At 53.8% G+C, this 139,950-nt stretch overlaps 2 protein-coding genes across 10 annotated transcripts in view; both read left to right on the forward strand.

Annotated features, from left to right (window-relative positions):
- The first annotated feature begins 1,566 nt into the window (after positions 1–1,566).
- On the forward strand, positions 1,567–79,390 carry CYTH1 (cytohesin 1). Of its 8 annotated transcripts, none has more exons than XM_049113864.1 (14): positions 1,567–1,698; positions 60,063–60,145; positions 61,234–61,299; positions 61,496–61,560; positions 63,171–63,237; positions 63,577–63,695; positions 63,971–64,051; positions 65,172–65,284; positions 66,442–66,590; positions 66,981–67,093; positions 72,143–72,221; positions 75,059–75,130; positions 75,737–75,891; positions 77,502–79,390. In XM_049113864.1, the coding sequence occupies exons 1-14, from the start codon at positions 1,677–1,679 to the stop codon at positions 77,578–77,580; spliced, it is 1,263 nt and encodes a 420-aa protein (XP_048969821.1). In that variant the 5' UTR covers positions 1,567–1,676; the 3' UTR covers positions 77,581–79,390. The 8 variants fall into 8 exon arrangements, with proteins under 8 accessions (XP_048969821.1, XP_025323970.1, XP_048969820.1 ...); XM_049113863.1 differs by lacking the exon at positions 77,502–79,390 and adding an exon at positions 31,295–31,569 and having other exon boundaries at positions 1,597–1,698; positions 66,981–67,092; positions 72,145–72,221; positions 75,737–75,895; XM_025468185.3 differs by lacking the exon at positions 61,234–61,299.
- Positions 79,391–115,524: 36,134 nt separating this feature from the next.
- Positions 115,525–139,950, forward strand: part of DNAH17 (dynein axonemal heavy chain 17) — a 95,838-nt gene continuing 71,412 nt past the window's right edge. Inside the window, exons 1-16 of one of the 2 annotated variants that reach the window (XM_025468164.3) lie at positions 115,525–115,642; positions 117,290–117,715; positions 118,591–118,784; positions 119,593–119,785; positions 120,048–120,147; positions 120,321–120,406; positions 120,534–120,659; positions 121,491–121,643; positions 121,750–121,836; positions 123,428–123,595; positions 123,856–123,972; positions 128,506–128,771; positions 129,466–129,661; positions 131,554–131,700; positions 136,083–136,191; positions 137,556–137,659. In XM_025468164.3, the coding sequence (XP_025323949.3) occupies positions 117,371–117,715; positions 118,591–118,784; positions 119,593–119,785; positions 120,048–120,147; positions 120,321–120,406; positions 120,534–120,659; positions 121,491–121,643; positions 121,750–121,836; positions 123,428–123,595; positions 123,856–123,972; positions 128,506–128,771; positions 129,466–129,661; positions 131,554–131,700; positions 136,083–136,191; positions 137,556–137,659 (2,391 nt within the window). In that variant the 5' untranslated portion in view covers positions 115,525–115,642; positions 117,290–117,370. The remainder of the gene's footprint in view (positions 115,643–117,289; positions 117,716–118,590; positions 118,785–119,592; positions 119,786–120,047; positions 120,148–120,320; positions 120,407–120,533; positions 120,660–121,490; positions 121,644–121,749; positions 121,837–123,427; positions 123,596–123,855; positions 123,973–128,505; positions 128,772–129,465; positions 129,662–131,553; positions 131,701–136,082; positions 136,192–137,555; positions 137,660–139,950) is intronic. The other variant, XM_025468165.3, reaches the window with a different exon arrangement.

Raw genomic sequence — 139,950 nt, forward strand, 5'->3', positions numbered from 1 at the left:
TGGCACTGTCAGGAAGGAACGGTTCCAGCAGGGAAGTCAGCCAAGACAGGGTTGGACTGGGGACAGGAGGGCCCACAGGAAGAGGGCTTTATCTTCGCCTCCCTTTTGTGAGTGCTCTAAGCCTGCAGAGGTCTGTGTGGATCTCCACCGAGTTCCTGAGGCCCTGCCCTGTGTCTGGGTGGGGAGTCACCAGTCATCGGGAGGGGAGCTGGTGGGTTCCGGGGCTTTCATTCTGCAGCATTGGGATTTTCCCTTTGGTCACGGAGAAAACAGCCTCCAACTTTCGTAGTGTCTTACTCAATCCCTTGTGTTTTTTTTTTGTTTGTTTGTTTGTTTTCTATCTTTTGAGTAATTCCTTTAAAAGGTGAGGTAGGAACGCGGTAGGGTAGGTGGGGTGTAGCATGGTGATGTTGGGAGACGTCGGGGAGGGAGCCCACTGCCTGGTCCTCTGCTCTGTGTGCCCTGGCCTCTGGCTCTTTGAGAGCTCTCAGGACGGATTTCCAGTTCACTCTTTGGTCCCCTCACTGGCTAAATGCAAGCCGATACCTGCTGAGGAGGACAGCAGAGGTCCCCAACCTGCAGGTGCGGAGCTCCTGCCCTGGCCAGGAAAGGGCATCTCGCTCACCAGGGGCGGGGGCACCGGTAAGCCCGGTGCTGGCGAATGTCATGCAGGGCACAGTCCAGAAACGTGTGGCTTCGGGATGCTGCTGGGAGACGAGATGCCTCGCTTTGGAACTTGGTCCAGGACTGTTGAGGAGCTCCGGAAAGGGACGCATGTACAAATAAGCAGCGAAGTCAGGACACTCCTGGGCTAGCGCTTGGATCACAAAAGCAAACGAGTCCAAGGACAGGGCCCTCCCGGGCGAGCGGGGGCCGGCGCGACCTTCCAGGGTGACGTCAGCGAGGACCACCCTGCCCTTGAGTGGCCGGACGCGCGACCTTGGGCCCGTGGGCGGCCTCCCGCCGCGCCGCCCTTGCGAAACCCGAGATGGGCGGGGCCCGCGGGGGCGGGAGGGGCGGGGCCTCAGGGCCGGGGGCGGGGCCCGGGCGGGCGCGCGGGCGCAGGCTCGGGTCTAGGAGTCAGCGGCAGGCCCGGAGGGGCGCGCGCGTGGGCGGAGGGCGGGGCCTCGGGCCTAGGGGCGGGGCCCGGGCGGGCGCGCGTGCGCAGACGCGGGTCTAGAGTAGGCGGCAGGCTGGGAGGGGCGCGCGCGTGGGCGGTAGGGCGGGGCCTCGGGCCGGGGGGCGGGGCCGGGCGGGCGCGCGTGCGCAGGCGCGGGCCTGGGGTTGGCGGCAGGCCGGTCGGGGCGCGCGCGCGGGCGGTGGGCGGGGCCTCGGGCCGGGGGGCGGGGCCGGGCGGGCGCGCGTGCGCAGGCGCGGGCCTGGGGTTGGCGGCAGGCCGGGCGGGGCGCGCGCGTGGGCGGTGGGCGGGGCCTCGGGCCGGGGGGCGGGGCCGGGCGGGCGCGCGTGCGCAGGCGCGTGCGGGCGGCGGCCGCGTGCCGGGGCGCGCGCGGGCGGCGGGCGGGGCGCCCCGCGGGAGGCGAGGGGCCGGCGGCGGCGGCGGCGGCGGCGGCGCGGGCCGGGGGCGGGGCTCTGAGCGGGCGGAGGAGCGCTGGGCCAGGCGCGGCGGGACGCGGAGGGCGAGCGGCGGGGCCCGGCGCGAGGCGGGCGCCGGCACCATGGAGGAGGACGACAGCTACGGTCAGTACGGGCAGCCCGGGCGCGGCGGCTGCCCCCTCGTGCGCTTCCTGCGGGTCCCCCCGGGGGGCGGCGGGGGCCGGGGGGGAGGCCGCGCGGGGCCCCCGACACCGCCCCCTGGGCGCGGGCCTCGGTGGGTCCGCAAGTTGCGCGCCGGGTCCGCGTCTTTGTTCCGAGCGGGGCGCACCCACGCGGGCCACCCCGGGGCGCCCCCCCGCCCCGCGCCCCCCGCCTGACCCCCGGGCGGCCGGGCCCCGCGGCGGGGACGCCCAAGTTGCGTCTGGGCGGGCGCGGATCGCCCCTGACAGCCCCGCAGCCCCGCCTGCCGACCGTACCCCGCGCTGCGGCCCCCTCCCCGCGCTGCTGGCCGGGGCTCGCCGGGGGCGTCCGGGCACCTCGGGGCTCGCCCGCTAGCCCGGTGCCCGCGGGGACGTAAGGACGGCGGCTCGGCCCGGGGGCGAACTTGTGTGGCCGGGTCGCAGCCCGGGATGCAGCGGAGTTGAACGTGCCGGCGCCGCCGCGCGGATCCGCCGGGGCAGGTCCTATTTCTTGTTTATGCACAAGTCAGTCCTTGGGGGACCGGGGGCGCGGGGAAGAGGTGGCTGTGTGACCTGCACTTGACCGCGAGCCGCGCACGAGGGAGTGTGCGCTGCCGCGAGCCCCGCTGGCAGCCGGGCGTGCAGAGCGCCTCACCTGCCCCCTACTTACCTCCCAAGTTAAAGCCTTGGGTGCTTTCCTTCTGTGATGGAAAAAATGTATATATAGATCACCCCCGACCCCCACCCCCAAGGACTTTCATCCCCTCCAAACCTCTCTCTGCACAGGAGGAGCCTCCTCCAGCTCTGCCCGCTGCTGTTTCGTCTGCCTTCTCTTGCCATTTAATCTCTGTGGGACCCCGCAGACCTGCCAGGCTCTCTTCGTGCCCTGTGCGAGCTGGAGATCTTACCCACCAGGCAGGAAGCTGTTGGTCTGGTTGCTTTTAATACGGTGACTGCTTTGCCAACAGGCATGACATGAATTTGCACTTGGAAGGGGTAACGGCAGTGGGTGCCTTCGTGTCCTAGGGCAGCTGTAGCAGATTAGCACAGACTCAGTGGCTCCAAACAGCATCAACTTAGGATCGTGTGGTTTTGAAGGTCAGAAGTCCAAATGTGGTCCCTCACTGGGCTCAAGTCAAGGTGTTTGCAGGGCTGTGCTCCCCTTTTTATTGGGGGGTGGGGGGTGGAGAGGGGGCTCTAGGGCTGTATCCGTTTCTTTGCCTCTTTCAGCTTCTGCAGGCCACCTTAATTCCTTGGCTGGGCCACCTTCTCTTTTCAAAGCCAGCAGGTAGCCCCGTCTCGTTTCTCTCTGACCTCTGCGTCTTTTTATTAGGACCCGTGTGATGACATTGGACCCACCAGGATGATCCAGCATAATGAACGACCTTTTTGTTTTTTTTTAATTTTTATTTATTTATGATAGTCACAGAGAGAGAGAGAGAGAGAGAGGCAGAGACATAGGCAGAGGGAGAAGCAGGCTCCATGCACCGGGAGCCTGATGTGGGATTCAATCCCAGGTCTCCAGGATCGCTCCCTGGGCCAAAGGCAGGCACCAAACCGCTGCGCCACCCAGGGATCCCCATAATGAACGACCTTAGCTGTACAAGGGTAATCCCACTTTTTGCCACATAGCGTAACATAGTCATGGGTTCTGAGGTCAGGTCGTGGACATCTCTGGGGGCTGATATTCTGCTGACCACACTTAAAGATGAGAAAGAAGTTTGTTCTTCCCCTTTATATGGTTAAAAATGTCATCTTCTTTGTATTTTGGAGGAACCAAAAAGATTGAATTAACAAAGACTTCCCACTCATAAGGTTCACGACACAGAAAGTACCTAATAGCTTAAGATGATCGTACAAAGAATAAGATTCTCAGCTCCTTAGCGTTTCCCTTTGTCTCCAGAGCTGTCCATTTCCCTCGTAGGTTTTACAGTGGATTTACCTTGAGGGATAAGACAGCTATTCATATAACATTTCGGAAGCAGCTGTGTGCCCCAGACTCATGAAGCACATGGAATGTCTGCCCAGACGCTCCCTTAGCAGCTAGCACCTCTGTTGTGTGGGGAGTTGGCTTAGGACGCTACCACTGTTTTTAACGCTGTGTCTTTGGAGAGATGATAATGATTTCCTAGCTGCCGTTTGGGCCTAAAAAACTTTTGGAACAGAACTCCTTTATAATATGCTGAAGGAAGAGAATGAGTTTTAGAGTTGCACACTCTTTGGTGTTCTGTAGGTCCGGTGAGTGCACCACTGAATTGGGAAGCCCTCCCTCCTGTAAATACTCCCTGTAATACCAGATTGTTAATTCAGAGGTGAGGAACCCAGCTCACTGCACATGTAGCGTGGCACACCAGATTGTGCAGACCTGTGTGTGGGGTGGAGGGACAGTTAAACAGAAGTCCTTTTCAAGCTTAGTTTTCTTTGAAAAATGTTTGAAGAAAGATGTTCCTATTGTGGCTGGTGGATCTTTGACTTACCGGTTTCTTTCTAAACACTGTGAAATAATTGGGACTTTTTCTCGAAGGCTCAGATTATCTTCTTCCTAGGTCACTATTCTTCCTGGACTGCACAGTTTTCTTTGCAGAAGGAAGAGGTATTTTTGCCTTCATAGGATACCCTGCCCAAGAAAGGACCCTGTGACCATTCCCCTTGGTGTCTTCTGAACTTGAGCTTTTTTCACCTTCAGACTGCTTCGCCATGGGCCTCTGGGGCTCTCAAGTTGCATGTGAAGGTTTTTGTAAATATGCATATTTGGAGGCTCCTTAGCTCACTTCCCAAAAGGCTCTGACCCCAAGAATCGCTGCTTCAGTGGTCACACACGCGTCATCTACTTCTCTCTTAGGACAGGTTGTGAGGCAGACAAAGACGGGGTCGTCCGTAGTGACACTGGGAGTGTTAGTGGTGATGATTCTGCATCACAACTCTGACAAGGTCATCACATTTCTGAGCGCAGGTTCTTAAGATCTCTGAATCTACGATGCCATTTATGGCCTTTATTTCTCTCGTCCGTTTTTTTTTTTTTAAGATTTTATTTATTTATTTGAGAGCAAATGAGAGCTAGAGAGATCAAAGAGGGAAAGGGAGAAGCAGACTTCCCACCGAGCAGGGAGCGCGGTGTGGGGCTCGATCTGAGGACCCTGGGATCATGACCTGAGCCGAAGGCAGACGCTTAACCTACTGAGCCACCCAGGCGCTCTCCTCTTGCTTTTTATATGCTTTAGACTTATCCCTAGTCTGGACATGAGAGAGAATTGGCCTTTAAGAAGTAAGCGTCTCTGTGAAGGCGTGGAGATGTTGATCTTAGCCAGGGCACAACTTTTGCCATCAGAAGATGAAATGAGGTGTAGGTGTGGCGTGCAGTGGTGCTGCTGCGGGATGGTGAGTGCAAACCTGCTGCGTGCAAGGGAGATTGGCTGTTTCATCTTTGTGCTTCCAGAACAGGCGTGGGGCCTGGAACCCAATAGAAGCAGCGCGGCAACTGTTGAGGGAATAATAGACTGAACCAGGTTCCATGTGGCAAAAGTTAATATTCAGTGATTGGGTTTTTGTCTTCAGCTCTCCATCCGAAACAGAAACAAGAACACTCTTCTGTACATGTTTGACTTTCTGCCAAACCAATTTTCCTTGTTCTTCAATGATATTGATGTCTTTCATTGTTCTCAAATTTAGTTATACACTTAGTGAATTGCTTTTATGGAAAAGAATACAATTATATGAAGTCAGGTTTTCTTAGAAAATCTGGAACATAAGGTTACCATAATTACACGTTTTGTGGTCTTTAAGGTAGATTTCCAGGGGTGATATTAACATGTCAGAGGGGATAAACATTTTTAGAATTCTTGATGCATGGTACCAATTTGCTTTCCAAAAGGGCTGTACCAGTTTACCCTGTTCCTAGCCATGTATGGGGGTACACACTTGAGTATCACTGCAGATATGCCACTGGTGAGGATCTGCATTTGAAAGCCTTTTTTTTTTTTTTTTTTAAAACCAATCTAATGGTTACAGAATGGCACCTCATTAAATCTACTGATCACCAGCTAGGTTGAGAAAAGTTTCTTTTGAATATTTTTGTGTTATGACCTGCCTGTTCACGTGGGATGATGGTTTCTTTATTTACTTGAGATTAACTTTTTTTTTTTTTTTTTTTTAATGACTTCGAACAAATCAAGTGACTTTTTCTTACTCTGATACTTTCAGCATGGGGAAAACATATATTCAGTCTGACTGGGGTTGAAGTGAAATTTTGACCAATCGTAGTCACCAGTTTACCTTTCTTTAATTTTTCTCTCGAAGATTGATAATCTCTCAACCCATATGTTGTCTTCTGGTCAAATACAAACATTTCCTTTCGAGGAGACGTTGTGAGTTAGGTATCTCTTACTGGTCTGTGTTATAATGATAATTGGGTCAGTCTGTGGGATCTCAAGGCTCATACTTGGTCCTTTCTAAATGTCCCACATATTAATCAAAAACAGTCTTGCCAAATAGATTATTTCTTATGCGTTTCATGCATTCAAGACCAGGTAGTTGTATAGAACTGGAAGGAGAGTGCCTTCTGGTTTCAAGGTTAAGAGCATATATATAGGTCACTCCACCAGGGAGGAGGCAAACGTACCTGTGTGTGTTGCGCTGGACAGTGAGGCACAGGTTGGAGCTTCAGCTTGGAGTCCATCCCCCAAAGGCCTGTCTGCCCCTTTCCTGCTCACCCTCCCACATGAAAGGTTTGGACACTGGGTTCCTAAAGAAGAGTACTTTGTCTGAACCTGTCCGTTTGCTTTGTTGCCACACTGCTTCTTGATTGTCTAATTATTGTTGCTTAGTTTCAGTTGCAATAATAGAGGCATGGAGGAGGTGGAAAATTATTTAGAAATGTTCAAGAAGTGAATCCCACATCCTCTGAAACTGCTGGTAATGTTGTTTTGCCTCTTTCTTTGCATTGGCTAAAAAAATGTAAGCTGGGTTGAAGGCTGTGTAGGGGATTTTTGTTACTCTTCGTTATCTAGGATGGTGTGACAATGTGTCTCTGTTTTTGTGAGGGTGAGGTGGCTATGAGCTGCTTTCTGGCTGCCTGGCTCCTGTAACAAGGGTCAGGACATGACCTCCCTTATCTGAGTCTTTTCCTGTTTTTCACTTTTTTTTTTCCCCCGAGTCCTCAAGGTTTCTCTTTCAGCAGCGTGCCTTTCCCTGGCATTGTTGCAATCCGTATTGTAATTACTAACATCGGGTATAAATGATGGAATTGGTGTGATGGCTATTAAAAAACCATTCCTCGTCAGCGGCACCGTCATAGGCTTGGTATGGGCACGTAGTGTGTCAGTGCAGTCAGGGATGCTTTGAGCCTAGAAGACAGATGTGGAGACAGGCTGTGAGGGCGAGGGTTGGAGTGGATGTGGCAGGTGTGTACCTGAAAACCCTAGGTAAGCAAGGAGAGCAGTCCTGTCTGGAGTTGGGGTGGAACTGGATGGGACACAGTTGGAAGCTGAGTTTTGCTAACTAGGTGAAGATGGTGGAGAAATACATTTCAAGCAAAGGGAGTGGGCCAGGGCCGGCAGGCTGGGGGAGCAGGCCTCCTGGGGGGCTGCGTGGCTCTCTGTGCCTGGAGAATAGGAGGCCAGAGACAGGCTCTAGAGAGGAGGACAGAGTCATGGAGGGCTTCTTGAATTACCAGGGATTGGTGCCTGAGCCACGAGGAGCCTGGGGTGTTGAACCGGGGTATTTCGTGATGATTATTTTACATTTTAGGAAGATCCCACTGCCCAGTGTGGTTCCCATGGGCAGTGGGGAGACTCTTAGGGAGCTGTTGCAACCATCCTGGGGTGGAGACAGTAGTAGTGGGCAATGCGGGCGGTAACTGCAAGACACTTTGAGGCCCTCAAAGCATGGGATTTGCTTACTGGGGTTGAGGAGAGACATAGCATTGTGGGAGAGACATAGCATTGTGGTTCCAGAGGATGCCAGCTTGTTGTCTCAGATGACCGCTTGGGGAGGGTCTCCGGTTGAACGCAAGTGCTCGGTTTTGCTCTGAGTGGAGCTCGGGGGGGGGTTGAGAGACCAGCCACTGAGAGAGGTCCATTTAGACAGTTGGATTTGTCGCTGGAACCCAAGAACTTAGCAACACACGAGTGGGAGCGGAGCCCAGGGACGTGAGGGAGATCTCATGCTGACTGAGAAGAGGGCCGAGGGTGTTGTCCTGGGCACAGCGTCCTGCCCACCACTCAAGGGCTGGGCAGAGCCAGGTGTGAAAAGGACGCCTTACAGGCAAGTGTGCATCTTGCTCTTTCAGATGAGTGGACTGTCGGTGGGCAGGGGGGCAGCGGTGAGCAGGCGATGTGGGATGCAGAGCCTTGCTCTAAGTTGGGGATACTGTACCTCCTTCAGGCTCTTATTATTTTTGTAAGTAAGCGCTACGCCCAGCGTGGGGCTTGGACTTACACCCAAGATAACGAGTCGCATGCTCCCCCGACCCAGCCCCCCGGGCGCCCCTGTAGACTCTCTTCGATAGACGTTTTGAAAGCTCCTCTGGGCCAGTCTTAGTGCCAGTGCTCGGGCCTGGCCCGCGGAACGCCCGAGCAGGACCGGGCTCGTGCTCCCTCCGTCTGTGGGGCTCTCGTAGCGCAGCTGCCGGGCCACGTGGGCGCGGGCACTATTGGCTTCGGTTACTGGATGTTCTGCGCTCCCGAAGTGGCTTCCGCTAGCCCCGGTGACGACACAGAGACGAGTTTTGGGTTCTAGCCGTAGTTTTGCGTGTTCAACTGCCTGGCCGTTCCCCTTGACGTTCCCCTTGACCTTCCATCGCCGTCTCAGATTCTGCCTCCCCGAACGCGTGCTCCTGCCTCTCGTGCCGGGCCTCCCCCCACACTTGCCTTTGGGTTGTTTTTTTTTTTTTTCAACGTTTATTCCCATTACCTGTCCTCCAGTTGCTCGGACCTGAGGAAACAGCGATTCCGTCCTCTCCCTCGATGTCTGGATTGGTTTCCGGTCGCCCACCCGTCCACCCGCCTCTGTATCTCCTCGCCCGGGTGTGGACGAGGCCGCTCGCAGGAAGCTCGGAGCAGGGGAGGTGACGGGCGGAGCAGTTTCCAGGCCGCGTGTGGGGGGAGCTGCTGGGGGGCGCCTGGCTGTGGGGTCAGGCGAGGCGGGGCCTCCGGGGCGCAGGGCAGCTCAGGGCCTCACCTCGCCGCACACACGGAGCTTGGAGCCTGGAGCCTGCCTCCCGCGGCCTGCTGCGGAGGGCGGAGGGCGGAGGTCGGCGCCGGGGCGCTGCTCTTCGCTTCTGCTGTGCCTTCTGCCCATCCTCGCTTCCCGTCGTTCCAGATCCCTTTTCCACTTCTCTGTACCTTACGTGCCTTGCATAAGCTCTCTAAACCTTGTCTACCCCTCCTGGGGGTACAGAGGTCTGGTCTTGGGACAGTTGGATCAGTGTCGTGGTGAAAACCTAGCTCGGGGGTTCCTCCGCAGACTCAGGTTGACAGAGCCCACTGTTCGCTTTAGGGTGGAAGTCGAGGAGTTTGTGGGACTGCACGGGAGAGCCCGTTTTGCCTCCTACAGCTGTTGGATACGGTGGGTTCAGAGGCCGGGGCTCCCTCCCAGGGCCTGCTGTGGTGGCCGGGAGTGTCACCGCCTGACCTCCAAGGATCCCGGAGCCCGAACATGCACTGTGCTTGGGCAGCTGAAACCCGGGAAGTCCAGGTAAGCAGGTAAGGGTTGACGTCAGTAATCCTGCCCCTTGCAGACCTGCACTGGAGCTTGCCCCAGCCTCTGACGGGGACCTTGTCGTGCCACTTCCTCACCTTTCACCCTCTGTGGTGATACCCGACAGCCTATTGGAAAACGAAATTCAGCGAAATGGGAGAGCGCTGCAGAAGAATAGTATTTCTTCAGGGGAATGACAGAGAATCTTCCAGCGTCTTCTTACCCAGGACTCTGGCTTTGCAGCCTTGTCTCCTGTCAGAGGAGAGGCTCAGTTTTGCACTGGGCCTCATCAGGACGACAGTATCCCGGTGGGTCACCGAGGACTGGGATTCAGGACTTGAGCTGTGCAGGTGCAGAAACAGACTTTGAGGCCTAGATTGCTAAGCTTTGTGAAGTGGGAATGCCGGTATATTGCTGTGTGTGAAGGACTTTCAAACACCAGGTTTGACTCATTTGGCTCTTGTAGGCCCACCGTGGAAGCTCCTGCAGGGGGGCTGTGGCTCAGGACACCAGGGGGCCTGGGGCAGGCCCCCCGTTTCCACCCAGGGCCCCTCACTGTCGTGTCCAGGCACACCGCCTGGGCACCCTGGGCTGACTCCTTGGAGTCGAGCCTCTAGGTCTCTTGGTGGCCTTGTCAAGCACGCTTCCTCCCCAGGCGGTTCTCCTCCCTTCTCCCCATAACTTGTCCTGATGTGAAAGGGGGGCTCCTTCACTCTGTTCAGTAACTTTGACAAAGACCTTAGTGATTTCCCTCTTGTGTCCAGACAAAGCATGGAGGAAATGCAATTCTGAAAAGATTCTTAGGATTATAATTGGAAGATTATTTCCTGGATTTATAATAACCCAACAAAAGACCAAGTTCTGTGGTCTAACTCCAGAAAACACACCCTCCGGCTGCATCCGTCGTGCGCAGGGGAGGGTCCTCCGAGTCTGCTGACCTCAGAGAGTGCCCCCAAGACCTGACCCCTCACAGATCTCCACGCTTCCTGCTCAGCCCACTTGCTGGGAGGCACCCGACATTGGCCCCCACTAAGACCTTTGTCAGTTCCCTGGCTCAGGGTGCCTTCTGCCCAATGTCCTCAGGGTTAATGCCCTGCCCACCAGCCTTGGCTCCAGTTCCCAGCCTCCCTGGAGACTTGCCCAGTTCATTAGACCACCTGCACACCTCCCCAGGCTCGCCCCCATGGCACTCATCGCCTGCTACCAGTTAGGTTTACTGTGCGTGCCCGGTTCCCTCCAGCTTTGTTACCGACGCGATCCAGATGCCTAGTACCGGGCCCGGTACTTTGTCGGCCCTTTGTAGGAGTTTGTTGAAGGAATCTCTCAGGCTGTACTCCCTTTCCCCATCTGTACTTAACAGGGAGGTGAAGGCCATTGAGGTTGCCCATGTCTGCTCAGGAGTTGCAGTTGTAATTAGAATGTAGCCCTTTGACCTCATGTGCAGAATGTCCCATTTCAGACTTTTGTGGTTCTGGGCTTTACCTGGGGGCTCGATTCATGCTGCTGCTGGTCGGGGCAATAACCAGGTGGGACGCTCCTCGCTACTGAGTTGCTGGGAGGGTTATGGAGACGCTTTCCATGCATTCAGAGATTTCAGTACAGATCTTAAAAAAAGAACATTTAGACAAAAAGTAGAATTATTCTAGAAAAATGAGTGTGGCAGAGAAATTGTTTAAGCAGGGCTGTTATATTCCACAGTGAGGTGATTTGTGGCCTGAGCTCACTTCTAGGAAGTGTTCAGGTGTTTGACAAATGTTTGATAAGGATTGGACATAGGTTGTTGATTTTCTTTTTATGATTAAAACATCAGGGAAGCAACTGGATGTCACGGTAGAAAGCTCTGACTCGAGATACACCCTCCATACCATAGAGAGGCAGAAGGAGTGGCGTTACTGTATTCCCTTCCTGTGGCTGCTGTTCAAATGATCTCAGATTTCGTGGCTTTAAACAACAAAATTTGTTATTGTTCCAGGGGTCACGAATCTGGAATGGGTCCCACTGGGCTAAAACCAAGGAGTCAGCAGGGCTAGATCTCTCCAGAGGTTCCTGGAGAGATTCTTTCCTTGCCCTTCTCACCTTCTGGGAGCTGCCTGCATCCCTTAGCTCCTGTTCCCTTCCTCCATCTTCAAAGCCCGGCAATTGCTGCTAAACCCTGTCTCCTGTCTCATCACTCTGACACTAGTCTCCTGCCTCCTCCTCCTTATGAGACCTGCCAGATGATCAGGAAAATCTCCCCACCTCCAGGGCAGCTGAATAGCCATTTTCATTTCATCTGCATCAGTTCCTCTTTGCCATGTAATTCAGCAGATCTACCCATTCCAGGGATGAGGATGTGGATGTCTTTGGGGCCGTTGTTCCGCCAGCCACATCCACCCTAGTGTCTTTGTCCCTGGGATGTTTCTTGTGAGGATAGGCAGTTTAGTCCTTTCTGGTGAAATGTTCCATGAGGACAGTAAGGATTAGGTACTGGTATAGACTTTGTCTGGTCTTGCTAAGCATTTCTGGTCCTGGAAAAGCATTCCTAATTCAAGGGTAGACGAGAGTGTGTGCAAAACAGCAGCAAACTTTGACCCGTCCATCCTGTTTCTGCTCCTCAGCAGCCCTGTTTGTCATCAGATTACCAGAACAAGGAACGTGTTCAGTTGGAAGGCTGTGTCATTGCTGCCAATTCTTAGGAATGTTTTTGTATTTTTTGAGAGTAAGGAGAATTTTTCCTGGTTTCAGGTAATGGAAACATCCCTGAACAATGGTACTCAATTGGAAGAAGGAGTTTATTAGTCTGGCTGGAGATGTTGGCTTGACATCATCTGGTGATTATTTTCGCAGACATCTGCCTTTTCCTTGAGTTGCACGATGGATGTCTCACCGTGTGGGGGAAGCAGGCTAGGTGCTATTCCTCTTCCACAGATTCATGGCAAGGGCTCATTTGGTTTAATTTCCACCCCCGGTAGATTTCAGGGTTACAAAACTGAATTTTTGGCTAAATATTAGTGTTCTTTCTTAAGCTCCCATTTCTTAAACACATAAATGTATTCATAGCATTCTCCTAAGAGGAATTTAAACTTCTACTTTGAAAGGTTATAAAAATATCACATCTTTACATTAAAAACTCAATTGCTAGAGAAAAGTACATAATTAGAAGTCAATTTTTATTTTTAAAAGGATTTTTATAGGCTCTAGGACATTTGCACAACTTTAGTTCTCTGTATTATCCCCAAGGTCAGTTGATCTCCACACAAAAATAGGTTATACCTCACCTGATTGCAGCCTGGAGCAGCGGGACCAGAGGAAACAGTCCCCATGAGACTTAGTGGCACATGGAGTAAGTGTCTCAGGACGATTTGACAGGTGAATATGGATGTGTGCCACAGCATTGTTCTAAGACTCGGAACCTGGCACTCGCTACCTGCCCCATCAGAAAGGAGATGGTTCAGTATACAGTGTTGTATGTTTGTGCTACAGGGTATTGGGTCCCTCTTTAAAAAGTGTTAGATCTGTATGTACAGGTGTGGAGGATGGCCATCTGATGCTGAGTGAAAAACCAGGTGGCTCATTAAGTATCCTGTTTATTAAATGTGTATTTTATCGGTTCACATCAGTATGTGTAGAGAAAACCTTAGGAACCTTTATAATAAGGATTCGAGTCAAACCACACCACCAGAACAAAACTGGACTGCAGCCAGGGTGGCAGAGAGAGAGAGAATGGGCAGGGGCAGCTTCTTGAGTTTGATAGGTGAGCATGGAAGGTGCAGAGAAAAGGAGGATAGCGTCTGATCTCCTTGACAGTCTGGGAAAGTGATGGTGGCTGAATAGTGCTTGTATTGGGATGAATTTTGCTTTGGAGAAGTGATGCCGTCAGACTTAGTCTATCTGGATAACTTTTAAAAGGTAGGCGTGTGTACTTTGTGTGTAGAATTACTTTTTAGTTCTGTTTAAAAGTCTTATAGTCTGTGGGATAGTGGGATTTTTGTTTGCCTTTGGAGAAAGCATTTAAACTAGTAAAATGTCACTGCATTCTTTGTTAAAGTGTAAAAACTAAATATTTGGATGAAAGGCCAGGGTTAAAAAATCAGTGGTCAAAAAAACAAAATGGAATTAAATATTTTCTGAATTTTTGGCTTTTAGACATCCAAACTTGTAAAATAACCATGTTGCAGATGAACACTTTTTTTTTTTTCAAGTTTATTTATTTTTAAGTAATCTCCATATCCAACTTGGGGCTTGAACTTACCCTGAGACCAAGAGTTGCACGCTCCTCTGACTGAGCAGCCAGGTGCCCCCAGATGGAGACCTTTTATAGTTGGAGTAGTCAAGTGTCCTAAGAAAATAAATATACAGGAAGTGGTTTGTTTAACCTATCTGAAGTTTGTAATCTAATAAATTGGGATTAGCATGGTGGTTCCCATACCTGGATAATCTGCACAAAAAAAAGTTTTTTAAAGAAAGTAGTTTTTTCTGGGGCCCCAGCCTAGCCATGCCTACTGAATCAGGATCCTATAGAATCCAGGAATGAATGAATGAATGAACACACACACACATTTTCAAAGTTATTAAATTTGAGGAGCTCATGTGTATAAGAGCCTTGGCCTCAGGAACTGCACACTGCTCTCCCCCAGGGCCGTGGACATGGGCTGGTGTGCCAGAGATGGAGCTCGTGATCTCCCACACAGGTTGTGTGAAATGACGATGTGAGGAGTTGTGTGTCGATGTGAGGAGTTGTGTGTCGTGTGTCCAGGATTGTAAGAAATGCTGGCTGGGTGTTAACTGCATCTCCAGCTGTAACCGTCTAATTGATGTGGTTTTGCTTTAGGTCATTTAGAATTCCCCTTACAGGATTTTGAGCTTTTGAGCAGAGGTTTTTAAGAAGAGGCTCAGCGGATCAAAGAAGAAGAAAAATCCAAATAAACACACAACCAAGCTTGGGTTTGTTTACTCCTTTATTATAGTTACCAAGTTTAGCTACCTCCCCACCTGTCCCCCAAGTGTCTGTGTGGTTTTAGTTCTGTTCCTCTTAGAGACACCTTCCCTTTGTGTCGCTCTGTTGCTAGGCAGCCCCTGGACTGATGCCATCTCAGAGCTCCGATCTGTCCAGCAGGGGAAGTGACCTAAAAAGATCCTTCCCTTTCCCCCTGGGGACCTGGATTGCCAGGCCCAGGAGCCCTGCGGGAGAACTGAGGCCCAGTCACCTTGCCAGAAGTGTCTTCTGGCAGCTTTCTCTCTCCTCGGGGCTCTTGGGGTGGGGGGGGTAGTCTGAAACTCAGTCACTGTAGGTGGCCTGCTAGGGTTGGCTATAATTGTGTATGTCCTTATTCACCACTTGGGCAGACTTTGAAAAATTATTGCTAATGTAGAATTTCAACAATGTGTAAAAGTAGAGGGAAGAGTGTAATAAAGTCCCATGGACCCCGTTACTGTGTGCATTTTGGTATGATTTCCTTGCAGTCTTTTTTTATTCTGTGTATATTCCTGCATGTTGACCCACCTAAGTCCTTTTGGTAAAATGTAGGATTAAAAAATAAACCTAGGACAGCCCCGATGGCCCAGCAGTTTGGCACCGCCTTCAGCTCAGGGTATGATCCTGGAGACCTGGGATCGAGTCCCACTTCAGGCTCCCTGCATGGAGCCTGCTTCTCTCTCTGCTTGTGTCTCTGCCTCTCTCTGTCTGTCATGAATAAATAAATAAAATCTTAAAAAAAAAAATTAGTTCAGTTCTTTTTTTTTTTTTTATTTTTTTTTATTTTTTTAATTAGTTCAGTTCTATGGAATGTTTTGTAGCTTCCTAAACAAACAAACAAACCAACCAACCATGTGTTTTTCTCTGCCATTAAAATTTGTATGTGGACCATTTTTTAGCGGCATCTGTCAGGGCAGGGTCCCAATCTCATAGTGGACAGCAAGACTCCAAAGAAGAGATAGACAGACTGGCTGGCTCGCCACAGCCTAACAGGGGCTGGAAGCAGGTAGCGAGACGGTTGATTACATGTAGCACAGTAGACAGCAGGATCTCAGCCTGGGAGCACTGCCTCCCTGACCCGTGTCCCACAGGGTGACGTGGTGGGCCCAGATGATGGCCACTCTTGCATTGGGTCAGTCTGCAGCAGGAGCCAAGGACCAGGCATCTTTTATAGCAAGCAACAGACAAGCCAGGTCCCGTCCCCTGGGAGCCAGCAAGTTGTGCTGTGGTCTTGACCAACCAAGTGTGATAGAAAGACGTGCAGGGTTGCTCGGGCCCCATGGTGACCTGCCCCTGCCAAACACAGCATGTGTGGATGTACCACCCTTTAATTAATTATCCTTTCTTGTTGGTTATTTAGAAGTTTCCGCTTTGTCCTTACAATATGTGTCTGTAACGTCATTGCTGGTAAAACTTCACCCACGTTTCTGATTATTTTCTTAGGCTAGATTCCAGTGAGTCAGATCACTGTGTCCTGATAGATACTGTCAGATGGCTTTCCAGAAAACTGTCACATTTACATTGACATCTCACTAGTGTATGATTATATTTGTTTACTCTTCCCAACATTGAATTTTTTTTTAAGATTTAATTTATTCATTCATGAGAGAGAGAGAAAGGCAGAGACACAGGCAGAGGGAGAAGCAGGCTCCATGCAGGGAGCCCGACGTGGGACTGGATCCTGGTTCTCCTGGATCACACCCTGGGCTGAAGGCAGTGCTAAACCGCTGAACCACCCGGCCTGCCCTTTTTTTTTTCATTTTTTGTATGTTTTTTAAGTAGGCTCTACCTCCAAGGTGGGGCTCGAATTTGCCTCCCCAAGATCAAGAGTCACATGCTTCACCAACAGTGCCAGCCGGGTGCCCCCACTGAATTTTTTTTTTTTTTAAGATTTTATTTATTTTTTCATGAGAGACACAGGAAGAAGGAGAAGCAGGCTCTTCGTAGGGAACCCGATGCGGGACTCGATTCCCAGACCCTGGATCAGGCCCTGAGCCAAAGGCTCAACTGCTGAGCCACCCAGGCATCCCCATTGAATTTTTTACTCACTGGCTTTTTGATAGAACGTTTAAATATTTTTCTCTCTCTTCTCAGTGTCGGTGGAGTGAGGTTCAGTTGTTCTAAGATCTTGTCTAGTGCCTGTATCAGAATGGGAGGATTGTAGCAGCCTCTTCCCCAGGTCGTTTTTAATTAATTTATTCAAGAGGTATTTATTGAACACCTACTAGGTGCTGGTTGTTCTTTTTGTTTTGTTTATTCATGAGAGACACAGAGAGAGAGGCAGAGACAGAAGCAGAGGGAGAAGCAGGCTCCTCTCAGGGAGCCCGATGCGGGACTCGATCCCAGGACCCCAGGATCACGCCCTGAGTCAATGGCAGGCGCTCAGTTGCTGAGCCACCCAGGCGTCCCAGGCTCTGGGTGTTCCATAGGCTTTGGGATTCAAGCATGAGCAGGGTCCTCAGGGACCTCACATGGGGAGAAGCAGCTGGTTTCTGTGGAGAGTGTATGTTTCATCCAGTTCCATTTCTCCATTGAGGTCAGATGCAGGCTGCTTAGGAATAAAGTTAAGGGGGGAACCCGTCAGCTTTCCACCGTGTGGATCGTCACAGTCTTCATCTTCTCCATGTTATTGGACATGGGCCTGTAGATAAACTTAGTGTCCCCTTGCAGCTCATCGCTACCTTTATAGACATATGTGTTCCCAAAATGTGTTAAAGGCTTTTGAAAGTGAGTTCACACAAACCATGATTCAGTTGTGAACAGATAGGTTTTAAAATTCTCTTATGTTAGGAGGGAGAAGACGGTCTCCATTCAGGGACTCCTTGTTTGAAAGGAACTTGAACTTTGCTTGATTACTTTGTCTTTTAATACTCTTTCCAGAATGCATTCTTACAGATCCTTCAGCAGTCAGCCTTAATTTTTAAAACTCTGGCTATCTTGGGCCTTGAGCAAATTATCTGTCTTCTCCAAGGACCACTGAGTTGGGGTAGGGACACAATCATACCTGCCTCTCTGGTAGGCTCTGACGAAGGATCTGGTGAGGTGCTTCATGTACATCGGTTGGGGGGTGGCATGCAGCAGGTGCCTGGGGAGTGGCAGCACCAATAGCTGTCACCAGCAGACACTCTCCGGGGCTTCGCGGGGCCTCCACAGCAATCTAACATGCCAAAGATGACATTTAAACATCTTTAGTTGTAATGAATGCATTAATTTCCACTTACCTGTTTCAGTAAACTTTTCAGGTTCCTCCTCTTGTAGTTTTTTTTTTTTTTAAATTATTCTTTTAAAGGTATGTACGAGCAGGGAAGAGGCACAGAGGGAGAGGGAGAGAATCCCAGAGTCCGTGCTGAGCTTGGAGCCCAATGTTGGGCTCCATCCCAGTACCCTGAGGTCATGACCTGAGCCGAAACCAACAAGAGTCAGGTGCTCAATGGACTGAGCCACCCAGGTGCCCCTAAAAAAATTAACTTTATTAAGGTATGCTTGTATATGGTAAACTGTATCCATTTAAAGTGCACAGTTTGATGAGATGTATATGACAGATTTTTTTTTTTTTTTTTTTTTTTTACCCCAGTGAAGCCACCATTAGAGCCAAAACCCAGAACACTTCGTTGCCCTAGGAAGACTCTTCAGGTCTGTTTGCAGCCCAGCCTGCCCTCCCTCCCTCCCACTGATCTGCCTTTTGTCACTACAGATGAGCCTGCATTTCCCAGAATTTTATATTAATGGAATCATACAGTGTATTCTCTTGTGCCCGGCTCTCACTCAGCATGAAGTGTTTGAGATCATTGTTTGGAGTGTCAGTCTTTCCTTTTTATTGCTGAGTTGTTTTATTTCCAGTATCTGCATAGACCAGATTTTATTTATCCATTTACCTGTCATGAACATGTGGATTATTTCCAGTTTGGGGCCACTAATGAATTAAGCTGCTGTGAGCATTCATGTACAAGTCTTTGTGTAGACATGTTTTTATTTCTCTTGGGTTAACACCTGTGAATGGAATGGCTGGGTTATTATATGGCAGTGCTTTTCTTTTCCCTTAAAGATGTTTTATTTTATGTAAAATGTAACAGATGATAAGGAATGATATGTACAAACAGTATGTGACTAGTTTTGAAATAAGCATTAGAAAAGCTTTTTTTTTTAATGCTTACATTGTTAAAGCATTGCTTTTAATATGTTAAAGAATGTTTTAACATGTTACTTTGCATCAAATAAATCTGGATTTACAAAACAAAAGTGACACAAAACTTTAAACAGTGATAGTAAATGAAAACATTCTTTTTCCGTTCTTGCAGTAAAAAAAATCACAATTTTGTAATTAAAATTGGGGAGAAAGTCTCACCAAAATTTATGAATATAGATTGTTGTGGGTGGGCAGATCCTCCTGAGAGCATTATGCAAGTCAGGGGAGGCAGTGGAGAGGCCCTCTGGAAGGTTCCGCCAGCATCATCTGCTTCTCTTGTGCTTTTCCTCTTCAGAGTTTCCCTGTGTGTCTGGGTGAGCTTCTCCTCTGTAGTTCGTTTCATGGCTTTTGTCCATGACGTTTATGAGACAAACAACATGGAAGAGCCTCTGACAACCACTGACTGTAGCTAGGGGAGAGGCCCCCCTGGTGTCGTCAGCCAAGCCAGGGTTTTTCCACCCATGGCATGACACCAGCACCACTCAGAGTGATAAATCTTTAAAAATGGGGAGGCAGGGGAACGACGGTATGTTAGTATCTCCTTTAAAAGGGATTTTTACATAGAATCTTTGTAGAATAGTTCTGTTGTTTAGGGGTTTGGGGTGTTTGAACGACCAGGTAGATGATCTACTTTGGAGTTAAGGTGTTAATTGAAGGTTAGTCTAAAGAATCAGTGATTTATGTCCCTACAAAGGTTAGATGGCAGGAGTTAAAAGTAATTTAAAGTTGGGGAGATAGATCTTTTCATAATTGCAGTATGGTAAATCACCTATTTAGTCTACTTAGTACCTTATTACGTGCTGTTTTCCATCCTAATTGTTAGTACTGCTTAATTAAATGTTTGTGATCTCCTCTAAGACTCCCTAAGGACAGTGCATAAGACCCGTGTGGTTAACAAGGGGGTGCCAGCAATCGTTGGATCCTTTATTTACTGTCTGTCAGCCCTAGGGTGGGGTGAGAAACTGGGCCTCGGTGTCCTCCCGCTCCTGGGTGTCCACTCCATAGTCACCTAGGTCACTTGAGCACGTGCCTGAAGACTTTAGGAAAGGAAGGGTAAATCTTTGGGGGACACTTGGGTACCTCGGGGAGCATCTTTCTTTCCTTGTTATGTTCTTGGATGCCTTGTTTCACAACCAGTACTGTGGGTGACTTTTTGGCAGGACCGTGTTGGACTAAACACACAAGTTTCATGTTCTGTACTACCTATAGCTTTGTATTTAAGTAGGCATTTTACATTTTCAGGAGTAAATTTAATCTGTGTAGTCACTTTGTGATGTGAGGTTTGTGGCATCATTTGCATTGACTTGGCCAAAATTACAAACTAATCAATGTGCGTATGAAGTTGCCAGCTGTCTTCTTAATAACCACCTATCTGGATGACTCTGAAACCAGGTAATTGATGATAGAGATTGTACTTGAGTTTGATACTTTAAAAAAGGCAATTTCTATGAAAATCACCATGAAATGCATATGATAAAGCTCTTTCCTTTACAGTGAGAGATAGCAGTAGGTAAGATTCCTTGCTTTTCCTTCCAAGTTCTGAGCTACTGGGAATAGGGAAAGTGCAGACCACTTATCACTGGTGAGAGGGTTCGGGGGAGTCACCTAACTGGAAACACCTGGGAAGGGGTGGCAAATTTGTAAAGTAGGTCACCTTTCTCCCTGTTTCTTCCCCGGTGGTTGGCTCTCTTGAACCTCTGGAGTTACCGTTTGACATGACCAAAGCGTCAGGTCCTCCCTTCCTTCTGATGCCTCCTCCATTCATACGGCCCAGCCTCATTCTTTGTGGGTTCCATATTTGGGAATCTGTCCACTCACTATAATTTATTTGCAACCTCAAATCAGTATGAAAACGGAGCTCTAGCAGTTGTTCATGAACATGTGCAGGGAAGTGGGTGATGCCAGGCACCCACTGCAGGCTCCTCGGTGCGGGCAACAAGGGGACGCTCTGCCTTCCAGCCCGGCTCTCACGCTGTGAACCAAGGTGCTTACGCAGCCTGTTGAGTGGCACGTCTACGCCCTTTTTGTTGGTGATTTCACTGCTGAAAGTGGCCCCAAGCGCAGTGCTGATGTGCTGTCCAGTGTCTGCAAGTGGAAGAAGGCTGTAACGTGCCCACCACGAAGATGCGTTAGGTGAGCTTCCTTCAAGCCTGAGTACAGTGTCCGCGAATCAACAACAGATTAGATAAGGTGTCCTTGAAGAGAAACAGGCTTACGGGTAGCTTATGTATTGGTGAGACCGTGTGATCAGGGGCTCGCAGGAACCTAGCCCTGTACTTGCCCTGGGAACTCTGGTTTAAGCATCTGGCTGCTCAGGTTTAGCAACAGCTTTCTAGGATACAGCTACCCAGATCACCACAACCGGCTCTATCTCAGCTCTCCCCCTCCCTCTGAGCTTCCGGGCGCTGGTGGCTCCCTGCCTCAGTTGTCATCCCCCCTGGGATGTCCAAAGGGGTCTCACCCAGGGTGACATAGCTCTCCCCACCCCAGGAAATAGCATGTCTGTCCACGTAGGTGTGTGCGTCAGATGTCGGAAATCAGCCGTGACCCCCTCCTTTCTCTCATTTTCCAGTTCATTCTGCCTCTACGATATGTTCTAAAGCAATCTGCTTGTCTTCATCTCTACTGTTGCCAAGTAGGAGGAAGCCACCGGCACTGCTGTCCGGGGTGGGACCTTGGCTTCCTGTGATAGACATCGCTGTGTGCTCAGGTTGTGATCTCGCCTTTCTGCGCACGTGAGCCATGCACTTGGTTGGCGTCCCTGCTCAGACCCAGAGGAAACAGGCTGAGAGATACTTTGTGCAACGATACTTGGGGTTTCTTTGGGTGATGGTAGTTTATGCAAACTGAAAACTGCCTCTAAACCTAGTAAGAATATTTTTGAGACGAAGGGATTTTTTAAGAGAAAAAGAAACATCTAAACAATAGTTTGTGTAAGAGCTTGAAGAAATCTTGAAAATACAGATTGTTAGCATTTTCTTGTTTTGTGCCTTCCTGAAGCCATCTACCTTCTGAAGGAGACTATATTTTATTTTATTTATTTTTTTAGATTTTATTTATTTATTCTTGAGAGACAGAGGGGGGAGGGGGGCAGAGACACAGGCAGAGGAAGGAGCAGGCTCCATGCAGGGAGACTGATGTGGGACTCGACCCCGGGGGAGACTAGATTTTAGACAAAACAGTGGTTTCTGCTCAGTTTGTTTTAAAATCAGTAACGGATATTAAGAAGTTGTTTGGACTGGCTGACTTTTATGGTCCTACCCTGTGCCTACATTGCTCTGCCCCACGACATAATCATGGCCTGTCTGCCTAGCCAGCTCCTCTGTCATGGGATGGCTTCGTTTCCATCAGTTCAGTTTGTTCTCTGTCAGCTGAGTGAGAGGATGGGTGGAGTGCAGGGATTTTGTAACATTGGTCTTGTGGTTTTACAGAGAAAGGGGTGATGTATAATTAGCAAGGCTGAATGGGAGCAGAGGAAACAGGAAGGGGATGCATAGTGCTCACGCGGTGGGGTGGGGGTCCAAAGCAGAAAAGAGCGAGCAGGGCAACACCCGCAGTCCCCACCTTCATCTCTACCACTCGGACTTCTCAGAGAACAGCTGGAAGTTCACACCATGAAATTAATTGTTTGCGTACTTTGGGAAGGCTGGGCATTTTTTTTTTCTAAGTTCACTAATTGAATTTGGTTTAGAGGTGCACGGAAAACCCGATGAATTAATTTGATCATCTCTGCTCCCTGACATTAATTTTGTATTCCCTCAAGTAGTAAGAGTGCCAGAAAGATCACTTTTGGAAATATCAAATGAATTCATCAAAAATGGTTGGTGCTTGTAATGCAATCCTTTAATCAAGTTAGAGAATGAACTTGCTAGGTCGCCTGGTCAACATTGCCCTCCTACAAAACTGTTAGGTTTGTTTGATCTTATTTTGACGCAGGACAGTGTGAACCATCCATTCCTTCTATGGCGGGATGATGAGTGTTTATACCGAGCTAATGGAATACCTAACACGATTACCTTGGGATTACTTAAAAGCATGTAAAGCTGGTTCAGCAGACACTTTTCATCTTTGAGAATAGGAATCTTAGTTCATAGAATCGTTAAATATTCAGAGGTGTGGGACGCCTGGGTGGCTCAGTGGTTGGCCGTCTGCCTTCGGCTCAGGGCGTGATCCGTGGTTCCGGGATCGAGTTCCGCACCGGGGTCCCTGGATAGAGCCTGCTTTTCCCTCTGCCTGTGTCTCTCATGAATAAATAAATAAAATTAAAAAATATATTCAGAGGTGAAACTTATAAATCCAGGTCAGCACCTTCCTGTATGGGGCATGGTGGGTGACAGGAGAGAGCCTTGGGAGGAGGCTGTGTGACTGTTCTTGGAAGAACAGGTAGGATTTGGATGGAAAACTAGATAATATTACAAAATTTATTTTTATCACAGTGATACACATACATGGTTTAAAAGATCACAGACCACACAAACGTTTACATGAATGCTTGTAAGAGCATTGTTAGTAACAGCCTGCTTCTGTTCCGCAGCTGTAGAAGAGAGCAGCCAAGTAAGGTGGAATAGAATTCAGCCCCAAAAAGGGATGAATGCTGATCCATGCCACGGCATGACTGAATCTGGAAAACACTCAGGGGCAGACACCTGACACAGAAAGGTTACTGGTTACCAGGGACGGGGGGGTGCGGGCAGCAGGGAGTGAGGGACTGCTAATGGGAATGGAATTTTTGTGGGGGGGGTTGCTAATAATGCTCTAGAATTAGATAGTGGTAGTAGTCACAGGGCTTTGTGAATGCCCTAAAACCACTGACTGGTACACTTTGAAAAAGTGAATTTTATGATTTGTGAATTATGTCTTAATTTCTAAAAATTCTACCTTCAGGAAATTCACTGTGTAGATACCATTTTCAGGTTAAAGTAATTCTTTTCAAGTATTGTTAAGTCTTCACATAAATAGTGGAACCCACAAGGTAACCCACGAGGTAACCAACACAGGGTCTGTTTGACCTTTCAGATGGGGAAGCTCTGCATTGATTTCAGCTCCCTTGTTAGCGAACACAGACATTTGCCATCTTGGAGAAAAGAAGGTCATAGGACTAACTGGTGACAACCAGCGGTTGCCCTCCCGCCTTGAGCTTCCCTGGGCAGCCATTCTGCATTTTGTTTAGCGGTTTGTCACACCATTTATTTCCGACTCCAACAGTACCCTCGGACCGCCCAGACCTCCGTGGACTCTGCCGAGCCCGTGCTCTCCGGCAGCCTCGCGGCCTTTCCTGTGCAAGGCTCTTTTTCCCGGAGCTGTTCTTTGCTTCAGTTTGCCCTTTGCCTAGTTTTCTCTGAAATTATCGGTTGCTTTCTAAAATACTGCGCCTCTGCCCTGAGCTGCTCCCCGATGCCTTCTGTCTGCTTTGCACGGCAGTCAGGGTCGCCGCCTGGCCCGAGCCCAGCCTTCCGCTCTCGTCCAGAGTAGGAGCTCTCGATGGACTATGTGGCCTCTGTTTCGACTTCACTACGAGTCATCCTGGGGTTCCCTCTCTTCTGGAACACCTTTTCTTAGGTCCCCTGTCTTAAGTTTGTGATTTATCCTAAGTCTGCAGAAGCATATTTTCTAGAAGTTTCCTAAGAAGGGCTACATGGGAGTAGCATCCTGAGTTTGCATATTAGAAAATGTCTTAATGTGTCCTTCACACTTTTTGGTTTGGGATTTGCTGTAAAATTCTTTCAGTAAAGTTTTCTTGTCATTTTGATAGCTTGTTTTGCTTACCGTTATGTTCATGAGATTTACCACTTTGTTTCATGGAGCTCGTTTCTTCATTTTTACCAATGTTTAATATTTCATTATTTGAATATAACACAAATGTTAAAAATCCGTTCCACTTCTGACGGATACTTAGGTAGTTTCCAGTTCTGCGTTATTGCAAACGCCACTCTGACCTTTCCTACTCACGTTTCCTGGTATTTGGGGGACGGGTATATCCCCAGCAGTGTTTATAGAAAAATCAGTGTGGGGGGTTTTCCCCCCTGAGCTCTGTGGCCAGCTCTGTGGGATGTTTGAGACCTGCTGGGGTTGCAGTTTGTAGTGGCATCGAATCTGTAGATCATCTGGAAAAAAACCTGACATCTTTAGCATATGAGCTCTGAGTACAGTTTCCCTAAACTCCATTTATTTAGGTCTTCATTTAAGTCTTTCAATAACATATTAGGATTTCTTTCCACAAAACTCTTTTTTGCACATTGTTGATAGATCTGTTACTAAGTATCAACTTCTGCCCGTCGCTAATACACTGAAGTGCTTTTGTGCTTTATGTATCAATTTTGTGGTGACCAGCAGCCTTGTTAAACCCTGGTAATGATTTTAGCTGTTTACCCTTAGGTTCTTTGACCTTTTTCTTTTCTTTTCTTTTTTAAAGAGTTTATTTATATATGTGAGAGAATGAACGAAAGCAGGGGGAGAGAAAAAAGCAGATTCCCTCCTGAGCAGGTAGCCCAATGACATAGGGCTCGATCCCAGGACCCTGGGATCATGACCTGAGCCGCCCAGGTGCCCCTCTTTTACCTTTTCTATGTGGACACTTAAACCTACTGTGAAATTAATGGTTTCATTTTTCTTTTCTTCCCTCTTTCCAGTCCTTATGTCTTTTTTTCTTCCCTATTTAACTGTTCAGGGGATCAGGGCCTGATTTCTCCTGTGCTCTTTGGTTGTGAAAGATCAGGCTAGAAGATCCTCTAGCCCAGTACCAAGGGGGTTGCAGAGAGTGGACATCCTTCATTTCTTTTGTCTTCATGGAGAAACTTTCAACTTTTCCCTACAAAGTATAACATGTACTATAAATTGTTTGCAGATACTTTCATCAGGTTAAAAAAAAAAAGATTCCTTTTTCAAGTCTGCCAAGAGAGTCTTTTTCAGTCAAGTGGATGTTTAGTCCTTATAGTACTTTTGCACACATGTGTGTGATATTGTTATAAGAATATATGATCACATCAGAGGACCAGCGCAGCCCTGTCCTGACCCCTTTGCTAACCAGCCGTAGTTGAAAACGTGAAGTGTGCTCCAGTGTAAAACATGCACCACATTCTGAAACCTTAGTTCGAAAAAAATAATGCAAAATGTCTTATTATTTATTATATTGATTATATGCTGAAATGATGTTATTAGATATATTGGGTTAAATTTTATGATTTAAAGTTAATTTTACCTGTTCTTTAGTTTTTAAATTTTTTTTTAAAGATTTTACTTATTCATGAGAGACACAGAAGCAGAGAGAGAGGCAGACACAGGAGAAGCACGCTCCATGGAAGGAGCCTGATGCGGGACTCAGCCCCAGGATTCCAAGATCATGCCCTGAGCCGAAGGCAAGATGCTCAACCACTGACCCACCCAGGCGTCCCAGTGTTCTTTTAGTTTTTTGATGTGGATACTAGAAAATTTTAAATTACATATTTGGCTCAAATTATATATCTCTTTGTATAACACTGGCTAGATAGACCAGTGCTTGTGTGCAGACTTGGTTTGTGACAATAACAGCTGTCAGGTATTGAGTGTTTCCTGGATGTCTGCACTGTTCTAAGCACTTTTTCAGTAACCCTGTGAAGTGGGAAGATTTTCTCCATTTCCTCGATATGCAAACTCACATGGAAAGAGGAAGTAGCTGACATGGCTCGCAGGTGAAACAGTGAGGAGGGCCCCCCCAGGCAGTTGGCTCTTGGGCTTTTAGTCACCACCTGTCCTGCCCATGGTAACATCTCACATCAGTGGGGAAAGGATGTGCTCTTCGGTAAATGGTGATGACACTTGACCATCCGTTCAGGAAAAACTTATATTCCCTTTGTCATTCTATACTTAAAAGAACAAACCAAAAACGCCAGATGGGTTATAGATCAAAGTATGTATACATTAATATAAGGTTTATTTACATGTTTCTATGTGTACATATGTATTATATATATTTCGAACATTTTTATTTTTATTTGAGAGGGAGGGAGAGAGAGAACAGGGGAGGAGCAGAGGAAGAGGAACAAGCAGACTCCTCTCTGAGTGCAGAGCCCAACACAGGGCTTGATCCCAGGACCCTGAGATCACGACCTGAGCTAAATTCAAGAGTTGGACACTGAGCTGATGAAGCCACTCAGTTGCCTCAGGATTGTATATGCTGTAATTGATTTGAAGGTTTTTTTTCAAAGTATAGAATGACAAATATGTAAATATACACAAAATATACATTATATAAACACCTGGATATAAATTTTGAAGTGAATATTTTTTTTTACAATTTCATTGGGAAGGAACACCACTTCCTAAACAGGTCACAGAAGCCCAGATCATAAAAGAAAAAATAATTGACAGCTTTGGCTTCATATAAATGAACTTAGCGGGCAGCCCCGGTGGCGCAGCGGTTTAGCACCGCCTTTGGCCCAGGGCGTGATTCCGGGGTCCTGGGATCGAGTCCCACATCGGGCTCCCTGTATGGAGCCTGCTTCTCCCTCTGCCTGTGTCTCTGCCTCTCTGTGTGTGTCTCATTAATAAACAAAGTCTTAAAAAAGTTAAGACAGCCACTATAGTTGAAGAAGATATCTGCAACACCTACAAGTGAAGGATTACTATCCATACCTTAGGGAGAGTACCTACAAATTAGTAAGAAGACAGTAGAAAATAAGACAAAAGATACGAACAGTTCATAGAAGTGTAGGTCGCCGATAAACCTAAGTGTTCAGTGCTCCTGCTAAGTAGGGAGGTGCAGATTACACCAGCCATCAGGTTGGCCAAGTGGAAGAGAGTCCTGGCAAAGCTGTGGGGACGCAGGCATTCTTGTGTGTGGCGTGGAGCTTCAGGAGGCAGTTGGGTAGTCTGGCCAATGGTTGTACCACCGGTACCGAGATCGTGGTTTTCCAGTACCACCCTCCATTACAAGGAGCCAGGGATCGTTGGGGGAGTGCTCGATTCCAGGGCTGGGGCAGGGAAAATACTAGGTGAGCCTGTCTGGAGAATCTGATGATGACCGAATTCATCCTCCCGCACGGCACTCACCAGTTACCAAGGGACATCACTTAGAGAAACTTGCTGCTCACCTTCACCACGTGGTTAGCATCACCAGGAAACAGACTCAGCAATGTCATGGGCATCTGACACGATGTTCTGAGAAGAGCACAACCTTACTCTTTATGCCATTCTTGCCAGAAGTGACAACCTCCATGAAATCAGCAGAAACCCCCAACGAATCCAAACCAATGAACATTCTACAAAATAAGTGACCAGTTCTCTGCCAGGGGTCAAGCCCATGATGCACAAGGACCAGGAAACTGTCACAGATTGGGGATCGAGGACACACGACAAGCAGTAGGACTCTTGGATTGGATCCTGGGCTGGAAGAAAGGACAGCAGCGAGAGGCCCTGGTGGTGTCCCTGGGATTGCTGGCCCTGCTGTCAGCACCATGTCACTGTCGACTTCCGCGTCGCAGTAATTCCGCTGTGGTTACATAAGACGGAGGTGGTGACTCTAGGGGAAGTGGGTGAAGGGGACACAGGGACTCCATGTTGTTGCCATTTCTCTGCACATCTAAAATGATTCAAAATACAAAGTTAAGTGCCAGCTAAGTACCAGCCGACTCTAATTCAGCTTTCTTGAGCATCTTCCTCAGACACACTTGGCCAAGTGCAGGAAGCCCGATGTGGAAGATTGGTGATTGTAGCTCAGCTCGTGATGGCAAAGTATTGGAAGCAATTTCAACATCACCAGGCAGGAATCAAAGTGTGGTACAAACTTAACTGTGGGATGTACCAGTTTTTAAAAATTGAGGCAGGTCTATATGCTCTGGCATGAGAAAATTTCTAAGACCTATTAATGGTAAAAACTAACTTCTAGAAAAACATGTATTTAACTTGTGTTATGTAGGCCATAAACAAGGGCTTGCATATTTTGTATTTTATATCCTGTCCCCTAGGCCTCTACCAGGAGCACAGTAATCATGTATTTCGTCCCTAAAGAAGAAGGGTGTCCGGCTGGCTCAGTCGGTGGAGCATGTGACTCCTGATCTCAGGGTTGTGAGTTCAAGCCCCACACTGGGTATAGAGCTTCTTTAGAAATAAAATCTTAAAAAGATGATAATAAAAATAAAGATAAGAAAAATGTAAGTTATTCTGCCTTCAGTGAGGGAATCCTTTTTGTTAAAAATACTCAGGGTGGTCGTTTCATGTCTTGCTTTATTCCACAAGTAGTTTGCTTTGATAAAAACAAGGAGACTGGAATTTAGCATTTGGGAAGATGTGCCGATTGGTTTACCTTTGTGGTTCTTGCAGTTGTGTCAGGATAGGTGCTGTCATTTGGGCAACGTGAGAGCTGAGGGGAATCACGCTTGGCTTCCAGACTGCACATTCTGTCTGGTTGGTGTGGACAGCAAGCGTCCCACGGGGTGGGCGAGCACACGGAGGACACATTGGTCATAGGAAGACCCCCGTGGGGCTTGGTGGTGGCCAGAGTCTGCGTGGCTCCTGACCCTTCCTGTGGCCTCAGCTTACCTCATGATGACCCGGGGATGATGGGGATGATGGTGGTAGGAGTGGTCGCCCGCTCTGCTCCAGGGTTACTTTCGTGCTTAAAAGACAGAGTATTTCTGTGAAAGTGTCCGTGTTTCTCTGTAAACTGATACATGCTTTTGAAAATGCCCTGATTGATGATTGTGCATTGGCCTGTATCCCTTTAGCTAACGTTGACAGATCTCCCCAGGCCCTGCTGGCTCCGTGAGCCTCTTTGCTCTTTGGACCTTCCCATCTTTTTACTTTGAACCTGAACCTGTGTCTGCTGGGTCTCTTTCTCCTGTAAACTTCTTTCCCAGGTAGGCTTCCTGGCTGGGAAGGGAATGGGTGCAGCCCAGCCACCCCAGCTCTTTGTTCTGTGACTTTGGGTATAAAATCAGTTTCAAAAAAGAGTTGAGGGATCCCTGGGTGGCGCAGTGGTTTGGCGCCTGCCTTTGGCCCAGGGCGCGATCCTGGAGACCCGGGATCGAATCCCACGTCGGGCTCCCGGTGCATGGAGCCTGCTTCTCCCTCTGCCTGTGTCTCTGCCTCTCTCTCTCTCTCTGTGACTATCATAAATAAATAAAAAAAAAAAAAGAGTTGAAATACCCAGACTGAGGATCTGTTCAGTGGAGGAGGGTTTGTCTGGGGGCCAGCATTGTGCCAGTGCAGAGACGCAGGCAGGCAGGCCTCTGGACGTGGTCGTCTCGCGGTCGGGGGAGAGCCCGGCAGCACCAGGCATCCAAGGGCCTCCATCTGAAAGTGCCCTTCCTGTCCCAGAGAGCGCCTCCTCACCCGATGGTCAGTGTCTGCGTCCTTCAAGATGAGACCCAGGGTGGTGGTGGGCCCTCCCCAGGCCTAAGCGCCAGAGAACGCCACTAGGATTTTCTGGAAGGCCACACCACTTCTTTGGACTGCCCACGCTCCCTCCGTGCTCCAGTCCTCCGCTTGCCACATGGTGACGTACGTGTGACTCCTAGCGCCCCTTGGGACCCCGGGGCCGTGGTGTGACCAGGGAGGCAGGTGTCCTCACCTCCGGGCCCCAGCCCGCAGCACGTTCAGCAGGCGTTAGCTTGAGTTGAACACCCAGGGAGGACTCCAGCCTTTTGGATGAAGGCAGCGTACTCAGCACTACCTTTATTAAGACATCTGAGTGGGGTGTGTGTGACCGGTCGCTAGAAAACGGGGGGCGGGTGGGCTGTCTCAGGTTTCGGGGTGAGGAGGCCCGGGGAGGGGCCACCCGGGGCCCCGAGTTCAGTCTCTTCCCGGAGCAGCGGCCGTGGGCACTGAATCCTCTCACCGGCGTTCACGGCGAGGACTGCAGAGGGGACAGCCAGTGCCCTCCGTGTCCCAGAGCTGCGGAAGGACCGGCCTGCCTCCAGTCTTCATGCCGGGTGGCTTGTCACTGGGGCTCATTCTGTCTCCTTGGTGGTGCCGGCGGGGACCCCTGCTCTGATGCTTTGCATGGTGCTGCCCTAACCCCGCCACGCCGCCTTCCAGCCGCTGCGTCCTTAACCGTCCTCGTCCTCCCCGTGCCAGTTCCCACGATGCGCCGGTGTAGGGACAAAGGTCAAACCAGTTCTAGTATTAAGAAAACCATCTCAGAAAATAAGAAAGAAGTATTGGCAGGTATCAGCAGAGCATGGCCCACTCTGTGTAGATCATGAATTTCCCTCTTTTCTCCCCATATATGTTCAAAACGTAATTGAATTTACTGGCAAAAATGGCCAATTGTAAACCTTTAAACAGCCTCCTCGTGTAGCCAGCAGAGGGCAGCACAGACGGCATTGACTGCATCATGTATTTTTTACTTTATTTTAAAAGGCGTCTAAAACTACTATGCCAACTACTTTCCGTACAGTTTGTCTTCTTCTTCTTCCTTTTTTTTTTTTTTGTAAGATTTTATTTATTAATTTGATAGGAGAGAAAACAAGCAGGGGGAGAAGCAGAGGGAGAGGGAGAAGCAGGCTCTCCGCCAAGCAGGGAGCCTGATGCAGGACTCGATCCCAGGAGCCCGGGATCATGACCTGAGCCCAAGGCAGATGCTCAACTGCTGAGCCACCCGGGTGACCCCCTCATTTGAATTTTTTGTAACACATATGTATTTTCTTTGTCCTCAGCCTTTTAAAAATTTTTCAGTTATATTATTTTTTATTTTTTGGCAAGATCCATTCCTGTTTGTGAGGAAAAACAGTACAAATCTGTATTTTTCAGGTAACCCAAGCAGAAGTAACTTCCCAAAGAGTTTGCAGTACTGCCAGGTGCCTGTGGATTTTCTTCTGCAGAGGATTGACGTCTTTGTCACCCTCCAGCCCAGCGCACAGCTGCTCTTCTGGGAGTCTTAGGACACTCGCATGGTTCTATGCCCCATGCCACTCTCGCCCTGGCAGCTCATCAGGAAAGATCTCAGCTGCAGAGGAGGGGTCCATCAGGAAGCAAAACCACTTACCCTCACATCCCAGAAAGGCTGCAGGGCTCCGTGGGCCTCTGTGAGTGGAGACAAGGGGTGAGGGTAGGGATTGGATGAGGGTGGAAGGTGTTCATGGCAGGCATGAAGGCTCTCAGGTCCCCTCCCCACATCCTGCAGCAAGGCAATGTCTCCTCCACTTTTGGTGGAACACAAAGGTTTGATTTCTGGAGAGCGCTATGGCGGCACAGGGAGAGTGAGCAAAGGTGTGTGTCCTTCGGTGTGGCCGTCCCACCCTTTCTCCCTCCACCTGGCGGCCCGGCTGCTCTGCCCAGGTTTGTAGCCCACACAGCCCAGGAAGGAGGTTGGAGGATGGCTCTTCAGGCTGATGGGAGAGAGAACCCACGGAGCCCCTCGCGGTCCGCGTGTTACCGCTTTCCTGCTTTAAGGGAGACCCAACGCTCCACAGGCCGCACCCACCACACGCCTTCTCACCAGGCTGCTGGTGCTGGCCCTTAGATGTGGAGGGACAGCCCACATCTTCACATCTGCTAGTGTGTGCCTGTCCTCGCCAATGTGCCGGCGTTTGAAAAGATGTTTGAGGAAACAGATTGTAGCAGGGCATTTTAAAAGCCACATACCTAGGAGTCTTAGATGTGATGTATTAATAAAACAAGAATAGGATGCTATCCAAAAGGAACATTCGGAGATTAAGAGTGGGCTCATGCGAGTTAAAAACAGCCAAAAGAAAACAATCCAGAGACTGGAAGATGAAGTAGAGAGCTGCCCCAGGGCAGGCCGTGACAGCACCACACACTGGGTGGTGTCTGCAGCGCTCTCTCGGGTGTGAGTGCTGCGGGTGTGAGACGGGGAGTCTGAGCAGGGCCGGCATCGGTGCTTCTTGCTCCCAGCTCCCTTCCTGGCCCCCAGGAGCCTGTCGTCCTGCTGTGTGCTCTCAAGGTATGAGGTACAAGGAGAGCCAGTTGGCCTCACTGGCCTCTTCCTGGACGGCCGCCAATCCCACACATGTGTGCTCCTTCCTCACGGCTTGATTGCCTCCCAAATGCCATCACGTTAGGGTTTCAGCACGCAGATCGGGGGTAAACGCTAACATTGAGTGCCTTGCAAGAATACTTCCTAGAAAGTGGTTCCACAAGGAGATGAAAAGTAGGATTCACAGTGGAGGTCCAGCGTCTAACAGAAACTCTAAACGGTGAGAGCTGAGAAAAAAGGGTAGGACATCATCAAAGATTATGAGACTTGAGAGTTGGGGTCTGCCTAGGGGCTAGCACAGTGTGTGCAAACGGACCCACACCTGGACACTGTGTTACAAAACCACACAGCGCCAAGGGTGAAGACCCTGAAAGCCTTCAGAGCAGGAAGATGGTCCCATAGAAAATTCTGGGGTTGGAATGGCACGGTCACTAACAGCACTGTGGGAGCAGAAGGCAGTGAGGGAATGCCTTCGCCATCGTGAGGAAGCGATTTTAACTTACAGCCCTGAATCCAGCCAGAGTGCCAGTCGAGTGTGGGAGGAGGACAGGGGTATTTCTGGACATGCAAAATCCACAGCAGTGATGGAAACCCATCCCTCGTGTCCTTCTTAGAGGATATGCTCTAGCAAAAGAAGGGATCCAGGAAGGAAGCACGGAATGAGAGAAACGGGAGGCGGCGTTTGGAAGAGGCAGAGGGAATTGCCAGGGTGCTGCTGTGAAAGCAGCAAGGCCGGGCCGGGAGGAGTGTGGAGGTTTTTGGAGGGCTGACCCAGAACTGGGTTGCTCCTGTTGACAGCGTCATACCTGGTGGAGAGAGCTTGGCTTTCCATCTGTAAGGCAGAGAGCTAAGCACACAGACACAAAGGAGACACTTCACGCCACTGCGTGGTAATTTCAATCCTAGTACGTTGTGTAGCTAAGCTGTGAGCAGTGTTTATGGAAGTAATAAACACTGATTTAACCCAAACCTCACGTGTAATTGTACGGAGCGTGTGTCAGGGCGGGGAGGGTGGGGGTCAGAGCTGAGTCTTCCTCTTCCATGGCAGGCAGTTGCTGCCCAGAATTGAGGACTCGGGAGCAGGTAGTGTGCTTGTGATGTGTGGAAGCAGGGAGGTAATCAGCAGAACAGAGAGCTGAAGGAGCCTACCTCCACGGAGCAGGATGCGAGCGTGGGGGCTGCAGTTGGGCAGGAAACTGTGGGTTGCTGTTTTAAGCCATAGGTACTGTTTGTTTTTTTATGTGATGTGTGCACGTTATTTTGGTTAAAGAGGAAACACTAGACACGAGGGGTAAGAAAAGCCTGGGGGGGCAGTGGGGTCGCATCCAGGAGGGTCTTGGAGCTATGATGAGGAGCTGAGACCTCGAGGCAGCGGATGGGGCCGTCGCAGACGTCCTTACCCTGCCGAGTGGCTCCTGGAGCTCGTGCCTTGGCGTGCAGCCCCCCGCCTGTGCCGTCGGCCCTCTCCGTCCTGCTGTTGTGGAGGCTGCCCTGCCTGCTGGCCTCCACTGGATCTGTCCAGGAGGCTGGAGAGTCCGAGGAGAATGAGGTCAGGGGGTCTTCTCCCTGCATGGTGGCTGAGGGTTATCCGGGCCCTGTCCCAGGGCCTGTCCGGTAGCCCCTGCAGCCGGCCGCCGCCTCCCGCAGACCGCAGGTGGGTAGGGCGCTCAGTCCTGATCACCCTGGGGTGCTTCACTGAGGCTTGAGAGCCTCCCCGGACTCCGCCCTTACCTTTGTGGACAGTCTCTCAGTAACTGTCCACACTCCCCCTTTGAGTGTGCCCTGTCTCCTTGGGACTATGGTGATGTGTAGGTATCTTGCTAAGGAAAAAAAACCTCCCCGAATGTTACATGAATATTCATGTACATTTTCCCCTGGGTCATTTTAAACCATTACACATTTGCACATTTTTACCTGTCACCAAAGATGAGGCTGGGGTGAAGGATTAAGGCAATCTAAGGTATTTTATTAATTGAAAATATAAAATGTCTTGAGTCAAAACACTTGCAATCTAACCGCCCTTATGTAGGATTTTAATATGAGTAGCTGGTGGTTCACTTTGTTGATTTAATGCTTATTGGGGGGCCTGGGCCAGTTCCTCTGTCTTCCATATCATCACTCAGATGGCTCTGAGGCCTGGGTCAGTGTCCTGCTTTTGTAGTGTGCCATTGTTCTAGGGTATCACAGTGTCCTTTGAACTTGGGCACAGCTTCCGTTTAAAGAGCTGTGTTACAATCTTATTCTCTTTGGGATTGATGCTGGAGCTGTGCCTGGTTGAGTAGGGCGGTAATTTGTTTCTGTTCGCCCAGGAAGGCCCGGTTTTATGCCGATTGGCTGACGTGATAAGTAGCACCCACTTGCAATGTGAGAAATGTCCCAAGACCTGGATGATGTGTTATGAAGTCACTTTCCTTATGAGTGAGTCAGTCATATAATTTGGTGCTTTAGTAGTTAAACTTCTATTTTAAGGAACAGGAGACATGCCTCTTCATTCACTACTTCCTTTTTTTTAAGTGTTATTTGTTGCACTAGCTTTGGAGGAGAGATGATCACACAGAAGGTGGTGTGGTGCCCTGCTGGGTGTGCCCGGGCATGCTCCCCATGGACAGCCTTCCAGAACTGGGACAAGAACCTGACTTGGATGGCTCGCTCTCTCCACACAGGGATGGTGGATACTGTGTGAGCCATTTAGAATCCCTCTTTTGAGACATGAACTGGGCAGCCTAGCAAGGAGTGAGGCAGAGCGGAAGATCATGAGGTCCAGAGCAGCAGGGCAGGACGGGTGGGGAGGCTGAGGCATGCCCTGTGCCATGGGGCAGGGGCCCTGTTGGCAGCCTGCCACCTGGGAGGTGGCATCTGCATTCTTCTACCTGCCCAGGTCAGAGGGCTCGGGCCATCCTTGACTTCTTTCATACCCACGTGGAATCCATTGGTGAGTCCTTGGCTCTGCCTTAGAAGTGAATAGAACAGGAATCCTATCACTTTCTGTGTAAGCCGTGATCATCTCTTGCAGGGTGGGCTATCGGAGTGCTATCATCACGAAGGAAATCAGGTCCTCCACTTTGTTCCAGCCCCTGGCATTGGCTCCCTGTCTTATCCACAGTGGAAACCAGTCCTTAAAATAGCCCACGAGGCCCTCGACAGCCCTCCCCAACCTCCCTACCCCTCCTGCCTTGCCTTCCCCTCCTGGCGCCGTTGGCTCTGCCCCAGCTGCCCCGGCCAGGAGCAGCCATCTGTGACCCCGTGCCTGCCCCAGCCCCACGTAGCATGTGTCTTCCAATGTACGTGTATTTTGCTCCTTGATGCCCTGCCCTTCCCAGCTCCCAGTGGAGTGTAAGCGTCGTGAGGGAAGGTGCTGCGGTCGTCTGGTGCACCTCCGGTACCTGGCACTCTGCAGTGCCCAACACTCTGGTGCTTGGTGAATGCTGAGAGAAGCCGATGGAGGAAGAGATCACAGACCTGCTTGTAACACGTAGAAGCTTCTGGAAGGCAAAGATGCCGCAACTGCTGGCAAAACAAGTGATGGGTTGTGAAAAAAGGTTGCAACATTTACTACAAAGAATTTGTAATCTACAAACCAGTAAGGAAGGATAACCAATAGGAAAATGGGTAAAAAAGATGAAGAAGCAGTTCAAAGAAGAAGAAATACCGCAAATTTGAAAAGATCATCCCCACCACTAGTCATCAGGTCGGTGTCGGCTCCAGTCACTGAGAAGCTGTTTCTTGCTGCTCAGACTTGCAGAAATGGAGTTCGTCCTGTCAGGGAAGAGGCAGATGTGGGCAGGGCCTGTGAAGGCAGTACGTGCCTATGCCCAGCGCCATCTGTTCCTGAGAGGCGCTCCACTGCTCGGCAGTGGGTGGAAAGTAGAAGTGACCTGTCCCCTTAAAAGTTGGGATTGGCATCAGAGATCGGCCCTGGCACCAGCGGGTAGACATGCAGATTTGGGAATAAACTGAAGGGTTTTTTTTTTTTTTAAGATTTTATTTATTCGGGATCCCTGGGTGGCGCAGCGGTTTAGCGCCTGCCTTTGGCCCAGGGCGCGATCCTGGAGACCCGGGATCGAATCCCACGTCGGGCTCCCGGTGCATGGAGCCTGCTTCTCCCTCTGCCTATGTCTCTGCCTCTCTCTCTCTCTCTGTGACTATCATAAATAAATAAAAATTAAAAAAAAAAAAGATTTTATTTATTCATTAATGAGAGGCAGAGAGAGAGAGAGAGAGAGGCAGAGGCAGACACAGGCAGAGGGAGAAGCAGGCTCCATGCAGGGAACCCGACACAGGACTCGATCCCAGGACCCCAGTATCACTCCCTGGGCCAAAGGCAGGCGCCAAACCTCTGAGCCACCCAGGGATTCCTAAACTGAGGTTTTGAAATGGGCCTGGACAGGACTTGACCTGGCACCTGTTGCCGACGGGGACACAAAGGAGAAAGCATGAACTCTGATTTTAACATACTGAACTAAAGATAAGAAGTTGGGTTTCTGTCAGTTGCCTCTGCAAAACAAGGTGGTTTTTAAAAATATACGTGTCTATATTTATTTTTTATTAGGCAAGAAGGGAAACTGTGGGCCGAGGCCGCTGCCCTTAAGGCACCTGTGGCCACATCCAGAGTGTGACCGGAAGCCGCACTCTGGTGTCTTGCTGTAGACGTGTGCGAGCCCAGCCTCAGGACAGCCGGTCCAGGCCTCCTGTGCACCTGCTGGCGCCCTCACCACCAGGACTAGCGGGAGGAGGGGCTCGGGGGTCTGGTGCTGGAGCCAGCCAGAGCCTGGGCCTTGCTGCCAGACACCTTGGTGCGGTGTCAGGTTTCAGACTTTGGGCAAGCCGGGTGACGCCTCTGGGCTTTGGTGTCCCCTTCCACGAATTGGGGCTGAAGAGAACCCCTCAAGGGTGCTCTCGGGATTAGATGAGTCAGCCATGGGCACAAGGCGAGCACCCAGGAAATGGTAGTGATGATGTAGTGATGATGCCCTAGGCACCCATTGTTGTATTGGTCACATGTAAGTAGAAATAACAGGCAGGGACCTTGTAGTCCCTCCTGTGAACACACGGAGCCTGTATCTAGATCCGGCAGCTCTGCTCTGAGAATGTTTGCTCAAGGGATGATCAAAGATGTGCCAGAGTGTGTGCATATGGCTGTTGAGATTGGCGGGAGAATTTGAAACCACTTAAAAGTCTTATAGGAGGCAATTGGTTAAATACTCTGTATCATGGATAATAAAAAAATGTAATAAATCTCCATTTATGGTCATGGAGAAATGTTATCAGTGAAAAATGGCTGGTTATAAAACAGCATGTAAACTATTTAATTTTTGTTTCTCTGTATATTATTTCTTTATAGATATTCGTTATTTCTCTATATATACTTATCTCTTGAGATAATATAAATGCCTCTTGAGAGAGATAAGTACTTTTATATTTTACACGACATGAGTGTTAGAAGTATTTGAATATATGTGAGATACATGGAGAGACAAAGGCATACTTGTATATGGTGTATACACAGGGATGGAGTGAGGGCAGAGACCGAAGGAGCATAGTGCCCAGAGCAAAAATCCGGAAGAATATAAAAATATACCAAAATTTCCTCAGTGTTTATCCCTGGGTGATGGGATTAAGGCTCTCCCCCTAGTTACTGTCAATCTGATGTCAACAACACACGTGATTTGGGACTGTAATAAGAGTATGTGGGGATCCCTGGGAGGCTCAGCGGTTTTAGCGCCACCTTCAGCCCAGGGCGTGATCCTGGGGTCGCGGGATCGGGTCCCACGTCGGGCTCCCTGTGTGGAGCCTGCTTCTCCCTCCTCTGCCTGTGTCTCTGCCTCTCTCTCTCTCTCTCTGTGTCTCTCATGAATAAATAAATAAAATCTTTTTTTAAAAGAATCGTGTAATAAGAGTATGCGGAAACGAACAGCGTGGTACGGCGCAGTAGAAAATAGAACGGAGATAAAATTGAACTTCTATTGGAAGTGTTGCCCTTGGAATTCTTTTTCCCCTCGGAAATCTGCCTTCCCCTTTTAGCCTGTGACCTCACAGCACACGGTGACGATCGTGATCTCTTAGTCATTCTCTTCGGAAATGTGCTGTTCGCTGCTGGGAGAGCTCCGGGCTCCGCGCGGCTCTATTCTCAGCAAGTGCCCCTGAGCGGAGAGGAGCGACGGCTGGCTCTGCTGCTCCTCCGTGGAAGCCCTGGAAGCCCTGGAAGCCCTGGAAGCCGAAGGCCTGGCCGAGCGCTTCCAGGGAGGGGCCGGTTAACTCTGGGAGCTGCTCGGGCTTGACTTCAGGAACTGGGTGAACTGGGTGGCGGCCCTGACGCTCTGGGGCCGGAGGCTCATTGGTTGGGGAGCCGAGGGGAGGGGTGCTGAGCCGCCCACAGGGGTTCCCGGCCCCACCCAGCCCTCCTGCCAGGGAAACTTTGCTCCGGCGGTTCTTGGCTCTTCGTAGAACAACCTCCGACAACCTCCAGCCACGTCAGGGGCCCGCTGTGTCGGCGAAGATGGTCCTTAAAACCGCAGAGGAGCCTGGTGAGTCCAGTCCCGCCTGGGTGCCCGGAGGGGGCCGTTACGGCTCTTGCTCGCTCCGTGACGTCCTGTGATGGCAGTTTTACTGCCTTTCGGGGAGGAGCAGCAGCAGCGCCCACTCTGGCTTCTCCCGGCGTTTTCAGGAGAACTGGAGAGGGCCAGTGTTAGTGGTCAGGGAGCTGAGGCTTGCGCGCGCGTGTGCAACTCTGTGTATATTTTTTAATCTTTTTTAAAAAGATTTTATTTATTCATGAGACACACAGGCAGAGGGAGAAGCAGGTTCCCTGCGGGGAGCCAGACGCGGGACTCGATCCCGGGACTCCAGGATCAGGACCCGAGCCGAAGGCAGACACTCAACCACTGAGCCCCCAGGTGTCCCAACTCAGTGCGTTTTTCAACCAAAGACTCGCGCTCTTCCCCCCGCCACAGTCTGTCCTTCTCAGTAAAGATCCACCCTCGGTTCTTCTCCGCAGTGACTGTCTGTGTTTCCTGACTCTGAGTAATAGTCCGCCAGGAGCTCAGGGTGGGGGGGTGGGGGCTGCACGTACCCAGAATGAGTGTGACCATGAGAATGTATGGGCATTAGAGCCCAGGTTGGCAGCACCAGTGAGGCATCCGGCTTCATTAAACAAAAAGAATCAAAGGGAATATACAGAGTTAATTTGATCTTCCTCTTTCGGTGTTGGTAAAGACCGGTGGAGGCCCTGCAGGGTCTGTAAACTTCCTTCATCCTCTCCACACCCACACTGTAAACAGGGAAGCTCGAAGGAAGGGATAAGAAACTTGGTGGCTTTTAAATCCCTAAGGATCCTGTAAAAGCTGTATGAGAGCCCCGTGAGCCAGGGCTTTCAGACGCTCCAAAGTCACGGTAGTTTTGTGCGTGGATATGCGTATTTTTTGTGGTGCCCACGCCAGATGGCCATGTTTTTATGCCGTAAGACGAAGCAGGAAAATGTATGCTCTTTGTAGTTAGTAATGAATTATAGGAATAATTTTGAAATAAATATGACGCTATATTTCAAAGCAGATTTTGGGAAAGTTAAAACAAGTTTTGGGGGGCTTTTTCTGCTTTTCCTTTTCGATTCACTATAAAATACATTTTCGAGTTCCACCTCTAAGTGCAGGTGGTCTTGGACCATATACACGGGGTGACTTGGAAAGCTGTGCACGGTGAAGGACTTTGGGAGAGAGGGGCATAGAGCTGTTTGTAATAACACTTCGCATTTGAGGGGGGACGATAAAGAGAGGCAAGTTCTAGCTTAGCGTTGAACCCCCCCCCCCAAAGGGGAACTGTTGTATCTGGAAGGTGAGTCCACAGTAGCCTAGGTTTCTTGTTTTGAAAGAGGAAGAGGACACTTTAGTGAGGATTTGGGACAGTGGCTGTGAGCCTGGCCTGGCCAGACAGTGACCGCCAGTCACCGTGCTGCGTTTTCATCCTCGCGTGCTGCTGGTCCTCCCTGGGGAGCCTGGCCTCAGACCTCTGAGGAAGCCCCGTTAAATAGTCGTCGAGAGGCTGACTCAGAGGGTCCCCTGCCATTGGCCTCCAGCTGTCCTGGAGGCCCTAACATCCAACGTGGACCGCTCACTGTGTGCGGGGAGAGTGGGGCATCATTTAGGGCTGGGAGTCTCTGTGCTGAGAGCCCTTTGCTTGGAATGAGTCACCATCAGGAACTGCTGCGCTTGTTTCCCTCACCCCTCCCTGGAGCGCTTTGTCCTGTTGTCTGTTTGGGACCAGGGAGGCCAGCATTGCCCTTTAACTGCTGCTAAAACAGGTCCTGTAGGGATCAGGATGAGATGTAGAAGTGGCATTCAGGCAGACATAAAAGTGAAGGGAGCACGGGGACTTGACTCTGGTAGGTCCCCAAGATCCCGGAGGGAGGGGAGAGGTGAGTGGCAGCCTGTGCTCCTCATAGAGCCGCCTTTACTAGGCTCCTAGGACCCAAAGAGCACACCTATTCAAGGGTCCGTGGGGGCTTTGAAAATGCCTCCAAGAAGTAAGATCTTTGCCTGCTGCACTCCCCTCAAATCCAAACCTGGAAATTAAAAACGCGTTTTGCCCCTGTCCATACGTGGGGCCGGCGCTCCTCGGTTTCCGTTCAGCGGTCTGGAGGCGAGTGTAAGTGAGAAGCCAGCAGTGTCTTCACTGCCTGAGGTTGGCTTCCAGCGACTTCGTCTGACCTTTTCAATGCTTAGTCCCCCTTGATTTGCCCTCGAACCTTTCCTTCGGGCTGGTGGCCTGTGGAACTGAGGCCCTTGCAAGCCAATGCCGGGCCCTCTCCCGGTGCCTGCCCAGGCCTGTCGGGTGCCCCGACCCCAGGTGTGCGCCCTGTCCCCTGGCACCCAGCCAGTTCCCGGCCTTCTTGCCCTGCTTGGTATATGCGTCCACCTGGGTTTCGGCTTCTCCACTTGGGGACTCCCATTTGCCTTCCCAAGTCCTGGTTCAGACACTTGGCCTCTCAGAGCCTCTTGGCGTCCCTGGGTGTCGTCCGAGTGTGCATGGCCACTGTGGCTGCAGGTGCTGAGTGCAGGCCCCCGCGCCTCCCCCTCTGGCCTTCATGTTCTGTGCCGGGCAGGGCCAGAGCTATTTTAGTCTGAGCTCCGAGCACAGGATGGGCACATGCAGATGCTCAATACATGCTGAGCTGAAGTGAATTTGGTTATTCCAGTAAGAGAAAATAAAGAGCTAAGGACTCCGCGAGTTTGAATGGGGTCTGTTGGTAGAGGGTTTATACTGAGTCCTACGTCGGCTGTAAAACTGGAGGTAACAGTGCCCGGTTCATGGTCAGGAAATACACAGGGTTCATAGCTGGATTTTGTTGTCTAGTCCAAGAAAAAAGGGAAATGAAAAAGAAACATTTTAAACTGTGAGATTCTATGTGAGTGTAAAATTCTGTTATTTCTAGGAAGATGCGTGGGATAGAATTAAGTAGCATGCCCCTCCGCTAGGATGTTGGGTTCTCAGGTGGCGTCTAGAACGCTACCCCTGATCCCCTGCTCTTTCCTGTGACCGTGCCAGCCTCGCATTGGCCAAGACTGCTCAGCGTGAGGCGTGCAGGCAGAGGCGACGCTAACGTGCCATAACTAGAAATTAATATTCCCACAGATGTTTCTCACTCCCTTCCTCCTGAATTGAGTTTGTGTTTTGCAAAATCAAAATGGTTACGTTGTTATTTTAGGCAGGAGGGCTTCCCCTCGGACCTGCATCACCACCATCTGCTGGGACAGGTGTTGAAGGGGACTCGCTCTGGTCTGAATTTCGTAGGCCCTCCTGTGAGCACACCAGCGACAAATGCTCACACTGTCGTCATAAGAGGATCAGAACTGCTCTTTTTTTTTTTTTTTTTTTTTAAGAGGGTGAGCAGAAACAAGGTTTGGATTCTGCTCCTCTGAAAAAGAGGACCTTTATCTGTTGCCTGAGACTTTCCGCAGCTTCCTGAGTTCCCTCGTTACAGAATACGGAAGCGGTCAGGGCCCCGGGTCCAGCAGGCGGGTGGGATCGTCTCAGGAGCCAGCATTGGTAGAAAGAAAAGGCACAGATTATGGGTCTTGGCGTGCCCAGGTCTGGGCCTTACGAGCCCTCATCAGTATACAGACTGGTCAGGGGAGGCGAGGGCAAGGCCTAGGAAACGGGAGACATTCCAGTTGTCCACAGCCCTCTCGCCCTCTCTGTGGTTCTGGAAGCTTCACCGGAGTATGTTTGTGGAGGGGGCTGTAGAACCTGCATGCAGTTTGCTGCTGGTTGAGGGATGGAGGGCTAGACCTTCCGGAAATGTTTTAAGGTGTCCGGTTCTCACTTTCCCCTCACGGGGCAGCGTGACTGACTTCGCATCCTTCTCACCCCTGCTGCTCTTCTGAGATTTCCTTGTTGGAAACAGACTCTTGGAGCTGCCGGCCTCTCCTGTTTGCCCTCTGAGGAGCCGCAGCTGGGATGGTCGCTAAACGCAGTGTGGTCTCGGACTCGGACAGCCCCCGCAGGGACCGGGCTAGCCCGGTCGGCTCTGCCACCGGGCGTCGTCGTCAAGGGACATCAGGCTCAGCTGGGAGCTCACGTTCGAGAGGAATGCTGGGGCCTGGCGATCTGTGACCACCCACATGTGCCCCCCAAGGACATGCTGTGCCCGGCTCCGTGGCTGCGGGTGACACGCTGGGGGATGCGGAGACCGGCAGGGCAGCTCTGCTGGGGGTCGGCACCCACCCCAATGCCCCCTCTTCTTTAAGAAAGGAACCTCTGGGGACACCTGGGTGGCTCAGCGGTTTAGCGCTGCCTTTGGCCCAGGGCGTGATCCTGGAGACCCGGGATCAAGTCCCCCGTCGGGCTCCCTGCATGGAGCCTGCTTCTCTCTCTGCCTCTCTCTCTGCCTCCTGTGTCTCTGCCTCTCTGTCTCTGTGTCTCTCATTAGTAAATAAATATCTTTTTTTTAAATATTTTTTATAGATTTTATTTATTCATGAGAGACAGAGAGAGAGAGAGATAGAGAGAGAGAGAGGCAGAGACACAGGCAGAGGGAGAAGCAGGCTCCGTGCAGGGAGCCTGACGTGGGACTCGATCCCGGGTCTCCAGGATCATGCCCTGGGCTGAAGGTGGGGCCAAACCACCGAGCCACCAGGGCTGCTCAATAAATAAAATCTTAAAAAAAAAAAAGAAAAAAAAAAGAAAAGAAAAGAAAAGAAAAAAAAGAAAAGAACAGAACAGAAAAGAAAAGAAAGGAAAGGAGCCTTGGCCTTCCTGCACAGGGCAGTCCCGCCAGGTCACCTGCTGACCTGAGGACGAGTCGGTGAATTTGTTTTCCGAGTCTGTGGCTCTTCTGCGTCTCCTTTCTCTCCGGTGTCCTAAGTCTCTCTCCCCTCGTACCTTCCGTTGAGCGTTCGGGACTCTGGTGCATAGACTCGAGCCGTGGCCCACGTGGGAAAGGGCGGCAGGGTGCTGTGGGCACGGCGGGCGCTGGGAAGGCAGGAGAGCAGAGTCCAAGTGTGCATTTTCCACAAAAGAAATATTTAGGCATCAACCTGAGCAGATATTTTGGGGTAAACGACTGCTGGTGTTTCTGTATTTTGTGTGGATAGAAACGTTGACGTGAAACGTTGCTGTAGTTGTGGATCCAGATACACAGAGAGGTTGGACATGAGCCGTCCAGGCCCCCAGCCTCTGAGGACGCTCCGCGGCCAGCCTCCCGCGTGTCCTTCTCGCCCGCACCTGCTGTTCCGTGGTTGCCACTACACAGAGCAGGTCTTCGAGAATTTTCTAGATGAGCACTCACAAATCAGCTCCTCCTTTCTTGTGACCACATTGTGTTTAAGTAGTTTTTAAATTTTGCAATTTCTTAAAAAAAAAAAAAAAACAACAACAACTGCAATTTCTGGAGGATGTGGGTTGGGTAAGTTCTTAAATGGAAGTGCTGAATGGAAAGGAACGTGGCTTTTAGGCTTTGGTACGGCAGAGAGGCTGTGCAGGGTTCCACGCCCCCGGCCACCTGTGTGTCCCCACGCTGTCGTCGGGGTCTCCTCTGTCATCAGACGTGTAATTTCTGCTGGACCATTGGAGGGCTGTATGGTGTTCGTGTTTTAATTGGCATGTTTTAGATTTTTTTGTTTTTGGAGAGTTCAAGCATCTTTCCATGTCTGGCCATGTGTGTTTTTCTCTTGCATCTGCCTTCGTGTCCTTTGCCAGTCGTGTTTGTCCTGCTGGGCTTCATGCTGCTCTCCTTGTGAATTAAAGAAGTTAACCCTTGGCCCATGCTTTGCATATTTGTTATCCGGCTGCTTACCTTTAGCTGCTAGGGCTTCATTTTCCCCTCAGCAGCTTTTCATTTTAATCTGGGAAACACACTTTCCAAAGATCATGACCATGTTAATCCATGCTTTATTCTAGAGTGTTTATGATTTCTTTCTCTACATTAAAATCTGTGACGCAGCTAGAATTTATCTTGATATAAATAAGGTGGGCAACTCCACTTAGTCTTCTCCCCGACAGCTGGCTGGCTTTATTGCACCACCACCATGGGCTGGAAATCCCACCTTTCTTTATATTTATGTGTCTTCTCTTCCTGAGACCCTGTGACCTGAAGTACCAGCAGGTGTGTTGGCATCTCTAGAGTGTCCCCATCAGCGAGCTTCACACACGTCCATCTCCAGGGGTGACTCCCTCACATCACCTTTTTCCTCCTTCATACTTTTCTGAACTAACCATATATACATTTTTTTTTCCTAAGAGCTTTTTAAAAAAAATTATTTATTTATTCATGAGAGACACAGAGAGAGACACAGGCAGAGGGAGAAGCAGGCTTCATGCAGGGAGCCTAGTGTGGGACTCGATCTTGGGACTGCAGGATCACACCCTGAGTCGAAGGTAGATGCTCAGCTGCTAGCCACCTGGGCGTCCCTCCTAAGAGCTTTAATATTACTTTACTTATATCATTTCTGTAAAAATCTTGTTGGTGATGTACATAGTATTTTTAGAAACTGGGACATACACACCGAGGAGAGACCTTACCCTGTTTGGGTCTTCCAACCTCTGCCCACGTCTCCTTTTCTTTTCCTGGTGACTCTCCTGCCCTTACGAAGAGGCCGGCCCTGTCACAGTGGCCATGCTGGCTTTGGGGGCTTGGGGTGGAAGGGAATTTGTCCAGGGAAACCAATCGCATCATACTCTCCAGGATAACAGCCGAGAGGTGAGGATCAGTTTGTACTAGAGGGAGGCCACCGGAAACCTTCCTGGTGTCAGGAATTTATAGCCAAGCCCCCACCCTCTTGTGGGTCACTCACCTCCTGAGCTCATGTTGCAGAGGGAGAAGTGCCACCCCAGGGCTTGAAGGGCAGAGAACGTGGAACTAAGCTTTGTCTGCTTCCTGCCACCGCCTCCTGGCTGTCCTCCCTGCTGCACCGCCCCCCAGCTCAGCCTTGCCCTCTGCAAAGAGCCGGAGGTAGAGGACTCCGAGAGCAACCTCTCCAAGCAGAATGCATACGGCCCTGGCCTGCCAGGCGCTGTGAGGAGGCCCCATCTTGGTGTTGCCCTGCCTGGGAGTGGCCACTGAGACCTGCTGTGATGCAGAAGGCGGGTGCCCAGGCTGGCGCCTCCAGCCCTTTGTCAGACTTCAGAAACCCTTCCTGGGACCCCATGCGGCTCTGGTAAGGGCCAGTGTCCGGTTCTGGGAGCCGGGGTTTTCTGCTTTGGGGTTAGAGTAGAAACGACAGCTCTCTCTCGAGATCTCCAGGCCCTTCTCCGTGGGAACAGGTGTCTGCCTCTTGTGAGAAGTATTTACACATCTAGCTTTTACTAAAGAAAAATTAAGTACTTTTAAGTATCAGGAATGGATTACAGCTATTAAAGCTCCGTGTCTCGGTTGTCGCATGACGCAGAGCAGAGATTGAGTGAGGCTCTCTGCCTGGGTCAGCCGGGGTCTGGCAGGGCCTCACGCTTGGGCCCTTGATGAATGGCAAGATTGGAATTCAGCTCCACCTCCGAGGTTGTGCAGATGCCCCTGCGTGCGTGGTGGAGGGTCTCCGGGGCTGGTTCCATGGGCCGAGGCCTCATGGTGGGAGGCAGGATGTGAGCTGTGGTTGGGCTGGGAGCGCTGGCAGGGGCAGAAGACACTCGTGTCTGCGCCCCGACTTCTGAACCCCAGTTCTGCTGCATTAGACAGGTGCCGAGTGTCCCCGTCACTGTTCCTTGGTGACCCCCGAAAAGCCTCCAGTCCTTGTTCTTTCTCAGGCCCCTCGCAGCCACTCCCCGCTCTTCCTGGGGTGCTCCTGTGCTTCTCCTGCCACTCAACCCCAGCGTAGACTCCAGAGGCTTCGTGTCAGGGGGACCCAGTGTGACCCCAGCTTCCCCCACGTTTCCAGCACGTTCTCCCCTTTCCACCCTAAGACCATCACTCTCCCCAGTCTGGAGGGGCCCCTCCTTCCTGGCTCCGACTTTCAGACTAGACTCCAGCCTCAGGTCCTGCGTGGAGCCTTCTGGCAGCGTGGCCGCCATGGTCACGGTGTCCCACCCCCCAGCATCTGTTGCCACAGTTCCTTTGCACGTACCTGCCTGACTCTCTTCTTTCGAAGGGAATAGTAACGATCTCTGTACCTTCTACACTAGCTAACAGGGTGCCTTATTCATGGGTGGTACGCTTCCTTTCTTTTTTTTCCTTTTCTTTTTTTTTTTAAGATTGTTGAATTAACAGTCTCAAAATCATTTTGAAAAACTTTTATTTTCTCTCTGTGGATTTCCAGAGTTGACTAGCTCACCTGTGAATGGTCTTTATCTTTGATCACTGTGAGTTCATGAACTTGATGATGGGGCTGTTTGTTTTCGCATCCGTCTTCTTTATACATGAGGAGGGACGCTGCAGACTTTCTGTTGATAGTTTTTCCTTGAGCTTCTTGTCTGCTTACATCTTGGGTCGTACTGTCCGTGCTGAGAATTGACTATTGTGGGCTTTGCTCCCAGCTGCCTGTGGCCCAGATTCCAGCTGACCCTTTGCCCAGCGTCACATGCTGCAGGTCGGGCCCAGCTGCAGATCCTCTGGTCACTCCGTTGTAGCAGGTGCGGTATGTGAGCCTGGTGTGTTATGACCTGGGCTGGCACAGGAGGTGAGAGGTCAGCAGTCACCTGCTGGGATTTGTAAATCTCTGCTGTATTTGTGTAAAAACTAGGAATGTGGGCAGCCCCGGTGGCTCAGCGGTTTATTTATTTATTTTTAAAAGATTTTATTTATTTATTTATTCATGAGAGACACAGAGAGAGGCAGAGACACAGGCAGAGGGAGAAGCAGGCTCCATGCAGGAAGCCCAATATGGGACTCTGTCCTGGGAATCCAGGATCAGGACCCGGGCTGAAGGTGGCGCTAAACCGCTGAGCCATCCTGGGCTGCCCTGGCTCAGCGGTTTAGCGCTGCCTCTGGCCCAGGGTGTGATCCTGGAGACCCGGGATCGAGTCCCATGTCGGGCTCCCTGCATGGAGCCTACTTCTCCCTCTGCCTCTGTCTCTCTCTAATAAATTAAAAATCTTAAAAAAACAAAAAACAAAAAACAAACTAGGAATGTTGCCTCAAAAAGGGGCTAAGTGTATAGCCCTGGTTATACACTTAGAGTATGAGATCTTACTGGGCAGATGAAACCCCTGGTAGTAGGACTGCATTGGCAGGCGGTAAACTGCACGATACAGACACAGAGAGAGGTGGCGTGGGGGGAGATGTTAGGTGATGACCAGCAGGTGTAAACTGAGAGGGGAGCCTGGCCACCGTGACCCCAGAGTTTTCCCTGTGAGCAGCAACTCTTGAGGAATGGTGAGGAAGAGCCCCTAAAAACAAGAAGGAGGTGAAGAGATGCTGGGAGTGAGAGCTCTGGTGGAGCCAGGAGGAGGAGGACCTTCCACCGCGGGCAAGAGGTGGGTGCCCTGGCAGATGGCAGGAGTGGGGTGCGGTTCTCAGTCTACACCTTTGTTGAAAGCTGGTTTCCATTTGCAGCCTGAGACAAAGAATTCGTAAATAATTTTAGGGCTTATTTCTCATAGACTTGATAGGATTCTTACAGATGAGAACTGCCATTTTGGTACAAAAATAAAGTTGTTCATATTATGGCTGTTTCTTAAAAAATGTAGGCTGGGCTGCAGAGTTGGGGTATTTGGGTTGGGTCTGGAGACCCTGTCCTGGTGACAAGGAATCCCCAGAACATGGAGCCCACATTAGTATGGCGAGGGGCGCGGAGGGGACAGGCCTGCGGGGGGTGCCTCCTCTCGGCACTTTCCTAAGGACAGCAGACTGGAAGGCAGGGGAGGGCCTGGGATGTTTTGGTTTTATTCTCTCCTTTGTTGTTTATATGGAGCAGTGGTTTCCAGGCTGGGCAGTTTTGCCTTCCAGGGGACATTTGGCAGTGTCTGGAGACGCTGTGGTTGTACATCTGGAGGTGAGGTGGTGGAGGCGCCCTGGCATCAGCAGCTCAACCTCCTGCATTGTCCAGGACACCCCCGTGAGGGAGACTGAGCCACCAGAAGGTCAGCAGCACCGAGGTCACAGAGCCCTGATCTGGTGTCATGGCTTCTCTTTTGCCTCCCTGCTTGTTTGGCATTTGTTTTTAAAACCTTACGTCTCTTCCCTCACTAGTCAAAGGCAGTGTTCCCCCGAGTGGCCTGCAGAGAGCGGCCTCGAGTCATCTTCTGGTCTACCTTCACGTGGGAGCCACATCTTGGGGTCCGAGGCTCCAAGCCTGGGTGTTTGATGATGCCCCCTGAAGTTTCAGAGCCGCTGCTCTCTGGTTGCAGGGATGTTCCTTGTCACCAGCCCACTTAGAGTATTCTCCCCGAGGCCAGCAAGGTCAGCCTTCGAACTCCTCCTAACCAGCGTGCCCTGGAATGGGACGTTGCCACCTCTGGTGACCGAGTGGAAGGCAAGCCCTCTGCTAGAAAGGCCGGAGCACACCTGTGTGGGGCACGGGGGCAGCCTGGCCGGCGTCACTGCCTGCCCCCTGTCCCGCAGGAGCAGGAGGAGGGGCTGCAGGGGCCCTCCGCGGGCCTCCCTGTCGTTTCTGGGCTCGGTAATGAGAGGGCGTCTAAAGGAAGGGTTAACATCCCCCCAGCGAGGCAGCCATCAGCCTTCTGCTTCTCGGGGGTGAAGAAAAGCGAGCGCAGCCTGCCAGGAGCGGTGCAGCCCTCCCCCGGGAGGCCGCGTGCGTGGGGGCAGAGGAGGAGGGGCCGCTGTAATTGCATTCATGGAAATCCGCCTGCCTGCGCGGCGCCCGGCGAGCACAGCAGCGAGCACAGCAGCGAGCACAGCAGCTCGCACGCCAAGTGTCAGCCGGCGGCCGCTCAGCTCCTGCTCCGCCGGCTCTGCCCCGGCAGCCTTCCCCTCCAGGACCGGCGCTCTCTCCACTCTCGGTTTCCACTTGGCCTTTGTTTCCTCGCTGCCTCCTGTACCCTGGCTGTGCCGGCACACATGCCGTGCTTGCTGCGCCCCTCCGTCCCCCTGGGGCAGTGGGAGCACCCAGGAGCCGGGGACGGCGGGGTGGCGGTGGCGGCCCACCATGGCCTCTGAAGCGGAGAGCTGCCAGCTGCCCAGGCTTTGACGGGGGCTGCCGGGACGCTGGGGCTGCAGGAGAGGGGACTCGCCTTGGGTAAGAGGCCGGTGGATGGCGCGCGAGCTGGTCGCGTAGAGTACCACGCAGAGTATGCGGATCCCGCTCTATTATGCTTTGCTGCCAGCCTCTCCCACCCCGCAGCAGAGCCGATGCGTGCGGCAGCGTCTCTCTGCATGACTGCCTTGTGGTTTTGCATTCTGCTCTCTCCTCCTAGGGTTTTTCCACTGGCTCATCGGGGGTAGATGTTCAAATGTTCAGGGGGCTTTCTTCTAGGCCTGAGATTTAGGAACAAGCCGATGGCCAATTTTGGTGGCCCTGCTTCGGTGAGGTGACGAATAGGACAGCGGGAAGCAGGGGGACAGGTTCAGGGTGATTCTCTCTCCTCTGGACCCACCCCATGAGTTTCTGTTGGACTCTTTGACTACTTTGGAACCATTCCTGGGGGAGGGGGTGTTAGCCCTCCTTCCAACAATATGTCCAGAAAAGGAGTTGGAATCGCATGTTTCATTTGATCCTAGGGGTCCATTCCAGCGATTAGGCCGACCGAGAGCGTTTCAGTGTGCCAAAAAATTAAGGGCTTTACGAAGAGCTGGCATAGATTGGTTTCAGGAACAGGTTAAATGAGAACTGACTTGTTAAAGCCCCCACTGAGCCCCAGTTCTGGACTGAAAGGGGTGTGGCGGCACAGCTGTGCAGTGGGAGACGGCAGCTGGCACGGGGCGTTTCTGGAGCCCCTTCCCTCGGGAGAGAGGGGCAAGCACAGATGACTTGGTCTGTCTGCTGGGGTAGGGAATTCCCAGGCTTTCCCCGAGAGCTGAGCACTCTCCTCTGTCTCAAGGAGGCCAGCGCGAGAAAATGGTTCTCCCTGTTGGGCTGGTCCAGCCCTGCTTTCCATTCCTGTGATCCTTTCAAAAACAGCTTTGCAGACACAGATTGGAAGTCTGAACGCCAGAAGGAATCCTGCTGCAAAACTCCAGCTGGATCGGATCTTACCACTGCCAGGCTTTAGAAAAGGTGGAGAGGTTTTAAAATGATTATTTCCTAGTTTTTACCTTTTATTGAAAGCAGATGTTAACTTTGTTTTTCTAAACCAAACTTTTAGGATACAATTTTATGACTTCATCCCTTTTACTACCTTGAAATTTGACCTCATTTCCCTTTGGTTGGCTGGTTAGTGCTGGAGTTCTAGGATTTGTTAGATAAAATGTGTCCGTTCCCTTCTGTGTGTAAGGTAAGAAGATAAAATACCTTGTTTTTTTCTAAGACAGTTTATGGGACTGTTTGGGGGTTTTTTAAATAAAGCTTTTATTTTTAAGTAATCTCTGTACCAAATATGGGGCTTGAACTCACAACCCTGAGATCATGAGTTGCACGCTCCACCGACTGAGCCAGCCAGGCATCTTTGTGGCTGTTTCATACATGTTCTTTCATTTGAGAAGGGCTGTGATGATGACAGACCCATTCCGGTTGGGGCTGGATGAGGCGGTGGTTAGCCCAAGGTCACAGAACTACCTCGGCAGGGAAAGCCCCCAGCAGGTGTCCCCTCCCACCCCAACCCCAGTTAGCCTCTCCTCTGGACTAAGGAGGCTTGAGTCATCCGGGCAGGCGTTAGATGAGCCAGCTGCAAGACAGCGGTGGGGACAGAGTTTGTCTTAGAGATGCAAAAAAAATGGTAATAAAATAGTTAATGTATCTGTCCTTCGTCCTAGGTAGGAGACTGGGTGGCTTTTGTGGGGGAAAGAATTTAAACGGGAAGAGTAAATGTTCGCCTTGGCAGTTTGCTAGAAGGAGCCTCTGGCCTCTGTGTTGAGTATCAGTTATGCTGGCCTCATGCTAATTTAACTCTTTCTGGTCCACGCTGTGTACACAAATTCCTTTAAAATCTAGGCGGGGCTGCCTGGGTGGCTCAGTAGGTTGAGCGTCTGACTCTTGGTTTTGGCTCAGGTCATGACCTCAGTGTCATGAGATTGAGCCTCGCATTGGACTCCGTGCTCAGCACAGAGTGCTTGCAATTCTCACTCCCTCTGCTGCTCCCCTTGCTCCCTCACTCTCTAAACATCAATCAATCAATTAATCTTTAAAAAAAGAACCAAAATCTCCTAGGCCATAAACTGGTGGTGAAACACTTCATAAGTCAGTCATGGAAGAGGAGTACAGTAAGCAGAAATCAGGAAATCAAGATACTGCTGTTGGCTTTTTGTATGTTTGGTTTACTTTTAATTATAGTAAAGTACACACAAAATAAAATTTATCATTTTAAGTGTACGGGTCCAGTAGCGTTATGCATATTCACATTGTTGTACAACCATGCTTCAGAAGTTTCCATCTTGTGAAACAGGAACTCCCTCCCCAGTCAGCACCACCTCCCCATCCCCCAGCCCCAGCCCCAGTGCCTGGCAGCCTCCATCCTACTCTGTCTCTGGGTTTGGCTGCTCCGGGGACCTCACAGAAGTGGAATACTATAGCCTGTGGCTGATTTCACCGAGCACAGTGTCCTCAAGGTTCATCCATGTTGTAGCAGGCATCAGGATTTCCTTCCTTTTTGAGGTAGAATGAATGATACTGGATTGCCATGGTTTGACTTAGTTGGAAGGAAAAGTAATTGGTTTTGTAAAGTTGGCAGACTTTCTGTAAAGGTATGACATGAACATATGCGCTGTTGGCTCATGGATGCCACCAAGTTTCGGGCTTGGGTCATATCCACATGCTCCGACCGTCTACCCTCTCTTGCCCTCTGGTCATGCCAGCTGTCCTGAGGCCTGGCCTGTCTGTAAATTTGAGGCTTTCAATGAAATTCCTGAGTCATTACAGCTGTTTATTTTCCTTCTCTCTGTATTGCCCTTTACCTGAGAGATGCCGTGGATGTTGGTTGCGTCCTTATACCTGTTGTAAAGATCTGACCCCAGATCTTATCAGCTTGGAATTGAGTTTTGTGAACATTTGCTAAATGTTGGTTTCCAACACCTGAGTTCTTTCTGTTCTGAATCTTTCACATTGTAAGTCACTGGGATTTCCTGGGAGACCAGATGACTCACCCCCATAGGGTGGGGCAGCATGAGACATCTAACCGGTAGGATCTGCACAGGTATGAGATTGGTAAATGCAGGCCCTTTGACCTTTTAAGTCCGTGGAAGGGAAGGAAACTGCCTTCACTCCCTTGGACAGTTTCCCAGATTTGCACTCTGGAACCCAAAAGCTGTAAATAGCTGTATTATCTCTCCAGAGCTGGTAGCAGTTTCTAGAGAGGCATGAGAAAGCTTGGTCCTCCACTTTGCCGCTGCTGCTCCTGTTTTAGCTGGGGCTTGCAGTTAGGTTTTGCAGGCTGTGTGTTTTCAGTTTCATAAAACTTACAGGTCTGTAAAGGGTTTGGCCTTGCTTATTATTATTAGCAGGGGTACTTCTGGCACCAGTGCTCTGCAGGCCCAAGAGCACATCCGGACACTCGGATGCAATGCCCTGGCCTGGGTGGGAACGTGGCCCAGGATGTTCTCTCCTGTCTGTTTACCTTCTGCACATGTGGGGAAAAGGAAGGGCCTTTCTAGATTCTTGGCCTCACTTCTTAAGAACATTTCCCTGCTGTGCTGGTTTAAATTCAGTGGGCTCTTACCCACTGAAAGGCAGAGGCTATATATAAGAAGGGCGATGGTTGATGATTATGGTTGGAAAAACAAGGCAAGGGGTGTGTTTTAAAGCGAGGCAGCAGGACCTGGTATAGGGGGGTGACCCCGGAGAGCGACGTCTTGGTCCTAAAGCACATCTTTAACGCTCCCGGGGATGTAGGACAGAGTGTGCGTTGTGGCAGGCGGCTGCCTGTGCTCCCGCTGAGCACAAACTGCTCTCAGAACTGCTTTTTCGATTGAACTTCATGGCGGATCGCTGGGCACCTGCTCCGGGCTGCAGGGGAGCGGCGGAGCGGCCTTGCCGCCATGTGCTTGTTTATGGGAGCTGCCCCTTTAAGACAGTCCTCCTTTGTATGTGCTGGATGGAGCACATTTCAGCTCTGGGGCTCTGCACTGGTAAAATCTGCAGAGCAACATTTAAATAAAGAAATAAATGGAAGCTTCCCTTGTGTGGCTTTTCTATTCACAGCTGAACACAATGGTCCCTTGTTGTTGCACGCACTTTAATCCCCTTCGCTGAATTGGAACCCCGCGAGGGAGTGGGGGGGCCCATCCTGGACTGGCCGCCTCGCTGGAAGGGGGACACCTTGTAAATTAACCTTTGCAGGAGTGAATTCCCGAGGCCTCTAGGCCTCCGGCGCTCTGCTCCCCATCCTTTGTGCTCGGGCTGCTGCCGCCCCGGTTGCCATTCTTTTCAGGAGAAGGGGGCTTAGCCGCCCTCCTGGCACAGACGTGGGGCTGCAGCACGTGGCAGTCGGGGGAGGGAGGAGTTGTTTGTTTCTCTGCCATCTGGCCCGTCAGCCGATCTCTTGCAGTTTAACCCTCATGGCTTCGAGGAGAGGAGGGAAAGCCACGGTCCCAGGGCGGGCCCTTCCTGGGGGCCCTGCTGTTTATCCAGCCACGCGGGGTGCCGGGTGCGGAGTGTGTACGATTGTGTCTTCCTTTCCTGCCCCGGCTGCGGCCCGCCCCATCCTGGGGGTCGCTCACCCCGCTCCCTCTCCAGCCACGGTTTTGATTTCTCTTTGCCCTTAAGTGAAATGAAGCATTTTCTCCACGGCATTTATTTTCCTGCTGGGCAGTGTGCGAGCGAGGGCTTGAAGTGGGGAGGTGACCTTACCTTGATGCGTCTAAGTGCAAGAGGTACGTGTGTTAGGGTGCTAGATCTTTCCTGGACTCAGGGAAGAATCCCACTAGACAGATGAGATGTAAACCTGCCCTTCTTTAAAAGGAGAAGTTCTCAGATGATTTGCTGAACCATAAGTCAAACAGCGCTGTGATTTAAGGTGGAACACAGAGAGGGTTTAGAGATCCTGTGGGTGATGTCAGGAGGCAGCATCAAAGCACATGTGAATAAATGTCTTGTTTATTCCTGCTGCAAGTTACCCAGACGTCGCTTCCTTCTGACCACCAGGGTGTAGAAGGCCCGTCTTTTCTAGGATTAACGTTTTTATTTTTCATTTTTTAAAAGATTTTATTTATTTGTTTGACAGAGAGAGAATGTGCACACAAGCAGGGGGAACAGCAGAGAGAGGGAGAAGCAGGCTCCCCGCTGAGCAGGGAACCTGACATGGGGTCTCGATCCCAGGACCCTGGGATCATGACTCAAGCTGAAGGCAGATGCTCAACCAACTGAGTCACCCAGGCGCCCCTTTATTTTTCATTTTAAAAGTGCAGTAGTGGGACACCTGGGTGGTTTAGTGGTTGTGAACGTCTGCCTTCGGCTCGGGGCGGGATCCCGGGGTCCTGGGATCAAGTCCCCGCAAGGAGCCTGCTTCTCCCTCTGCTTGTGTCTCTGCCTCTCTCTGTGTCTCTCATGAATAAATAAAATCTTAAGAAAAGTGCAGTAGTATGGGGGCATCTGGGTGGCTCAGGTCATGATCCTGGGTTCCCTGCCTAGTGGGAAGTCTGCTTTTCCTTCTGCCCCCTGCTCCCCGCCATTCATGCTCTCATGTGCCTCCACTGTCTTTCAAATAAATAAAATCTTTAAAAAGAATGCAATAGTACCTTCATGTATTTTTTTTAAAGCAAGTATTCAGGAGTTCATAGGCCCCATCTCTCTGTTCCCGACCCACTCCCCAGAAGCAGCCGCTAATAATTAACTTTTTCTGGCTTTTATCTTCTGGTAGGTGCTGCCAAGTGCATATTAATGTTCTCATCCCACTGATGATTTTATCAAAGAGATGGTCTCTTGACCACTTCCACTTCACATTTTCCTCCTTTTCACTCTCTCCCTGTCCATTTTTGATGGCTTACCAGTTTTTGCTTCGTTTTCACTTTAGGAACTTCCATACACATATTTACAACATCATTTTCGTGTTCATTGATCTGTTATCTCTGTCCCTGCTTTTTTGTAAGCGGGTGCTGTAGGGTCCCCCATGTCCTGTCTGTTTGCTCCCTCCCTCTGGCCTTCGCCATCGATGACGCATGATTTAAAGTAGCCTTCATGCTTTGTTCACAGATTGACTGGAAAAGTTGACCACTACACAGCACCATTACAAGGATGTGCTTGCTGCTCAGCTGGGAGCCTCTCTCGGGAGCTGCTCCCAGCACTAAGGTCCAGGGGACTCTGCTTTCTTGCCTTCCGCTGAGGCTGCCCGCCCGGCTGGCTCCTGATTCCTTTTAGTGTTTGTTTCTCTATCTCCAGTGATGCTTTCTGTTCTGTTGAGAGGAGGCCCTGTGGTGCCTTCACACACTGGAAATACTTCTCAGCTGCCTTGCCAGTCCTCCTCTGGGATGAACTGTTTGCAGCCTGTCGGTGGGCTTCCTGCTCTGATCTGGGCTTTCTGTCCACGCACGAGAGCAGAGCGCGTGTCCTCCGTGGGCTCCCGGGGCTGCACCACCCTCGCCCCCGTGTGCACGGCTTCCTCCTCCTGAAGGAGCACGGGAGATAAACTGAGTCCTGTGGCTGAAATGATTCTGTCTTGTCCTCCACGTTGACTGAGAATGAATTCTAGGGTCAAAATCATGTTTATTTAGACCTCGAAAGCCCCTCCCCCGTCTCACAGTGTCTGCTGTTACACCGGCCACCTCCTTTCTCTTCCTGCTCTCATGGAGGTTGTAGGATCACCTGGCATCCTCCAACTTCTGAATTTTTACAGTGAATGTGCCTCTGAGTGAGTCCACTTCTGCTTCTATCTTAAGTCTTGTTGCTCTTTATTCCGCAGGAGTGCCTCACCTTTATCTTTTCATCTGTTTTTGACTTGGCGGGGGCAGGGGGCAGGGAGGCTGGAGGACAAAAATATGTTTAATTTCCAGGAGTGTATTGTTTAATTGTCCCTTTTTCAGAGTTTTCTGTTATTTTGAAGTTTTCTTTTGTTCTGCTCCACGGGTTTTCTTTCCCTGCCTTGCTGCTTCTCATTTGGTCTTTAGGCTTGGCCATCTCTGTGGGTGTAAGAAAGGCGTGGTGGACAGGTTAAATGGGAGCTCCGTGGGGTGGGGTGGGGGCATGTGTGCAGCGAGGCTGTGCTTTAGTCTGGCTGGACTGAACCTGCTTCGCTGTAGGGCAATCCCAGGTCTCCCAGCCTAGCTGCTCTGCTCAGTTCTTTTGTTTGGCCTCAGGTAAATACACATTGAGAGCCTTTGGTGTGTCAGGCACTGTGCTGGGCACTGCAGACGTGGCAGTGATAGGTGCACGAGGCCCCCACTGCCGTGGAGTTTGCCTTCCAGGAGGAGGAGTTGGCACTCTGCTTCTCTGTCCCAGAAGTTTGTTGAAATCATGTTTGCCAGTGGCCCCGCTTCCTGTACTTGACATAGTAGGTTGATAGCTTTTTAAAAACTCCTCTACTGTTTCTACAATAGTATCTTGGAAGGTAGAGGATCGGCAGCACATTCTGAGTTTATAACACAGAAACCATAGATTGTGACCCTCTAGACAAATGGCCGTGTGTGATTGTGATCCCAGACTGGTTGGGTGCTGAGGTTCTCACAAGAAAGCAACCACAGAGATTTTCCAATCTGGAATGAGAAACATTGGCTTCCCGGGGCACACAACAATCTAGAGATGTAAATTTTCTACATGCTGGGTCTGTTTTTCATCAGCCTCATTCTGAGGGCCTTAATCTTACCTCTGCTCAGTTAGGGACCCATTGATCTGATTAAGCCGACTCTGTGGCTTCAAAACCAAAGCCTGATTATTCTCCCCTATGGAACAGCTATTAAAAATGAACTGTTGCCTCAATTTTCAACACCGTGTTATATTAGAATGAACATTTGTCTTCTAGAACCTCAGGAAATTATTTCTTAAAGAGATCTTCTAGTCTTCATGGACTAGAAATTCTTCTCTGTGAAATCCAGAAAAACCAGAATTAATTCCTTCAGGTGTGCTTTTCTTGAGACTGGAGTCTGCATTGGAAGAGTCTGTGTTGTTTCTCAGGGTGGTGTTCACTCTAACTGAGCTGATTTGTCCCCAGTCCAGCACTGGTGACTGTTCCCTCGGAGTTCCCCGGGATGCGGTGAGGTCACTCCTGGAAGGTGACCTGGACTGGAATCCCCCAGCCTCTGACATGGGTGCTTCCTTACTGTAGGACTCAGTGAATTAGTTAGGCTGTGACATCACAGCCATTGTGAAGAACATGAAGGGTAGGATGATTGAAAATGTCAGTGGATGTCACACAAAGAAGGTACGTTTCTGGTACTGTTGTGTATGGAGAAGATCGGGTCGAGGTAGCAAATGCGTTCTGTAGTGCGTCTTGGAGAAGTTTAAAAGACACTTTTCGAGAGAAGATTGGCGGGGAACATTGGGGCACTTGGGTGGCTCATTCGGTTGAGTGTCCAACTCTTGGTCTCAGCTCAGATCTTGATCTCAGGGTTGTGGGTTCAAGCCCCACGTCCGGCTCCATGCTGGGTGTGCAGCCTACTTAAAAAAAAAAAAAAAAGCCAGCTCACCTAAGGGAGGTAATTCACCTGTGCTGTAGACATCACTGTTGTCAGTTGTTTCTACCCTCTTTTATTGTCTTCCATGATTTTTATGAAATACTTGGGGAAAGTCTCCAAGTGCAATAAAGTCTCAGTGTCCCAGAAAGGGAGTCATGGGTCCAAGCTTGTAGGCAGAGCTGTTGTTGTTCCAGCTCCGTGCTGTCCAGTAGAAATATAGTAAGAGGGGCCCCTGGGTGGCTCAGCGGTTGAGCCTCTGCCTTCTGCCCAGGGTGTGATCCCGGGGTCCTGGCATCGAGTCCTGCCCTCTGCCTGTGTCTCTGCCTCTCTCTGTGTCTCTCATGAATAAATATATATATTTTTTTAAAAGAAAGAAATATAGTAAGAGTCACAAAATGCGTTACTTCCCATGGCCCAAGTGACATCAGTTGAGATAGTATATTTTATTTATCAAGTAATGAGTTTAATGTGTGATCAGTATAAAATATTCAGGAGCTATTTTACCTTTTCATGTAGAGTCTGGCGGGTATTTTACACACATAGTCCATCTCAAACTGGTCTAGTCACATCTCAGGTGCTTAGTAGCCACGTGTGGCCTGTGCCGCGAGGTGCGGTTCTAACTTGTTCAGGCACCACCCGGGTGGAGAAGCATCCCTGTGTTGCCCCCTCCATCAGGCCATGTGGGTGCCTTTTGCTCTTGCCCCGAAGGAAACAGGAGCCAAGGCTCTGCGGCTCCCGCGTTCCCTGCTGGACTCTGTCCTTACGGCGGCCTGCTGAGCGCGTGGAGCCTTGGGCCGAGGGGCTGCCTGGGGCAGGGCGCCCCTGCTTGCTCCTGGGGGGTTGGAGCCAGGATTCGAACCCCGGTTTTCCCGACCGCCTCCTGCCTTTCCCCAGCACATTCGGAAGGGCCCTGCGAGGGGGCTTCTGTCCAAGCCCCTGTGCGTGTCGGGGGAGGAAGTGTTGCGTGGGGAGAACTGGGAACTCAGGGACTCTGAGGAGGAGAGTGCAGGAAAACACAGCGGGAAGCGTGCAAAGCCCGGGCGAAGTCACCCCGTCCTCAGAGTTAAGCACTCAGGTGGGGTGTCTCCTTCTGGACTTTCCCCCCTGCGCGTGTGTAGTCTGTCCCCTCCCCACTTACGGGTATCGTGGACGTGGTTGTGGATCGGGGTGGGCCCAGTGCGGGGGCCTCCAGTGTCCCCGCCGCAAGGGCTGAAGATGGCCAGGGCTCGGCTGACAGTCCCCTTTTATCCCTGGCCAACCTCATTTGACCTCAGGCTGCCTTTTCTCTCTTGTTTCCATGGCAAGTGCGCCTTCAGCAGAGCTTTTCTCTGAGAGCAGGGCGCTTGCTTCCTTTGGTGAAGCTGATGGAGAACAGGAGCCAGAGCTGTCCCCATTTCCAAAACGGGCTTCTAGTTTCTTCCGTGGTGTCCTTGTCCTTTTGTGGTCTCCGGAGTCTGTTTATTTCTGGTGAGAGAAAGCTTTCTTAGTAACATTTCCCTCCTTTCTTGCAGTTCCCAGTGACCTGACGGCAGAGGAGCGTCAGGAACTGGAGAATATCCGGCGGAGAAAGCAGGAGCTGCTGGCCGACATTCAGGTAGGAGGTCACAGCAGGGATGCCTGCCCTGTGCCGGCTGTCCTTTACAGAGAGGTGCCTTCTGAGCTGACCCCCCCCAGCTCTGAGGAAAGTGTAGTCATGCGGGTCTCACCGGTGAGAAGATGGAATCTTAGGTCGGGTGGTCCGTGAACCCTCCCCTAGCTGGTCAGTTGTCGCAACTAGGTGACCCGGGCCCTCTGACTCCCAGGCGGGGTTCTCACTACCGAGTGGGGTGTGGATGAGGGCTCAGGGGCTTGGAACATGGACTTCGGGTGAAGCTGGACCCACGTCCGGTCCTGGCTCTCTGCCCCTTGCTGGAGGAGCGATCTCAGATAATAGGAATCGGGTTCTTTGAACATCAGTTCCTTCAGCTGTAAGATAACGAGTGAAAGCACCTGTTGATGGGTTGCCATCAGGGGTAAATGAGGCCCTGTTCCTACAGGACTTATCGTCTCTGCTCGTCCCTGTGAGATATTTAAGCAGCAAGCGCTGTTTCATCAGTGTTTCTGAGATCCTTTGTGGAGCTGTGAAGCTTTGTAGGACAGAAGTCATAGAAGCCATTGGTTGGATTATTTTAGCCCTTAGGGCAGCAGATGTTATTCTTGTAGAATTCTTTGTAAAACATTTGGGAGCTCGGGGGTGGGGAGAGGAGGGCAGGGACCTACTCTGGGACCCCAAAGCTGCAGAGAGTGGAAAGGAAAGACTTGCTGTGCTGTTGACTTCAGTATAATTTGATCACTTGCCCTAATCCTTTGATTCCTCTTTGGTGAATGCTAGGAAATCTTAGCAGTTCTTCACCCCAGGCCCCCTCCGCGTGACCGTGACCGTGACCGTCCATTCTGAGGGTCGGCCTTACCCACGAAAGGGGCTGAGGAGAGGCAGGAGCTCGGGTTGGCCATTCCCCTTGCCAGCCGCTTGGCGGCAGTGTTGGCCCAGCCCAGGCACCGCGGGCCGGGCAGGCTGGGCGTGTGTCCTTCCTCCTGAGCCTTCTCACACTGGCTTAGTGAGCTACAGGGATGCAGCGCAGCCATCTCAGTGAAAAAATACGTATTTTACATGGTGTGTATGATTATAAGTTTCTTCCCTAGACTGTGATCCTTGAGGTCAGGAGCTATCTTTCTCACCTGTGTATTCCTCGGAATGTTTACTATCCGGTAGGACCTCAACAAATATTTGTTAAACAGATGAATTTTCTGGAATGTTAAAGACTTTTTTTCTGGTTTGCCTTATTTTATTTCATTTTGCTTTGCTTTATCTTGTTTTTGCTTGGAGGGAGTTCTGTGAGCTGTTAGAGGGGCTCCTCTCGCTTGCGTTGGCCCCCCTGGTAATTCTGGATTATCTGTTTTGTAGAGGCTCAAGGATGAGATAGCAGAGGTAGCTAATGAAATTGAAAACCTCGGGTCCACAGAAGAAAGGTGAGTTCGCCCAGCTGCCGGCTGGGTATTGTGGTTGGGGCTTCCCGAGCTCCCGGCCTGTGCTTGCAGCATGTGGCCAGGGAAGTGTGCTTTCTGCCCTCAGTCCCTAGCAAGCACACATGGCACTGTGTTTCCTGTCCTCCCCTCTTCAGTGCAGGGGAAGGCCTTTCATATCATTGCAGACATCAAAGCAGAAAACTCTGAAGGCCCCCAGAGCCTGAAACATCCCTTAAATGACTGTGTGACCTGGTGTTTCTTCCCTTTGCTGTCCACTGTGTTTGCATTTTAGAGTTTGTGCTTTTCCTTAGTGTCAAAAGCTTAATGCTGCTCGCACCATTTCTGAAGGCTGGAGCACCCAGTGTTTCTGGGTGCGGATGCCACGGGGGGCTCGCCTGTGCCTCCCCTACGCTTGGGAGCAGAGCTTGGACATGGCATTCTAGTGCAACACTGCGAGAAGCGCTTGCAGGTTAATGGCATGAGCGTCAGTGACCTCCAGAGTTTAGTTTTGAATGGGGTTCCCAGACCGTTTTCTAAGTACTTAATGCACTAACTGGGCTGTTTCTAACTCACTACATGTCTGTATTTTTGTAAGCCTAAGTCCCCTGTCTGGCTTCCTAAGACCATTTGAGTTTGTTATTTTAAGCGGGTATGGGCGGTGCCATTAGGGCTTAGTGAAGCCAGGCGGTCTGCGGAGAATGGCCAGCTCATCACTGCCAGGCTCTGTATTGTCAGTTTGGGATTACAGCCTTTTTACCTTACATTTTTAAAAATTGTAGCTTTAAAACAGTGAATACATTGGAGTTTAATCAAACTTTAAAGCCTCTCTTAAACATACTATGAGAAGAAACAGGTAAGCCACAGACAAGGAGAAACATTTGCAATAGTGTGTCTGAAAAAGGACTTGCATCCAGAACACATGTGACTCAGTGATAAGAAGGCCCAGACTGAGAGTGGGCCCAGGGCCCTGGTGTCGGTGAGTGCCGGTGCTCGGGAGCGGCACTTTCTTGTCATGTGACACACGCGCCCATGCCATGGCCAGCAGTTCTGTGCCCAGGTGTTCACTTGGGAGAGATGAAAGCACGCCCAGGGAAAGAATGTGCAGTGGTGCTTATGGCATTCTCACTTCTCCCCGCCCCAGCTGTAGGCGGCTGGAATGCCAGCCGGTGGGCACGGGGCGGGCTGGTTGAGGTCATAGGCCGGTTACTTACATGTCACTCACACAGCACACCCTTGCTGGGTGGTAAAAACGTTCTGCATCTGGTTGTGGTGATAGCTGCATAACTTCATAAGCTTACTAAAAATCGTTCAAGCGTACAATTAAGATGGGCATATTGTTATGATATGTACGTGATACCTTAATAAAGTTTTTTTTTTTTTTTTTTTTTAATCATGTTAAAAGAGAAGCATGGAGTAAAAGGAACAAACAAACCTGGGGCGGGGATCAGGCTTTCAGCTGACCTTCCGCACTTAGACCTAAGTACGCCTGTGCTTTCCTGATAGCACTTTCAAAAATCTCTACAAGTCCGTGGGTGCAAGTGGGAATGATACTAGGCTTTCACAGCTTCCTGACTGCCTGGAATACTAACATGGCTGTGGTGGTTGTTTTACAGGAAAAACATGCAGAGGAACAAACAGGTAGCCATGGGCAGGAAAAAATTTAACATGGACCCTAAAAAGGTGAGTGGAGAGGGTGCTACTGGAGTCCTCGGACTTTAAAAAGGTGAAAGATTTATATGATCTGAAGAGAAACCAGAGTATTCGGGCTTTAAGATGGGCATCTGCCACGCTCAGATGGAGCCCGGTAGTGCCCGTCACAGCTTCCTGCCCTTCTGTGGAGCACACGTCCCAGTGTCACGTCCTCTGCCCTGGCTCCTCAGCTGGGACTCCCCTAACCCTTCGTGTCCATTGCCGAGTATTTATTAGATACTTGCTGTGTGTCCTTCCTCTGCCCTTTCCCCTCCTTTCTAGAGGTTTCTAGGGTGTGAGTGTCATCGGCATCCTTGATGTCTCTTCTAGGGGATCCAATTCTTAATAGAGAATGACCTGCTGAAGAATACCTGTGAAGACATTGCCCAGTTCTTGTACAAAGGGGAAGGCCTCAATAAAACCGCCATTGGTGACTACCTGGGGGAGAGGTAAGGCCTCGGGAGAAAGGAGTGGGTTGTCAGGAGTTCCGGTGTGCTCCAAGTCCCCAAAGAGAGCGCTGTCCTCGGGCAGCTGGGTTCTGTCCTCAGTTGGTGCTGAGGGGGGCTGTACTGGCGAACAGTGCCTGGTGGGGACCTCGCCATGTATGGAGTCTGTGGGGCTGGGGGACTCGGCTTGGAAAGTGCCTGGCTGGGGCTAGAAGCCTGGAATCTCAGGCTCGGTTTCTGACTTCCACCCCCACCCCCATCTTTGTTTTTCTTGCTAGAGACGAGTTTAATATCCAGGTTCTTCATGCATTTGTGGAGTTACATGAGTTCACTGACCTTAACCTTGTCCAGGCACTACGGTGAGTGTGTTTGGGGATGGTGCCCTGGGAGGTGGGAGAGGCACATCTCTGTGCCAGGTCTGTCCTATGTGGCGTTTTGGTGAAGGGAAGTCTCTGGGGGCCCGTGTTGAGCATCCTGAAGTATGTTGTATGTTGAAGGAAAGCGGCCTAAGAGCCTGTGGCCGAGAGGACTGGATGGTTAACGAGAACTGAATAACAATCCCCGTCCTGAAGGCAAATTTCACAAAATTCTTCCTCATGTGTTTTAATAGGAAATTTCATTGGGAAATTGGTTTATGTTTAAATTTGGAAATTTTTTCTAGTTTTCAGTGTAGAAAACCCTTTAGTCCTCTGCCCTAGAATAGGAATTCAGTAGCTGTTCACTTCATTTTAGGAAAGTAAATTTACATTTTTTACTAAATCTTTTTTCTTTTTTTTTTAAGATTTATTTGTTTGAGAGTGCAGGTACACACACATGCAAAGGCAGGTGAGGGGCAGAGGCAGAGGAAATGAGAGTCCCAAGCAGACTCCGCACTTAGCATGGAGCCATAGGCAGGGCTCGATCTCATGACACATGAGCCAAAACCAAGAGTCAGATCCAACCAATTGAGCCATCCATTTCTCCCCATTTTTACAAAATCTTTGGAGACATTGTCCTCTAGTGTCCTGGCTGCTGGGGGGTGTCAACAGCACCATCTTTTGTGTTGCTATTTGGGCAGGTGAAAATAATGCACAATGAGACCTATTGGCCATGGTCCCTCTTTGACTTAAAGGGATCAATTATGAATGCTTTGATAGAAAATCTTTTTCCACCACCTCATCTTATTTTCCAGAGATGAGAGCTCATTAACGTGAGCATTATTTCTATTTCAGTCTTGTATATTAATCTGAAGAGGTGAATCATTCTGTTATACAGGAAAACCTTAATTTTTCACCTTCTCTTAAACACTTTACCTTTGACTAAGAGAACAGTGATATAGAACTGTAGTTTGCACCTGCTAAGAGCTGGAAGCCCAATGCCAGTGGGTCCCCCTTTTGCACTTTCGTATTAAAATCCATGGGAAATGTAACAACCATTCCTGGAGAAGTGAGCGGTGTCCCTGAGCCCCAGCCCAGTAACATACCTGTCCTCACCACTCAGGCAGTTCCTGTGGAGCTTCCGGCTACCGGGAGAGGCCCAGAAGATTGACCGGATGATGGAGGCATTTGCACAGCGCTACTGCCAGTGTAATAATGGGGTGTTCCAGTCCACAGGTAGGGCGGCCGTGTGCCCCACTGATGGCCAGCATTTCCCACGAAAGTCTCTCTCGGCACTAGATAGTTTCCAGAACAACAGGGCCTGGGTTCATGCCAAGAACAGTGATTTAAGTGGTAGTTATAATAGTAAAATGTTGGGAAAGATCCAGAAGTCCAGGGAGTAGGAATAAGGGGGTGGGAATGTAAGTTGTAGTAGCTGTTAGGCAATGTGCAACTATTAAAAATCCTGTCCTTCATCTCTGTGGCTTACTCGTTTTACAACTAGAATTCTGAAAAGTACAGCATAGGAGGTATAGTCGGTGATATTGTAGTAACGCCGAGTGGTGATGGGTGGTGGGCTCATTTATGGTGGTGAGCACGGAGTAATGTACGAGGTGGTTGAGGCAACATGTATACACCTGAAACTAACGTCATATTGTGTGTCTGCCATACTTCAATTTAAAAAAAAATTTCGGGCAGCCCGGGTGGCTCAGCGATTTGGCGCCGCCTTCAGCCCAGGGCCTGATCCTGGGGACCTGGGATCGAGTCCCATGACGGGCTCCCTGCATGGAGCCTGCTTCTCTCTCTGCCTGTGTCTCTGTCTCTGTTTCTGTCTCTCTGTGTGTGTGTGTGTGTCTCTCATGAATAAATAAATAAAATCTTAAAAAATAATAAAGAATTAAAAAAACAAAAAATTTGTATTTAAGACGAGGCTTTATTGACATGAGGAAAATGCTGATAAGGTTAGCAAAAAAGCAGGATCAAAACTATCTTTCTGCTTTGATTCCAGTTGTTAGAGTGTGCATCTGTGAGATGCATTTGTGATGTGCTGCACTAGGCACATTTGTGTAACGAAACAAAATAAGTCATTAGCAGGTAGAGGGTTCATAGGTATTTGGGATGTTCTTTTTTACACATTGTGTCGTTCTCCAGGTTGCCTGCTGCATTCTCCTTTTGCAATCTGAAAAATAATCACCTTTAAGTCTTGAATACTTGATGCACTTATTTGTGGAACTCTTTAGTCAGCAGCAGTCAGTAGTGTGCATTTAGAAGGCATCCCGATGCGTGGATTTGTCTCATCCTTTTGAGAGCATGGCTTTTAGTTTGATTTCATGGGACATTTCTTGGTCCTTCTGGCCAGATGTTTCTGATCCTCTTTTTGCTTTTCTCTTTAGACACTTGTTACGTCCTCTCATTTGCCATCATCATGTTGAACACCAGCCTGCACAACCCCAATGTCAAGGATAAGCCCACTGTGGAAAGGTTCATCGCCATGAATCGTGGCATCAATGATGGGGGGGACCTGCCCGAGGAGCTGCTCCGGGTGAGCGCACTCTAGCCCAGGTGGTGGTGAACATGGGACAAGAGTGAGACATATGCTCTGCTCGTAAAATTTCTTTAATTATATAAAGTCCATTAAGAAAGTAGTCATGAGGCCCAGCAAGGGAATCAGGAGGGGAAAGTGGTTTATAAGTCTGAAACAAAGTGTGAGAGGAAGTCAGGCTGCTTTCTTTTCTTTCTTAATTATCCATTAGGCATCTTATTTATTTTGTCTCTGCGAGCTGCCCGAAGGCAGAACTGGTCCTGTTCTTCTGTTCGCAGTGCCTGACAAATCATGGCACATAACCTGTGCTTACTGAATGAATGAAGAGAAAGGGGAGGGAGAAGAGATGTTTCTAGAACCAGAGACATGCAATGTCGTCTTTTATCCCAGAATCTGTATGAGAGCATAAAAAACGAACCCTTTAAAATCCCAGAAGATGATGGGAATGACCTCACTCACACTTTCTTCAATCCAGACCGGGAAGGCTGGCTATTGAAACTCGGTAAGTAACGCACTCTGGTCAGGGCTCCTGATGCAGAAACAGAAAGGATGCGTGCGTGCACTCGCACATCCACGCGCTGTGGGAAAGTGGGGTTGGTGACAGGAGGCACTATGGAGAGACTCTGGGATGAAGTGCTAGTGTTCTGGTGAGATCCACCTCCATAGTTAGTGCCCCACGGCATATACAGATACTGCTGGGTGCAGACTCACTCTGCATAAACACTGCTCCCATGGGTTCACACTCCACATTTTTACTGTGCAGTTGATTAGCCAGGTTTTATTTCAAGGCAGTTCCCTGAGAACCTGGTCCTGGTCCTTTCTCTGCCCTCTTCGTCCCTGGGAGGGTGGCCAGCCGTGTCCATCTCTCTACTTCCCATCACACAGATTTATATCTGGCGCTCCCACCCCCCCACCCCAGTGCATCATCACTTCCTTCTGCATCTGGCTCCCCACAGGCAGTATGCATGGCAAACCTGAGCCCTTGGCTGCAATGCGACCCACAGCGCTCTTACTCATTCTCGGGCAGTGGTTCCCCACCCCACCCCCAACCTCCTTTCCAATCCAAATCAGCCACTTTGATGATTTTGTTCATTCAGAAAAAAAAAAAAAAATATATATATATATATACATATTCCTCTTCCCTCGGCCAAAAGTGAGCTTATGTTGCTGAAATTTGTAATCATGCCTTGTATGGAGGTGATAGAGTAACCAAAAGGAACATTCGTGCCCATGTGTGATTATTTCATTACTTATTCCAAAACACAGAGAGCCCCTGGACATAATTGGCACTTTTTTGGCCCTGGGGGGAGAATACGTTCCTCTTTTCTTCTGCCTTGGCCTTTTGATGCATGGGTTCCCTAATTACCAGGAGGTGCTCCCCCTCTACCATTTCATCGACTAGTCCTGGTGAAATTAGAAGTCGTTACTCTCTCGGCTGTGACTGACACCCCTGAGAAGTGCTGAAATGGAATCTTAAATTTCTGACCAGTTCAGGTAGCAGTAGGATTTATAATTCCTTTAAAGAGCGTAGCCCAAGACCTTGGGTTTCTATATAATTATTTCATAAATTCTCCTGAAAGCACCACTTCTCCAATTGGGGCTTTGGCCATCTCTTGAGTTGGCCGACATTTCTCACGTCTCTAAGCCAGTAGAATCTTTGAAGCGAAGGTTCTAAAATGGCCAACCCCAGAGACAGCCGTCCTGCTCCACGCCTTTCCTGCCAAGTGGACCGAGCTAAAAGGAAACCCACTGGAAATCTAAAAAGTACATCCAAGTTTGGATTTACTTCCCCTCCAGTGAAATTTGTTTAAATGCTAATGCTGAGTGTTAGCTTTGACAGCCCAGATGCTAAAATTAGAACAGTGTAGAGATTATCTTGGCTCTTGTACCAGGATGACATGTAAATTCATGAGGCATCCCATAGTTTTAAAAGGAAAAAAAAATTAACGAAACGTGGGATTTGTTTTGAGGTCATTGCATTACCTTTTCTAAAGCTCCTCCAAAGCCCTAAGTCTTCATATTGTGTTTTCATTGTAGCCACTTAGGATCACCCCCGTGTACTTATGTGCTGCAGAAGGCGGGGCTCCCAGCCATCTGCAGTTGTGTGTGTATGTCCATGTATGCATATGGCCGTAAGAATGTGTATTCTTGTGTGCACACATGTGTACGTATGTATTCATGGGGATATGTGTGTGCATTCTTACACACACCTTAAAAAGTGATAGCCATCTGCAGAGAGACACTAAATTTTCCCCTCTTAGCTCCGGATTCTGGATGTACTAATAAACATTCACTTTGTGAGAATGGATCTGCGGCATATTTGGGGCCAGGTTTTCGGTAGTGCTGCAGATCCCGCCTTCGCCAGGTGGTGCGTGGCGGATGAAACAAGCTCCCCCATTCACACGCCAGACAGTGGCATTCGCCCCGCTAGTGATTTCATGTTTGGCTCCCCCAGGACAGATGTGAATGACTAATACAGTGCACTTTGAGATTAAGGAGTTTGGTTTAATTTCTTTGTTTTAATTTTCTTTTCTCCCTCATTTGTATGTTTCCATGATTTTGGCTCTCCTTTTCCTTGCCCCAAACTCCAGGAGGTATGTAATCCCCCCAACCTGCTCGCTCGCTCTGCCAAGGCCACTGTACTTGCTGCAGCGTTTTTCTTATTTTGTTATTTTTGGTTATTTTGTTTTTTAATTGCTGGTGGTAGTGTTAATGCTGCTTCTAACTTACTGTACAGTCCCTAGGGAACTGGTCAGGATCAGGGGTTCATGGTTTCCCTTTCAGGGCTAGTGCATCAGACAGCTAGGTACCAGGCCGTGGGATAAACATTACTGACTGCCATGATGTGAGAAAACATACTAAGAGTGGGTTTAGAAAAGCAGAGAAAGTACTCACTGAATTTTCTCTTGGAATGATTGGCCAGGCATAGTCTATCTGTGTTACATTCAAATTGACACCTGTGATTTCCAGTAATTTCTCCAGAGGAGGAGGAGGAGAAGGGAGGTTTGACTTCTCAGCGATACGTGCTCCTGATACACTCTGATCAGAGAGCACGCCAGGACGAGAAGTAAATGAGACAGCTTGGGACATTTGCCTATGCATGAAACAGGGAAATGGCATCTCCTAAACTCAAAGGATGCCAAGTTTGGGGGGGAAAAAAAAAAAAGACACCCAGAGCCCCCTCCCCCCCTGGAAGTCCTGGGTATTAGAGGAGGGCGTATGACCTCGACTCCGTATTTCATGTTCTGTTTTGTTTTTCTCCCTCCTCTTTTTCAATGAATACTGTTAAAAACCCCAAATTGGCCTCTTAGTTATGCCGTTGGGACCTCCCTCCACTTGCTGATTTGGGGGTTAGGTTTTTCCTAGAGGAGCAGCTCCTCAGGTGTGTGCTCCAGCACGCAGAGAGAACAGCCCCAACGCTCAACACAGTCGTTAGCACGTTCTGGGCACCCGTCAGCGCTAGGGAAGACGGCGCCTGGCCTTTGCACCGGGGGTGGGAGGTGTCCTGTGAGTTCCACAGGGACTGTCCTAGGTGCGCGCATTGGTCTGTCTGCTTGTTTCATGTCTGTTTCTTTCAACATGGAAATCCTGCCCTGGGACTGCCGTGATGCCCCTCACGGCAGAGGTCTCTGTGACGCAGCAGGTCGTCAGGGGAAATCATCAAGGTTTTGTAATCAGGGAGGGGATCTTTCCAGCTTCGCTTTTCCTTCTAGATTTCCTTCCACCTTCTTCCTTTTCACATCTGACCCCTCCTCCATGACCTCCTAAGCCCCGAGGGCCCCTGGGTGGTCCTGTGGGGGGAGCGCATGGGAGTCAGCATGGGTTGAGGTGTCCTGTGTACCGAGCCCTGTGTGGAGATGAAGGCCCAAGAGGTAGAAGAGCCGGTTTCCCAGGCTCTGAAGTGGGGGCGGGGGTGCCTTTTTATAACATATTGGCTCCAGTTCTAAATATATTCCTTGTCTTCTTTCTTTTCCTCGTTTGTTTTGATCCTGCCCAGCCTTTCCCGTTTTCCACATGCATGTCATATTTCCATCTGTGGTTTTTTTTTCTTGATTCATGCCCTAGGGCCTTAGGGACCAGAGGCACATGCTCCCATAAACTGGCAAATTACTGCTGGAGGGCCAGTCCTGGCTTGATGCTAGCATAGGGCCCCCGGCAGGTGGACACTGTGCGTGTGCTGATAGCAAAGCCCTCCACAACTTGGGTCTGTTTAGAACTGTGGCAATTCATGATCAATCACTTAACCTCCCCGAGACTTTACACCCCACCATCTCCATAACGTCCTATCAGGAAACCCGGTGTGAGCATGTGGGCACGGCCCGGCCCGGCCCCTGGCAGCACACCCTTGAAAAGCACCCTGCCCTTGGCTCAGCTGCCTGTGGTGAGGGACAAGTGAGGAAGCATGACTCGGGTCATACCAGCTTTGCACCCCATGGGCCTTGTCTTTTGGGAAGGTGAGAGAAGTGATATCCTCTGGAGGTTACATTTTAGGCGGAAGAGCATATACTGTCAGGGCAGAAAGAAGTGCGGACAGAATGGCATGTGTATCATAACATGGGGAGGCCTTTGCATGGTTCAGGAAGCTGCCCCTTGCCCCGGCGTAAGCAGAGCAGGACCAGGTCCAGCTCAGGGCTGTGGAGGGTGCGGGATGCAGCCTCACTAAGACAGCCGGCAGCTGAGCCGCCCTCCCCAGTGCTGTCCTGAGCAGAGCTTCACGGCCCCAGCGTGGTCCTCCCACTGAGACGCTGAGGAGGACGGAGGGGCCCCTTCGGCACTCACGGCTGCCACCGTCCCTCTGGTCTGCGGCCCCTTCCTCTCGCTCATTGTGTTCAGAGCTCCACGTGAGGAGTCCAGGCTTGGAAAGGCTCCCGAGCGCTGCCTCTGTGCACCGTGGGCTCCTCCTGGTGCAGGGACTCCCCCTTGTCTCACCCAGGACTCGGGAAATTTCATTTGCAGGACACTGGCCCGGGGCCTGAAAGCCAGTATAGAATTTCACTATAATCAGGAAGGTTGGGGTAGGAATTTGGGTTCCACTCCCCAGGAAAGCCGTAGATGTGATTGTGAAGGGTTGACACATTGTAGTTCCCCTTTCCTCACTCCTGCCCCCTCTGATGAAGCCCTCCTCCTGTACCCGGGCAGGGTGCCCCAGCAGTGTAGCCCCTCTTCCCCCTCTTTCTTCTGTTGGCCCATTTCCACCACACCGACGGGCTTCCATGGGCGCATCTCCAGCCCAATCAGATTTACATCGCGTGTCCTCATCGCCCGGGTTCCCTCCCCAGCCATGCTCTCATCCCACTCTCCTGAGTTCATCTCCAGGTGCCACCTGACTTGCTTGCTCTGCTTGTACCCACAGACTTTCACTCTGTGAAAGGTGCTTCTGTTTTGGCTCTGTGTCTTGTTACTGATGTAAACTTTGCCATGGTCTCAATGTTCTGGTACCCCTGCCCCTCGCTTCCCCCGCCCTCGAGCTTTTTGAGGGGGGGGGGGTCATGTTACGGAGCCTGCTCCCGTCTGCTTGGCTCCTGTCGGACCCGCATCTCTTTTTGCTCCGTAGGTGGCAGGGTCAAGACTTGGAAAAGACGCTGGTTTATTCTCACTGACAACTGCCTTTACTACTTTGAATATACGACGGTGAGCCTCTGGGTCTGCTGCGGGACTAGGGGGGGCCAGGCCTCTGTTTCTGTCGGACTCCAGTCAGGGGTGGGGAGGTCCCAGAATCGGGGGGCCCTGCAGGTGATGTGGGCAGAGGTGGAAGCCCTGCATGGCACAGGGTGTTAGAGGCGGCGTTTGGAGCCGGGCTGGGAACAGCCAGCCTGGGTCGGTTGCCAAGAAAGGGTTTATAGCCCTTGAAAGGTGCATGAAAATCACAATGTGGAGAATTCCGATTTTCTGGATGCAGGAGAAGCAGCCCCGGGGGTTGAAAGAATAGAAGAGAAGTAAAATGAAATGAGGGAAGTTGGGAGTTACTGGAGTTTGAAGTTTTCTCAAACCGTGGAGGTTCTGTTGGTTTTCAGTGGGAACAGAATCACAGCACAGCTTTGTGTTACACGCAAGTCTCTTTCATAAGAACCTGTGAGAATAAAAATGAGAAAATAAAACCTTTTTCGAAGCTCCCTCTGCTGTGGCGCCCAGAAAGCCTGGCTGGCCGGGCTCAGACTGGCTGCCCACCTGTCTCTTGATCCCTTGTCACGCCTCCATTCTTGGTAGTGTGGGACTTGTGTCTTGAGATAAATCAGGGCAGTTGGTGCTGGTTCTGCAACCAGGTCTTCACTGAGTAAAGGTCACGGATCCTGCCAGGACAGTGAAGAAGGTAGGACCTCAGTGATGAAGGAAAGTCAGGGATGTAGCCTCAGTAGGAGCCAGGACCCTGGCACCTGCCTGGTGAGGTGGCTGTACTCTGTGACGCTCTGTGGGGAGTGGGCATCAGCCTGTGATGCGGCGTCACCCCCAAGGGCCACACGTTAGGACATCCAGTTAGTTTCCTGTTGTTCCCGCCCCCAGAGCACCGCTGAGAACAGCTCAGAACATTCCTTTCTGCCCTCCCCTCCCCAACACCCCCCCGGCCCTGCCCAGAGCTGGCCTTTTTTCTCAAAGATACCTAGACTAGTGGTATCTTTAAAGTCTTGTTTGGGTTTTTCCCCACTATTCTTTGGGTTAAAATGAAACATACACAGACACCTAAGCAGTATGCCCTGAGTTCGGGAGCAGGCTCCGCGAGATTGCAGGATGCTGTGGCTCCTCGTGATGCCAACTGTGGTGGCATTGCCTGATCCCACACTCCATCCAGCAGCGTGCCGGCCGGCGTTCCATGAGGCCACAGGACATCAGGGAGTGTGTTTCTGCAGACACGGGGGTGGGGGGCCTCAGAGTTAAGGTGGTAGGGAGAACGTCCACACAGAATCACCCAACATGGTACAGGGAATCTAGGGGAAGGACTGACAGCTGCTTCAGTACAGCTCAGGGACCAAGAGCAGGGGCAGAGGCAGTGGCCTGGGGGCTGGGCGGAGGGACCTTTCCCCACACAGCCCCGCTGCCTCCCCCTTGCCCTGAGTCCAGGAGAAGCAAACAGTAGGGCTTCTTCCCTCTTCCGATCGGCGAGCAATAAAGTCTGCAGCTGGGTAGGAATTGGTGAAATAGGAAAGTGAGAAGATGGGCCTCACTTCCTGCAACGTTGGTGTGTGCCCTGGGCTGGGAGCTCAGTGGGAGCTCTGTCACAGGGAGTGTGCCCGTGAGCGGCGTCGCCACCCCCAAGCAGGACAGCGGCGGTGCCAGAGAAGAGCTGGAGCGCGGCAGGTGTCAGATGGGCCTGCCCTCTGCTCACGGTTCTGTCGTGAGACTGTGGAAGGGGCCAGAACACAAGCTGGCCACCCCCCACCCCCCGCAAGGTGCAGGCTGAAGAACAGGTGATCTGTGTAATCACAGATCTAGAAGTTAGGTAAAAACTATAAGGAGTGGAACAGACTAGCCGAGAATAAAATCACCATTACAGAAGAAAGATTGGAGACAGTCACAGATTGTGTCTGGAAAAGATGAGTGTGAAGACAGGGAAGAGGTAAGCAGTTAGGAGGACAGGAAAGGTGACCCCAATGCTGGAGCGTCGGCACCCGCGCATACACAGATCCCATCTGTTCCAAGATTATCCCCCCAAAAGGGAAAGGAACCTGAATCTGCAAATGGGGAGTGCACAGTGTCTCAGGAGCATTTGTCGTAGGGAGCTTGGTGCCAAGGCTTAGTCCAGCTACCGTGGTGAACTTGGAGTGAAGTCGTGGGCTGCGGGGTGGCCGGATGCCCAGGAGAGGGAGTGGGAAGGTTGGCGTTAGCTGTCCGGCGGGTGCGGAGTGCATGTGCGTGGTGGCCTTTGTTGAGAGGGCCCCCGGGGGCAGGGGCCTGGCAGGGGTGTCCTGGCTCTGCTCTGGACAGGCCTGGAGGTGCCTTTGCAGACCTACCTGGAGTCGTCAGGGAGGCAGTTTCTCTTTGAAGATCCTACGGTCTGGCGAGGGGAAAGCTAGGGCAGGGGGTTGTGAGTGTACATAAACGCACTAAACTGTCTCCGGCGTTCGAGGCAGCGAGCCGGGCACCTAGAGCAAGACCAGGGCTTTCTGGGGTTGCCGACACTGGAACAGAAGGTGAAGGCGTGTGTGCAGGAGCCGGGCGGAGGAGCCACGTGGTTTCTGTGAGAGGCTGGCGTGCTCCCTGCTGGAGGGCCTCCCGTGGGCTCTTCCCAGACACGTGCTGAGCCTCCCCTGGGCACTCACCCCGCAGAGGCCGCCGGGCGCAGGGACTCCTATACCCACACGCTTCCTGGCCCGTTCCTGATTTTAGAATGTAGGGTGTGGGCCCCAGAGCTGATTTGTGAGCCCGAGGTTATGGGAGAAGAGCAGAGCCCCGGCAACTTGTGAGTGAGGGACGTGGGGGCACGCGAGCTCATGACCCAGCGTGAGGTCTCTGTGTCTGCCACTGTTCTACAGGATAAGGAGCCCCGTGGAATTATACCTTTAGAGAATCTGAGTATCCGGGAGGTGGAGGACTCCAAAAAACCAGTGAGTATCTCCTGGGGGACGGGGTAGGGGTGGGGGTGGGGGGCCAAAAGAGAAGGTAGCAGTTCTTAAAACAAGGCTGAAAGTGCAAAGATTTACCTAAAACTGAAAAGGAGCGTCGTGCCCCTGATTCAGCCCAACTCAAAGTCACCTTCACGTTCGGGCCAGAGACGAGGCTATGGCTGACCTCTGCCCCCCTGCCTCTGCGTCCCTGTGGCCTGTCCACGAGCGGTGGGATTGTCCTTCCTTAAAAGGCAGCAGGAAGCGCCCACAACCGGGCGCCCTCCCGACGCCCCCGGTACCTGGAATGTGCCGGCGCTACGGGCCGGGCTCTCGAAGGCACCTGCGTACCTACCGCTGTTCGCCGCGTTGCTGGTCTGTTGGGAGCGCAGCGGACGTGTGTGCCTGGTGTCTTCGCTAGCCGGGCTGACGGGCAGGCAGCCGACATTCTCCGGCGTTCACTGCTGGGCTCCTCTTCGCCGTAGGAAAGCACACGTTGCCTGTGTTTCACGGGAGTCAGAACGAAGGGTCTTTTGAGAAATAAACATTTTTTGGTCTTGATCAGTAGCTTTCTCAGGTCTTTGTCTTCCTCTCTTTTCTGATTCTCAGAACTGCTTTGAGCTTTACATCCCTGACAACAAAGACCAAGTCATCAAGGCCTGCAAGACGGAGGCTGACGGGCGGGTGGTGGAAGGAAACCACACCGTGTACCGGATCTCGGCCCCGACGCCCGAAGAGAAGGAGGAGTGGATTAAGTGCATCAAGTAGGTGATCTGAGGCGTCGCGGTGCTTTCACCGGACGAGGGCTCTCTCCTCGCACACGTCTGCTGCCCAGCGTGCCGCCCGTCCCTCGCCTGGGCTCCTGGGTTAGATCTTCAGGGGAGAGTCTGACTGGAGTCCCAGACTGTCTGTCAGTGGGTCCTTGGGTGCTTGGCCAAGACAGCAGCTCGAGTCTAGGCTTCCCAGAGGGCTCCTCGGCCTCGTGGTCAGGATGGCAGCGCAGTGGAGATAGTAATTGTTTTATCATTTCATTTTCATTGAAGCACGCTCTGCAGTTGCCTCAAGCTCTTGTGTGTGCATGGGTTACCCTCTGTGTCCCGTGTGCCCCGTTGTGTGATCACTGGAGCGGCCCACTGGCAGTGCACAGCCGCTCCTACTCTGTTCCGTGGCCTGTACTCCTACGCCCAGAAACGCTGAGCCCTCTTTATAGACACGTTTGGAATCGTTCCGTCCTTTAGTGAGGGTGGGAGGGCACACACAGGCCCTCCCTGGGAAGCTCAGTTCCTGGCTGGGCCCCAGCACCACCTGGCCGGTGGTGCAGGATTCGCACACCGTGCACATGCCCTCCGGGTACCGTCTCCTCACTCTTCGCCGCAGCTGGGGAAGCACGGTCGTCCCCATTTTACAGGTGAGGACACTGAGGCACAACACAGTGAATAAAATTGTCCAGAGCCACAGAGATGGTGCTGGTCTTCAGACCTGAGCCTGTGACTCAAGAAGCCGCACTCCTGACCGCCAGGCAGCCGTCGGCTTCGGCGCCCCTGGCTCTTGACACTCAACTGAGGCCTTTGTGACAAGGTCCCCTTGGGACACATGCCAGGGACTGTGGATTCTTGCTGCCCCAAGGAGCTGTGCAGATGCACTTGGGGACGCGTCATCTCTGGTGAACAGACCCCTGTCGTCTACCTGGTCGGGTGCAGAGCCAGTGGGCAGCTGGGCTCGTGGGCAAGCGTGGAGACTCGTGGGCACTTAGAGTGTAGCAGCTCTGGAAAAGCCCTTGAGCACCCGCGGCACAACGTGCTGGACAGTTGGGATTGACGAGTGCACCAGGGTGGCCTTGCTGTCACCGTCCTGCGCTGGGGTCTCTGGGGCAGTGCCCGGGCACACGCAGGCTCCCTCCCCGCCGAGCCTGGCCGGCCGCCCCCTAAGGGCCCCGTGACACTGCGGACTGCCCACCTGTGGTCTTGGTTATCGAGTCGGTCGGTGTGTGCGGGACTCAGAAGCTGTGTAGTCCAGAGTGGGGCGGCCATTGAGCAGCACGTGCCAGACCACCACGGGCCACGGATCGTGTGGCGCTCGCAGTCACGTAGAACTGAGGTCCCACGTTTGTCTTTCTGGGCCGGAATATTAGAGTCTGTAACACTCTGTTCGTAAACCCACCCCATGGTTAGGTAGAAACAGGCAGTAAATAGTGCAGAACTGTCTTGGCACACGGACCATGTGTCTCTTCCAGAGCTTGTCCCTTAAGTCATTGTGAGGACACGGTGACCGTTGGCGCCACTGACTTGGCCTTTGCAGTGACAGTCGAGGGGGGTGGGGGTGCAAGCCCTCCGGGCCTGTTCCTCAGCCTGTTTGTTCTCTCCTCTGTGTCCAGAGCAGCCATCAGCAGGGACCCTTTCTACGAGATGCTAGCGGCGCGGAAGAAGAAGGTCTCCTCCACGAAAAGACACTGAGTCTGCACAGCGAGCGGTGCCAGCGTGCAAGGCGTGAGAGGCCCTGGGTTCCTTCTCCGTCCCCCCCATGGACGGGGGGCGGGCTGCCGAGCAGGGCTGTCACCTGCTGGGCGTCACCCTGAATTCCTAGAGACTGGCTTCAGCTTTGCTATTCATTTTTAAGTGGGAGAAGGGTAGGCAGTTAGCACCGGGGAGAGGGATCTGACGCCCGTCAGGCGAGCCTCTCTCTCTAAAAAGATCAGAGCCCCTGTCAGCACATCAGCCTCCTTCCTGCAAGTCTCTCGCTCAGCAGGTCTGATAGCAGAGCCCGAAGCCGACTGTTTACCTCTTGGTTATTTCCCTGTGAAGAAGCCTTCAACCCTGCACCATAAATACATGTATCGATATATTATTACTCTATGTTAAGAAAGAAGTGGAATGGAAGAGAAGCCACGTACTATAAAGATATATTTTTGTTTTTTAAAGAGAGAAAAAGATAAAGTAGAGCCGTTCAGAGGCATCCTGCCTGGTCCGGGGTGGGGGCTCTCTGGGCAGCCGCTGGGGTCCCCCCACCCGCCCCCGGGCCGCTGGCGGGAGCCGCCTTCCCAGCAGCTGGAGGGCCGGCCGGGCCGCGGGAGAGGCGCGGGCACGGCGGGCACAGGCGGGCACAGGCGGGCAGGCCGCTCCGGCTCTCCGCTCCACGCGCTGGGGGCGCCGAGGCCAGAGGAGAACCGCTGGACACTCGCACTGTCCTTTCTCTTTCCGAGTTCCTTCTTGTCGGGCTTTAAGACGCAAAGTCAGCATTTTCCCTTGAGCTTAAATACCCAGTAACCAAAACTGTGAGGCAGGCAGTCCCAGCCGAGGCTCGGGACGGTTTCCTGCTCGGTTCCTCCTCCTCCCCCAGAGCTACAGTCCTCGTTTTAGAGGAAGGAGCAGGTCTTATCACCTTAGGTCTTCAGCTTTTTCTGCCTCAAAACTGGCCCTGACCTGGACCGCTGTGGGTGCGCTGGGGCGGGGGCCAGACAGGAAGGGGCCGCCGCTGCCCGGGGGGTGGGGGCACGGCCGCCTCGTGTCCTTCCCTCCCGCCAAGGCCCGTGTGCAGGCTGGCCTCACGCCTCCTGCCTTGCGGTGTGAAGGGAGCCACGACACGCGGCGTCCTCCTGCCGTTCTCTCAGGGACTCTCGGGGCCGCTCCTGCCACCGTCCAGGCCACGCGCTGGTGCGGGCAGAGGGGGGCCGGCCCGGGCCATCCCGGCGCCCCCGTGCCGCCCGGGGCCAGGCGGGGCCTGCGAAGGCGAAGGGCGGCCGGTCCTCTCGGACACCGTGACCCCAGCCCCTCCGCCACCCTCAGGGCCGCCTGGCGCTCTGCAGAGGACTTTCGTGAAAGGGCGTGACTGGGGGTGCCGGCCGGGGTGCTCTCCGGGGCCCCCTTCACACAAGGTCCTACCTGGAGCGGCCACGGGCGTGTTCCTGCCGGAGCCGCAGCTCACAAGGGGGTCGGGAGGAGGGCCGGGCCCCGGGCCCCCCGCCAGCCGCATCCCCCACCCTGGCCCTCGCCGATACTACACGGAGGCACCTGGATCAGTATTAGTCTATTTATCAGAGCTGTAAATAATCCATGTATAGTTTTTCTCCTTTTAGATTATTTTGTATTTGTTTAAAAAAAGTTTTGTCAAAATATAAAATATAAAGAAATGACTGAAAGTTGTCGACAGGGTTTTAAAAAAATTATAATTATTCCAATTGTTTTTTTGTTCGTTTGTTGGGTTTTTTTGCATTGTAAACTAGCGCCAAGGAACTGCAGCAAATAAACTCCAGATCTGCCCAAAGCACCCCTGCTGTCTGTCTGTGGCCTCCTTTACCGCCCCCCCACCCCCGCCCGCCAGGTGACCTCGGAGCAGGGAGGCCCAGTGGCTCCCCGTCTCTGCAGGCGGCAAGAGTATGGACGGGGAGCCGGGAGGAGCTTCCGTCCTCTTCCTCAGCAGAGCGAGGCAGGAAGAAGCTCGCCCGTTGCCCCCTTTGCAGGAAGAAGAGTCCAACTGACAAACCCCCAGCTTTGAGTGAAGATCGAGGACCGGGCCTCCCGGGGACCTCGGTTTCCAGAGGAGGCTGCGCCGTGTCGTGAGGGTCACGGTGAGGCAGCCCTGCAGGGGCGGGACGAGCCCTGGCCTATTCCCGTCCTGGCTGCTTGGGCCCGGGTCGCTCGCCCGTGTGTCCGCCTGCAGGCCTTCTGGATTTGCGCAAGTGTCGGGAGCGTGTCGCCCCTCCGGAGCCGCCGTGCTGCGGTCCTCTGCGAGCAGCATCTCGGACAAGCCCGCGTTCCTTTGCGCACTTGGGGCCAGCGCTGCCCTTTGCCGTCCAGTCCGGTCTGATTGCTCACAGCCTGGCCCCCCCTCGCCTTCCTCGGTTCCTCCAGGGCCTTCCGTGGGCTGTCTCCAGCCCGGCCGCCCCTCAGTCACCTTCCCTTCCGCGTGGGAGCCCTCCCGCCCAGTCCCTGGCTGTCCTCATCCCCGAGATCCCGGCGCAGGCATCCCACCCCCTGGGGGGCTTCTTGACCCTCCCCCCACGTTCCCTGCCAACACCCCGGACTCCCCGTCACCATCCCCACCACACTGAGTTTCCTCTTCTTTTTAGAAAGTAACACTCTTTGCTGTACAGCCTGCCAAGTCCCACAAAATCACACGGAAATTTGAATTTTACAGTGGCTTGTCAGCCCAGGCAAAGCCCACGGGAGCGGTTCTCGTGCTCATGAACTGATGGGGGGGGTTGGGCCTCCAGGGAGCCAGGTGTGCTCAGAGCCCCGACCGGGCCCCTGTGGACGGGGCTTCTCCAACACTGGCCTTACCTGGGGCCGTCCATCCCCTAGGCCTGCAGGACAGGGCACCGAGGGCCAGGGAGCACAAGTCATGACCCAGCACCCTCCCAGGGGAGCGAAAACATCTCGAGGCCACCAAAGCCAGAGTGTTGTGCTGGCCTCTGAAAAGCCGCCAGGACTGCTCGCCACGCTTGCCCCTGTCCTGTGGGATTCAGGGGAGGGCCTGAGGGAACCCACGGCCTCTGGGACCCGTTGCCTGTTGTGCTCTTCATCTTGGCTGCCAGGAAGCTCAGAGTCAGACACACTTCCTCACGTGACTCAATCCTGCTTTTTTACTTGTCCTGCTTTTTACTTTTATTTTTATTAATAGACTTTTATCTTTTAGAGCACTTTTAAGATTGCAGTAATATGGAGGGGGAAGGTACAGAGATTGTCCATTTGCCTCCTGCCCTCGCATCTATGCAGCCTCCCTGCCAGAGGGTCCACGTGTTACAACTCATGCACCCGCACTGACACATCGGCGTCACCCAGAGTCCCAACAGCGTGCACTCGGGTTCGCTTGGCATTGCACGATCTGTGGGTTTAGACAAATGGGACGACTTGTATCCCTCATCCCAACGCCCTGCAGAAGAGTTTCACTGCCCCGAACACCCTTCATGCTGCACCTGTTCATCCCTACCTCCCGCCCCCCCCCACTGACCCCGGCAGCTGCGATCTATTGTCTCCACACCTCTTCCTACCCTAGAACGTCACCCAGTTGGAATCATACAGTCTGTAGCCTGTGCTTTCCCTTTTTTTTTTTTTTTTTTTTTTAATTTTTTTTTTTATTTATTTATGATAGTAACAGAGGGAGAGAGAGAGAGAGGCAGAGACACAGGCAGAGGGAGAAGCAGGCTCCATGCACCGAGAGCCCGACATGGGATTCGATCCGGGGTCTCCAGGATCGCGCCCTGGGCCAAAGGCAGGCGCCAAACCGCGGCGCCACCCAGGGATCCCTGCTTTCCCTTTTAATTGCATTTTGACTTTTTTTTTTTTTTGAGAGAACACAAGTGCCTGGGAGTCGGGGGGGAAGGCAGAGGGAGACGGAGACAGAGAATCTTAAGCAGGCTCCACATCCAGCATGAAGCCCTATGTGGGGCTCGATCTCACCACCTCGAGATCATGACCTGACCTGCAATCAAGCATTGGACGCTCAACGAACTGAGCCACCCAGGTGCCCCCCTTTATCCTATTTTGTTATTACCATAATACAAATCCGAATTTGTAAACTTGTTTGCCTTTTCAAAAATTTATATTTTTTAGTTTTTTAAAGATTTTATTTATTCATGAGAGACACCCAGAGAGAGAGAGAGAGAGAGGCAGAGACACAGGCAGAGGGAAAAGCAGGCTCAACGCAGGGAGCCCGATGCGGGACTTGATCCTGGGACCCCAGGGTCACGCCCTGAGCCAAAGGCAGATGTTCAACTACCGAGGCACCCAGGTGCCCCTCTTCCTCACCCTTTTTTTTTTTTTAAAGAGGAAATTCATGAATAAAATTAGGACAAAACTCAAAGACACTGCCCAGATCACTGGTCCAGTACTGAGCCTACCAGACGACGCTAGCTTTTGTGTTTTGAGGAGTTCTGTAATCTTTTTCTTCGTGATTCTTCTGAAAGGGGAGAGGAACGGTGTAGTGAGAGTCCCTGGCGTTGGAGGGGTGCGGGGCGGCGTCCTGGGGTGAGGTGTGGGGTGTGGCGGCCGGAGGAGCTCTTCAGCCTCTCGCAAGGACCAGAGTGGGAGCCTGGGAACCTAGACCTGACCATCCAGCTCTCCCCTAGTGGGTTTAGCTTCCTGAGACGACCCCACGGGGCCGAATAATCCTTGTCCACGCTACCCTGGGAGCGGTCATGGCAACGCCAGTTTCTGTCCCCTCCGCCTTCTCAGATTGTGCAGGCCACCCCGTGGTTGGGGCAGGCATCCTCTGAGGCCCTGGGCACCTGCCAGAGAATGGTCTAGAATGGTTACGGACGATGTGGAGCGAGGACGACAGTTTTCCTCGCTGTCCTTACAGTGAGGACGCGATTCTGAGAACCCAAGGCCGAGGGCGCCGAGAGCCATCCACAGACGGGGCAGTGGCGCCGGGCTGGCGGCCCTGCTCTCCCGGGCGCGTCCCGCGGGGCCAGGGCTGCTCCTGGGGCCACGGACGCGGGGTGGCCTCCAGCTGGCGAGGGCCTGGCTGCCCGCGTGCCCTGCAGGCCAAGTGGGGTGTGCACCCCGCCTCCCGCTGTGGGGCCTCGGGAGTGGGGCCCTGCCTTCCCCGGCCGCGTGGACCTGGCAGCGTCTCGGGACTCGTCGGGGCGGTGGCGCCACCAGCGACAGCGTCCCTAGCCCTGTCAGAGCCGAGACGTTGCATCCTCTTTCTCTTCCCTGCTCGCGCCAGGCTGTCCGTCCTAATCGCCGCATCTCCCACGCACCAAGCGGAAACCCTTTATTCTCTGAGTGGGGCAGAGACCCCACTCCCCGCCGAGAGCCCTGATCTTGGAAAATCGGCCCTCCTCGCGGGGGCACAGGGAGGTCGGCGTCGCCCAAGGACCTCCAGGGAAGCGGTTCTAATAGTCTGTGGGCCGCAGGCCCCACGCGGTAACGGCGGCGACCGATGGCCTCCTCAGGAGACACCGCAGGGGCCCCGCCGTGCCGCTCCTCTTCAGGCTGCCGTTGGCGAGCCCGGGCCTGAGCCTATCCCCAGGTAACTCCTGCGGCCCTGACGGGAGGGGAGACCGGGAGGCGCCGCGTTCCTGCCCGCGTGAAGACCGTGAAGACCGCCAGCTGGCTCTGGGGCTGCTCCCTGTGGGCCTTAGTCGGCTAGGACCTAGTGTCACAAAACCACCACACAGCGGGCGGCCTAAACCACAGGCGCGCATTCCTCACGCTTCTGAGGGCCGGGAAGCCTGAGAGCAAGGTCCCTGGGGAGGCCGTCCCGCCTTCTCGCTGTGTCCTCCAGGACGGGGCGGACAGAGGGAGTGGGAGGAAGCACGCTCTCCCGGCCTGCCCTGTGTTTCCCCGGAACGCCCTGACCAGAAAGACGGCAGAAAGACATCACAAGCGAGTGACGCTGAGAGAGGGGGCATCGCCAGAATGAGTCTTGACAAATGTGTAGGAGAAGAGCTGGGCCCCTGGCTCCTTTCATCCGCTGGGTTAACCTGGAGCGCTCTCCGGAGCCCCGCAGACGGCATTCCCTCTCCCCGGCAGCTGCTTGATGCTACTGCCCCGTGCCGACTCCACCGACACCTGTTTCTGCGCTCTGCACGCCACCTTCTCCGTGGTGTTGCTGCAGGAAGATGGGCCATCGGTCAGCTCTCCGTGCATGCGGAGCATCCTCTGTGATGGCACAGCACGCCCAACTGGGTGCTGTGCAGGCCCCACGGGGTGTCAGTGGAGACTCAAGAAGCCACCTCGCCGGACTCCAGGTGCGCCGTGGACACAGACTCCAGAGAGCCTATTGACCTGGAAGTTAGGGTTGTGTGCCGAGGAGACCAAGTGACATTTTGTTGACCCCGGGTCAAAAGAGAAGCAAGTGAGGAGTTAGTGCAAGTCACTCCGTATTTCTCAGAGGCAAGCAGTCAGTTCCCAGGGAGCAGAGCCCAAACCGCAAACAAACAGCCTTTGCATGTTCATAGGGAAGCGCAGATTCTGAGCAAACAAGGATCTGCCTACGTGCAAACATTGGTATTTGTTGGTGCATGTGTTGTGGTAAACTTCCCAGTGCTTATGACTTCACCTTTAGCTTGTGATTCAAAGGTCGGGACTGGAAATGTCCACAGACAGAAGGATAGTGTGTAGATGGTGTGATAGAGTCAGTTTTCTACCTCCTGTGTATCTCACCTTTACCTTCACACAGAGCACTTCACTTCTGACACTTCCGGTTTCTCACACACACACACCAGGCGATTCTCAGTGACACCAGCTGGGTGCCCCACACTTTAACTCAGTTCTTTTTTTTTTTTTTAGAGTTTATTTATTCATGAGAGACAGAGACAGAGAGAAGGGGTGGAGCAGAGACACAGGCAGAGGGAGAAGCAGGCTCCATGCAGGGAGCCCGACATGGGACTCGATCCCGGGTCTCCAGGATCATGCCCTGGGCTGAAGGCGGCGCTAAACTGCTGAGCACCCCGGGCTGCCCTTTAACTCAGTTCTACACCATCTACCTGGAGACAGACCCCCCCCCCCCCCCCGCCAGATCAAGGCCTCAGCTCCATGAGACCACCCTGCACTTCAGATGCAAGTACGGTGTCCCCAGGTAACCCCCCCACTGCTTCTGTCTGATTTGGCAACATGTTGGGGTTTCCCATGATCCCCCTCCTTGGGTTTGATTAATTTGCTAGAGGGGCTCACAGAACCCAAGGAAACACTTATTTTTACCAGTTTATTAGAGGATATGATAAAAGCCACAGATGAACAGCCAAATGAAGAGATACATAGGGCGAGGTCCAGGGTGGGGGGTCTCAGGTGCAGGAACTTCTGTCCCCATGGAGCTGGGGTGGGTTACCCTCCCAGTACTCGTGGATATGTTCACTAACTCAGAAGCTTCCTGAACCCCATGTTTTTGGGATTTTATGGAGGGGCTTCCTCACATAGGCATGATCGATCATTGATCCATTTCCAGCCCCTCTCCTCTCCCAGGAGGATGGGAGTGGACTGAAAGTCCCAAGAGTCTGGTCATGGCTTGGTGTCTCTGGTGACCAGCCCCCATCCCAGAGAAGGTTCAACTCTTACATTTAGGTCTGATCCATTTCAAGTTAATTTATATATGTGGGATGAGGTAAGGGCTAAAGTGAGCACCTTTGTCCTGTTCCTGATCTTGGGGATCTTGGGAGAAGAGCACTGTGTTTTTCATCCTTAGGTGGATTGATAGCTGTGGATTTTTCAGGGACGTTCTTCATCGAATTGAAGGTATTTACACATTTTCCTAGTTTGCTGAGAGTTTTAACCATGAATGAGTGTTAAATTTTGTCAGATGGCTTTTTTGCACATACAGTTGCTCATGTGATTTTTCTCTTTTAGTGCATTAATCTGGTGATTACGCTGAATAATATTTCTAGTGGTGAGTCAACTTAGCATCCCTCGGGTAAAACCCACTTGGTCATGGGCTTTTAAAAACATATTACTGGATTAAATTTGTTAATATTTTAAGATTTTATTTATTTTTTTTATTTGAGAAAGTGAGAGAGACCACGAGGAAGGAAAGCAGAGGGAGAAGCAGACTCGGTGCTGAGAAGGGAGCCCCGTGCAGGCCTCAATCCTGGGATCTGGAGATCATGACCTGAGCTGAAGGCAGATGCTTCACTGACTGAGCCACCCAAGTGCCCCCTCAATTTGCTAAAATTTTGTTAAGGATTTTTTGCATCTGCATTCACGAGGGATATGGTGTTGTGATCATCTGAGCCATCACACCAGATTGACAGCTCTGTGACAGCAGCGAGTCTATCTCTTCAGGTCATCTCCAGGTTCCCAGCTCCTAGACGGTGCCTGGCACAGGAAGGGCCCTTGGGACATGTCTGTTGAATAAATAAATGTATGACAACAAACCGCAGGTCGCCTTATGCCAGACAGGAACATGTGAATAGTTTATCAGAACTTGTTTCCTGTCAGCCAGGAGAATGTGATTCAGATGTGTTAATGTGTCAGGAAAGTTGTTCTGACTCTTAAGGTAGTCTGAACTTGCGAGGATGGAGGTGCTCCAAAGTTGTAGGAGGGAGAAGAACCATAGGGAGGAGCAAAAGGAGCCTGTTGCTGGGGGTACCACCCCTCCCTTCTTATCCTTAACCCATTTCCTTCCACCTGACAGCAGGCTACCTGCCCACTGAACTCTCTGTCCTACGCTTGCTCTAGACAGCTGCAAATTCTCCCTTAAACACTTGGTGGATCCAGGTACGATTACGTCATCTTTGCACACTGTCTAAACACGCTGAAGGCTGGGCAGCTTCTTCTCTGATTACAGAGGGACTGTAAAAGTCAACGTCCATGCCCATATCATCACCATGATCATAATCACGGGTCATTTATTGGGTAAATACCACGTGGATGTCGCTCTGCTATGTATAGGGCCTTTCGTTTGTCATTTCTTATAAGAGATCAGGATTTTTATCTACTAACTTCCTACTATGACAATAAGTAGATTGTTTCTTGAGGTCAAGTAAACCTCTGATGCTCCTTGGTGGCAGATATTAGCATAGGACACCGGGGTGAGCTAAGTGCCAAGGGCCTCCAGTCAGCACACAGTGTAGACAGGCTCTGCATCCCTTTCTCTGGTCAATGCCAGTCTTCCCTGGATCAACCAAACCCTGAGGCTGTAGACTATGATTCTAGCATTGGCCTTCTCCCCAGAGTTAACACCACATTCAAGGTCCAGTTCCCATTGTCACCTTGCACCGGGCGCTCCAATGACTTGTGTTCTGTGGTCCCACACGACTACCCTCTCTCTGCAGCTCCATTACAGGTCAGCAGGGCGGTTTCCCACTCAGCCCACTGAGACAGCCATGAAAATATCCTCAGCGCTCTTGAAACTTTTTTTTTCCAGATATTTTCAAACTTGCAGGAAAGTTGCTAGAATGGTACAGAGAATTCCCATACACCTTTCCCCATCTCCCAATTTTTAAATATTTTGATACATTTCATTAGTTTTTTTCTGTTCTTAGGTTTTAGATTTCTCATTATACCTGTTTCTTTTTCATGTATTTCCAAGTCTTTGATACTGTTTAGTCTGGAGGGCTAAATTAAAGCTTTCTTCTGCCTCATGGTTCATTCGGGGGAGAGAATTTCCATCAACAGAAAAGCTTTGTTTCAGATTTTCTATTTTCTTCTTAGAGTAGCTTTGTACAGAGTTTCTCTTAAGTTTTTCTGTTCCCAGATCTTTCAGTGGATGGGGTTCCTAATTCAAGAGTGCCCTGATCTTTTAATGTTCCTGAATCCAGTTCTAATAAGGAGGTGTTCCCACACATACAACACTAAGCAATTCTTGCACACCAGCAATTCAATTTAGTTCAACCCAATTCTGACACTATCTATCCAAAGATAGCATCAGATTCCACAAGGTTATGAGTCTGATCCTACAAGAATGTCCTCCACCCCCACTTCAGATGCCAGTCATAAACACAGCTGCACATTGGCTACAGATTGGAGGTTCCAATGACCCCCTCCTTAGGTTTGATTAATTTGCAAGAGCGGCTCACAGAACTCAGGGAAACACTTATATGTTTACTGGTTTATTAAAGGATAAGATAAGGACTGCAAGTCAACAACCAGATGCAGTGAAACTTAAGGCGAGGTGTGCGGAAAGGGTGCAGAGCTTCCATGCTCTCTCTGGGTTCACCACTCTCCCAGTACCTGCACATGCCACCAGCCTGTCCTTTTGGGGTTTTATGGAGGCTTCATTACAGGGGCAGGCTTGATTAAACCTCTAGACCTCACCTGTCCTGGAGGTCAGGGGGTGGGGCTGAAGTTTCAACCCTCTGTTCATGGTTCCTCTGGCAACCAGCCCCATCCTTAGGTGTTCTCCCTAAGTCACCTCATTAACATAAGCCCAGTTGTAGATAGAAAGGGGCTGGTTATGAATAACAAGACATCTGTTTCACCATCATGGATCTGAATGAAGCACTTCGGTAACTGAGGAAAAGAGGTCAAATAAGACAAAAGATGCTGCCGTTGCTCTTATCACTCGGGAAATCCCAAGGGCTTTGGGAGCTGTGAGCCAGGAACTTCAGACAAAGACCTAATATGTGTATTTCTTATAATTCACAGTATCGTGGCAGCGCTCAGAATGATCAGGTGTGGGACCAGCCTCACGTGTCTCCGGACTTCACAGTGGACTTTCCTTTTTCTGGGGATGATTCCATCTGTGCTCCATCTTCACCCTGAATCAGCAACACGCCCCAGCCACACTCTTGACGATCCCAGGGGCGTGACAGCCAGAGCGCCATTAGAGGGTAATGTTTTGTATGTGTAAGTACTTTGAGGCTTGGTTTTCCCTGCATCTCCCAATAATCCAGAAGGCACATTCCCGTTCTCACTGCTGGTCCGTATTATGCTTTTAGGAGGCAGGATGTATAGAGAGGTTCAGATTGTCCCCAGACATTCTGAACTCGTGTCTCCCCTTGATCTTTCCCATTCTTTCCCAGCAGCAGTCCGGGAAGCAGTTGTGCGGGCAGGATGTTAATAGGTGTTACATGACAGGTAGGTCCTGCTGTCACATGCAGCCGGGCAAGGCTGGGTTGAGCAAAGGCGTGGGCTGGCCTTGGGTCTCCAGGCCAGGCCTGCGCTTTGTGGCATTTCCCAAAGGTATTCGGACGACGAACACTTTTTTAAAGCCACGCTTACGGAGAGCTCACCACAGATGGGCGGCCCGTGGGATACCATCTGGGAGCACAGCCCGACTCAGGTGTACCCGCCCAAAGCCGCCTGTGGGTTTTGATCTGAATGGTTTTCAGAGCCACTTCCAGTGTCCAGCACACCTTGTCTCAACTCAGCAACACCTGTTTGTTGTTGAAATAGCTCCCGAAGGAATGCATTTTCCATCATATCCCTGGGACCAGGCCAGGCCCTATACCTGTGATGCCAGCTTCCTGTGCTGTAAATCCTGGAAACACACTGAGTCACGCACTTGTGCTTTCTGTACAAATGCTCTGTTTCTATACGAGAAACTTTTTGAGTTTTTTGGGCCTGACGAGGGCTGCGCTTGCTCTCTGGCCATGATTCCCATTGGCTTTTGCTTCTGGGCAGATGCTCTTCTGGGGTGTCAGCAGGCCTGGTGTGCATTTGTTCACACGCATGGGGCCTGTTTTAGAATAACATGGCCCGTCAGAGGGCTGTGGTTACACACCGTTCATTTCATACAGCACCTAGCACAGGGCCGCTAGGTTAGTGTCTGCAGAAACCAGTTCTTCTGGGGGATGGGGTAGTGAAGAGTCAGAGACAAAAAGGTTTTGGGTTCTGGGGTTGAATCTCCAGGACTTTCCATTTCCCACAGAGCAGAAACGTTCCATTAGCAAACTGAATCCTTATATTCAGGACAATGTGCTAAGTGGAGGACACAGATCCGCCTGCACATGGCCGCCTCTCCTCCAGCACCCCCTCTGTAACACCTGCTGTGCCCCAGGAAATTCCTCTCAGGAAACTGCAGAACTGGAGGTGTGAAGCCTGGTGGTCCTGAGCACTCCCGCCAAAACCTCTTCCCTCACTCCTTCGTTCCACAGAGCTGGGAGCCAGGTGCTGTCCCCAGGCAGGTCTGGACACTGGACTCCCCTCCAGGTCACCCCTGCTAGAACCAGGGTGGCAGCCCATGAACTGTGGGGCAGGGGTGCTCAGAGGCTGGGATAACCACTGGCCGGAACTGGCAACTGCCCACGAAGCCCAGAAAGCTTATCTTTTCCAAAATTTTCTAAGAAGAATAACCCGTGCCTGCCAGAGCGTTTACCTGAGTGAATCTTCACCTCTGCCTCCTTGTCTGTGCCAGCCATAGGGCCGTGCTCTCCTGCTGGGGGCTTCTCCCGGCCTCCTGCCTTCCGGCAGGGCTGACCATGACCCTCACGTCCCTGGACGACATTGCCAGCTTCGACCCTTACTGCTGCCACACAGAATTTGGCCATCCCACCCTGGGGGACCGTGCCTTCACCTTTTACTACCTGACTATGGCCCCCCCAAAGCAAGTGGACAGTAAGAGTCTCTCCCAAGCTGTCCCAGCTTGGACATACACCCAGTGTCCCTCGAGAGTGACTCCCTGGGAACGAGAGCAAGTGGCAAGTGGGAAAGAGAAGCCAGTGCCCTGGCTGGGCCCCGAACTCAGCCTTGCATCTCCATATTTCATTTTTGGTCTCATCTGGTAGGAGACTGCCTTGGCGAAGGATGTGGTGAGTGGCGCTCTTCCCACGCGGCCTGTGCATCGGTGCGTGTTCCAGATCCCTGGCGCTGGGGCCAGAGCTCTCGGCCTCTCTCGCCTGAGCTCACCTGCTCGGGCATCAGAAATGAGGATGGTCCCTCCGCTTTAGGCCAGAGTGGTCACCATATCATTGTAGTGGCTCAGAATTTCTGACACAGAGAACATCTGGATCAGAAGGAGGGAAGGTGCGTTTAGAAAGCAAGGACTCCAGCTGGCACATAGTGGCGTTGGATAAATTGTGGGTAACTCGTTCTGTCTCCTTTTTATTCTTTAAACTCTCCTCCCCCATAACACATGCACGTGCATCCACCTCCCACCCCAAAGCTCAGTTCCTGTTTTTCACGGATTCTTTTCTCATTAAGAATCTAATTTTAAGAATCTAGGAAAGAATGGTCTTTTCTGAAATATGTATTACAAAATCATCATCCAATGGCCAGTGTTGATCAGAAAGGTCTATTGTACTAGAACGTGTGAGCTGCCACAGGGGACGTCAGGTGAGTGAGCTGAGGGGCCAGTCGGAGGCACACTTACACTCGGGAAATAAGGCCTGGGAGCCTCCAGACTCTGCATTCTTGTGACCAGAAGGAGCAGGTGGGTGGGAAGGCGGGTGGTGAGGAAGGGGTGTGCAGGGGGCTCCGGGGGACAGGCTGGGGCCACACCTCATGGTCAGCGTGCCCGCTACCTCTCTGCCAGAACACCTGATCCCACAGGGGCACTGTGGAAGGGCAGGGAATGGGGTGTCAGGCGGGTGACCGAGTGAGGAACTGCAGAGAAGGATGGTAACTCACGGGAGCAAGGGGGCGCGGCGCCCCTGCCACCCGCCCGTGTGGAAGCTCTGGGGGTGGGTCACGCCTGTTGTGGACCGCCATGGGCTTCCTGCCCGCCGTGGGCTTTCCTTTGCCACAGGACCATAGTGTGGTCAGGAGGCCATGTTCTGAGAAACGTTACTCTAGAATTTCAAATCATTGGCATCCAATGATACCTGCAAATCTAGGCTTTTAATCTCCTTATTTGTGGTTATAACTACGTTCCCATTCCCCGTGTGGATTAATCGTGCCCGACCGTGGCTTGGCTTGTCCATCTTCTCAATCAGGTCTGGAGTGAGTCTTCCCTGGGGGCGGGAAGAGCTGCTGCGATCATGCTTGCACCTCTATTAACCCCTTCCTCCTTCATCCTGGTAGTTCGGGTTCACTGCTCTGCTCGTGTGTTGTGCATCTTTTTGGTCTCGGTGTGAACTGACTGCTATCAACCCACCGTGTGCAAACATGCGGTTCTATTTCCATCCCTGCCCAGACGTGCCTCTGACAGGCCCATCCCTGCTTGGCGACAAGAAAACTAAATTTAACTCAACCTAACCTGGTAAACAGTTCTGTTGGGCAGTTTCCCCTAACATCGCCTGGTTTAGAGCTTCGTGTCTCTCAGGTAAACACAGGTGTGGGCGCCGCAGCCTGCACCTGGCCCAGGCTCCTCTCCAAACCATGGTGGCCAGCTCCAGGGGGGAGGCTGTGGCCACTTTCTGCCCTGGCACGCACCCCTGCCGTCTGCCTGGGGAGCCAGCCAGGGTGGGGGTATCACCTAGAGATGTCTGCGCCAGTGTCTGGCTGCACGTTGGGGGCGCTGGAGGCTTCTTGTCCGATTCTGGGGTTCCCTAGTGACAGCTGGCTGGGGTGCATCTGATGGTCTTTGGGTACCATCCTCCCAGTTTGGGGACCCATCCACACACCTGGATGTGTGAAACAGATGTGCTGCCCAACGCACCTTCTACTGGGCACCCCCTTGGGGGCAGAGTGGTGTAGCTGGCCTTCCAGTAACTTCTGTGGCCTCTCTGGGTCCTGAGGAACCTGAGGAATCCCATCCCATCTCAGAGAAGGGGGTGGGGTGGGAGCTGCCTCGGCCAGGTGAACCCACCTGCCAAGCTGCCCTTCACCCCATTCCTGCAGGTTCTGCTTCTCAGCTAACCTCGCAGAGGAGATGCCTCTGCCGAAGCTCAGGGTCCTCCAGACTTCAGGGGGGATGATGTCATAGCTAATGGTGGGGCCGGGGGCACTTCTTACACTTCTTACACACACACCCCTGACATACACACACGGTTTCCCTTGCTGCCCCCGTCACCCTTGACCATCTCTGGAGGGGGCTGGCCTGGGAGGGAGAGGAAGTGGCATTATGTCACCAGTCCCTGCCGGGAAGTTCAGAGGTTCGTTGTGGAATGCGAGTGTGCTCTTCTCTCCCACAGCTTCTGTCTCCCCAGGAGCACAGGCATCTGCATCCCCTCTAGGGCACGTGCTCTAGAAGCTCAGGGAAAGGAAGGGGCGTCATGGGGCAGCTTCTCGCCTCAAAGCCTTTTTCTCGCCTCCATCCTGGTCCTCGGTGGGGAGTCACGCTGCCAACCAGTTGCCTGGGGCCGTGTGAAACAGAAGTGGCAGCTGTCCAGGATGAGGGGGATCAAGGTGCGACTTTTGTTCTTTCAGAAAAGCCTGGGCCTCGAGACTACTGGCTCAACACAGAAATCCCATTTTGATGAACAAAGAACCACAAAGTGACAGCTTAACACAAACAAAAAAATTCTTGTGCAGTCTGGGGGCTGGAAGTCTGAAATCAGGGTTTTGCAGGGCCCCCTCCCTCTGAAGGCTCTGGGGAAGGATCCTTCTGGTCTCTCGCAGCTCTTGGCGGTGCCGGCCGGTCCCCGTGTCCCAGATGTGCAGCTGTACCTGTCCATCTCTGTCCCCGTGTCCCTGCTTTCTTACAAGCCCACTCTCTGGGCTAGGGCCTACCCCACCCAGAAGGATCTCATCCACACTAATCACACCTGCAGAGACCCTGTTTCCAAACAAGGTCTCCCTCGCAGGTTCCGGGTGGATGTCTTTGGAGGACACTCTAGCCCAGTCCGGGGTGGGAATCGGCATGCGTGCTGAAGCTGTCACCGTCTCGGGACCTGTAGGCGCCTCTGCTGTGTCAGCCTGACACAGGCTGGGGCCGGAGGCAGCTGTCATGTCCGCAGCTCATCACAGCTATGGGTGTTTCTCAGGCCAGGATGTGGTCTTAGGACCTTGCTAATCCTGCTAATCCTCCCTCAGGAGAGACTTCCAGAACTTTCTCCCTCTGTCTGGTGCTTTCTGGTCTCAGTCTACAGTGGAAAACCTGTAGGGACCCCTCCCCCACTCCAGATCCTTTTTCTACGGGAATGTGAGAGGTGGTACGGAATCGCTGTCGGCTTTCTCTCGCTGAAGGGGCCCATCCTGTGTGGTGCGGGGCCTGCAGGTCTCCTGTGACCCTGGGTGCCCCGTGCCAGTGACAGGAAGGACTTTGGTGACTGTGCACTCATCCCTCCAGATTTTATTTATTTTAATTAAAAAAAAGATTTTATTTACTTGTTCATGAGAGACACAGAGAGAGGCAGAGGGAGAAGCAGGCTCCCTACAAGGAGCCCGATGCAGGACTCGATCCCGGGACCCCAGGATCACGCCCTGAGCCGAAGGCAGACGCTCAACCGCTGAGCCACCCGGGCGCCCCATCCCTCCGGATTTTAGCCGTGTCAGACGGATGTGCAGGCAGCGTCTCGGGTTCGAACATGACGCTTCCCTGCTAACGTACGCAAAACCTGAAGGGATGAAAGCGGACTTACAGGTCCTTTTCTTTGTAAATATTGAGGTGACATTCAGAGCACATAAAGCAAACCATTTTAAACAACTCCGTGGCAATCCGTGGTTCACCTGTTGTGCAACCAGACCTCTCCGTGGTTCCAAACGTTGCCATTACCCGGAAGGAAAGCCGGGACTCTGGAAGCAGCGGCTTCCTGTTCTGCCCCCCGCCCTCCGCCTTTGACGACCACCAGCTTTGTGTCTATGGATTGGCCTCTTTGGGGTATTTTATGCCAGAAATGGAATCCAGTCATACGTGGTGCCTTGTGTCTGGCTTCTCTCCCTTAGCGTAAGGTTCACGGGTCCGTCCTTCTCGTGGCTGGACACTGCTCCGTGGTCTGCCTTGACCGCAGTTGGGTGTCCCTTCTCACCTTGGGCCATTGGAATGATGCTCCCGTGAACGTGTTTGCACGTATATTTGTTCCAGCGTCTGTTTTCAGATCTTTTGGGGCATGTACCTAGGAGTGGAATTGCTGGGTCATATGGTGACGTTATGTTTAGCTTTTTGAGGAGCCACCGAACTCTTTTCCACGGTGACTCACTGTTTTATGTCCCCCCCTGGAGCACACCAGGGCTCCAGCTCCTCCGCATCCTCGTTAGCAACTGCCGTTATCTGTCGTGCTTCTGGTCCTCCTTGTGCAAAGTGGTGTCTCATTGGTGGTTCTGACGTCCTGGTTCCCATGATGCCCTCACACCGGGGTTTGACCCGCTGTAATTACTGCTCTGGAGCCCAGAGGCCCCCTGTCGCCCTGGTTGTGAAAGAAGAGATGTAGGTGTTTCCTATTTCACTCTCCCCAAAATCGCTTCCCTCCACAATGGTGTAGGGGGGGTTGGGGAGACTCACAGGAACCACCCTGAAAGCACAGAGTCCCTACGAAAGAAATACCCACCATGTGCTTCGACGTGGAGGGACCTGGAGGGTATTATGCTGAGTGAAATTAGTCAATTGGAAAAGGACAAACATTATATGGTCTCATTCATTTGGGGAATATAGATAATAGTGAAAGGGAATAGAAGGGAAGGGAGAGAAAATGAGTGAAAATATCAGTGAGGATGACAAAACATGAGAGACCCCTAACTCTGGGAAATGAACAAGGGATAGTGGAAGGGGAGGTGGGCGGGGGGACGGGGTGACTGGGTGACGGGCATTGAGGGGGACACTTGGTGGGATGAGCACTGGGTGTTATGCAATATGTTGGCAAATTGAATTCCAATTTTAATTAATTAATTAATTAATTAATTAATTAATTATAAAAAAAGAAAGACCAGACCAGGCAAAGCCCAACGGCGGAATTCACACTTCCATGGACTCAAGGTTCCCCTCATTCCTTAGCCTAAAATGTGGCCACGTTCTGGGTAGAAAAGAACCCATTTTCATCCTGGAGGCCCCGCTGGTCTGGCGTTTGCACTGTTCTCTCCCCTGTAGTTTTACCGACACCCGTGCTCTCCCTTCCGTGAAAACAGCTTGCACACATAAACACAAATCTGGGAAAATCTCCAGGTCGCACAATGAATTCCTACACTGTCTGGAAACCCAAGTCCCACCCCAGCCAGCTCCCCACAGACAGCGCACGTGGCCGGGCTGGTGTCCCTTCCCTGAGTGTCATGCCTTAGGTTTGGCAACTCGGAGGTTTCCTCTGCATTTCATGATTTACATCAAATATCTGAGCCCATTGACAGCAAACGGACAGCTTGGTCGATTGTCGTATTCCTTGACATAACTTGAATTACCAAGCTCTTGGGGGTCGTGGCTGTTTCCCTAAGTCACTCGAGAGAAGCCGCGGCCCCTTCTCAGGCTCCTGAGAGACGCTGGTGGAGACAGGAGCGCCAGGCACCCTCCATCCCCGGCAGGCGGACCAGGTTCAGGGAGGGGGGACTCGGGTCCTGGGAGGGCACGTGGGGGCTTTTCCAGAGCTGTCTCCCGAGCCAGGCAGGCATCCGATTTCCGATTTCTGTGTGAAAGAGGCCCTTCTGGTGATGAGCAGCTTGATGAGCCTTCTGACGGGGCAGACGTCTCCCAGCGTGTCCCTGACAGATGCCGAGGTCAGAGCCAAACGTTTGTGCCTTCGTGCCTAAGACAGACAACCCCGGGGTAAGCGCGCTGATGAGCTAAGACGGAGCGCTGAAGACAGAGCAAGGCGGGCCGCCACCAGCACCTGGAAGGCCGGGAACACGCTGGGGCTGCGGCATCGTGCCCAGGCTGCCGAGACCCCTGCTCTGGGCTGAGGCCTGAAGCTTCCTCGAAGCCTTTTTTTTTTTTTTAATTAATTAATTTATTTATTTATGATAGACATAGAGAGAGAGAAGCAGAGACACAGGAGGAGGGAGAAGCAGGTTCCATGCCGGGAGCCTGACGCGGGACTCGATACCGGGACTCCAGGATCGCGCCCTGGGCCAAAGGCAGGCACCAAACCGCTGAGCCACCCAGGGATCCCTCCTCGAGGCCTTTTAAAACTCAAGGCTCTTGGGCAGCCCGGGTGGCTCAGCGGCTCAGTGGCTCAGTGCCGCCTTCAGCCCAGGGCCTGATCCTGGGGTCTCGGGATCAAGTCCCACGTCGGGCTCCCTGCATGGAGCCTGCTTCTCCCTCTGCCTGTGTCTCTGCTTCTCTCTCTGTCTCTTGTAAATAAATAAATAAGATCTTAAAAAAAAAAAAAAAGAAAAACTCAAAGCTCTTAAACGTTGTTCAGTGATTCCAGAGCAGGAATGAGGCTCACAAAATGCACATGAAATGCCCTGGCCAGTTTGGTGTCTCACAGATTGAACCACAGATGCCAGAGGTAGGGGCATCATAGAGGTCACCCACCCAGTTAATTTTATAAACGGGGAAACCGAGGCACCCAATAGTGGGGCACCTGTCCCAAGGGCACTGAGTGGACCTGTGTGGGGCTGGTCCTGCCATGCCAGGCCGGTGCCGGGATCTGCTGCATCTCCTCCCCCACGTTGGGGGGCGGGTGTTGAGAGGGAAAGAAAAGTCACAGATTCTCTTTCTGATTTTCTTGTGTCTTGGAATCTCTTCTCACCAGGTTGTTGAGAAACGGCCTCGTGTCCTGTTGCAGGGTCCATGGCCTGCATGGGGGCCCCAGTAGAGCTGCTGGCATCAGCTTTGCTGGGCCTGGGAGAGACTGTGATGCCAGGGGCTACACACTGTGGGAAGATAGGCTCTGGGTAAAAACCCATGACGGTGCCGGGAGGCCAAGGAGTGAGAAACTAGGGAGTCGGCCCCTTGCTCCTGACGGCGGCAATTCTGTCGGCAGGTGCCTGTGGATAAATGGAAGCTTGAGGTTTGGGGGAATGTTCTGGTCCTCTGACCACACCAAAACTTGGCCCTGGTTCCTAACACTCTGTGTCCATCAGGGTTCAACCAGAGAAACAGAACCAGGCATGCATGTGCCTGTGTCTTGCGATTTGTTGTAAGCAGAGGCTTACGTGCCCGCGGGGGCCGGCCAGGCAAGTCTGAAGTGGTAGGAATGGCTGCTAGGAGGGGCAGACTGGACCCCTAGGGCACTGGCCAAAGCTGCCAGCCACAGGTGGAATTCTTTCTTCTGCAGGAAAACCTCAGCTGTGCTCTTAAGACTTTCAGCCGGTTAGGTGAGGCCCACCCAGATGGCCCAGCATAATCTCCCCACTCAGCGCCGGCTGGTTATGGGCTTTTATCGCCGCTACAACATGCCTTCCCAGCAGCACCTAGGGCAGTGTTTGCATGGGTTCAGTGGGGACTGTGGCTTCCCTGCACACGCAGAAGGCCGACCTCCGTGCACGCTGGCCCTGCAGAATGAGCCCCTTTATACTGGCCAGTCCTTGAAACTGGGGTTTGCTAAGTCCCCTCAGAGTCGAGCCACAAAAACAACAGACTTCACCATTTTGCTGTGACGTGTTGACAGACGGGAATTTGGATGCCGTCCCTAAAGACTCCATTTGAACCCCAGGCTGCGAGCCTGTGGCCAGCAGTGAGCCAGGACCCAGACGGGGACCCAGGCCATCAAACCCACGGAAGGGTGTGGCCTTAACTCTTGGACACGGGGTCGTTCCCTCTGGGGTGGCCTGTCTTTTTGGACGATTGGCCACAGTAAACCCACCCATGTTCGCTCAAACCTAAAGGACTGGGATTTTTTTGTTTTTCCCCAGAATCCAAAGCACACAGGGCAGATAGGTCTTTTATAAAATACAAGAAAAGTAAACTGTCAGAAAAAGGACCGTGCCCTTAGCTCCTTGGGAAGGTCACGAGCTTATCAGAGTTTGCAAGCGCTGGCTCTCAGCCCCGGGCTCAGCGTGGGCTCAGAACAGTCAGGGGTCAGCCCGTCGCTGCGCGTGGACGGTGCATGCCAGGCGGCTAAGCGGTTAGCCCTGTGAGTGTCCCCGAGCACTTACCAGGCACCGTTTCTGCTTATGGAGCTTTACTTTTAAAGCCGGAAGACAAGGGATCCCTGGGTGGCGCAGCGGTTTGGCGCCTGCCTTTGGCCCAGGGCGCGATCCTGGAGACCCGGGATCGAATCCCACATCAGGCTCCCGGTGCATGGAGCCTGCTTCTCCCTCTGCCTGTGTCTCTGCCTCTCTCTCTCTCTCTCTCTCTCTGTGTGTGTGACTATCATAAATAAATAAAAATTAAAAAAAAAAAAAGCCGGAAGACAAGCAATAAATAACCATAATAAGTGCAGCGATGTGTTAGAAGGGGATGGGTCCTGCGGGAACGCTGAGGCAGGGCGGGGGGTGGGAGAGCTGAGTGCGTTGGGTATCCCCGGGGGTGGGGGGGGCGATTGCAGTTTTAAACAGGGGAGTCCTGGTGAAAACCGATGAAATAAACCATCCGTAGAAGGATGCGCGCAGCTGTCCTTATCAATTCATACATTTGTGGGTTTTGTTTTTATTTATTTACTTTTAGAGAGGGAGAAAGTGCAGAGGGAGAGGGAGGGGGAGAGAGGGAATCCCAAGCAGACTCCATGCCCACCGTGGAGCCCAACGCGGGGCTTGATGGCGTGACCCTGAGATCAGCACCTGAGCCCAAATCACGAGTTGGACACCTCACCCACGGGAGCCACGCAGGTGCCCCTCACAGGGACATTCTTATTCTCAAACTAACAGGTGCCAGGATGACAGTCGAGACCCGTGTTGACACAGGCAGAGACGTGTTTGGGGCAGGTGACATTGGAGGAACAGCGTGGTGCCTGGAGGAAGCCGGCAGCAGAGGGAACAGGGGAGGCACGAAGGGTGACCATAAAGGCAGACGCTACGTGCCAGTCCCCACCACCCGCCATGCTCGAGAGGGAGGGGGACCAGCCAGCCCAGCGGGAGCTGGTGCAGAACCAGGCAGGTGAGCCCCAGAGACCCAACACAGTGCAGACGACCCTGGAGGTCACCGGTCTTGTAGTTAGTGGTGCGTTAGCGACAGTAACGCGCCCCTTGGCATCACCCCCCTCCCACCCCCGGACTGGGTGTTCAACTGTGAAAGAAAAGAACAAAATTAAGGAATGTGCACAAAAGACTCGAGATAGGGTCAAAGCTGCTTTGAAATGAGAGATTTCACCGTACTTTTTAGCTTTCAGGGTGAAAAACAATCCCATAAGAACATGCGAGTTTATGATTCACTTGATGATACATGAAGTGGAGACGGGTGAGGACGGGTGAGACCCGTTACCTACCCCAGGACGGTTCCAAGCCTCATAGGTATTCACTCTTCGCCCTCACAACCTCCCTACGAGGGGGTGCTTTTACCATCCCCCATTCCACAGTGAGATGTTGAGTGGCTGGCTTGTCACAGGGCTCCGCGTCGGGGCTCCTACCCGCTCCGCCATCCTGCCTCCCGGAAGCACCCTGCCTCCCTCTGGGCAAGTTGGGGGTGGCTGTCCTGGGTGGAGGGGGCGGCCCTGCTTCCCCCCCCAGGCAGAGCCCCAGCAGCCCAGGACCTCAGAGGGCTGGTCCGTCCATTCCTGGGAAGCTCCAGCCAGCCTCTCGGTGGCACAGCCAAGGCAGCGCCAGTGCCCAGGGGTCGAAGCTGGACTATTTAGAGCGCCTCCTGCCAGTGTTCCCCTGGCAGCCTGACACCAAACCACGAGGGTGGAAACCCCCCGCCCCCGAGGTCTCTTGCGTGAAGAAGGGAGCAGATGGATTCCCAGAACTGTAGGAGGTAAGTCCCTGTCCTGTCCGGGCTCGGCCCCTCTCCCTGGCCACCCCGTCCGCTCGTGCCAGTTAACAGACCTACAAATGAGAAAAGCACAGGCCACTTACTCAGAGCTCGCAGGCGGGGGCCGGCCGCTGTCACCGCGTCTGGGGCAGGGATGGGAGAGCCTGCAGCGGGGCCGGGGCCGTGGGCGTGGGGAAGCTGGCGGTGGGCTGATTAGAAGCCGGACATCCTTTGTGGTCCGTTAGGGGACATGTTTGTGTCTCGCTGGTTGGTCCTGGGTTGAAAGCAAGGGCAAGATGAGGGAAGCTGGTGGTCACAGACCACGTCCTGGCGGTTAGGCCTGGTCGCTGCAAGGGTTGTGTCAGGGCTCTGTTGTCCGAGGCAGTCTGGCCGCTGGCCATGTCGTCCGTTCCACCTCGTGCTAAGAGGGAAAGCTGGCTCCTAAGGATCCTGCAGTGCCCTGGCGGGCAGCGTGCCCAGGGCCTGAGCGTCAGCCGTGCCACTGGGGAGGGACTCGCAGGCCCAGGTGCTGGGCAGCCAGACACCCTGGTGTGAGGACAGGGGGCTGTGTCGTGGTCATTTCCCAAGTGGCCATGGACAAGGCCTGTCCCTGTTCTCCCTATGGGGACCAAACTGAGCCCTGCGAGCCCCCCGCCACCCATGTTTCTCTGGCCATTTCACCCAGGAAAGGCTGGAAGTTTTGGGGTTGGGAGTTGAGGGGAAGGGAACCCCCTTAGTTTGCTTCGTTCTGGCGATCAGATGGGTCTCTCCCCTGCTGCGTTGTGGTCACAGGTAAGGAATGTCCTGCTCGAGGCAGGCCGCTTGCACATCCAGCGCAGCAAATGGATCTCACTTGATGGACAAACCTCCATTCTTTCCATGACTTTAGTCTCCAAAGTTTACAAATATGGCCCCAGTGTCCTGGGATGGGTGGTTTTATGGATGCCTAGGCAGCTCATGAGTTATTTCTGGGAGGGTCTGGGAGGGTGTTTCCTGAAGAGATTAGCATTTGAATCCAGGAAAGCAAGTCTCCTGCCACCACCACCAGGTGGGCCTCAGCCCATCCATCAGGGGCCTGAAGAGAGCAAAATGGTGGAGGAAGGGCCCAGGCGCCCCACTGACCTGGGCGGCCAGCTTGCGGAGGCAGGCTGTGGGGCTCCTCGGCCTCCATCATCGCGGGAGCCCCTCCTGAAACATCGCTTTCTGGTGAGCTCTGTGCATATCCTGTTGGTTCTATTTCTCTGGACAAACATGCATCCCTAATTCCTGCTCTAAATCTATTCTTGACTTAACCGAAACCCTTTGTGGGTCCTATTTTCAGCCAGTACTGCCTTTTGGGGTTAACAGGTCTCGTAACCTCTACCATCTGCTGAGTTAAGGGAGGTTTGGGGTCCCCGTGGGGCCAGGCCAGGGTCAGTATTACAGAGTCTTCCTTTTGCCCCTGGTTCCGTAAGACATGGCACAGCACTGTCCCTAATCCTGACTTTATTTAAAGATTATCACAAATTGTTTGTATGCATGTTGATTTTCTTAAAATATTGCATTAAATGTTGTTGATCCTGACCGCCAAGTTTTGGGGCACCTGCGGCACACGCCTCCGCTCCCTGCCTTCAAGCCTGGGTGCCCCGGGCTCGGTGAGAAAGCCCTACGCGTTTTAGTGGACCTTTAGGTTTTGGTCACGGTTTCCACTTGTTTTTTTGGTGACTGATTAATTCATGCACTTCACAAGTGTTTCCTGAGTCAGCTCCGTTCCAAGGATGTGCCAGGTGCTGGGGCTTCAAGAGTGAGCAAAACACACATGGGCGCTGCCCTTGTGAGCCCACTGCCTGGATGCAGAGCCCGTTCCTTTGCTGGGCCTCCAGCGCTGCAGGCCTCTGGAGCCCGGGCTGGCTCTCGTCCTTGGTCCCAGGGACAGCGTCCCTGGGCGGTAGCACCCGGGCCGTGGGGAGTGAGCTGGCGTAGGCTCGGCCGGGGTGGGAGTGGGTCCTCATCCAGGCGTGTCTGCTGTGTCTGGCGTGGAAGCCGTGAACCAGCCTGCAGGAGGCCTGCCCTCTCTCTGCCCCAAGGAGCAGCCAGTTCTGGCTCTTCAGTAAACAGGTGCCACAGCCCGGCCCGGGCCCTCACTGGGGCAGGCCAGCCACCCGCACGTGTGGACAAGCACCCGAGGGGGAGCGCAGCAGTCACAAGCCCCGGCTTTCAGAACGGAAGGCGTCATCTGTTCTGAGGGGGCCGAGGTGTACCCTGCCCTGGACGAGCTCTGCTCCTACGGGCCCTAGTTCGTGTGCCGCGGAGGGGGACTGCAGCCCCAGGTGTGGCTCCGGACAACCCTTCTGTTCCTCTCAAGGAGTCTTTCCATGCAAGCTAACGGTGTTGGGGTGCCCCCCAACCTGCACCCCGTCCTTCCTCACCGCCCCCTACCCCATCCCACGGGGCTGCACGTGACCCACCACGCAGGTGCCCAGGCTGTGCGGGCTGCTCTTCAGGGTTAGAAATGCCTTACTTGGGGCAATTAAAAGGCCCAAAGGCCTCAATTGTAACTTCAGTTTCCCTCCCAGCGAAGCCCCCCCAGCCTCGCCCCGTGCCCGTCTCTCTGACCCTCTGGTCTCCGTGCAGGCCCGGTGGCTGCTGGGGGGGTGCTGGTGCAGTCTCGGAAACCACTGGATTCGGACCCCCCAGCTTGCCGTTTGATTTCCTCCTGTCCCCACTTGTTCCCGCTTCTCTCTTTTCCTGCTTTCTTCTGGAGTAAACATCTCTCATCCCATTTTATCCCCACGGCTGCCACCCTGGCTGCCATGGACTGGCCCTCAGACCTCACAGCCAGCCCCACGGTGCGCCGAGGTGGCCAGGGGCAGCAGTTCGGGGTTAGCCAGCCCCAGGGGGACCCCCCACGTTGGGATTTGTGTCTCCGGAAGAGGAGACCCCAGAGCTGTCCCCCTCTGCCTCCCTCCCTCTGCACCATGCGAGCGAGCGCAGGGTCACAGGGCTCTTTCACGGTGGACGTCCGGCCTCAGAACCACAAGAAATAAATTGCTGTTTAGGCCGCCGGCCGGTGGCACCTTTCCAGCAGCCTGAATTGGGAGGACGGTGGTGGCTCCTCCCCTGTTTTCTAGCAGGAGCCCTAAATTCTCTCCAAGTGTATGAGCTACTTGGTGTTAATAGGTCCCCGGGTGACTGCGCAGCAACGCACAGTGCAGCATCTAGCTCCGGCCTGCTTGGGGCAGTGGCATTCGGGCGTCAGAGGGTTGAAGCTTTAACCCCAGACGTCAGTGCTGATCTGTTTCCCGCGTGGAAGGCACAGTCGGGGGGCTCAGAGAGGGCCACCTTCCAGACGTGGTGGCCACGGGCCCTGCCGTCTGCTGCGCCGTCCACCGCTGGTCCTTCGCCGACTCCTACCTGCGAGGGTGTCGAGAATAGGGTGCTTTTCATGGTAGTTGGAAACCTAAGGAGCACGAGGATTCGTGAGTTGCCGTGATTTAGAGACACCCCACCCTGGCATGGATCGGGTGACTCGGCCTGCACCTCCTCCGGGGGGATGTTGGGAGCCGCTGGGTTTATGGGGGGCCCGGCTGGTGAGAGAGGCTGCGGGCGCCCCAGGGGCGGGAGGACGCCTTGAAGAAAAGGCAGGAAGCCGGTTCCTGTCTTCCCGTTCCCCTTCTCTAGGCCAGGGGCCAGCAACACGGCCTCCAGGCCAAAGCCGGCCCGTGTGACGTTTGATGGGCCGCAGCCAGCCGCGCCCGTTCACCCACGTGGTCCGTGGCTGCTGCAGACGTGAGCAGGTGTCACGGGCCCCACCCGGCTCCCAGACTGTGGACGTCGGGTCCTGCCCTGAGCCCTCTGAAATCCTGATGAGGTGGCAGAGGCCGGTGCTCGTGGCTTTGCTCTGTGAGCTCAGTGTTCGCGGACTCCTGACCCGCCCGCAGGGAGTTCCCGGCAGGCCCAGGATCGTGTTTCCCCTCTCAGGAAACCATTTCACCAGGAGGCGGTGAGTCACGGGCCGCACCTTGGAAAACGGGACAGTCGTCACCTTCAGTCTCTGGGCAGAAGGACCAGAACGGAGCCCAACTGGAGGGCCTGGGCCCCGGGCAGAGGCTTGTGGGGCTGCAGGAGGGACGTGGGTGGGGCAGGGGCTCCAGCCAGGTGGGGGAGAGGGAAGCTAGGTTGGCACTCACCAGTTTCGGGGAGCTGGACCAAGGGAAGCACAGCACCCCAGATTCATCACACAGCGACCCCAAAGTCAGCTGGGGGGTGGGACATACCGAGGCCTTCACCAGCCCACGGCAGCATGAGGCCACACCTGCCCAGTCGCCGTCTGTGCCTGGGACCAGGTGCCTGGTTCACGGGGGGTGGGATGCGGCAACACGCAGGCAGAGCATCGCCAGCCAATCCGCCCAGCGGCAGGGTCCATGCTCTCCCCCTGCAGATGCCCTTCCCCAGAGAAGCACAGCCAGCCGTGCTGTAGGATCCGTGTCCGGCCCTCAGAGCCTCCGTCTTCTGCAAGCAAGAGGGACCGTCCACTCGGGGAGGAGGTGGGGAACCCGCGCCCTCCCACAGGCTCCGAGCCCCAGGGGCAGAGCAAGCCCAGGAAACCGTGCTGTGCTGACCAGGTGGCAGCCAGGGTTTGTGTCTTGCAGTTTGCTGGATGGAAGTGTCATTCCCAATGCAGACCTTTGGTTTTACAGGGCGCTGTTTGACTACAGAGTTGGGGTTTTGCTTATTTTTATTATTTATTTTTTTAAAGATTTGTTTATTTATTCATGAGAGACACACAGAGAGAGGCAGAGACGCAGGCAGAGGGAGAAGCAGGCTCCATGCAGGGAGCCCAGTGTGGGACTCGATCCAGGGACCCCGGGGTCACGCCCTGGGCTGAAGGCAGGTGCCAAACCGCTGAGCCACCTGGGCGCTCCCGCAGAGTTGTTTTTAATCACGGGCTAAGGAACAAAGGGAAGCTCTAACTCCCTCTTTCATCCCTGAGCCACTGAGGACCCTGGGCAGAGGGAGAGGACAGGGACGGGGAGGACTGGGGGAGAGCGGCCTTCAGCTTCCTGAAGCGGAGATGGCCTGGAGGCGAGCGGGTGAGCGGGTGAGCAGGTGCACAGGGTGGTATGGGGGGGCGGGGGGAGGCCGGGATTCGATTCGGGAGGAGTGACGGCTTTGGCCCATGAGCACAGGGTGCGCCCCTCGGGGCGTTGTTGTTGACTTCATGGGGCCAGGATCAGGCCTGGACTCACGCATATAGACTGGTAGGAAGGGAGTGATCCACCCCCACGACTGTCACCTGAGGGGGGGAGGGGGCAGCCCGGGACCCTCAGGAACAGACGGAGCAGATGGAGCAGGGGGAGGTGGAGAGAGCTGGAGGGAGGTCCCCAGGCTCCGTGCTGAGCTCCTTGCGGGGAGACACCTCGTTTGGGGTCACCGCAGGAGTCCCCCGCTTCATGCAAGTTCTTCACACCCTCACCACAGAGGTGGCTTTCTTTCTCTTCTTTTTTTATTACGACATAATACACGGAACCAAATTGACCCTCCTAACCATATTAAAGTGAACCATTCAGTATCATTGAGGGCATTCACAGTGCTGTGCAACCACCACCCTACTGAGTTCCAGAACTTTTCATCCCCCATTCACACCCCCGTTGGTGGTCCCTTCCCATCTCTCCCCCTTCCCCCCCTCTTCCTCCCTGAGGCAACCGCCAGTCAGCCCTCCCTCCGTCTCTATGGTTTTGCTTATTCTGGACATTTCATATAAATGGATTCCTACGGTACGTAGCTGTGGCTTTTTAAAAATATCTCATTTTAAAAGATTTCTCTTCCCAATTAAAAACCGGGCAAAGGATCTAAACAGACACCTCATCTGAGAAGATACATAGATTATAAAGAAGCATATGAAAAGGGACTCCAGGGACCCCCCAGGTGGCTCAGCGGCTGAGTGTCTGCCTTCAGCTCAGGTTGTGATCCCGGGGTCCTGGGATCGAGTTCCGTGTTGGGCTCCTTGCAAGGAGCCTGCTTCTCCCTCTGCCTGGGTCTCTGCTTCTCTCTCTCTGTCTCTCATAAATAAATAAATAAATCTTAAAAAAAAAGAAAAAAGAAAAAAAAAGGGACTCCATGTCTTCTAATTCTCTAATGAGAGAAGTGCGCAGTGCAACAGCAACAACGAGACACCACTGCACACCTATCAGAGTGGCTCAAATCCCCAACACTGGCCACACCGCGGCTGGCGAGCACGCGGAGCAGCAGGGACTCACCCACCGCGGCCAGGAACGCAGAATGGTGCAGCCACCTTGGAAGACGGTTTGGTGGGGCGCTTACAAAACCAAGCACACTCCCACCAGGCGGTCCAGCAGTCACACTCCCTGGGATTCACCCAAAGGAGCTGAAGAGCTGCTTCCGCACAAAAATCTACACACGGATGTTTATAGCAGCTTTATTCCTATTCACTAAATCTTGAAAGCAACCAAGATACACTATTCAGTAGGTGATGGAGAAATAAACTGGTCCATCCAGACACTGGAGTATTATTGTCCGGCGGTCAAGAGAAAGAGCGCGCTAGCAGGTCACCAGAAGACTTGGAGGAATCTTCAGTGTCCGTCACTCAGGGAAAGAAGCCCGTCCGAGAAGGCCGCAGACGGTGGGGTTCCAACCCAATGACATCCTGGAGAAAGCAGAGCTACGGAGACGGTTGGGGTTGGGGGTGAGGGAGGGGTGAGCGGAGAACCCCTCTGTGCGAGGCTGTGACAGTGCATACGTGTCATCACTGTGCAGTCATGCAAACAGAGCGGCCAACAGCCGGGGGGCGGGGGGAGGCTGCTGTAAACTGTGGACCTCGGTTATAAGATAAATAACACGCCAGGGTTGGCTCCTCCATTTTAACACGCATTCCACGTGGGCGTGAGGCGTTACTAGTGGAGGAGGAGAGGAGTGGGGAGGCAGGGGCTCAGGGGATCACTGCACTCTACACTCAGTTTTTCTGTAAACCTAACACTGCTTTAAAAAATAGCCTCTTTAGGGGCCCCCTGGGTGGTGCAGCCTGTTAAGCGTCTGACTCTTGGTCTCGGCTCAGGTTGTGATCTCAGGGTCTTGCTAAATAAATAAATCCTGGGGACGCCTGGGTGGCTCAGTGGTTGAGTGTCTGCCTTTGGCTCAAGTCATGATCCTGGCCAGGGTCCCGGGATCGAGTTCCACGTTGGGCTCCCTGCATGGAGCCTGCTTCTCCCTCTGCCTGTATCTCTGCCTCTCTCTCTGTGACTCTCATGAATAAATGGATAAAATCTAAAAAAAAAAAAAAAAAAAAAAAAACCCTAAACTATAGAGTCTGTTAAAAAAAAAAAAAAAAAAAAGCATCTGTTTCTGCCATGTATTAAGAATTGATTTGTTTTCCTGATGTTATGAAAGACAGGTGTAACTGCCCTTCAGACCCGGTCAAACTCTATCCAGAGTGTAGGATTGTGCTGAAAATCCTACTTAGCTTGGGCAGGCTGCTCACGGGTGGATGTGCTGTGTTTCTGTGGCTTTGCATAAGCACAGCAATGACTCTAGCACCTGTCTCTGCCTCTGGACCCTGCACACCCAGGTTCTCCCTGAGGCCACCCCCACCCCCCACCTCGTGGGGCTGCGGAGGCTTCCTTTCCGCCAGATCCCCAGCTGGTTTCACCCGAGGACCACCCAAGACTGTAAAATAAAACTTTGCAATTAAAACGATCCCTGGAGGGGTAAACCAGCAGCATTTGGTGAATTGGAAAATCGGATTCCAAACCCGGCCCCACTCGTTACAGGATGGGTGGTCCTGAGAAAGTCCCCCACGTCTCCGAGAAGCCCAGTGAATTCTTCTCGATTCCTGGAAGGTTCCGGAGAAACTGCCAGCCCTGTCACGCTTACCGCAGTCGGCGCAGCCCTGGCAACAGCACTGAGGGTCGCCAGCTGGCCCCACCGTCCGGGACTCTCCTGGGTCGAGTCCCAAACGTCCCGGGTCCTGGGAGGTCGTTGGCTCCAGGCACACGGGAGCAGTTAGGGCTTGTGTGCTAGTGATGCTGGTGTTTTGTTTTGTTTTGTTTTGTTTTGTTTTGTTTTGTTTTGTTTTGTTTTGTTTTTGGAGTAGTGTTATTGGGGGTCTGGAGCCCACGGCCAAGAAGGAATTCCTGAAACGTCTTCAGTGCAAGAGGGTGATTTTATTGAAGCACGAAGACAGGACCCATGGGCAGAAAGAGCTGCTGCCCCAGGAGTGTGAGGAGCCGCTGATGACATATGTTGGGGTTGGGAGAAGTAAAGATAAGGGCAGTCCCCTCATCTGCTAAAGAGGACTCACAGGACCCAGAGGCCTGGCTATTGTCGAGCTCAGGTTGTTGTCCCCTCTAGGGAGGCCTTAACATGAAGACGGAGGGCGGGGGGGGGCTTTCTGGAGGAACCTTGTTGCTCTGCCTGCCTCGAGTATTTGTCCTTGGGCTGCGGGTTTGAGGACATTTCATTTTATCTACATTTCCTTCTGCCTTTGTCTGTCTCATCACCAGCAAAGAAGACAGAGAGGGCAAGGGACTGCGGAGATGCATAGTTCCCGATCTCTCAAGAAGCCGTCGGGGATGGAGGCCTGGCTGAAGGAACAGGCCTTGGGTGATCAATCCCCCAGCTGCCCGGGGTGATCGACGAGGGGAGTCTGGAAAGGCGTCTCCCCAAAGCCTCCCCATCAGCCCGGACCGTACCCCCCCACCCCCCCGCTCCCGGGAGGCGTCTAGGGGATGCGGAGACAAGCCCTGTCACAACAGAACAAATGTATATCCTTGGGGTGGATTTAGAGACAGACAGGCGTGAGTCAAACCACAGGCAGGAAATTTCATTTCCAGACCTCCTTCAAACACTGTTTTCCTGACTCATTACATTCAAAGCACATTTAATTTTGCAAACAGAGCCGAGAAGCCCTTCCCGCAGTGGCCCAGCCACTCCCCAGGGCCTTGTGTGTCTGTGTCCCGCCCCTAAAGTTCGAAGTTGAACCAGAGCTCTCCGGCCAAGCTGGATGGATCAGGGGGCGGATGGTGTTTTATTAATTTTTTAAAAATATATATATATATTAAAGATTTTATTTATTTATTCATGAGAGAGAGAAAGAGAGAGAGAGGCAGAGACACAGGCAGAGGGAGAAGTAGGCTCCATGCAGGGAGCCCGACGCAGGACTCAATCCCGGGACCCCAGGATCACAGCCCGGGCTGAAGGCGGCGCTAAGCCGCTGAGCCACCCAGGGATCAACTTTTTAAAGAAGTCGCCCAAAGGAAAGGGGTCTTTGCCCTTTGAAGGAAGCGGTATTTGACGTTTCCAGGTGTCTGGTAGATGCTGAGCTGGGGCGACCTTGCGCTGAACCCACCGCAAGGGCTTTGGGGCCAACGTGGCTGCAGAGCCTCGTCCCTCGGGTGCCTTGCCGCGGGGGCCGGAGCACCTTGGGCCCGAGTGGGCCCGAGTGGGTCAGTGAAGCCTCCGGAGCAGGGAGTCCCCGACTCCCCCCAACCCCCCGCCTCAGGTCCACGGTCTGGATGTTTGGCCTTGACCCCTGGGCAGTGGGGCCAGGCCCCCTTAGTTCCAGAAGCTTCCCAGGTGATTCCACGGTGCGGTCACTGGTGACCCACGCCGTTAGGTGACACCTGCTCAAGGAACCCACCACTGGGGCTCGACGAAGGGAAGGCGGGCTCCACACGCAAATGAATGACCATAAAGAAAGGAAATACGGGAGGGCCCTGGCAGCCAGGGACCACTGGCGACTCCGATGACGTTACTCAAACCAGAGGCCAACACTGTACTCCACGTCAGAGGTGCTGGGGCTCTGCACCTGCAGGAGCCTCTCCTGGGGGCTTGTTAACACGAGGACCCCAGATTCCCGGCGCCCACAGTGCTGGGCTGAGAACCCTCGTCCCGAACCCGCTGCCAGGTGCTGCCGCAGCTCCAGGGACCTCACTCTGGGGACCGCTGCTCTGCACAAGGATGGAGCTCGCAGGCTCGCGGCCGGGCCAAGGCCAGGGCTGGCACGTGGACGATGGCCTGGCATGTCCCAGGCCAGTCCCCATGAACGCGGGGCACGGGTTCCAGTGTAGGCCACACTGGAAGGTGGTGTCAGGGCCTGACGTTGGGACTGGATGCAGAGGCACCGATTGTTAAGACCTCACCTTTGAATACACACATTGCCCGCAGGTGACACCGCCACCAGCAAAGCAGCCAGATGGGGACCTGGGCCCCCCGCCCGCGGAGTTCCCCGGCCTCCAATCTCCTGAACCCTCATTCCACCCTTACGCTGCAAGTCAGACGATAGTGGGCGACCCCTCAAAACCCCAGATACCCCACCTTTGGACCCTAATAAAGGGAGAACCCCGGTTCACACTCCACCCCATCCCCTGTGACCGTGCCCCGTGCATGACCCGTACCCTCCAGGACTTGCCAGTGATAAATCTTGTCCCTCAAAGTCCCCCGATGGTTTTACTCAGGTCTGGCCCGAGCCACAGGGAGGGAAGCCCTCCATCTAGCCCTCTGTCTGCAGGCCTGCGGATCCACCCCGCTGTTCCCCCAAGCTCAGGACCCCTCACAGGCCACGCCAAACCGAGGACAGGTCCCTCTGAGCCCTCTCTTCGCCCCACTGCCTCTAGCTGTTGGGGCCGCTTCGGGATCTGCCGCCTGAGCCAGTCTCAGCAAAGGATCCTGCCCTGGCACCCCACCCCTTCCCTCCGTGACCCCCACCCGTGGGCCCTCAGTCCTTGGCTGCCTCTGGCCAGAGTCCTCGTCCCCTGGCATCTCCTGCTGCTGCTGCTCGGGGCCGTGAAAGCCCAGCTGTCTAGGCTGGAGTTGGGTCCTGCTCTTCCCCTCACTACGGTCGCACCGAAGAGCCAGTCCCCTCATCTCGGACTGGCGTCGGCGCTCTTCCTCCTGGGCCAGTGTACACGGGGCGTCTGTCTGTCCACCGCCCGCACCCCCCGGGCCAGCAGAGGCTGGTGTTGCTGTGCAGCACCCACACTGACCCACCCCGGCCCCGGCCTGCACAGCCTGGCGTCCACGCGGTCCCTGCCCTGCTGGGGCCTCCCCGCCGGGCTTGCTAGGCAGACAGCCCTGACTAGTGCACCCCGCCGCCCCCCGGCCTCCACGGTGCCTACCCTGCCTGTGACCCATGGGACCCTCACAGGCCAGGCCGGAGACGCATCTCTGGCCCCTGCCGACCCCTCAGGAGAGCCCCCCGCCCTGCCCCGCGGGGCCAGCCCGGCAGGCAGGGCTCGGCCGGGGCCAGGTCGTGCCAGGGCAAGAGGACAAAGGCTGACTGTCCTCCCTGTGCCCTCCGCCGGGAACGCAGCACGAGGACGTGTCGGGGCCAAGGGGCCGGACGGAGGATGTAGGGTGGCGAGGGCGGACCCAGATGGCCGGCCTCCTGCTGTTGCCGAAGGTGGTTCCGCGCTTGAGTTTCTGCGTGAAAGTGTCTTCCTGGTTGGCCGTGGGAGCAAGTGCTCCCTGGGGAGCGTGAGTGGGGGCTGGGCTTCCCGGCGGGGTCTGCGGCTGCCAGGCCGAGGCGTGAGCGCACGGGGTGCAGGCTGGCCCCTGGCAGGGAGCAGTGCCGCCGCTGCCCTCCGCACGGGCGCCCGCCTGTCGGGAAGCCGCGCACACTGCCCTGGACCTTTCGAAAGGGCCGGCTGTTCCCTCTGCGACGTGGACGGCGTGTCCCTGCGGAAAGCTGGTTGACCCACCGAGAAAACGGGTCCTCCTGTGTCTCTTTGCTCACAGGGGAACCGCAGGTGTGACCCGGCCCCCCCCGTCCCTCCTTCCCAGCTTGCACAGCACCCACCCTGGAGCCCCGGGGCTGTGATTCGGGGGCGGGGGTGGGGGCGGGGGCAGCTCCTGGAGTCCCCTGCGCGGCGCGATTTCACCAGGACGCAGTCGATCCTTTGTGTCTTGGGGACACAGACCCCGGAGAAGCACGACCTAGATCGCTAGCGCTTCAAACAAGTGATGGGGCTCCAGGGAAGAAGCAGGGCTCCGCCGACACTGGTTCGGATGAGGTTAAACAGACCTCCTCGGGATCCCTGGGTGGCGCAGGGGTTTGGCGCCTGCCTTTGGCCCAGGGCGCGATCCTGGAGACCTGGGATCGAATCCCATATCGGGCTCCCGGTGCATGGAGCCTGCTTCTCCCTCTGCCTGTGTCTCTGCCTCTCTCTCTTTCTCTCTGTGTGACTATCATAAATAAATAAAAAAATTAAAAAAAAAAAAAAAAAAAAAAAAAAAATAAACAGACCTCCTCGCAGCGGGACTTCTCAGAGCCTTGGCTCCCTCAGTAATATTTACGGAAGGCCTGCGGTGGCCCAGCCCCAGGGCGCGTGCTGGAGTGGCCCTGCTCTGCGGGGGGCTGGGCGCTGGGCACGTCTGTCTCGATGACTCTGATGGCTCTGGGCCCCGTACACAAGCTCCTTCCCTGGCGACTCGTGATGTGACCCCCTGTTCTGGGCTTACTGGGCCTCTGTATGTCTTCCTTGGAGAAAATATCTATGTCCTCGACCCACTTCTATGTGGTTTGCACTGTTAGGATTGTGCTATGAGTTACATACGTAGCCTGAGCACAAGTCCCTTCAGATGTGAGAACACTCGCTGCCATCCCGTGAGGCGTCTTCTCACCTTTATCGTGCCCTTTATAGAAGCCCCCAGATTTTTAACTTGGGTGATGCTCTGTTTGATCTCATACTTTTGGTGTCCTCTGTGAGAAACCATCGCTCCAGGGGCAGCCCGGGGGGCTCGGTGGTTTAGCGCCGCCTCCGGCTCAGGGCGTGATCCTGGAGACCCAGGATCGAGTCCCACATCGGGTTCCCTGCATGGAGCCTGCTTCTCCCTCTGCCTGTGTCTCTGCCTCTCTCTCTCGCTCTGTCTCTCATGAATAAATAAGTAAAATCTTTTTTAAAAAAGAAAAAAGAAACCATCGCTCCCTCCAAGGTCCTGGACATCTGCTCCTCTGTCTCACTCTAGGGTTTTAGAGCTGTAGCTCCTACCGTTGGGTCTTCGATCCAGTTTTAGTGGATGTTCGTAGGTGGTGTGAGGTAGGGGTCCGGCTCCTTCCCTGTGCACAGAAGCCACTTGTTCTAGCACCGTCTCTTGGAAAGGCGGCTGCCCACCCCAGTGGACCGTCCTGGAGCCCCCAACTCCACCTTCCCCTTGAGGTGTGTGGAGACTCCTGGGCCTTCACTCCCAGTCCGCGGACCTGGACGACCGTCCCTGTGCCGGAAGCTCTCCGGCTTCATGGCTGTGCTTGGGAAGGAAGCGTTGCCCTCGGAGAACGCGAGTCCGCCAAGCTCGTTCTTCTTCAGGATTGTTTCGGCTCTTTTCGTTACCTTACATTTGCATGTGACGTGGAGGATCAGCTTCCCCCTTTCTGCCAGCAAGGTAGCTGGGGTTTTCGACAGGGCTTATGTTGAGTCTAGAGCGATGATGGATCAGCTGGCGGATAATTGTCATCTTAACGAGATTAAGTCTTCCGAGCCCTGAACACGGGATGCCTTTCATCCACCCAGGTATTTAGTTTCAGTGATGTTTTCTGGTCTTCAGCTTTTAAGTCCTTCCTTTTAAAAATCTAATCCTTGGGGCACCTGGGTGCTTCAGTCGATTAGGCATCTGCCTTCGGCTCAGGTCATGATCCCGGAGTCCTGGGATCCATCCCTGCTCAGCGAGGATCCCGCTTCTCCCTCTCTCTCTCCCTGCCGCTCCCTCTGCTCGTGCGCTCGCTCTCTCGCTCATTCTCTCTGTCAAATAAATAAATAAAATCTCTTTAAAAAATAAAATGAAATTTAATCCTAAGTATTTTATTCTTTCTGATGCTCTTGTAATGGAATCATAAGCAGAATTATTTTGATGTTATTGTAAATGGAAATGGTTTTCTGAATTCCATTATCGGGTTGCAGGGAATATTGTAGTGGGGTGAGTCAGGTTGCATGTTACAATGTCTCCAAATGAGAGGGGATGAAATAATAAAAATTATGTAATCCAAGAGAAGGCAAGAAAGAAGAAAGGCATTCTAGAAGAGGCCAGATATCAAGGACTCAGTAAGACGATAGATAGATTGATTGATTGATTGATTTTTAAGACGATAGATTTAAATCCCAGTATGGTAAGGGTTGCAGGAACTGGGAGTGGACTTGCAGTAGTAGAAAGTCATTTAAGAAAGGCAATGAAAAAAAAAAAAAAGAAAAAAAAAAGAAAAGCCAATGATGGGTGTCTGGGTGACTCAGTGGTTGAGTGTCTGCCTTCAGCTCTTGGGGTCCTGGGATCGAGTCCTGCCTCCCTCTGCCCATGTCTCTGCCTCTCTCTGTGTCTCTCACGAATAAATAAAATCTTTAAAAATCAAAAAGAAAGAAAGAAAGACAAACCAATAAACAGGAAGCAGAACCGGGTAGGGTTAGGCCCCAACACTCCCTCCTTTTGAGGAAGGGGGATTGCCCAAACCTTTCTCCAGAAGCCTATCACCTGAGCCTTAACACCGGCGGCCACACTATTTGCCTTTAACTGGCCGACAGGTGCCTGGTTTTGCTGTTTGTTAAAAGAAGAGGTCACCCAAGGGAGAGCCATCTCTCTGGGAAGAACAGAAGAGTCTGCTTCCACTCACCCTTCGGTGGGAGGGGTCCCGGGTCCCAGCACCCACATGAACGGGGAGAGCAAGGTTCTCGTCTCAGAAGGTGGAAGGATGAATCTCACGGAGCGAGGAGAGTGAGGAAAGCGATAGAGTTTCATGAAGCCAAGATACAGAAAGAGCTCTCGGGAGTGGAAGGGGTCCCAGCAGGGTTGCCACTGAGGGTTTTGTAGGGTTGGGCTTTTATTGAAATCTAACCGGGGAACCTAAATTTTTTCAACTTCTCTACACCATCATGTAAGGACTAGTGATCACATCTTTGATGCCTTACTTCTTTTTCTGGGTCTGGTTATTCCTTATTGGTCACAAGTGACTGTCATCAAAAGGCCCCCACCTATTAAAAAAAAAAAAGGCCCCCACATCTGACGCCCAGGGCAGGGTGGTCTCCTGCTTTGTTCCCTTATCCCTGGTTCTTTTTTTTTTTTAAGGTTTTATTTATTTATGATAGACATAGTGAGAGAGAGAGGCAGAGACACAGGCAGAGGGAGAAGCATGTTCCACCCTGGGAGCCTGACGCAGGACTCGATCCCGGGACTCCAGGATCGCGCCCTGGGTCAAAGGCAGGTGCTAAACCACTGAGCCACCTAGGGATCCCCTTATCCCTGGTTCTGTTATGCCTCCGCGTTTTGGGGTTTCCAAGAGCCTGACCACCTAGCCCCCTACCTCTCTCTCCCTACCTAGCCCCGCCTGCCCCTGACTCAATGCTCCAGGTCAAAAGCAAAGATGGTTCAAATGTCATATTTTTTTAATATGACATCCAAAAGCCTCCCCACCATGGTGGGCCATGGAGGCTTGCTCTTTGCTGCACCGCCAGTGCTCACTCAGGTCCTAGGAGAAGGTTCTAGAAGTCCCAGGTGCAGAGGAGACCTAGAGAAGTTCCACGGCAGTTGGAGCCCCTCCAGGATAGGAAGCCATTTCCTTTCTGGTCTGGGAAAGAGCTGCCCGTCAGTTGGCCCTGCCTACGCCCGGAGCAGCCACCTGCTCAGCTGGTGAGGCTTTGATGGTACTCACGGTGCTCGGGGGCGAAGCCCGGGGGGCTCTGGAGCACAGGCCCTGGGGGGCCAAGAACCATCACCCACCCCAGGAGCTGCCCTGTCCCCTGCTCGAGCCATCAGGGGTCTGGGCCGGTGGGCCCGGCTCCCTCCCTGGCGTCCTGGTGCCCCCCCTCCAGCCGCTCCAGGCCCGGAAGGCCCCCCGTCCTGGCTTCTCCCTGCCAGGTTGTGAGGGACCCGTGTAGGGCCTCCCCCCGGGGATGCGTCCTGTGCACCAGGGGCCCCCGTGGCCGTGGTTGCCTTCCTCGTGAAACACCACATGGAACTGGGGACCTCCTGGCCTTCCCCCCAAAACACGCATTGCCCTTCCTCTGCGCTGAGGGACCCGCGTGTCCCCCCTCTGTCCACGGATGTGCCGCCCAGACAGGTGTGGCTCGCCGGCCCCTGCAACTTCCCGCAGCTTGTCCATCGGTCCCCTGAGTCCCCTCGCGGAGGGCCCCACGCTCGGAGCCGATCCGGCCCACGTGATGACAGCCGCCGCCGTCCGGCGCTTTGGGCGCAGCGCGGTGGCGGGATGACCTACCGCCTCTTCCATAGCAGGAGTGTGTTTTCGGGAGCTGCGTCCTGTAAACCATCCTCACGGCGGTGGCTTTGGTCAAAGCAAAAGCGGGGATCTGCCACGGGGCCGCAGCAGAAGCGCCCCAGGAGCCTGGGCCGGGGGCGGACGTAGCTGCTGGGCGCCCGGTCAGCCAGGACCCCCGAAACCTAGGGCCGCACGTCCCCTAGGTTGTGTTAAACCAGCATCAGGCCTAACTTCATGCAGCCGGGTGGGGGGGTCCGACCCCAGAGCTCTCCCGCCTGCCTCCCCCCACGCCCACCCTCCCCACCGGGCTGCTCACTTGGAATTCCGGCGCTCTGTTCACCATGACTTTGCTTGTGCTGATCTTGTCAAAAATACTGAAATATCATTTCTCTTGATCCCTTGAATGTTGTGCCCTCAGTATGCCTCACGGCCCCACCCAAGTCCTGGTCCTTTGGGACTTGAAGGTGTTTTTAAGGCCCCCCACCCCCGACTCTCCTGTTAGCTCTGCCCCTGCAGGTGGGCGTGTGAGCGGCTTTGGAGGGTCTGTGGGGATCTGCAGCTGGATCCCTTCCTGAGCATACGGTGGGGGGGAAGGCAGGCGGGGGAGGCCAAAGGGCTGGGCAAAAGTTGGGGTACACTACGGCCGGGGTTAGGGCGGGCCTAGCATGTGATGACCTTCACGCTTCCCTGCACGGCCGCAGCGTGCCGAGCTCCACCCGGGCAGAGGGGTGTGGTGTCTACCCCGGGACCCTCCAACCTGCCCCTTCCCTTGTCTCATCGGGCCTCCCCCGCCCCCGCACCTGCGGACCGGCCCGTCATCTCCCGCCCTCAGGTGTCCCTGGCGCCCATCTCTGCCCTTCCCAGCTTTAGCTTCCTGGTCACAACAGACACGGGCACTCGCCGCCGCTGTGTGGCCCTGCGCCATGGCGACAGCCCACCGGCAGGGCGGGGGCGGCTGTGCAGCGGGGTGGACCAACGGGACCCCTGTGCCCCCCCTGCCACAGCCCCCGCACAGCGGCCGGGCGCACGTTCGCGAGGGGACTTTCCTCCCCCTTGGCCAGGACAGAGGCTCCACGCGTCTCCAGAAACAGCGCTGCGCCAGCGTCTCGGGCACCCGGCGGGTGGCGTAAGGAGGCGCCGCGATGACCATCACGCCGGACGTCAGGTTAGAGTATTTGGAGGGAGTAGCCTCCCTCATTCTGAGGTTCAAGCCCGACAAGTGGAGCAAGCTGATCGGAGCCGAAGAGAACATGGTCTTATTCACCGAGTTCTTTGAGAAGCCGGACGTCCTGGTTCTGGTGTTGACGCTCAGTCCCGCCGGCGTGATCATACCCTGCCTGGGCTTCCCCGCCGCCCTCAAGTCCAAAGGGGTTTACTTCATCAAGAAGGGACCAGAAAACATCGGCAAGGATAACTACAAGGACCGTCTCCTGTACGGGGACATCGGCCCCGCGCCCGTGGACCAGCTGATCGCCACCGTGGAGGAGGTGGGTGCCGGGCGGGCCGGCGCTGGGCTGGGGGCCGAGAGCTCTGGAGGGACAGTGTCTGTTTCTCATACTTGTGGTGAGTGGCCGAGAGCCCTGCTGCTCAGAGAGTGGCCCCGGGCCACAGCGTCAGCCTCCCTGGGAACCTGTCAGAAATGCAGGAGCCCGGGCCCTGCCCGCCCTGGTGCGGGGACAGACCTCCAGGCGGTGCTGTGCACCTGAGGGCCGAGAAGACACAGCTAGCACCTGGTCCTCCCTCGATATCGTTGGGACCTCAGATGCACTGGGCGCGGCCCACAGGGTCCCAGGGTGTGGGCCACTTAAGTACCAGGAGATGGGCTTCCCAATTCTGAGACTTTGAGTAAAGAAAGAGAAAGAACAGGGTGCAGTCTGATGCGGTGCCGTTTGTCCTGCCTTGTCCCCGTGGTCACCCCAGGCAGGGATGGCAGCTGCGTCCAGATCTCTTCTCATAAGGCCACCAGTCACATTGGATTTGGGCCCACCCATGGGACTTCATTTTAACTTAATGACCTCTTAGAAGGCCCATCTCCAAAGACAGCCACATGCAGAGGTGCTGGGGTTGGGTCTTCAACATGCACAAGTAGGTGGCCCAGCTCCACCCCTAACAGCGCCCCCGGCCCCCACCGGGCAGCAGCAAGCGTAGTGAGCCACTGCTGGGAGAGCTGGGGCTCTGTTCTTGGGGATGACTTTGCTGTTGGGCTGTCATGCTGAGTCTGCGCTCCTCGACCAGCCATGCCCCCTCCTGGCGTGGACTCAGTGTCCCCAGGTTCCAGGCACCGAGGTCTCCCTATTCCCCCCGGGAGCCACCAGGTAGGAGGGGGCATGAGCACAAGAAGTACGGAGCCATTCCCTTTCAGGTGCTCTACTCTCTGTTAAACCAAAGCGAAAACTTGAGTGGATGGCCCCGCGTGGTCTCGGAAGACATTGTGAAGCAGGTCTACAAGCTGAAGAATGAGATGTTTGTGATGGGGGGCAAGATCAAAGGGAAGACCCTGCTGCCCATCCCGGAGCACCTGGGGAGTCTGGATGGCACACTGGAGTCCATAGAGAGGTATCTGCTGAGCCCTGGCAACTGGCCAGCCGGAGGAGCCGCTGACCCTGTACCCCAAGGATGAAACACGGGAGGACAGGTGGTACCATGAGATGGTGCAGAGTCTGAGATCAAAGGCACAGGGGCAGGACAGGGGGGAGCCCCGGAGCCCCTCACCCAGTACGCTGGGTACCAGTCCGGGCCTGATGTGCCATGTGTAGGATGTCACGCTGCCCCCGGCATCACACAGCCAGGAAAGGGGATGTACCGACTTAGGATGTGGGTGCTCAGGGGTGCAGAAGCGGTTTTCAGCAGGTGGAGACTGTGATTCTAAATAGAGGTTGAGTCACCTCAGAGGCCCTGGGACACACGAGGACTCAGACGTCCCCTCGCACCTGCTGGACCACCATTTGCAACTGGCTGGTGTGTGAGGCTCTTGGAGCTGCTGCGGGGTGACAGCGTGTTCCACTTGCACACATCAGAGGGTGACCACTATTGGGAGGCTCATTGTGCAGGCAGATCCTCCGCTGAGAGTCCTCCACTCGGCCCCCAACACAGCCTTGTGTGCCTCCAATAAGGACGGCCAGGGGAAGCCACATTGAGCATGGATTATGTTCCACACCTGGTCTCATCCTTGCTCTGCAGGGCTTCTCTTAGCTGGGAGATGGGGAGGCACTCTTCCAGCCTCCCCAGGTGGCTGCGAGTGAGGAGCATGGGGCGTGAGGCCAGATGCGGTGCTGCTGGAGGTTGCTTGGGGCCTGTTGTCGGGGGGGCCCTGGGGAGGCACGATCCCCGCGCAGAGCATCTTGCCCGACCTTCTGCTGCGCAGGATCCCCCCTTCTCTGGACAACTCGCTGCTGCACTCCATCGAAACCATCATCATCGACTGGTCCCACCAGATCCGGGACGTGCTGAGCAAAGACTCGGCCCAGGCCCTGCTGGACGGGCTACACCCCCTGCCCCAGGTCGAGTTTGAGTTCTGGGATGCCCAGCTGATGAATCTCAAGTGCATCCACGAGCAGGTGACGCCTCCTCTCCACGGGGGTGGCCGGCCCTCTGCTGCTCAGCAGCCAGGGGGCCCACGTCCTAGCCAGGCGAATTCGTGACCCCTCAACCCTTCTGTGCGGACCCCCAGGATCCCCGAGGGGACTCGGATAGCCCGGGCGAAGTCCTCGGCTCCAGCAGCTGCGGGGTCACAACTTTGGGTAGCAAAGTTGCTACTTTGGGTAGCAACTCCGAGCTTCTATGGGAGGCTTACGTCCGTTCCTGTTCTCTGTTTCTCAGCTGAACAGGCCCAAAGTGAACAAAATAGTTGAGATCCTGGAAAAAGCCAAAAGCTGCTACTGGCCGGCCCTGCAAAATGTGTACATGAACGTCACGGATGGTGAGGCGGGAAGCGGCGGGTGCCTTCAGCGAGGGGCTGGGGCGCCTCCCCACAGCAGCTTCCTCTGGTTGGGGGGGGTGTCCTGGGTCCTGAGGGAGCAGGTGCCCCATGATCACAGAGCCGCCGCCACGGGCCCTGGAGCTGTGTGTGCCAGCGACGCTCTCGCTCTGCAGGGCTGAAGGAGGCCAACGACATTGTTCTGTATCTGAAGCCTCTGCGGATCCTGCTGGAGGAGATGGAGCAAGCCGACTTCGCGGTGGTGTGTTGGCCTGAGGAAGGCCCCTGTGAGGGGCGGGCAGGTGCCCCGGGGGGGCGTGGGTGCCTCTTCCCGGAGCCCGTGCAGTGCAGCCGGCAGAGACGCCGCAGGCCGGCCCGTCTCTCCGCAGCTCCCGACCTTCATCGCGAAGGTGCTGCACACCATCTGCTTCATCTGGGCCACCTCGGAGCACTACAACACGCCCTCCAGGATCATCGTCATCCTGCAGGAGTTCTGCAACCAGATCATCGAGATGGTAGCCTTGCCCCAGCCCCGCCGCCGCCTGCTCCTCCCGACTGGCTTCCTGGGCAGTTTGGGTTTATTGATTTGAGAGAGAGAGAGAGAGAGAGAGAGAGAGAGAGTGCTCTCGAGCAGGGGAGAAGCGGAGGGAGAGAAACCCCGCAGAGCAGGGGACCCATGGGGGGGATCCCAGGACCCTGAGATCCTGACCTGAGCTGCCATCAAGTGCCGGCCTCGTCGCCAACCACGTCACCCAGGCGCCCCCTCCTGGGTGCTTTAAAAACAGGCAAAGATGTTGGCAGTGGGGTTTAGAGGCCGGGGCTAGGCTTGGGCCCTCCTGGAGGCCACCCAGGGCTCTCTCATGACCTGGGCAGCGTCAGCCCAAGCAGCCGCCGCCAGGAGGGAGGAGGAAAGGATGGGGAGGCGCTGCCCACCGAGGCCCAGGACCCCAGGACTCGGCCAGGGTGGTGGGATTTCTCTGTTCCTACACCGACACGCCTCGGGGCTCCCCCAAGCACAGACGCCCTTCCTTGCTTGCACAAGCACGCCCTCCCCGGCCTCCAGTGCTGGCGTCTGGGCCTCCTGCATGCAGGCGTGGAAGGGCCCTGAGCGGCAGGACCGTAGGCCTTGGCCCCTGGAGGCCCCCCAGTCACCTCCTAGTCACCCCCCAGTCATCCGGGACCGAAATCTGTTTCTGCTGCAACCGTGCTGGGGGTCCAGGGGCCGGCAGCAGGGGACTGGAGGGACGCGGGCCCACAGCGGGCTGTCTGTGAGCCGCCGGGGCCTGCGGGTGGCACGTCACCCGGAGGACTCGTGGGGACTATGGAATGTCCTCTCCTCTGCCCAGACACGCACTTTCCTGAGCCCAGACGAGGTGCTGAAAGGCTTGCAGGGAGAGACGGAGGAGGTTCTGAGCGGCATCTCCCTGTCCGTGCGCATCCTGAAGGAGCTGTACCACACCTACGATTTCTGCTGCGCCAACATGAAGCTTTTCTTCAAGGTCCAGCCTGACTCTAGAGCAAGTTCGAGGGCGAGAGGGCGTGGGCTCCCCAGGCCTCCGAGGGAATGTGTGGGGCAAGCGCGGCCTCCTCTCTGTCTCTGGACAGGACAAGGAGCCTGTGCCCTGGGAATTCCCTTCTTCTCTGGCATTTTCCAGAATGAATTCCTTCTTTCATCGCATCCAGACCATTGAGGTAAAGGGGAAATGTGGTTGAAGCTGCCCTGACCTCAGCAGAGCTGCGTCTCCCCGGCTCATCCCATGTCCACAAACAGTCTCCTGTGGGGAGCATGAAAGCCACACCCAAGCACCCTCACTGTGGGGAAACCAAGTCAGGGGCCGGCCATTAGCCAAGAGCAGAAGTGGCCCATTTTGGCTGCTTGCCCACCATCCCATGCCTGTGTCTACACACAGGCTGATGACAGGGGGCATGGACAAGGTCGGGAAGCCGGGAGGCCAAGGGAGAGAGGGTTAGCGGGCTCGTCAGGACAAGTGCGGGCAGGGCCAGACCCTGCAGAAGCACCGTCAGATACATGGAGCAGACACAGAACCCAGGAACAGTTTTAATTGGTTCAAGACGGCTGCCTCCGGGGAGAAGAGCTGAGGCGTAAAGACGTGGGCAGGGCAAGAAAGTTTGGCTTTTTGTCTGTAATCTTCCATATGGTCCGGCCCCTGTGGTTGTTTGTATTTGTGCACATACTATTCACACCATTCAAAAGGGAAAAATCACCCAGAATCCCGGAGGGTTGGTTTTGCCGACGGCCACCCCCGTTAGCAGTGGCTGTGGGCGGTCCCGCCTGGTCTCCCCCCGCTCCCCAGCCTCTGGCCGCGAGGAAGGCCCCCTGAGGACTGCAGATTTACACCACTGGGTGTTCTTCATGCCCAGAGGCCCCCCGGCCCCAGACCAGGCTCCTACAATACAGGTGCTGAAGGGGGAGGAGCTTCCTGGGAAGGGGGCTTTTCAGAGCCAGGGATGTAGCCAGGAGCCCTCCTCCTGGCAGGCAAGAGCCCGAGCTCAGGGCACTGCCATGCTGCTGCCTTTTGTTGGGTCTGCTTTGGAGAGGACATTTGGGGAAGATGGCCCCAACCCCAGCACCGGGCTTAGGGGAGGGACGTGAGCACCACGTGAGCATCTTGCATCTAACGGGGCCGGGCCCGGTATCCCGAGACCAGCTGGGGTCCTCAAGGGGCCTTTGGGAGTCGCGCCTTTCACAGATGTGGGAAGTAACGTGATGGAACCGGGTGTGGCTAAATGCCAAGACAAAGGGCAGAGGAGAGTTCCAGAAAGGAGAGCACCACCAAGGGCCAAAATTAGTTGGAAAAGCCTCCAGGAGGAGATGAGACGAGAGCCCCTCCTCCAAGGAAGTGGGATTTGCATGTGCACATCCGTCGGGCATCCCCTGCGTGAGGGCATCTGTTCAGATCACCGTAGGGACGGGTTCCACGTGCGGATGGTCTTCCGAGAAGCAGAGGATTTGAAGCTTAGTCAGAGCACCAGAAGCTTCCACGGGCCTTTCCAACTGCTTCCGGACAGGAGCCGACCTCATCTCTCCCTTCTGCTCCGCGTTCACAGCTTGGAGATGACTCACGGGGCACTTCGTTCTGTCCCCTCTGAGTTCCAGGAAGGACTTCAGAGGACAGAAATAAACAGAGGGTCCCCCCTCCCCACTGCCATGTGCCCCCACGGCTTCTTGCTCCCTGGCTCCTCCGTGCTGGGGTCAGAGATAGATCAGTGACCGGTCCGCTGTTCAGTGATGAAGATCACTGGGGTGTTTTTCCTCCACCAGGATCTTTATAAAACAGCCATTGAGTTTCTGAAGTTGGAGAAGATTGAGCTTGGAGGCGTGAGGGGGAACATCCTCGGAAGCATGGTCACTCAGATTTACGACGAGGTCTTTGAGCTGGTGAAGGTCTTTGCCGAGTGCAAATACGACCCCTTAGACCCAGGAGATTCGGTAAGTCGGGCGCGGCCTCATCTGGACCCATGGTGGATGCTCCAGGAGTTGGGAGGTACATGGAGGGAGTGTTGGTCACGTTCTAAAGACGTCACCGAAATTTCACCTAGAGGTGTCCCCACGACAATGAGCTCCATCCTCAGAGGGAGCCCCCAAACCTGCCAGCGGGGTCAAGGGTTGGGGTTAGGGTCAGGGTCAGAATGAGCACTTCCCCTGCTTTGCATGCTGACTACCAGCTTGACGTTTTAATTCACTTTCAGAGTTTTGATGATGATTATGCTGATTTTGAGACCAAAATTCAAGACCTGGATAGGCGGCTGGCCACCATCTTTTGCCAAGGGTTTGACGACTGTAGCTCTATTGAGTCCTGTGCAAAGGTAGGTGCGGGCAGGGGCCCGCGGGCTGCGATCTGTTGCAGCAGAGCCCACCTCGGGCTGACCTAGTGATGCGCCGTCCTCTGCAGATAAGGAGCCGACCCAAAGGGGCGCGGGAGCCTCTCTCAGTCTCAGAGCTGGCCGTGGGGAACACCCAGGCAGCTCCTCTTGGGTTTCACCGCCGTGTCGTCGTAAAATAAGAAAAGGCAATGAGGATGAGTTACTTTCCTGGTTCTCACTAAGTGAAGGTGTCCATTCTTACTCGATTCAGCTTTCCCACTGCTTAAAAGGACCCAAAGTTAGAGACAAAGTTGCCGCAAAAATAAAGCACACACACTTTTTGACCCACTGCACTGAATTCACCCCCTCTTCAACATGCGAGACCCCATGAGCAGCGCGGCGGCATTAACCGCTGGGCAGCGAGCGGGGTGCTGGCTGGGACTTGTCTGCCTCCTGTGTACTTTCCTACCATATCCGAGTTGTGAGCGTTAAGCGTACAGCACTTTTACACTTAGGAGATGAGGCTATTAAAAAGGGATTTAAAAAAATAGGCAGTTGGAAAGCGTTAAAGACCCCTAGAGGATATCAATTCAGGGGAGAAACACAAACAGCCAAAACACGAGTACGACTAAGTCTGACCTTGAGACCAACCAGAAAAGTCCCTGGTAAAACAGCAAGGTGGTGACTGCCACCAACCGAGCCCGTTGGGATTGTGAGGAGCTGGGCGCTCCCGCCCCCACTGCTGGTTGGCGCCACCGGAGGTGCTGACTGCATGTGCGCTTCTGGGCTGGTTTCCTGTTGCTGCCATGACAAATGACCGCAAGGGAAGCCAGCTAATTTAAATAATAAACGGGAAAAAACATGATGAGCATAGTAAATTTGCACCCTGCCCCTACTCAAAATAGCAGCGCTCTGAAGTTGGACCTGATGGCTGCTGGACCTTCCAGGGTTTTGTGTACATCTGAGTCTCATCAGACAGCTCAGCACGTGGGCAATTGTGCCCATTTGTCAGCGTCATAGACTGAGGCATGGGCTGTGCAAAGACCCCTCGGGACTTCCTTCCAGCACCATCTTAGGCAACCATTAATCTACTCTCATCTCTATAGACTTGCCTACTCTCACATGGCACTTTTAAAATTTTTTTAAAGATCTTATCTATATTTTGAGAGAGAGAGAGAGCATAAGCAGGGGGAGCAGCAGAGGGAGATGGAGAAGCAGGCTCCCCGCTGAGCAGGGAGCCTGATGTGATCTGGGCTCCATCCCAGGACCCCGGGATCATGACCTGAGCCGAAGGCAGATGCTTCACCGACTGAGCCATGCAGGCGTCCCTAATTTTTTGAAAAATGAAGCCACCAACATGTAAAAATTGAGAAAGTTCACATAAAAGTACAGATTTTTCACCTTCTCTTGGAAAAATAGATCCGACCCCACTGGACACACAGTCCCTTGTAGTAACAAGCAGCTGAAGGGGAAGAACCATTAGCCCCTGTGAACAGAATGTGAGTGGCCCCGTGTGCCCCGTCCCCACCGCTCCATGGTGTCCCTGCCCCCTTCTTCCTGCATCCACGTGGCCTGCCTGCCCCCACAAATGACGGAGCGGGGAGTCTCTGCAGATTGATCTAAGCTCACCTGGAGAACTGGGACTGGGCACGTAAATGGGTGAATACACGGGTAGCTGTTCTATTTCTGCCTAACGTTATGCGTGTTTGTCGACTAGGACACCCTGCCTCCTCCCTTCGCTTGGCAAGTGTCTGGGTTGCTGCAGGCAGCTCCGTGCCCACAGGAGACACCCGATAATTATTACAGGATCTTGGGTCCCACGCACTTTGCTAAACTCGGTACCCGCGTTACCCGTCCCGTTTTCACCAGCCCCAACAAATCAAGAAACCTGCCCGGGGTCACACGGTTAGCTAGTGAGCAGAGGAGCCGGGACCCCAAACCACCCCCGAGGGTGGCCAGGCGGGAAGGCAGTCGGGATGGCCCCAGGCAGCTCAGGGAGCTGGTGGGCCTTCTGGATCCCCGACGCAGGTGCCAGGATGTTCCTTTGCCAAATTTTAGACGTTGGCTTTTAAAAAATGCAAATGCGACGGAATTTGAAACTCCGCCATGTGAAGAGCGATTAAGTCTTGGATTGAGTTGGCGCTCCAAGCGGAGCATCAGTGGATGCGAATCAACAGAGCACCCCAACGCCGTTCCCGTCTCCGGAACGCCCTTCCCCCTAGGTAGCTGCCTCAGGCCGCCTCTGCGGGCGAGGCCTCCCATCCGCGCCTCCCTGCCCGGCCCCCCCCCCCCCCCCCCCCCCCCCCCCCCCCGCTTGTCCGTGTGTGTTGATCTCTGCGCGCTCCTTGCCTTCCCAGCTGGAGCGTGAGCGCCCCGAGGACAGGCCCTTGACCCAGGGGCACTCCGAGCCGAGCCGGCACTAGGTGCTTTGGAGCTTTCCCCGTGGAGGGAACTGGCTCCAGACGAGAGGAGCGGACTTGGACTGAGGTCACTGATCTCCAAGGGCGACCCGAGGGCCGAAGGGTCCCTGAACACAGGTTTCCAGCCAGGCCTCCCCGGTGATGGGGTCTCCCAAACCGGAAGACAGTGCTGATCGGGCGAGCCGGGCGGTTAGGATAGTGTGGTTAGGATAGTGTGTCTCAACCCCTATCAGGGGGGCGCCTCCACGCCTCCCCCCCCACCCCCGTGGACTGTGACTTTGTGTTGCGGTCGCTCCAGGAGAGGGGAGCTGGGCTGTCCCGTCCCCTTCGTGAGGAAGAGTGGGGGTGCGTCATCATGCCGAGGGGAAGGCCCCCCCACCCAGGTACCTGCAGGGCTGAGCCTGGAGCCCACCCACCAGGAGCTTCGGGAGGGGGCGGGGGGGGGGCAGAGGTGCTGGTTCCGTCCTCTCCCTTCTCTTGAGCTCATCCCCTCTCCTGTTACGGCCTCAGTCCGGCTTTTGCACGCAAAAGGGAAAAGTTCTTCCCTAAATTTTAACTTTGTGCTTTTGCTAGATTGAAAAGAGAAACAAAACAAAACAGAAAGGAAACTGAGGGAGAATACCGTGCCTGTCAACCGTGTCCCCTCCAAATGCGCGGCTTTGTCGTTTCTCTCCCACTTGGCGACTGCTCGCCCTAATGAGGACGGGCCCTGGGGCTCCCAGCCCCCCTGGATTCCCTGCAAGTTCCCGAGCTGCCCCGATGATGAGGCCCCCGTTTCTCACTGTCAGGGATTCACACGCAGCCAGGAATGTTCTAGAGCAATTTTCCGCATGATCTCCTGGCGGAAAATAAAATTAGCTTCCTTCCCAGGAGCCAAAAACTATGTAAATGAGAAAAGGAGAGGAGGCGGGAGGGGAACAGGAAGACAAATAGGGAGGCTCAGGGACCAACAAGACGCACCTTTTTCTCCCAAGCGGCACCTGCCACCCGCATGCCCTGTGGAGCTGAGCTCGGAGCGCCCGGTTCAGGTTCCCCCAGCGGGCCAGCTGCCCCGTCTGGCTTTCGGGGACCTGCAGATGTCTTTTTTTCCTGCAGCTGTGTCCCAATCTTACCCCAAAAGGCCATTTTGGGGACGTTGTATCCCTCAGACCAAAAACTGGGGCAAATCTGAGACCCAGGTCCAGGGCCCCCAGGCACCAGGGCTGTGACAGGTGTGGCCTGAGCATTATTGATCCCCGTTCGCCTGGAGGGCGGCTGTCATTGGCCTGGGTCTTGGATGACCTCAGGCCGCTGTGGAGCTTCCAGAACTCTCTCTGCAGGTTCTCACCCCGTCAGGCCCAGCCTCAGGCCTACACTGCTCCTAGGCTTCCCTGCGCCCCGACCTGGAGCGGTGACCTCCTAGGAAACTCTCCCTCTGATTCCAGCCAGGAGCCTAACCGAAACACCCAAAGTGTCTTTCTCTCTTCTACTAAGTTTTTTTATTTTTTAAACGATTCCCACTGTTTACCGTACGTAGATTGCGGGGGTGATGAGCCAGCTCCCTGCAGAGGTACCGGGGGCACGGTCACTGCTTTCAGAAATGTGCTGTGGCACCTCCGGGATTAATTCAGGGCAGTGGCATCCAGCCAGCAGGTCTGCAGGCCCAGCCTTTCCAATCCCGGAAAGGATGCATGACAGGGGACGCAGGCTGTCCCTACTCCCCGGGGACCCAGGTAACCTGGGCTCAAGCCCCCAGGGTCGTGCCCTATACACCTTCCCCAGCTCCCTCTGTGATTTCCTCTGGTCCTCGGGGATGGCGTTATGTCGGCACATGTCACCTGGGCCCCTGTCCCCGCCTCCCCTGCACCTTGCTCAGCCTGACCCCTCTCCTGGACCTAGAATGTTTCCAGACCTCGGACATAGCTTGTGGTGCTGGGGTGCAGCCAGGCATCTGGGGACTCGGCACATGTCAACATGAGAATCACAGCGGCCTAGAGGTTTTTTGTCCTGACGGGGCAGATGTTCCCGCTCCTCAAGTTTGGCTGCGTGCATGCCCGCAACCACGAAGTTGGAGTGACCCTGGGGATGGGGCAGGAGGTGGGACCTCGGCGAAGTCGCATCCCTCGTTTCTCCCCAGCTCCTGCATATGTGCGGGGGCCTCCTGGAGCGGCCCCTGATCCTTGCGGAGGTGGTGCCCAGGTACTCAGTCATGCTGGAGCTGTTTGACGCCGAGCTGGACAATGCCAAGACCTTGTATGACGCACAGCTTGCGGCCTCTGTGGACGGCAACGTCCCCCCGATCCACAAAAACATGCCGCCAGTGGCCGGGCAGCTCAAGTGGAGCCTGGAGCTGCAGGAGAGGCTGGAGGCGCCCAGGAGGGACCTGAAGTACATAGAACACCCGTGAGTCGCGGTGCCACCCGGGGCCACCCGTGGGCAGCGTGCCCCTGAGGCTGTGGGAGCCCAGCAGGGTCTCTCCTGACTCCCCGAGGGCGGGAGGGCCAGTCCCACACTTGACGTCGGCCAAGCCTGTCCTTCCCAAAGCACGATCCCCAAAGAGACCCCGTCCGGTGTCCCTCGTCCTCTGGGTGCCTTCTCAGTGAGCGCGGCCAGTAAGGAGCTGCTCGCCCTGCCCTAGCCGGTCAGCCTGCTGGATAGTAACAAAGACCCCCCGAATTAGGGCAGACCCTGGCTATTTCATCAGGGCTCGCCATGGCGGGTGAGGGGCGCGGCCACTGTCACTGTCACTGTGTCTGGCAGAGACTGGAAGGCAGGCAGAGGGGGGGCGCGCCCTGACTGGACGCTGCTGGCCTGGGGGCTGGAAGGGGGGGAGCCTGTGTGGTTGGGCTGGGCACCTACTTGGCTCTCTCCGGCTGCTCCTAAGCTGGGAGGGAAGCTGGCAGTCATCAACCGAGTTCTGGCCACTTGGGACCTGTGGCTACAGAGGTGATGGCTTGGCTTCCTGGCCCAGCTGCTGCAGGTCGAGGGCCATGGTCCTCCCAGCCCCGAGGAAACAACGCTGGCTGCCTGGGCACATGTAGGGCGCTTGAAGAGGCCCCGACGGAGGCGTGCCCCTCAGCACCCCATCCAATTCCAGGGTCATGTCCAGCTCAGAGGCCAAGCTGATCTACCAGAAGTACGATGAGATGATAGAGCTGCTGAGGCGCTACCGGGAGAAGACCTACCAGCAGTGGGTGGCAGGCGTGGACCAGGATTGCCACTTCAACCTGGGGCAGCCCCTGATACAGCGGGACCCCGCCACCAACCTCATCCAAGTCAACTTCAACAAAGCGGTGGGTGCCGTCCCGCCACTGGGCCCGGGAGGCGTCCGTGTCAAGGGCCTCGGGGGGACCAGGGCCCCACGGCAGGTGGCGGGCGGCGGGCGGGAGAAGCCTAGAGCCCGCCGTTGCCACTGAGGCTGGTTCCCTTCCCCCAAAGCACGGGCTTGTGGGGGCTGGTGTCTGTGACGTATTTAGCTGCAGCTTTGGTCCTTAAGGCTGAAGCACGTCCAGGAGGTATTTCACACACGAGACAGGAGCATCCCTGAAAGCAGCCCCGGTGACTACGCTCCCTTAAAGCGTGGCTGCCTTTCACGGATCCCAAGAGGAAACGTCGACTTGAGGATTGACAGGAGCGTGCAAAGAAAGGTCTTTGCAGGATCTGAACAGATGGGCCCTCTGGTCAAGTCAGGGCGGTGGACGGAACTCCCAGCGGGCTGCGGGGCATGCGTCCTGTGTCCCAGGGCTGAGCCAGAGCACCCAGGACAGAGGTGGGGTGGCCCGGGTTCCTGCAAGGATGAGTCTGCCCCGCTCTGAACCCCCCCCCCCGCAGTGACACTGCAGGTTTCCTCTGAAACCTCCTCCTCCTCCCCTATAATTTATTCTTTTTTAAGAAAAAATTCAATAAATACTTAGCACCTACTTTGTGTATGTGCTTGGAATAAATTAGTGAACCAGACAGACAAAGATCTCTGTCCTGGAGCCTACATCTTGCTGGAGGAGGAAGAGGCCAGGGAGAAGGAAAGGAAGGGGGGGAGGGGGGGAGCAGGTGGGAGGAGGGGGGCGGGAGGGAGCACAGAGGAGTGTAACAGCGGGAAGGTGCTTAACTCCGGGAGGCGGGAGGCGATGGTGAGTCTCTGGGCAGGCTTGAGGAGCATCCACAGAGCGGGGCACGGGGCGCGGGTTCAGGTGTTGGCCGAGACTCCCCGGAGGTCAGGGAGGTGGTGGCCAGCACGCTGGGGGAAAGGCCTTTGAGGGCGGCGGGGGCGGCGGGCTGTAGGACGGGCAGGGGCCTGGGTGGGAGTAGGGTGAGCAGAGCGCTGGGGTGGGAGGGGAGGGGGATGGAGGGGGGAGGACGGCCCCACTGAGAGCGTCCAGGGCCACGGAAGGGCCATGGGTGTTTATGCTAGTGACACGGCCGCCGTGGCAGGTTCGGGAGCAGAGGGGGTCCCTCCAGGTGCTGCGTGTGAACAGGCTGGGGGCGGGCGGCCGGGGCGGGGTGGGGGTGGCGTGGGAAGACCATCGGGCCTTCTGCCGTGGTTCAGGGGAGAGGCCATGAGAAAGAAGGTGGTGGCCCGGGGCCAGCGTGGCAGCGACGGGGGTGTGAGGGCTCCTGGATTTCCATCACAGAGCCCGCGAGACTCTGGGTGGGTTGGAAATAGAGTCTTCGAGGAAGACGGGACCAGCCCCAGCATTTCCGGGCTGCGCGACTGGGAGGATGGACCTGCCGTCAGCCGGGGGTGGCCTGCAGAGCCGGCCTCGGGGCCCCACTGCTCTGCTCTGGCCACGGCAGGCTCGAGACGCCACATGGACATCCAAATGGAGACACTGAGCGGGCAGGCGGATTCGGGAGTCTGCGGGTCGGGAGGGAGGTCTGGGTTGGGGTCTGGGTGTCTGCCACGCGTGAGTGGTTCTTACAGCCATGCTCGGGGGTGGGGGGGTGAGGCCACTGAGGCGACAGTAGAGCCAGAGGGATGACACCCTGCGACTCTCGGGCATGCACATCCCTACAGGGTCAAGCAAGCCTGATGGCGGCGCCTGGGAGGGCCTGGTGTCCTGGATGCCAAGAGGAGGGCGTGTGCCCAGGACGGGGAGTGAGCAGGGAGTGACGGCCTTGGCTTGTGTCGCTAAGTGCCATGCCACTGGGGGCACGCCCTCACCTCCTCTGTCGTCTTGATTGGCCTTAGCTGGTGGCGGTTCTGAGAGAAGTCAAGTACCTGGGCTTCCAGCAGCAGAAAGAGATTCCAGCCAGTGCCAAGAATCTGTTCTCACAGCACGAAACCTTCCGGAAGTTTGTGGGCAACCTGGAACTCATCGTTGGCTGGTACAATGAGGTGAGCTGATGTAGTTTTGTCTCCTTTGCCAAGTTTTGTGTTTTGTTCAGAGCGTAGGACCTCTGAGGGCAGGACAGGGAGCGCGCTTGCACGTCGGAGATGTGGCGCGAGCCACTCCACTACTGCTGCACACGGTGGAAGCAAAGCTGGTGACAACTCAGCACAGCCGATGCTGGAAGCTTCCAGTGGACTTTGGCTCATGTTCTGGCTCCATGACTGCTTAGAGGGGCCTTCGTCTCCTAAATGTATTTTGCTCAGGGTAACATCGGTCATTCTATTACGCCACTCACGTGTAGCAGGGTGGGCATCTCCTGGAACCCGGCCGGGGTTACAAATGTCCCGGCGGCACGCGGTGAGGGGGTGCAGTGAGAGAGCCGCCCATTGAGGTAGGCTGGGGCGGGGCCAAGTCCCCGTCTGCTCTGAGGATCCAGGTTCCATTCGGGGGCTCCTGGTGGCTCAGTCAGTCGGGCATCCAACTCTTGATCTCGGCTCGGGTCTCGATCTCGGGGTCGTGAGTTCAAGCCCCACATCGGGCTCCACGCTGGGCATTTGAACAGGCTTTAAAAAAAAAAAAAAAGAATTCCTCTTCAATCAGATCTGGGGACCTGGCCCAGGGGATTGTGAAGAAGCTGGTTCTGAGTAAGAGCAACTGACTGGGGGACACAGGCTCCTGGCACCGGGGCCGTCTGTCCGGAGCACCCCCTTCCTGGCACGAGAACCCCTGGGAGCTGAGTGGACTGGGGCCACCGCGGGCCGCCGCAGGCACCCCCTTCCATGCAGACCCCACCCGCAGCTCCCTCTTGTGCCATCGGTGCCACAGGACCTTAACTCCCGCCCAAGCACGGCGGATTAGGGTGGACGTGGGCTCCGCGCGAGTTCCCTGGGGCCGCTGCCACGACCGGCCGCGGGCTGAGTGGCTTCGGACAGCGGACAGCGCGGCTTTACTCTCTGCCAGTTCCAGAGGTCGAAGTCCAAGATCTGTTTCCTTCTGCTAAAGTCGCCGACGTGTCAGCAGGGCTGCTTCCTCCCGGGCGCTCCACTGGGCTACTCTGCTTCTTTGTTTTTCCCACCTCCTCGAGGTCACTGCTCCCCCAGCTCCGCCTTGGGATGACCGCCCCTCCCAACCCCCAGTCTCTGCCTCCCTCTTCTCAGGACCTTGTGATTGCACTGCCCCCCCCCCTCCGATAATCCAGGATGAGCTCCCCGCGCCAAGGTCTTCAGCCAAATCACATCCGAAAACTCTCTTTTGCCTGGCAGCAGATCCTAGGGGCTCGGGTGCGGATGTCTTCGGGGAGCCCTTGGGCCCACCATGCCCACCTCATCTGGGAAAGGGCCAGCAAGAGTCCCTCCACTTGGGAATTGGAATCGGGTGCCAGCCTCCTTCACGTGGGAGCCACAGGAGGCGGAGGAACAGGGAAGGAGAGAGGCACAGGCTGCAGCAGGAAGGGAGCGGGAGCGGGGAGTGCAGCTGGCGGCCAGAGAGGCCCCCCACAGAGGAGGAGCCTGGACGTGGACGTGGCTGGTCCCGTCCCTGTGGGTCCTCCAGATGCGTGCATGTCCCAGGCTTTCCTGTTTGTGGAGGTTCTGCACCCCCTCAGGAGACCTGCACCAGCTCCAGCAGGCCGATGGTTCTTGCAGCCAGCCTGCACGCGCCCCCCACTTGCACCCAGCCTGGTGCTCCCCAGATCCCCCGAAACAACCGTCCGGGACCAGGAATGTTTCGTTTTTCTGCTCCGCGTCTCAGATCTGTCCCAGAGATGCTTCTGCTCCCGGGTTCCTGACCTGGGGGCCTCTTCCCTTGAGCCACAGGGCCGGGCCTCTTGTGGCCTCCCCTGGCCTGTCTCCTAGGGGCCCCAGCAGGAGGGCCCTGGGAGGGGAGCTCCTCCACCCGCCGCCCTGCCCCCCGCCCCCCACTCGGTGCCCTCTGAGCTGGCGGTCACTAGAGCACAGCAGGCCACGCACCTCCCTCCTGTGACAGCAGGAAACAGCAGGAAGGTGTGAATCCAAAGGTGCTTCTGGGACCCAGGCCTTGCTTACCCAACACGTCGTGGACGGGATGGTGGCCAGTAACGCCGTGTGTCTGATGGGGCCCAGGAATCTGGTGTTGCCAACAGAAGAGTGAGAACATCACCAAAGGATTGCGAGCGAGGCCCTGGGGAGCCCGAGTAAATCCCTGCCCTTGGCAGAAGGGACCTCCTTCAAGAACATGCTGGAAAAGCCGAAGGCGAGGAGCCATCACGTAGGTTTGTCAGAGATCATCGCGGCCGCCCGGCTCCCGCTCCGCCACACCCGGCAAAGAATCGAGCCGGGATCTGTTCCTTACCCCGTGCCACCAATTAGGATATGGTCGTAACGCCCCCAAAATGTGTTCAGTAGAAACTACGGTCACCTCGTTTTCATTAATTTCATTTTTTTCAAGATAAAAATTTAATCTCTGTCGTCTGTGCGGCCAACTACAAAACACCGGTGTCTGCCGTAAGCGCGTTTCCTCGACTTGGCTTCTCTGGGAGCAACTGTCTTCAGACTCCGAGGGTTTGGCGTCCGCCCGCCCCAGAGCACCTCCCAGCCGCGGCGCTGCGACAAGTGTCCACGGGCTCCTCCCAGAGCAGAAGGCTCCCGGCGGCGGCGAGCCAGGGGAAGGTAGTGCAACCAGGCTCGCTCACGTCTCACAGCGTCGGAGCGGAGGGGGAGCCGTGGTGCCTGGAGGAATGCGCTGCGGGGTCTGCGGGAGCACCCGCGTGTGCTCCCCGGGGACAGTGCCCTGAAGATGTGAGTTTACAACCTCGGCTGTGACAAGGCACACAGGACGCACAGGTTACGGCATGAATCTCCTCACCACGAGCTTCGGTTACTCGGGCCATTACAGCACGACAGTGACATTCAGCTACTCCTCTGGGCCATCACGGGGCGGGGGGGAATAGGCAATGAATGAGTGGGCTCCCCGAGTCCCCGAGCGTCCGCGTCGTTCGTGGGCGAGCGCTCCCCGCCGGGCTGGCCCCGACGCACCTGCCGTCTCCGCCCGCCACCAGGGGCTCAGCCCCCTCGCCCAGCTCCCTAGGTTCTGTCGAAAGGGCTCCCCCCGCGACTCCATTCCCAGGAGTTAGTTCCTAAACGTACCAAAGAGGCGCGTCATGAAACGGTCTCGCTTGACACACCGTCTCCAGGCAAGGGTACCAAGGACGGGGAAGAGACCGCGGTTTAGTATCTAAGCTCCCATGAGAAGACCCAACACTCCACGTTCACTCGCTCCGTGATCCCCGTGGATGCCTTCTCTTATTTCTGTCCAGTTGCTCCTGGCGACAAGCTCTTAAGCTTTATTTCTCTGCCCTGGACCACCCACTTGGAGGGCAAACCACCGGAAACACTTGAGGGCAGAGGTCCGCAGGGCTCCCCGTGGAAGCACCAGGTGTGTGGAAGGTATGCCAGGTGGCGGGCATCTAGTGTACAGCTCTAGTTCTACACGTATCCCTCACTTTCGAGAGTAGGAGTGTCCTCGAAAAGTTATGCAAAACTAAAATGTTGCTAAATAGAGGGGCTCCCGGGTGGCTCAGCAGGTTGCGCATCTACCTTCAGCCTAGGGTGTGATCCTGGGGTCCCGGGATCGAGTCCCGCATCGGGCTCCCTGCGTGGAGCCTGCTTCTCCCTCTGCCTGTGTCTCTGCCTCGCTCTCTGCTTCTCATGAATAAATAAATAAAATTTTAAAAATTTTCCAGATGGAGATTCCAGAACTTAAATGGTGCTTGTGATTTAAAGGAATAATTTCTAAAACCTGGATACACCCTCCTTCTCCTTTTCCTCCCTCCCCCTGGTTTGTGAACTGACATTGCTTCAGGCAATTAAACTAATTTCTTAGAGAAGGGGAGGACCGTACCAAGACTGTAGAGCCTGTCCTGTCGCTCCGACCTGCTCACGACTCGAACGGCTTCCCTGCAGATCCCGGATCTCCTGTAGGTAACCAAAATGCACATTTTGGATTCGTGACCAAGGAGAGATTCTGAGCCCAGGCCTGCTCCAGTTTACCTGCGTCTGTTTCTTTATAGGATTCTAAGCCAAATAAAAACAGTTTGGGATCGTGCACTCCCTGGTCGTCCCGTTATCACCTTTCCTTCCGTCTCTGCCCCGTACCGTGGGTAACGAAGACTTAAGTGTATGCATAAATCCTTGGTGACAAGAATAGTCTTACAAGTTGAAATCTCAAAAACAAACAAACAAAAAAAAAAGTTGAAATCTCCTGGAATTCGATTTTTACGTAATTCCCCATTAAATGACACTAATTGTAATTGGTTTCGTTGGCACCAAGTGATAAGACCCTTACCGTGAGACCATTTTAAATCTGGTGGGATTTGGAACAGAGGCCTTGAAACCCGGCCTTTGTGTTTCAGATAAAGACCACGTTGACGGATGTAGAGCTTCCACTAATAAAGTCAGAACTGGAAGCAACCGATGTCAAATTATCACGTGCTGAAACCACGCTCTTCTGGAACAGCGAAGGTACCAAAGCCACATTCGTCTCACGTGTGGGCTCCACTTGGGAGGGCGGGGAGGGCGGGTGGGGGTCCAATCCGTCCAGCGTCTATCCTCTGACCCTCGCGAGTGGCTGCTTCTGCCGCTTTGACTGCAACGGGGTTATGTTTAAGGCCAAAGGATAGTTCCACCTGCTTGCCCTTGTCCCAAGGAGACCATTTGTGTCACTTAGGAAAGTAATCCGGCAAAGACCCCTTGGATATCTCTCAGGGTCCCAAAGGCTCCACGGGGAGCTTGTGGGGCCTGGGGCTTCGTGGTGGTTCCCCACGCAGGTACGGTGGGCGGTCCCAGGGTAGGCGTCAGAGGAGCAGAAAGACGTGTGCCGGGGATCCCCGGGTGGCTCAGCGGTTTAGCGCCTGCCTTTGGCCCAGGGCGCGATCCTGGAGTCCCGGAATCGAGTCCCGCGTCGGGCTCTTGGCATGAAGCCTGCTTCTCCCTCTGCCTGTGTCTCTGCCTCTCTTTCTCTCTCTCTCTCTATCATAAATAAATAAATAAATCTTAAAAAAAAAAAAAAAGACGTGTGCCCATGAGGCAGCAGACACCCCTCCCCAACCTCCTTCACCCCTGGACCCACCTCAGTGGGCACCACCGCCAGGGCTCTCCCCTGAGGCCTGCCTTGTGCCATCCTTTTGGCCCTCTGCAGCCATGTCCTGCCTCTACTGTCTCCATGAGAACGTGGACTGTCCAGCTCCCTGAAGCCAGGGTCGGCCTGGACTTTGTGCTCAGAGAAGCCTGTACTTCTCACCGCTGCCCAAGGACACCCCTCTTTCCAGCCGCTTCAGCCCAGACTAGTCACTACGCTCAAGTGCCACCAGGGCCTCTGCTGGTGGTTGGAGGGGCAGGGGCGCATGGGGTGCGGGGTCCCCGGGTGGAACGAATGACCCACCTATTTGGGGAGAGGCCAGTCCTGCTTCCAAAGACACACCATGGGTGTTGCTCCTCAACGTGGCATCCATGGAGCTCTCGAGCGGGAGACGTGTTTTCCCAGAGCTCTCGTGTAACGATGAGCACTCAGCCAGCGCAAGAGAAGTGTTCCTCTTACTGAATGGTTCCTTCTGTAAGACCTTTGTAGGCTGCGTTCCTCCACCCATATATCAAGGTTTAAGTAATGACAACGCCCCAGCAGTTACTGCCCACCGCGGCACCCCCGTGGGACCTCACGACACGCCGCCTTGCACCACCCCCGTCTCCGCCCCGCCAACCTCTGAGCCGGGAGATTCTTACCGTTTCTGACTCAGGCCGTCACTGGGTTCAGATCTCCTCTGGTTTGTCACAGTTTCTGCATTGTGGCTCACGCTCATCTCACCACCACCTTTATGTTTACATTTTAGGTGTGTTAGAATATATTCAAGAGATGCGAGAAATCCTCCACAACTTGCAGAACAGGATACAAAAAGCAAAGCAAAATATAGATGGGATTTCTCAGGCCATGAAGGTGAGTAAGCGGCAAGGCACCGAGCGGGGCTTAATCCGAGGCCCAGGAGAGGGTCCCTGGGTAAAGGGACCACGCGGAGAAGCTCTTAAGAAGGGCCAAAGGCAGCGGGAACTTGCTGTCTGAGGCTCTGGACCACACGGCCATGTAGAGGTGGTCCAGGGCAGGGAAGTCCCGGGCCGGCCCGCAGAGGTCAGTTCTGTTCCATTCTGTTGAGCTCAGCAAGAGAGCTTGCGGGGTCCCCTCTGTGCCAGGCGGGCACCGGGAGCAAGGGGCGGGCCGGTGTCAGAGGCTCAGCCCCGCTCTGTGAAGCACCGAGGCGACTTCCACTCAAGTCCAATCCAGGAAACGGGGTGTGTGGGGGGGGATACCCTACACTAGCCTCCCCACGGTCTGTCATCAAGGCCCTGATGCACAGAGGCGTCCATGGAACACGCCCCAGGGCAAGTTTTAACTCTCCCCGGTCGTTAGTTTTCAAGGTCTACTATGTGGCTCCACTTTGTGTTCGAAACAGTCACGTGTAGGCTGTGTTTCTCCATCACGATATCACGGTATATACGGTGTATAATGACAACGCCCACCGCGGCACCCCCGTGGGACCTCAGGTCACGCAGCCTTGCACCACCACCCCCTCCGCCCCACCAACCTCTGAGCCGGGAGATTCTCATGTTTCTGACTCAGGCCGTCATTGGGTTCGAACCTCCTCTGCCTTGTCACAGTGTGAGCCCCCTTTTCTGCATTGTGGCTCACGCTCACCTCACTGCCATCCACTCAGGTGTATTCCGTAAACCGTAGGCAAGGATCATTGCCCCTCACTGTTTATTTTTCCTGATTCAGTTGTCATTTGAGTAGAACATCTCCCCAGGATGTGTCTGCAGGCAGGAAGTGTGCATTGATGACATACTGTCTGGGTCCTTGCTTGTGTCTCTTGACTTCACCTCGCTGACAGCCATCCCGCCCAGGCAAAGGATGTCTGGATATGGTCCTTTCCTTTCAATGGTCTAGAAACATCTCTAGTGAGCTCGGGCTGCCCCGATGAAGCCCACCAACCCGGCCGCTAAAACAACAGAAGTGTATCTGCTCACAGTCCTGGAGGCTGGACCTCCGAGATAGGGGGAGCCTTCCGGGCTGGTTCTCCGGACGCCTCTCTCCGGGGCTCGCAGACGGCCGTCTCCTCCCGTGTCCTCATGTGGACAGACGTACATCCTCTGTACGCATCCGTGTCCTGAGCTCCTCTCCTTAAAAGGACACCCACAAGATTGGCTTTGGGCCCGCCCTAGTGACCCCATTTTAATTCAATCACCTCTTTAAAAACCCATCTCCAAATACAGGCCTTGGTGCCTGTATTGTATTGGTCAGGGCCTCCCCCTGGGAATCTGGGGGACACAATCAGCCATCATGGTCCCCGTCTCGTAGCCTCACGTTGACAAGGCAAGGGGCGGAGTGGCTGTCCCATGGGCGCCCCTGCTCTCTCTGGAGACACGGCGTCAAGTTCCTCATTGCCCTCAGGGCTCAGAAACGCCACCACGCTGTGTCCAGATGTGAGCCCCCTCCTGTCACTGTCCCCTGGACCTGGTTAGGTGTGAAATGGGCCGTATTTGCCCAGTTCGTGAGTGGGCACCTTCTGCACTCGTTCACTCGCTCGCGCATATCCCCGTCGGGAACTCACAGTCTCCACGTTCACCACGGGGCCCACGAGGACGAGAGGAGTGATGCTGCCACCGGCTCAGGCCGCTGGGGCTAGCCATGCGTGCTGACGTGGCTCGCCCTCTGCGTCAGAGCAGCAAAGACGCCCTGAAGGAGGGGAGGCCAGGGCCCGGGCTCGCTGTCCTGGTGTGCCTGGCTGCTGCCACCCGACGCCGCAGGCTTAGACGGCTCTCGGCTCCAGAGGCGGGCTCATGGCGAGGGCTGCTTCCTGGCTTGCAGATGCTCACCTTCTCACTGTGTCCTCTCGTGGTGGAGACAGAGTTTAGTCTCTGCCTTTTCCTGTAAGGACACTAATCCCATCGTGGGGGCCTCACCCTCGTGCCCTTGTCTGGCTGGCCCTGACCACCTCCCACATTAATCCCAGGTACGGGGAGAGTAATCACGCCGGCCTCTCGGGCCTGGCCCCTCGTCATCTCCTCCCTACCTCCTTTCAGAAGCTGCTGCAGGGCCGAAAGGCGAGGGGTGGATGGCGGGCCAGCTCACTCAGCCTTCGGCTGCAGGGGTGAAGTCTGGAGGAACCCTGGCCCTCCCAGGCACAGGCCCTCCCATGGGTTACTCCATCCAAAAGTCAACAGCAAAACAAGACC

Source organism: Canis lupus, chromosome 9 (assembly GCF_003254725.2).
Source record: "Canis lupus dingo isolate Sandy chromosome 9, ASM325472v2, whole genome shotgun sequence".
NCBI classification, from domain to species: Eukaryota; Metazoa; Chordata; class Mammalia; order Carnivora; family Canidae; genus Canis; species Canis lupus.

Excerpts from the sequence above, each read along its gene's own strand:
- CYTH1 (XM_025468183.3), top strand. The coding sequence starts at position 31,443 with ATGCCCCATGCCACTCTCGCCCTGGCAGCTCATCAGGAAAGATCTCAG. Across the intron at positions 63,238-63,576 it reads TTAACATGGACCCTAAAAAG|GGGATCCAATTCTTAATAGA; the intron begins GTGAGTGGAGAG and ends TGTCTCTTCTAG. Across the intron at positions 75,892-77,501 it reads GAGTGGATTAAGTGCATCAA|AGCAGCCATCAGCAGGGACC; the intron begins GTAGGTGATCTG and ends CTCTGTGTCCAG.